General features: G+C 50.9%; 3 protein-coding genes across 9 annotated transcripts; 2 read left to right on the forward strand and 1 right to left on the reverse strand.

The window, feature by feature from the left end:
* Positions 1-16,336: 16,336 nt before the first annotated feature.
* On the forward strand, positions 16,337-62,749 carry ZC3H4 (zinc finger CCCH-type containing 4). 7 transcript variants are annotated; one of them, XM_055310545.1, is made up of 15 exons: positions 16,337-16,370; positions 17,469-17,634; positions 34,603-34,822; positions 35,167-35,277; positions 38,756-38,978; positions 40,441-40,592; positions 41,477-41,573; positions 41,678-41,817; positions 42,414-42,521; positions 44,032-44,143; positions 44,705-44,814; positions 53,422-53,786; positions 53,988-54,331; positions 57,451-57,702; positions 58,903-62,749. In XM_055310545.1, the coding sequence occupies exons 2-15, from the start codon at positions 17,474-17,476 to the stop codon at positions 60,423-60,425; spliced, it is 3,918 nt and encodes a 1,305-aa protein (XP_055166520.1). In that variant the 5' UTR covers positions 16,337-16,370; positions 17,469-17,473; the 3' UTR covers positions 60,426-62,749. The 7 variants fall into 7 exon arrangements, with proteins under 7 accessions (XP_055166520.1, XP_055166525.1, XP_055166518.1 ...); XM_055310543.1 differs by lacking the exon at positions 16,337-16,370 and adding an exon at positions 16,941-17,345; XM_055310547.1 differs by lacking the exon at positions 16,337-16,370 and adding an exon at positions 19,091-19,152 and having other exon boundaries at positions 17,547-17,634.
* Positions 62,750-79,516: 16,767 nt separating this feature from the next.
* Positions 79,517-81,685, forward strand: TMEM160 (transmembrane protein 160). Its single transcript, XM_055311113.1, has 3 exons — positions 79,517-79,743; positions 80,789-80,881; positions 81,329-81,685. Exons 1-3 carry the CDS (start codon positions 79,536-79,538, stop codon positions 81,592-81,594), a joined length of 567 nt encoding a protein of 188 aa, XP_055167088.1. The 5' UTR covers positions 79,517-79,535; the 3' UTR covers positions 81,595-81,685.
* A 122-nt stretch (positions 81,686-81,807) lies between these two features.
* Positions 81,808-96,974, reverse strand: NPAS1 (neuronal PAS domain protein 1). The gene is made up of 11 exons (XM_055310560.1): positions 96,776-96,974; positions 96,104-96,339; positions 88,680-88,753; positions 88,326-88,415; positions 86,560-86,731; positions 85,101-85,216; positions 84,794-84,951; positions 84,175-84,281; positions 83,760-83,907; positions 82,952-83,046; positions 81,808-82,391 (listed from the first exon to the last, which is right to left on the reverse strand). The coding sequence occupies exons 1-11, from the start codon at positions 96,895-96,897 to the stop codon at positions 81,928-81,930; spliced, it is 1,782 nt and encodes a 593-aa protein (XP_055166535.1). The 5' UTR covers positions 96,898-96,974; the 3' UTR covers positions 81,808-81,927.
* Positions 96,975-109,569: the final 12,595 nt, after the last annotated feature.

Here is a 109,569-nt window from a genome sequence, read left to right on the forward strand (position 1 = left end):
GCCTTTTTATTATCCATTCAACAAATATTTATTTAGCACTTGTAGGGATCAGCTATTGGTCTCAGTGCTAGGCTAGGTAGAGCCCTGAAAAAAAAATAGCTGTCTTCATGGGGCGCCTGGGTGGCTCAGATGGTTGGGTGTCTACCTTCTGCTCAGGTCATGATCTCAGGGACCTGGGATCAAGCCCTGCCGTGGGCTCCCTACACTGAAGGGAGCCTGCTTCTCCCTGTCCCTCTGCCGGCTGCTCCCCCTTCTTGTGCTCTGTGTCAAATAAGTAAAATGTTTTTTTAAAAAATAGCTACCTTCTCATGGAGTTAAAATGGATTTTAGGGGATCCCTGGATGGCTCAGAGGTTTAACGCCTGCATTTGGCCTGGGTATGGTCCTGGAGACCCCCAATCGAGTCCTGCATCGGGCTCCCTGCATGGAGTCTGCTTCTCTCTCCCTCTGCCTGTGTCTCTGCTTCTCTCTCTGTGTCTCTCATGAATAAATAAATAAAATCTTTAAAAAAAAAATAAAATGGATTTTACATGAATTCTTTCTCTAATCCTTGTAAAATTCTAGGTTCTTTATTTTTTAAAAAATATTTTTAATTTTTTTTCAACTTATTTATTTATGATAGTCACGGAGAGGGAAAGAGAGAGAGGCAGAGACACAGGCAGAGGGAGAAGCAGGCTCCATGCACCGGGAGCCCGATGTGGGATTCGATCCCAGGTCTCCAGGATCGCGCCCTGGGCCAAAGGCAGGCGCCAAACCACTACGCCACCCAGGGATCCCCCTAGGTTCTTTAATATTCCTATTTCAGGGACGCCTGCATGGATGGCTCAGCCGTTTGGTGCCTGCCTTGGACTCAGGGCCTGATCTTGGAGACCCGGGATCGAGTCCCACATCAGGCTCCCTGGATGGCGCTTGGTTCTCTTTCTGCCTGTGTCTCTGCCTCTGTCTCTCATGAATAAATAAAATGTTTAGTATTAGTAGCCTGAATGAAGTCTTACTATCTTAGAGGTAAAACTAGGATTCAAATCCAAGCTGTGTGGCACACGTACTTCATCAGGAGGTTATATTCTTGGTGGTATATTAAGCGTCTACTATATACTCTGATCACGCCCCTGAAGAACATACTCTGTGAACCTCAAAGATGGACATTTCATCCCCTTTTACAGATTACAATTCTGGGACTCAGAAAAGAGTAGAAATTCATTAAAGATCACAATATCACTCAAAAAAAGCTGATGCTTACTCTTGGTTATGGATATGGAACAAATTATGTAAAAAATTAGAGATTTAAAGCAACAATAAATAGTTATTATCTTTAAAGTTTCTGTGGGTCTGGAATTCAGAGCAGCTCGTCTAGTCTCTTCGGGCACAAGGTCTTTCATGATGATGCAGTCAGATGTCACCTGGGGCTCCAGTCATCTGATGGCTTGTGATGGAAGATCCCTTTCCGAGGGGACTCACTCCTATGGCTGGCAAGTTGATGTTGGCTGATGGCCGGGGTCCTCAGTTCCTTTCCACGTGGGCATAACCACTGGGCTGCTGGAGTGCCCTCATGACATTGTCTGGCTTCCCCCAGAGTGAGAGATCCACTGAAAGCAGCAATGCCTTTTATAACTCAGCCTTGAGGGGATCCCTGGGTGGCGCAGCGGTTTGGCGCCTGCCTTTGGCCCAGGGCGCGATTCTGGCGACCCGGGATTGAATCCCACATCGGGCTCCCGATGCATGGAGCCTGCTTCTCTCTCTTCTCTCTCTCTCTCTCTCTCTCTCTCTCTTTCTCTCTGTGACTATCATAAATAAATAAAAATAAAAAGATTTAAAAAAAATAACTCAGCCTTGAAAGTCACACACTGTCACTTCTGCAATATCCCATTGATCACACCCAGTTGTATTCATTGTGAGAGAGGACAATACAGGGTATGAATACTAAGGGGAAGGATCCTTCAGAGATCATCTTGGAGACTGACCAGTTATCACAATGACTGTGCACCAGGCCCTGTGAAAATACGGCGAACAGGGGTGCCTGGGTGGCTCAGTCAGTTAGGCATTTGCCTTCTGCTCAGGGTTCTGGGATGAGCTCCACATCAGGCTCCCCACTCAGTGGGGAGTCTGCTTCTCCCCCTCCACCACTTGTACTCTCTTGCACATTCTCCCTCTCAAATAAATAAAAGAAAGAAAGAAAGAAAGAAGAAGAAAGAAAGAAAGAAAGAAAGAAAATATGGTGAACAAAAGAAACATGGATCTGCCCTGTGTTGTGCTGATCAGCTTATAAGGAAGTCAGGCAGTATCTTATCAGTCAAAGAATTATTAATTAAATGTTCTCGACAAATATTTACCATATCTCTACTATGTGTTGACTTTGTGCCAGGCACTGGGATATAATAGTGTAAAAGTGGACATACTCCTGCTTTAGGCACAGTCATAGGCCAGTGGGAGAGAGAAAACAGTCACATTAATATAAATAGAAACTTCATGAAGTGCTGTGAAGGAAGAAAGAGCTATGATAGTGTTTGACTTACTGTTGGAGTCAGAAAAAGGATATTCTGAGAATGTAAACTTTCTGCCGAGCTTTACAGAATAAGTAAAACTTAAATAACAAAACAGGGGAAGAACCCCAGGCAGAAAGGATGGCAGCATCCCGGTGTGACCCAGAGTTTAAGTTCATTCATTCTTTTTTTCTTTTTTTTTTTTAATTTTTTTTAATTTTTATTTATTTATGATAGTCACAGAGAGAAGAGAGAGAGAGAGAGAGAGAGACAGAGACAGAGACATAGGGAGAGGGAGAAGCAGGCTCCATGCACCGGGAGCCCGATGTGGGATTCGATCCTGCGTCTCCAGGATCGCGCCCTGGGCCAAAGGCAGGCGCCAAACCGCTGCGCCACCCAGGGATCCCTCTTTTTTTTTTTTTTAAGATTTTATTTATTCATTTGACACAGAGAGAGAGAAAGAGAGCCAGTGCACAAGCAAGGGGAGGAGTAGGAGGCTGGCAAAGGAGAGGGAGCAGCAGGCTCTGGGCTGATCAGGGAGCCTGATGAGAACTCGATCCTAGGACTCTGCGATCATGACCAAGCCACCCAGGTGTCCCTCTCTTCTTTCTTTCTTTCTTTTCTCTTTTCTTTCTTTCTTTCTTCTTTCTCTTTTCTTTCTTTCTTTCCTTCTTTCTTTCTTTCTTTCTCTTTCTTTTAAGATTTTATTTACTGATTTGAGAGAGAGAGACAACACTAGAGAGAGTGAGCACGAAGTGGGGGGAAGAGCAGAGGGAGAGGAAGAAGCAGGCTCCTCACTGAGGAAAGAGCCTGATGCAATGCAGGGCTCTATCCCAGGACTCTGGGATTATGACCTGAGCCATAGGCAGATGGCTAACCACCGATCCACCCACTGCCCCTAGAGATTACTTAATTTAAAAAAAAAAAAAGGTTAAAGTGGTGGATTAAAATCATTATTGTAACCAAAGTACTGGATAAAATAATTAGCATAAATGTTAACATATATTTTAATCATAATTGTAAAAAAAATTTAATGCATTATACCAAACCCCACAGAATTGTACTTTAAATATGTGAAATGCATGCTCTGTGAATACCTCAGTAAAGCTATAAAATAAAAAAAGAAGAAAAGAAATAGAAGCTTCCACTTTGCCTCCCTTGGGACACTTGATTTTAATCCCTGGCTCCTTGCTAGGAAAGCCAAAACAGCCCGTAAAGAAGTCCATGTGGAGAAGACCCAAAGCTCCTTACCCTCAGGGAATCCGACAACCCCAGGCAACAGGCAACACCAACTTGCCACTTGACTGAGCCATCTTGGATGTGGATCCTCTGGCAGCTGGTCAACCTCTGGCAGCTGGTCAAGTCACACCAGATGGAGCAGAGGCAGAGACAAGCCATTCCTTCTGAGTCCTGCCTGAAGAAGTTCCGATCAGTAAGCAAAATAAATTATTGCTATTGACTTACACCACAGTGTTTTGGGATCACTCCTTACAGGGCATTAGATTACCTGGATACTGCCTCCTACCAACTGTCTTCTCCTGCTTTCTTCTTTCTCCTTTCTCTCAATTGTTTCCTTCTCTGTCCCTGCCCCTGAAGTGTGGCCATTCTCATGCAAATGACGTCTCAATCTTTATCTTTCTCTCCCAGACTCTCTTTCCCCTTCTCTGCCAATACTCTCTATCTTTCTGAATTTAGTTTCTCTGACATTCTCATTCATTCAGTATTCCCTGACCACCTTCTCTGTGCCCAACCCTGTGCTGGGTGATACATAAACCCTGGAGGACTATCTTGTCCTGTGGAGTCACAGATGACCTTTCCGAGAAAGCAAATGACCTAGTAGAGGTGAGGACTGAAGACAAGTCAGGTGACTGATATAGGACAGATCTGGATAAAGACATCAATTAAGAAACTAGATCTTAAAAAAAAAAAAAAAAAAAAAAGCCTCTTCCTTCAGCTCAAGTCATGGTCCTAGAGTCCTGGGATCAAGACCTGCATCGGGCTCCTGGTCCAGTGGGGACTCTATTTCTCTCTGCCCCTCTACCCACTCATGTGCTCTCTCTCTCTCTCTCTCTCTCTCTCTCTCTCTCTCTCTCAAATAAATAAATAAAATCTTTTAAAATAAATAAAATCTTTAAAAATAAATAACTCTTGGGGAGCCCAAGTGGCTCAGCAGTTTGGTGCCGCCTTCGGCCCAAAGTGTGATCCAGAAGACCCAGGATCGAGTCCCACGTCAGGCTCCCTGCATGGAGCCTGCTTCTCCCTCTGCCTGTCTCTGCCTCTCTCTCCCTGCATCTCTCATGAATAAATAAATAAAATCTTTAAAAAATATGTATAAAAAAGAAAGAAAGAAACCAGATCATGGGGATCCTGGCTGGCTCAGTGGCTATAGGGTTGGGAGTTCGAGCCCCATGCTAAATGCAAAGATTACTTAAAAATCATCTTTTTAATTTTTTTTTCAAATAGGCTCCACACCCAATGTGGGGCTGAAACCCATGACCCTGAGATCAAGAGTCACATGATCAAGAGTCACATGCTCCACTAACTGGGCCAGTAAGCATCCCTTAAAAATATGAAGTCTTGGGCAGCCCCGGTGGCCTAGCAGTTTAGCGCTGCCTTCAGCCCAGGGTGTGATCTTGGAGACCCAGGAATCCCACGTCGGGCTTCCTGCATAGGACCTGCTTCTCCCTCTGCCTCTCTCTTTTTCTGTCATGAATAAATAAATAAATTTTTTTTAAATTTATTTATTTATTTATTCATGAGAGATACACAGAGAGAAGCAGAAAGAGGAAGCAGAGACATAGGGAGAGGGGAGAAGCAGGCTCCATGCAGGGAGCCTGATATGGGACTCCATGCCAGATCCTGGGATCACACCCTGAGCCAAAGGCAGGCACTCAACTGCTGAGCCACCCAGGCATCCCTAATCTTTTTTTTTTTTTAATGCTGAAAATCTATTTGTTAATTACAATATGTAACCACTGTACTTTGAGGCCAATAGAGAACATAATAAATCAGGATCCTGACAACTAAAGACACAAGTCTAGAGTAAACATCACTTTGCTAGGATGATTTGAGGCTCTCTTTGAAATGAGCAAGTTTAGGAAGTACATGCCTCACTTCTTTCCTGACCTCTAATCCATCCTCCAACCATGACTTTACCCATATCTTTAATCCAGAGGATGAGATGAGGGTCCAGATGACTTGAATTTTGGGAGCAGAATGAGAATGGCTGACACTATTTAGTAACTTTTTTTAACTGCAAAATCTTTTTTATTTTATTATTATTATTTTTTTTTTATTTATGATAGTCACAGAGAGAGAGAGAGAGGCGCAGAGACACAGGCAGAGGGAGAAGCAGGCTCCATGCACCGGGAGCCCGATGTGGGATTCGATCCCGGATCTCCAGGATCGCGCCCTGGGCCAAAGGCAGGCGCCAAACCGCTGCGCCACCCAGGGATCCCCTAGATTCATTAATTTGAAGTTTGGGAACATTTTCTCTATCCCTCTCCCTCTCACATGCACACACATTTTTTTTTTATAAATCTTATTTTTTTAAAGATTTTCTTTATTTATCCATGAGGGACAGAGAGAGAGAGAGAGAGAGAGAGAGAGAGAGAGGCAGAGACACAGGCAGAGGGAGAAGCAGGCTCCACGCAGGGAACCCGATGTGGGACTCGATCCCCGGTCTCCAGGATCAGGCCCTGTGCTGAAGGCGGCGCTAAACCACTGAGCCACCTGGACTGCCCATACACAGTGACTGCCAAACTTCAGTCATTCCACATCTTTAAATCAATGCAGGGAAAAAATTTGAAAACCAATAGGCCAGGTTCTCTTAAATACTTCCTGCATATAAAAAGCCAAATATGCACACATTCCTTAAACCAAAACATTAATTCCGGAGGTGTGAGCCACTTGAAATTTTCTATATTTAACTCCAAATATTCCTAAGGTTAAATAATGCCAACTAAGGAAATAATTATGGCAACAAAGGGACTCAATAAGTTCTCTTGATTATTGCTATGGCAATTGCATTTTGCACGGTTGACTACAGCAGTATCTCCCATTCTTAGAGATTTTTTTTAAAGATTTTATTTATTTATTTGAGAGAGAGAGAGACAGAGTGAGCAAGAGCATGAGTGAGGGGAGAGGGAGAGGGAGTGAGGAGAGAGGGAGAAGCAGACTCCCCACCGCGCAGGGAGCCCAACACAGGACTTCATCCTAGGACCTTGGGATCATGAATTGAGCTGAAGGCAGATGCTTAACCAACTGAACCATCCAGGAGCACCCCATGTTCTTTTTTTAAGGCTGAATATGAATATATTCCATTGTAAGTATATAGTACGTTTTATTTACCCATCCATCCATTCAGTAGACATTTGGGTTGCTTTTAACCTTTCAAGACTGTGTGAATAGTGTTGCTATAAATATGGGTGTACAAATATCTCGTTGGAACCCTGTTGAGACAATGGGATTGTGTGTATATATATATACACACACACCCATGGGGCAGTTTGTTTTTAAGCAACAGCTAATCAGAACAGCTGCCAAAACCAAGACTTTGTTGCTTAAAAGGGGTGGAGAGCATTTATTCAATAGATCAGGCTCCTGGGTTTCAGAATTATATAATTACCTCCACCCAGGTGACTGCTCACTGTTAACCAAAGCAGTGATTCTCAGTCCCACCTGCACATTAGGATTATCTGGGGAACTTTTCAGCAAATATAGTGCCCAGGCCCCACCTTCAGAGACTGATTAATTGGTCTGGGCTGGAGTTGAAACACTGGGATTTTTACAAAATGCTCCCCAGATAATTCTAAAATGCAGTCAGGGTGGAGAACCCTGGAACACAGATCTGTGTGGTGTTTTTATTCCAGTTTCAATTCTTTTCCTCCCCTTCCTGTTAGAACCAAAGAATTCTTAGGGTTGTTTAAAAGACATCAATTAGGAGTGCCTGGCTGGCTCAGTCAGTGGGATATGTGATTCTTGATCTCGGAACCTTGAGTTCAAGCCCCACGTTGGGCATAGGGCTTACTTAAAAAACACTTAAAAACAGACAGGAGGGCAGCCCGGGTGGCTCAGCGGTTTAGTGCTACCTTCAGCCCAGGGCCTGATCCTGGAGTCCTGGGATCAAGTCCCACATCAGGCTCCCTGCATGAAGCCTGTTTCTCCCTCTGCCTGTGTCTCTGCCTCTCTGTTTCTCATGAGTAAATAAATAAAATCTTAAAAAAAAAAAAAAAAAGACAGGAGTAGGCACCTGGCTGGCTCAGTCAGTAAGGGGCTTCACTCTTGATCTCTGGGTTGTGAGCTCCAGCTCCCTGTTGGGTGTAGAGATTACTTAAAAATAAATAAACTTAGCACCACCTTCAGCCCAGGCTGTGATCATGGGGACCTGGGATCGAGTCCCATATCAGGCTCCCTGCATGGAGGGAGCCTGCTTCTTCCTCTGTCTGTGTCTCTGCCTCTCTCTTCTTTCCAGTCTCTCATGAATAAATAAATAAAATATTTTAAAATACATAAATAAATTAAAAAAAAAAGCTAAACTAGCAGGGTAGGGGGATGGTCAGTGAGTAGGAGTAAGGAACTTACTGAGCTTATTTTTACTTTTTAAAGATTTTCTTTAATAGAGAAGGTGTGCATGCACAGGGGAATGGTGGTAGGAGCAGAGGAAGAGGAAAAGAGAATCTGGAGCAGACTCTCCACTGAGCTTGGGAGCTGGAGGGGGGGCTTGATCCCTGATGCAGAGCTCAATCCCACAACCCTGAGATCATCACCTGAGCCAAAATCAAAAGAGTCGTATGGTTAACCCACTGAACCACCCAGGCACCCCTGGCTGAGTTTATAATTCTTGAGGTTGAGTGACAGGTACATGAGGATTCATTTTACTTTTTTCCTCTATTTTTATATATGTTTGAATTTTCCACAATAATTTTTTTTTAAAACCCTCATTTCAGTGTTCTGAATCCCCAACTCTTGAACTATGCTGTTCTACTTCCTGATCCCAGGGGAAAATGCCAATGACAGGCTCAAATAACCTCTTTGTGAAGGAAAGACATTTGGAAGTCTGGAATAACCATGCACCAGACGGTTATATCAAGTGTCTGTGGGATAAGCCTTTGGAAATAAACACTTTGGCTGATTTGTCTTATATTATTAAAGTGAAAAGTTCATGCATCATGGAAATAAAAATAAGGCGAGTCAAAGTCAAACTATTTTGAAGGACTAAAACTGATCCTTAGCATTAAATGATTTATTAGTTAATATATTGACCTTGAAATGACCCTGAAGATCCATGGCAAGTAGTCATTTCTAATTAGTTAGGGAGTGACCTGATCCATTATCTGTGAGTATGCAGTAACTTTTGTAAAATGATCACTTTGTGAGAAAAAAAAAAAAAACGCCCTGAAAATCAAGCAAACTACTCTATACATTATTTTCTCCTGCACTTCTAGACTCATTAAACATCTAAAAAGGTCCCTTTTCTCATTCTCCCCTTATACTTTCATAAAGCCTATCAAGAAATAAAGTCTTCAAAAAAGGCAGTACCTGGGTGGCTCAGATGGTTAAGCACCTGCCTTCAGCTCATGTCATGATCTCAGGGTCTTGGGATCAAGTCTCACATTGGGCTCCTTGCATGGAGCCTGCTTCTCCTCCCTCTGCATGTGTCTCTCGTAAATAAATAAAATCTTGGGAACCCTGGGTGGCGCAGCGGTTTAGCGCCTGCCTTTGGCCCAGGGTGCGATTCTGGAGATCCTGGAGACCCGGGATTGAATCCCGCATCGGGCATCCCTGCATGGAGCCTGCTTCTCCCTCTGCCTGTGTCTCTGCCTCTCTCTCTCTCTCTCTCTGTGACTATCATGAATAAATAAATAAAATCTTAAAAAAAATTTTTTTTCATTACCCCAAAAGTGGGGGTATACATCTTATGAATTCCCGGTCTGCCATGACTTTGCTATCTATGCACACAATTTCCAAACTGGAAAAGTTCAGCATTACGATTTAACATAATATAAGCAGTTCTTTCCATTATTTAAAAATTATTTTTTTATTTTAAGATTTTATTTATTTATTCATGAGAGATACAGAGAGAGGCTGAGACACAGGCAGAGGGAGAAGCAGGCTCCATGCAGGGAGCCCAACTCTGGACTTGATCCTGGGTGTCCAGGATTACGCCCTGGGCTGACAGCGGCGCTAAATTGCTGAGCCCGGGCTGCCCTCTAGTGCCAACAACAACCCCCCAGTATTACGTTGTCCAAAAAAAAAAAAAAAAAAAATCCCTGCAAACTTCCAAAATGCCCTCAAGGGAGCAATACTGTTCACTGGCAAACAAGATGATGACCCCAAAACACAAAATCCCCGCAGTAATTTCTCAAATGTCCTCTGGGGGGTGACGGGACATCATTTCCTAGAGAACCAAGTGGACCAAGGATTTAGCCTGGACTTGATTACCCCCTCCTCCCATTTTCCAATAAATCCAGGGTTGGATTAGCAAGGAAGAAAGAGGAAATAGCTATTGGGTTTGCAGTCAGCAAGATCCCATATACCATCATGTCTCTGTTTGATCAGTGGTCTCCACCTTTCTTACCTAGTTATTTCCAGAGGCTGGAGGCAGCTTCTGGGGTCTCTTTTTAAAAATTTTGTATTTATTTATTCATGAGAGAGAGAGACAGAGACATAGGAAGGAGAAGCAGAAAAGCCCGATGCAGGACCCAATCCCAGACTCTGGGATCATGCTCTGAGCCAAAAACACACACCCAACCTCTGAGCCACCCAGGATTCCTAGCGTATGGTGTTTCTTCCACATGGTGTAATAATAACTTCTTTATAAAGCTCCCCTCATTCACAGTGCAAACAACACGCTATAACTAGACAAATAAAATCCTTTGCCAGTGTTGGACCCTGACTCACGGGTGCCAACGTGTCCCGGTGGACGCCCCAGAGACTCAGACCCCAGACAGGCAGATGCAGTCAGCAAGAGGGTTTATTGAACGTTTGCGCAAACGGGCCCTCCGCCTCCGAGGAGGAAAAGAGCCCCGATTAGCAACTACAGGGATCTTTTAAAGGCAAAAGGAAAGAAACCGCCTAAAGACAAAAGAACCGCGGGAGTCGCGTAGCATCCAGGTTGATTTCACAGAGGGTCAACCTGAACCTATTCAGGGACATTCCAATCAGGGTGTGGGGGGGGGAACGGTTTTCTTATTGTAAACGGAATGCTTTTAGTTGCTAAAATTTCAGGAAGGCGCCTGGATGGGCTGCCTCTGGATTAGGGCTGGCCCTATTTACAAGGGGGGAGGTTTCTTCAACCAGAATGATGTTCCCAGAGTAGAAATAGGTACCAGGGAAGCATTAATAAGACTTAGGGGCATCACAGAAGGTTCCATCTCAGAAAAATACAAAGATATGCCAAGCCTAGAGACATTTTGCAGGTCCATAGGAAGAATTTTGGAGTTGGGGGGGGAGGTATTTTCTTTCCTAAAATAAAGGGCAGGTTGCTAAAACTTGCAAACCTTCTCTGTCCCATCCCCATCAACACACACACACACACACACACTCACACACACTCACACACACACACACACACAAAACTACATTGTTTAGTTAATCTCTTGGAAATTTGGAGGCAACTTGTATCACAATGGGAGATTTGCTCTCACTCATCCAAGAAAGCTCTAAGGCTCCTAGACCCCATGCAAGACAAGTTTCTTTAGATGTATTACCCAAGATGTATTGTAAAAGACTGCCATTCCGGTCTTCTAATTCAGCAATCCAGGAGTTCTCAAAAGTGGGAACTAAAAAAAAAAAAGAAAGAAAAAGTGGGAACTATACTACAGTTTACTTGTCTGTTCTACTATTGATGGGCATTTAAAGAGTTTCCAAAATAAACAAATAAATAAATAAATAGTTTCCAATTAGGGACTATTTTTTTGACTAGTGCTGCTGTGAACATTCTCGTTCATACCTTTTAGTACACATTTGTTGAATATATACTTTTGTGTAGAATTGTTAAATCATAGAGCAGGCTTATTTTCAGCTGTAGTTGATACTGCCAAGCCATTTTGGCAAGTGTTTTTATTTTTTCTTTTAAGATCGTATTTTTCTTTAAGATTTTTATTTATTTATTCATGAGAGACACAGAGAGAGAGAGAGAGAGAGGCAGAGACACAGGCAGAGGGAGAAGCAGGCCCCATGCAGGGAGCCCAACATGCTGAGAAGCAGGCTCCATGCAGGGAGCCCAACATGGGACTCCAGGGTCTCCAGGATCAGGCCCTGGGCTGAAGGCGACACCAAACCACTGAGCCATCCGGGCTGCCTAAGATTGTATTTTAAAGTAATCTCTACACCCTATATGGGGCCCTGAACTCATGACACTGAGATCAAGAGTCATGCTTTTCTGACTGAGCCAGCCAGGTGCCCCTTCCAAAATGGTTTTAAGGGACATAATGCGTTTCTCCTCTACTCTAATACTCTATACTTTTGTACTGTGGTCACCAGATGCTTGGAGGTTTTCCCACACCAAGCAGTTCTGCAGCTACGGGATACCAAAGTTCCACACTTCAATTCCGTCCTGATACTATGAACCTGGAGTTAGCAGGAGATCCCACAGGTTAAGAGCTTGTTCACATAAGACTGCCCACCCCTAGCTTCAGCCTCAAATTGGAAGCACTTCTGATTGGCTATAAATCAGAGGTTCCCACAACCTTTCCCTCTGGTTCCATTAATTTGCCAGAGTGGCTCACAGAACTCAGGAAAACAGTTTACCCACTAGATTACCAGTTTGTTACAAAGGGTATTAAAATATATGAACGGACTTAAATTATTAAGGAGGGAACCAACAGTAAAATAAAGCTGATTTGAGTTGGAGATGAGAAATGAGTAAGTATAGACAATGTAAAAACCAATGCAGGAGGGGCACCTGGGTGGCTCAGTTGGCTGAGCGTTCAACTCTTGCTTTGGGCTCAGGTCATTATCTCAGGGTCCTGAGATGTGAGATCCTGAGATTGAGCCTCGAGCTCTGCCTTGGGTTGGGCTCTGCACTCACCAGGGAGTCAGTTTGAGATTCTTTCACTCCCTCTCCCTCTGCCCCTCCCCTTACTCCTGTGCCTGTGTGCATGCATGTGCTCTTTGTCTCAAATAAATAAACTTTATGGGCAGCCCCAGTGGCACAGTGGTTTAGGGCCGCCTGCAGCCTGGAGTGTGATCCTGGAGACTCAGGATCCTGCGTCGGGCTCCCTTCATGGAGCCTGCTTCTCCCTCTGCCTGTGTCTATGCATCTCTTTCTCTCTGTGTCTCTCATGAATAAGTAATAAAAAATCTTAAAAAAAAAATAAACCTTAAAAAAAAAAAGAAATGCAGAGGGACACCTAGGTGGCTCAGTGGTGGGGCATCTGCCTTCGGCTTGCATCAGGGGATCGAGTCCCGCATTGGGCTTCCTGTGGGCTTCTCTGCCTATGTCTCTGCCTTTTTCTGTGTCGCTCATGAAGAAATAAATAAAATCTAAAAAAGGTGGGGGGGGGGATCCCTGGGTGGCTCAGCGGTTTATCGCCTGCCTTTGGCCCAGGGCGCTGTCCTGGAGTCCTGGGTTTGAGTCCCACGTCGGGCTCCTAGCATGGAGCCTGCTTCTCCCTCTGCTTGTGTCTCTGCCTCTTTCTCTCTACCTATCATGAATAAATAAATAAAATCTTTAAGAAAAAAAGAATGTAGAAATTGGGTTGGAAAGTTTGATACAAAACTGATTAATAGCATTCAGGGTTGTCTTTCCTGCCAGACAAAAACCATTTGAAACTTGAGAATCCCCCATAACTTTTCAGAGTCTAGACTTTAATCAATTAGGTAGGAAGTCAAAGTAACATCTAGAATGTCAGAAGGGCTTGATAGACAATTTTAGCGTTCTGGGAAAACACTGAAAAGGCATGGAGAAATCTTGCCTCATGGGATTTGCTTATGTTCTCATTTTCTTCATTAATTAAAAGCAGTTGGCCCTCTTCCAGAATTCTGGAATGGCCTGAGGAAGCTTCAGAGATGGTGCCAGCTGGAGACCACAGCTTGAAAGTACAGGGTCCTTTCTTCTTTTTTTTTTTTTTCGGGGGTCCTTTCTTCAATGTGGTGTAAGGTCTCAACGAGTGTTGTTTCTTTTCTTTCTTTTTTTTTAAAGGTTTATTTTTTTATTTTATTTATTTATGATAGTCACAGAGAGAGAGAGAGAGAGAGAGGCAGAGACCCAGGCAGAGGGAGAAGCAGGCTCCATGCACTGGGAGCCCGATGTGGGATTCGATCCCGGGTCTCCAGGATCGCGCCCTGGGCCAAAGGCAGGCGCCACACCGCTGCGCCACCCAGGGATCCCACCAGTGTTGTTTCATCCATAACTAGAATACATGGGGTTCAGAAATCAAGGCAGGGAAGGGGAAAGATGATTTGGTGTACTTTCTTTTTCATTCTTTTTTAAAAATATTTTTTTAATTTTTATTTATTTATGATAGGCACACAGTGAGAGAGAGAGAGGCAGAGACCCAGGCAGAGGGAGAAGCAGGCTCCATGCACCGGGAGCCCGATGTGGGATTCGATCCTGGGTGTCCAGGATCGCACCCTGGGCCAAAGGCAGGCGCCAAACCGCTGCGCCACCCAGGGATCCCCTTTTTCATTCTTATAGCTCTACTCATCTGGTGTTAAAACTTTTGTTTAGTTAAAAGCATGTGCCAACATCTTATTACAATCATGCATGCAAGGGAAAAAAAAAGATCTCTTGTGAGTGAATTAGGAACATTTTTTGGTGGAATGCCTGGGTGGCTCAGTGGTTGAGCATCTGCCTTCTGCTCAGGGCGTGATCCTGGGTTGGGGGATATAGTCCCGTATCAGGCTCCCTACGAGGAGCCTGCTTCTCCCTCTGCCTGTGTCTCTCCTTCTCTCTTTGTGTCTCTCATGAATAAATAAGTAAAATCTTAAAAAGAAAATATTCTTGGTAAGGACATTTCATGGGAGAAGAGAATGGTTAACTATCATGAGATGAGAGACAAGATACAGAAGAAAGAAAAGATTGAAGAGTATGATTCTTGGGGATCCCTGGGTGGCTCAGCAGTTTGGCGCCTGCCTTTGGCCCGGGGCGTGATGCTAGAGTCCTGGGATTGAGTCCCACATCAGGCTTCTTGCATGAACCTGCTTCTCCCTCTGCCTATGTCCCTGCCCCTCTCTGTCTCTCTGTCTCTCATGAATAAATGAATAAAATCTTAAAAAAAAAAAGAAAAAAGAAAAGTATGACTCTTGACAGGCAGGCAGTCAGCTGTCAAGTGGGTGGACCTCTAGTTTCCCAGAGCTAATTTCATACCATCAAAATTCATTAGAAATCAACTTGAATATTTTTTATCAGGAAATCTAATTATTTCACTGAAGGAGGTTGTAAATAACTTTTTTTTTTTTAAGATTTTATTTATTTGCTCATGAGAGACAGAGAGAGAGAGAGGCAGAGACACAAGCAGGAGAAGCAGGCTCCATGCTGGGAGCCCAATGTGGACTGGATCCTGGGACTCGATCCTGGGACTCCGGGACTCGATCCTGGGACTGGATCCTGGGACTGGATCCTGGGACTGGATCCTGGGACTCCGGGATCACGCCCTGGGCGGAAGGCAGGCGCTAAACCTCTAAGCCACCCAGGGATCCCTAGTTGTAAGTTACTCTTAACAAAAAGCTTATGTCCCAGACCAGGTTTGGGACATATTTTATTTAGGTAGGTTTAATATACTATGAAGTGATTTGGTGCTTTCACCTGCAAATTTATTTCACACCACATGAGGGTTTTGTTTTCTGTTCCTGGAACGTAAATGGTCCTTTTCTTGCCCAGGTCTGAAATAAGCTATTTCCTCCGTCTGGAACTTTCTCTTCTTCTTCCTATCTCAAATAACCCTGCCCTGGGTGCGCCCTCCTCTCCAGGTAATAAAGGCTCCCTTTAAAGTGCCAGTCTCGGGATCCCTGGGTGGCGCAGCGGTTTAGCGCCTGCCTTTGGCCCAGGGCGCGATCCTGGAGACCCTGGATCGAGTCCCACATCGGGCTCCCGGTGCATGGAGCCTGCTTCTCCCTCTGCCTGTGTCTCTGCCTCTCTCTCTCTCTGTGACTATCATAAATAAATAAAAATTAAAAAAAATAAATAAATAAACTGCCAGTCTCCCCTCCCCCACCACTCCGGGGCATTACCAGTTTTTAAGCTCCAGGAAGGTAGAAACTGTTCCCCTCGCCCATCACACAGCTTGGCACTGTACAAGGAGCTCATAAAAGTACTGAACAAAGATCCTTGGATATAAACAGGACTGAACGAATTTTTGCAGGAGACAACGGAAGGCTTCGCCACTGATTAAAATTCTTGAGGCTCTCTTTATGGCTAATACTATGATTTTTAAAAAAATCTTATTTATTCATGAGAGATACAGAGAGAGAGAGGCACAGACACAGGCAGAGGGAGAAGCAGGCTCCATGGCAGGAGCCCGACGTGGGACTCGATCCCCAGCCTCCAGGACCACACCCTGGGCTGAAGGCGGCGCTAAACCGCTGAACCACCAGGGCTGCCCTAACACTATGATCTTAAGACAATTATTTAAACCCCAGGATTCAGCTAAATGGGAGTAGTAGTTCCTCTTAGTACAGCTGTGAGGGTCTTAGTCCAGCTTTACGCTTGCACACCGTTTGAACCAGGTCGATCGCTCCCTCGTGAAGCACTTATTGCGAAACTTCCCGGTACCACGCTCCAAGTTCTGAAACTTCCCGGAGGCAGTACCAAGGCCCGCCTCTCTCGCACCGCCCTAGGTGACGTCACCGACCGAGGTCTCTAATGACGTCAGCTCCGGGCCGGCTCGGCTCCATCCTCCCCTTCTCCGGAAACCTACAACTCTCGGCACCCGGCCTCCAGCTTTCGGTTATTTTTTTTTCTCTTCGTAGCCCGAATTCCTTCCCTCCCATTCTCCCACCTAAAACTTTCAGCTCTTCCCGCCTTCCCTCAAGCTGGCAATTTTCGGTTCTTCCCGCTTGCTCTCGGCCAAACTTCCCACTCTTTTACTCTGTAAATCGCCTTCCGAGCCCCGCCCTTCGGCCTTTTCCGTCTAAATCCCTCTTTCGGCTAATTCCGCCTCCTGCCGTCCACCTCGGATGCCGCCTTCGGCTCCTTCCGGATCGCCTCAGTTCCTTGTTTTTCTCCCCCCAACTCCGTCCTGGTCCGCTTCGGCTATCTCCGGCTCCCGCGGCTTTCCATCTATCCTTTAGCCACACCCACGCCGCTACCTTCGGCTCTTTCCGCTCCCCCCCGTCTCCCGCTCCGGCGCTTTCGGCTCTTTCCGCCTTGCTTCGGCCTCACTCTCTCCCTTCGGGTCTTTCCGCCGCCCTTCGGGAGCGGGCCGGTGCCCCTCTCCACGTGACGCCGCCTCCGCCTCCTCCTCCTAGTTCCCCCTCCCACCTCGCCCTTCCTCCCGCCTCAGCCTCCCGGCTCCTCCGGGCCGAGCCGCCATTTTGTGTGAATTTCTGACTGCGGCGGGGGCCGAGCAGCCGGGGCACCGAGGGCGGGCAGACAGACAGACAGTCGGCCCGTCTCCGCAGCCCGTTTCCTCTCCTTAAAATCCTTTTTTTTAACCCCCTCGCTCGCTCTCCTCTTCTCCCCTCTCCCCTCGCTTGCTCCATCGCGCGCGGCCCGCGCTAATTACACCCAACCACCCACCAGTGTCCGTGTCCCCCGGGCCCCCCGCCTGTGGGCCCGCGGGGGAGGCGTGTGTGGGGGCTCTCGCTCCGATGAGGGCCCCGCGCCCGTGAGCGAGTGACCCCAGGGGCGGGCTGCGGAGAAAGGCGGCGAGCGGCCCGCCGAGGCCTAGGCCGCGCGGCCTACGCGGAGGTCGGCGCAGAGGTGATTCCGAAACCGAAAAAATATATACCCATTCCTATCAGGAGCCCTCAGAGCTGAAGTGTGCCCCTCCCGCCACGCCCAAGCAGTCCTTTTTCGTGCATTAACATCCCCTCCCCCCCAAAGGAACTATGGAGGCCGCGCCCGGGACCCCCCCGCCGCCACCATCAGAGTCGCCGCAGCCGCCATCGCCGCCGCCGCCATCAACGCCTTCGCCTCCTCCGTGTTCCCCCGACGCCTGCCCGGCCGCCCCGCACCTCCTCCACCACCGCCTCCCGCTCCCTGACGACAGGTCAGGCCCCCGGCCCGGCCGGGGCAGCGTCCCCGGGGGGAGGAAGAGGAGGAGGAGGAGGAGGAAGGGGGGCGGCCGCCATGTTGGGCCGGGCCGCGGAGGAGGAGGAGGAGGAGGAGGAGGAGAGGAAGGGCGGGGTCGGTGGGTGTCTCTCGCTCGCTCGCTCGCTCTTTCTCGCTTGCTTTCTCTCCTGGCCTCATGCGTTTCCCCCCCCTCGCGGCGCTCGCCCGCTCTCCCTCGCTCTCGCTCTGTCTTTTTTGGGCGCCATGCTGAGGGGAAGGTGAGGAGGCGCCCCCGGACCCCCGCGCCCGCCCGCCCGCCCTGGGGAGGGGGCGCGGGGGGGGGCGCTGCGGAGGCCCACGGGGGTCCTGGCTGCCCCAGCACCCGGAGCTGGCAGCCATGGGCCCGCCTGCCTGTCGCCTGGCTTCGGGGAAGGGGATGGGGGAGGGGCTCCCGGACCCTTTTGGTGGTGGTGGGGATCTCGAGGACTATCCCCGCTCTTAGGGGTTTGGAAGTTGGGGGTCTCCCAGCCCCTGGCAGTATCCTTTCTCTTGGGGGAGGTGTGCCCTGCCCTACTTGGAGAGGTACCCTAGTTTTCTTAGGCAGAAAGTGGGGTTTCGTTTAGTCCTTTTTTCATCTTTTTAGTGGGGGGGTCTTAGGGTGGGGGCACTCGCACTTTTTTTTTTTTTTTTTTGGCGGGAGGTGGTTCCTAGTTATTCCCTAGAGGGCAAAATTGGTGGTGGTGGGGGGTGCGGATCTCTAGCTCCTTTGATGGAAATCCCTGCCTCCTTTTGGGGAGAAGCCCCTTCCCCGTATTTTTCCTTAAAGGCAAGGGTTCTCTAGATTTTCGTAGGTAGATGATGCGTTTTTGGAGGGGTGGGGGGGTGAGGTTTGGTTTCCCTGACTTGGAGGGGAGAGGAAGTTGGTCTCTTCTTTCTCATGGGTTCCCTCCTCTTTGGGGCTAAAATGGGGCGCCATCCCTTCCGGGAGAGAAAATGAGGGGTTTTTTTAGTGTTTTGGCAGGGGTGAAAAGGGAGCGCCCCCCATCCCTTCCTCTTTATAAAGTGCGAAATGGGTTCGCCCCACGCCCTTCTCTGGAGGGTGATAAAAGGGCCAGCCCGGCGCGTTTCAGGGCTCTCGTTTGCCCTGCTCCAGCAGAGGGTTGGGTGCGGGGTTTACCCTCCCTTTCCCGGTGGGGCAGAGGAAGAGGTATCTAGAGACTGGGTTTGGAAATGGAAGGTTTTCAGCCGGCAGGAAAGGCAGCCTGAGGAGGAGTGGGGGTGGGGAGAGGAAGCGATCTCGCTGGACAGATAGATGGCTGCCCCACAGCAGCCCGGGCTGGGGAGCCGCTTGAGGACCCTCTCCTAGATCAGGGGTTTTAGCTAGGGCTTCCTTGCCAGGCACCATGGCCCCTTCTCCCCACTTCCACCTCCCCTTTTCCCTTTCTCCTTCACAGACCATACTTTGCCTTTTAAAAGAAATGCCACCCACATTCAGAGACACAAGTGCAGCAGTTTGGTGAGCTTTTACAAAAAAATTTTTTTTTTTTTTTTTTTTTTGTTTTCTGTTTTGTTCTAATTAAATGTATCGTCCTGGGAATCGCAGCCCATCGCAGCCTGCCTCCAGTTCAAGGAAATAAACAGATTAGCAAAGGTCTGTGCGCTAAGCCCACGTTGGGTTTCCGGGCCCCCTCTTGGGGGCAGGTGCATTACTCAAAGGTGCTTACACGCTTTATTCGACCTCTAAGGAGTTCTCTTATGTCAGAAGTGTATGTCTTACAATGGGTTGGGATGGTAAGTAGCCTCTTTTATTGAGTAATTCAATTATCTCCCTCTTTTTTGTCCCTTTTCCTGCCTGCCTTCCTCCTGCCTTTAAAGACCAAAGTGATGCTTGAGTGAATTTATATGTTCGAATCAGGATTCTAACCCAGTTGAGCCCTTTTAGACTTGCACATCCTTTCGATCTTTAGTTTTTTTAATTTGTCGTACACAGTTTTCTCAAAGGAAAAAAAAAAGCGTTACTGTAACATGACAAAAACTTAATGTAAAAGGCCCGTAGGTTTTCAAGCCCTTGGTTTCCCTGTCTCCGTTTCAGTCCATTGCTTTGTCTCCAGCCTTCATCTTTGAAGAAAGTGGATACTTCAGGTCCATTTGGTAGGAGACAAGGTTAACTGAATTTGGTTTATGATACTTGCATTCGAGTTAAGGTTCTCCCCTCCCTCCACCCCTACTACTACCCCCCCCCCCAAAAAAAGATTGTGGTTCAAGTAGATCCAATTTGTTCCTTTTACTCCCAATGTCTCTTATGGTGATGGACGTTTAAATTGAGCAAGTCATTTGTAAAGTACTGTTTAAGCACCGAATCTGTAAAGCGTGTCAAGCCCCAATCTCCTCTCCCTGTCTCCACTGTTCCTTTGTTCGAAAGCACATGCCTGACCGTGAAAAGTTGATGCAAACACGCCCAGTCATGGTGGAGAGAACACTTCCTCCAGCCCCCTGCACCCCCCTCCCCACACATACAAGATAAAAACAGCAACAGAAATGACTTGCAGAACCAAACAAGTACTTCTGATGTGTTTTACAAGCATAAGTTCTTCGTTAAAAGACAAAACACGTTGAAGTTCCATTTTCCGTCTTGCCCACTTTTGGTCCCTAATGTACTTTGGTAGCAAAAACTTTATAACACACAGCCCCATTTTCCCCTCTGAAAGATCCTGTTTCCATTTTTTTTTTTTTTTCATTCTTAGGAGAAAAACAAAAGTTCACTCACGTTGGGTTGAGGAACCTTAAGCTGCAATTTAGTGGGCCACTGGTCTTACTCTTTTCTCTCCATATGCTCACAGCTCCACTAATGTGAAGTGGTGATCTTAGGTCTGTAAAATCAGTTGTGAGAGGAAGACGTGTCCACACAGTACAGTATCCTGCAAAAAAGAAAAGAAAAATGTTTGAAGCACAAACTGAACACACCATCCAGTGCCAGGGTCAGCCGAAAACGAATTGCATTTGAAGTTGTCCCTCCTTGGTAAAATTCCTCCTCTAGGAGCCAAGTGAGAAACTGGATGTTAACAGGTGAACCTTCCAAGTTTTGAGGGCAACCAAGTTGTTGAAGGATGCTTGTTTAACTTGACTTGAAAATGAAATGTGAAGGAAATGGGATTTCTTTTGTAAGTGAAAATTTTATCAGTCATTCATTGAACTTAGAAGTATTTCCCCAGATGTTTAAAAAATACTCAGGCATAGCAACACAAGGGTATATTGTTTTTTGTTCTCAAAGGACTCTCCTCTATGAAAACCAAGAAGCCCAGTAATTAGGTCAAACTGTATTTCGATAGTCTTTGTTTTTGGAATGTCACAGTACTGCCTTTTTTTCCCCCAAAACTGATGTACCAGTACTAGTTAAAATTCAAATTAATGGATGTTGCAAAAAAAAAAAAAAGAGAAAAAGGGTGTCACTCAGAATCCCTGATTTAATAGCACCTCTTAGACACTGGAAATCTTTAAAAATTGTTACATTCTCTGGGGAGAGGTTTAATCGGAAAGCAAATAAAGATATCCCAGTAGAAATACTAACGAATTGTGACCATGAAAATATAGATATTCTGGTCCTCAAGCCCCTTTACTTTTTGCTCTCCTCAAATTTTTTCTTCAAAGAAAGTTCGGATTCCCCCAGCAAGGCTTTCTAATTCACAGACTGTCCTATCTCCCAGATTGGGTTTCAGTTTGCTTGGAAGGTTAAGTTTTTGGTTCTTGACAACCCAGGATTTTAAGTACAGCTAGTCTTCTTTTAAGTACAGTGTCTTCTAGAAAGACACTTCTGTGGCTTTTCCTTAGCCAGGAAGGCTGATCCCAGGGGGGAACTGTTAGGCATCTGTGGAGATGAAGGCTTTCCCAGGTGTTACCTACCTGGCAAAGTAGAGATGAATGATTTACTCAGTTTGTTTCCATCCAATTGAATGTAGACAATTTCATATTGAGCTGGTTTAGTAATTTATCCTCTAACAATGTCTCCACCTCCGCTCCTTTCTCTTAGATCTTTTCCCAGCCCTGGAGGAATGGAAGTCTTAGGATGGCCTTATTTGCTCTTCTCTGCTACGTTTTTGTGGTTAAGTCCCTAGAACCATCTCGTATAAGCCAGGTTCAGTTATGGCAAATGCCTATATGGTGAAAATCACTAATTCTTTTCAGTCTTCTGTGGATAGCTCTAGGTCGAACCATATTCCAGAGAACCTGCTTTTGGCCCCTGTGGACAAAATTGTCTAGTACCGAAGCGATGGGTTTTGACCCAGGGTAGGAAGTTGAGTGACAGTAATTCAGAGCAAACAGTAAGTGAATGCCGCGTTTCAAAGTGAGCAGAGTGCTTGCCTGTACTTTTACCACACAGCTCCTGATACAATAGAAGAAAGGCTGTTTTCTAGGGTTTCTGATAGTTGGCTTTTAAGAAGTTGATTCAAGCATCGGTAGGAGTGGTCTGCTCATCAGTGGTGGGAGTCTTGTCAGAATTAATGATTTGAGGCTGGTTTCATAATTAAAATCTAATTGAAAGAGTGGAAAAGCTGCCTGTTTGGGCCTATAAAGTTCATTTGGTTAAGTCCGAGGTAAAACTGGCTGTGTGCAGTGAGCCAGATTTTAGATTTTCAGGGATTTGGCTTTCCATATTTATCAACCTTGTCTTTGCTGCGCAAATATTTTACTTTTGATAGTTACTGGAGATGGCAGTCCTGAAAACATTGCACAGGATTTCTTAGTAATAACAGGAGATTATGTGGGCAGTTTTTACATTTCTGACTTGATCAGTTGATGACAAAATGATGGCCCCTTGGTTGGTGTAAACTTAGTTACATCCTGCTATTGGAATAATTTTTTATTCCAATACCAGATATTTGCTGGGAGCATAGTTTGGTTCTCTTGGCCAAATTGCTCAGGGTAGAGAATCTTTCTTGTTTTTCTCCCCCCTTTGTGAATTTGTATCTGTGAATTGGTGACTCAGATCCCTATTTGTAAGGCGAGTGGTGACATCTTCTGAACGTCGAAGGTGGCAACAGGATAGGAACGAACAGTGTGGCCTTTGGAGACAGATAAGATTGTGTTTAGGCCTGACCCTCCCTGCAGTGGGCACTGAAGATAATGCCCGTTTCTCAGGGTCATTGCGGTCAAGTGGGCATAGCAGGACACCCACACAGTACCTGGTATTCAGCAAAGCTTAGTTTCTTTATCTCCTTGCTGTCCCTACTAGAGAACAATTCTAAATAGAATTTATAGTCTGGTATGTAAGCAGAAGCAAGCATAACATCTGTGTTTTTGAGGGAAGTCAATTTATCTTTCACCTCTTAGAGGTTTCTGGTCAGCTTATTTAATTGCAGGGAGATCTAGGTGGAAACTCAGTGGAAGCCATCTTGAGGCATGGCTTGCTTGCTCAACATCCTTAATACAGATGCTGAAACAGTCATGGCGTCTTGAGCTTTTGCTGATGACTTTCCTGTGTACATCTTTGGCAATTAGGATCTGAGTCTTACTACAACCATGGTAGGCCTCCTGAGAACTGAGAAAGCAGGGCTGTGGCGCCTAACCCATTGCTGACTGGTCACATCACTGTAAGCAAGCCCTTCACATCCCTTCTCCAGAGTCTCGGGAAATAAGCAAGGCCTGTTCCAACTCCCAAGATTTTCCTGCCCTTGAGAATTTGGCTGAGTCAGTTAAGGGTTGTTTTTTTTTTTTTTTTTTTTTTTTTTCCATTCAGCAGCCAGGCTTGTCTCTTGCTTTTCTTGGAGCAGAAAAGTTTTCAGAGTGTGCAAGGAGCTCTTTTCTCTTGAGGACTTTATTTAGATTTGGGCAAAGATTGTTTCTGTCTGTAGCAGGCCTCAGATTTCCTTCCCATGTCTGACATCTGCAGCTTCTGGCCATGGTCACGGGTTGCTGCTGCTACTGCAGCACTGGGGTCTTAAAAATGAACTGCAAGGTTAGACTGAGTCTGATCACAGGCAGATCCATCATTAGCTGAACACCTGGTTCCCTCATCCCTGTTGTCCCTGTCAAGTGACCCCAGAAACCATAAATTCCAGAAGCATAAAGGTTGGTACAGCATGGATGCCGTTTGTTCCCTCTAAGCCAGGGTTGGTCTCTTCTGGTAGAGAGATCATGGCTAACAGTGGACAGTGTAGACGTGGAAGTCAGGGCAATCCTGTGTGACTAGCAATCAGTGACTGCTAATCTTCCAAAAGTGTGATAGTCTGAAGGGGAGAGATTACCTGCCAGGGACCTTCTGAGTGCTTCTCATGTGATAGCACCCCAGCCCAATGCTGAAAATTTTGGGTTTTTTATTTAAGATGTTTATTAGAGAACACAGAGCATGCTGAGAACATGGTGGGGGAGGGCAGAGGGAGAGTCAGGCTCCCCACTGAGCAGGGAGCCTGACTTTGTGCTCTATCCCTGGGTACTGGGATCCTGTCCCGAGGGGAATGCAGACACTTTACTGAGTCTAGGCACCCCTACACTGAGAATTTGAAACAGAAATGAAGTCACTTGTCCAAGGTCACAGAGCCTAGTGGGTATGGAGGCAGAGTTAAAACCCGGGCAGTCTGTACCCAGACCTAAGCTCTATACCTGTATGCTGTCCTGGAGACACCGTTTTCAAACTGCAGTGTTCAGCCATTAGTAGGATATGAAGTCCTGTTTATTGATTTGTCTCCTGCATTTGAAAAACAAGGAAAGAGAGGATAGAAAAAGCAGAGTATAGTGGAGTTTTAAAGCCGCTTAATAAAACTTGTTTGAGAGGAATGTAGAGGAGGAGATGTCAAGGTCAAAGTTTAAAAGCCACTGCTGGATGGGCAGCCTGGGTGGCTCAGCGGTTTAGCACCACCTTCGGCCCAGGGCATAATCCTGGAGACCAGGGATCAAGTCCCACGTTGGGCTCCGTGCATGGAGCCTGCTTCTCCCTCTGCCTGGGTCTCTGCCTCTCTCTCTTTTCTGTTTCTCATAAATAAATAAAAATCTTTAAAAAAAGAAAAAAAAGCCACTGCTGATAGGGTGGGTGGGCAATCTGTAGCTCTCTGATTAAAGCCTACCCATCTGTTTTTTTCCCCCTAAGTAAAGTTTTATTGGAACAAAGCCATGCCCATTAATTTATATGATCTGTGGCTGCTTTTATGCTGAACAATAGGGTTGAGTAGTTGAGACAGAAACTGTATGGCCTGCAAAGCCCACAGTATTTACTCTTTGGCCTTTTAAAGAAGTTCCTGGCCTCCACATTGGTATGATATGCCTACTACCTGCACAGCAGCTGCCATGATTTTTATTGTGGCAGAGGTGGTGGGAGAGCATGGGAGGGAAGATAGGTATTCCCTTTAAAGTTGGTCCTGAAGATGCCTGGCTGGTCCTGTTAGTAGAGCATGCATCTCTTGATCTCGGAGTGGTGAGTTTGAGTTCCATGTTGGATGTAGATTACTTTAAGGAAGAAAAAGTAGGCCTCAGAAAGAGTGGAGGTGTGCTGCCTCTCCATGACCTGGTGCGGCTCTGTCAGCCCCATGTTCTTCTCCTTCCAGTGCATGTAGAGGCCCAAGCCTGGGCATTTGAACCTTTAACTGAAGGGATTTTCATTTATTAGAAGTAACTGGAGACTTTTTAAAGCTAGTGTGGAAGCAGATCACAGCTAACACATCCCTGTTGAGGCCCAACCCCAGAGAGCTGGGGCCAGATGTGAATGTCACTTGGCTAAATGTGCGTTGCAGGTGACTCTGGTTATAGCCCTCCTCGTTTTCCTAACAGACTTCAAGGCTTAGGTTTCCTTGGGATTCTAGGCCTTGTCATTTCATGGCACAGCAGAGCAGTCTCAGGACCATAGCTTATTGGCAATGGAAATGGGCCGCCTCCCTGGGAGTGCCAACTGGTGGCCACTTTACTTTGACTTTGGTTGATGCATCAATCACATTCAGGCTTTTGTCCCTCTCTGGCCTCTCAGGAGGCCCTCGATAAGCATTCGGTGAATGAGTTTTCAGTTAAAGACAAACCCCTCAATCACCTTGGAGTTTTAAGTAATCCAGGGTACTGCCTGGGAAATGGTCCGGTGTCTATATTGATGCCACTGACAAAGAAGGTGTGCAGAGCTGATGTTGATGCTGGGTTTGTGTGGAATATATCCCGAGCACCCAGACAGTCTGAGCCTGGCCCTTTGATGGGCCCTCGGGAAGTCCGGTCACTCCCATCTTCTAATGTGCCCTCCAGGAGCCCACAGTTGACTAGAAGTTAACGAAGAGTTGCATACAGAAAATTATGGTTCTCCTAAAAATTTTTTTTCTTTTTAATATTTTATTTATTGGGATGCCTGGGTGGCTCAGCGGTTGAGCACCTGCCTCTGGCTCAGCGTGATCCGTGGTCTCAGGATCAAGTCCCATATCAGGATCCCTGCCTGGAGCCTGCTTCTCCCTCTGCCTACGTCTCTGCCTTTCTCTCTGTCTTTCATGAATAAATAAATAAAAATCTTTTAAAAAAATAAAGATTTTATTTATTCATGGGAGACACACAGAGAGGCGGAGACCTAGGCAGAGAGAAAAGCAGGCTCCATGCAGGGAGCCCAATGTGGGACTCAATCCTGTGACTCCAGGATCATGCCCTGATCTGAAGGCAGACGCTCAACCACTGAACCACCCAGGCATCCCTCTCCTAAAATTCTTTAGCGATATATGAACAAGCAGTCTTAGTAATTCAAGGCCCAGTTTCTTTCAAGTTGAAAATATCAATACTTTTAGTCGAATGTACATTGAGCGGAACCAAACTGATGTATTCGGGAAAAGTTATAAGGAAGGGTCTCAGTTCACAAGTTCAGGGATTTGATTTTTCTTTCTGGAATAATAGAAATCAGCCCTCCCTGGATGAGAACCAGTATCTCTCCAGCTGTAAGCAGTCTGAAGCATGGTTGGCATGAGAAGGTGGTTAAAAGAAACTCTCTGTTGCTGAGAAACCAGTTTCAGAGGTTCATCTGACAGGAGGAACTTGGATCAGAGAGATAGATGTCTTTATCCAGAACAGGGGCTGTGTTCAAAGTGAGCGGGAGTGGAAGAAGAGCCACTCATGCAAATGAAATGACTCTTGACTCCATGAGACTCCTCTAGCAGGCCAGGTTTCTTCTCAATCTGTTTGAAGCTCTGTAGAATTGCCCTGCCTAAGAGGTTTGTGTGCTTGGACAAACCCCAGTGTGGATGCCACATACTTTGGGATAGAGTGTTCTTTCTGCTATTGGACAGCTTTGGAATTTCCTTGCTTGGGATTCCCATTTTCTGTCTGTCTGGGGAGAAGACTCTTTACTTGGGTTTTCGCTAGGATTCCTTGGACCTTTGTGTGCCTCTCTTATTCCTTGAACTATCCAAAGATGTTTGGTAAGATTTTTGAACGTCTCAGTTCCCTTTATTCGATGTTGGAAGAACTGTATTGGCCTTGTGTCTTTGCATGACGTTCATTTCTCCTCCTAAGGGCTTATTCTGGGCCAGTGTAGTGCTAAGCTCTTGATTTACGTGGTCTCAGGAAATCCTTCCCCTGTGAATTCCATCCTTCCCAGAGGTTCTGTTGCTGTCTTCACCTCACAGTTGAAACCCAGGGCACAAGAGTGTTAAGGACCTCACCCAATGTGTTACTACCTCACTTTAGCCTTTCTTGAGATATTGCATTTAGTTTGTTTTCTGTGCCTCTATTTTATTTTTGCCAGCCCAGTTACAAATGTCAGGGCAGGCGTTTTGTCTTTTGGCCTGTTGAGTTAATTATTCTCTTCCACATAATTTCTAAATATCTCAAGGGTAGAGGTTAAGAGTTGGGCCTGGAGTCAGAGTGTCCAGGACTTGTTTCACTTTTGCTTCTTCCTGCTGTGACCCTATAAGGCAGTTTTCCTTTCTGTTCCTTTCTTTTCCTCTTTCCTTTCTCCTTTCCTTTCCTTTCCTCTCCTCTCTGCTTTCTCCTTTCCTTTCCCCTTTTGTTTCCTTTCCCTTCTTTTCTTTTCTTTTCCTTTCCTTTTTCCTTTTTCCTTTCCTTTTCTTTTTTCTTTTCCTTTCCTATGAGAGAAGCAGAGACATAGGCAGAGGGAGAAGCAGGCTCAAGGAGCCTGGTTGGACTTGATCGCAGGACCCTGGGATCATAACCTGAACCAAAAGTAGATGCTCAACTACTGAGCCACCCAGGTACCCCTATAGGCAGATTTCTTCTCTTCTCTCAGCCTGTCCATAAGACAGGCGGCCAAGGATCCAGGACCAATGTAGATTTGTTACTGTGCTTCAGCGTGAGACAAGCAGAAGTGAACTCATTAGTAGTATGGTACCTGGCACGGAGGTTGCTAATACAGAATACTTTATCTTTTTTTTTTTTTAAGATTTTATTTATTTATTCATGAGAGACACAGAGATAGGCAGAGACATAGGCAGAGAGAGAAGCAGGTTCCATGCAGGAAGCCCTATGTGGCACTCTATCCCAGGACTCCAGGATCACGCCCTAGGCCGAAGGCAGACACCCAACCACTGAGCCACCCAGGTGTCCCCAGAACATGAATACTGTATTCTGCTTTTGGTATATATGACCCTGAGGTTTCCAGGCAGGTTTTGTCATTGAAGAAATCAGGGTGGAGAGGTAAGGACTTGATGAGGTGATTGAACCTTGCCCTCTCCCACTCCTGACCCCAGACTCTAGCTGTTTACTTTGCTGAGGTTGTCCCCACTCAGGCTGGCCTGCCTGCCTGCCTTTCTTTCTTCCGTTTTTTTTTTTTTTCTTTCTTTCTTACTTACTGTCAAACTTAATGGAAATTTTCTAGCATTTTCAGCAGAGGAGAGAAGCCATCATCTACCAGTTGGAACAGTTATGTCCATTTTGCCAATTTTAGGTCATCTCCCTACATCACCCATCTGCCTTGCTTATTTTATTTATTTTATTTTATTTATTTTATTTTATTTATTTTATTTTAATTTTTTTTTTGCCTTGCGTGTTTTATTTTTTAAATTTTTTTTAAATTTTTATTTATTTATTTATGATAGTCACAGAGAGAGAGAGAGGCAGAGACACAGGCAGAGGGAGAAGCAGGCTCCATGCACCGGGTGCCCGATGTGGGATTCGATCCTGGGTCTCCAGGATCGCGCCCTGGGCCAAAGGCAGGCGCCAGACTGCTGCGCCACCCAGGGATCCCCTGCCTTGCGTATTTTAAAAGCAGATCCTAGATTTCACTTTATCTCTCCTGCAAACTCTTCAGTACATGTTTCTAGCTTAAAAGTATTTTTAAAAAATAGAACCACAAAGTTATGATTCTGTCTTAACAAAACTAACAGTAGTTACTTCATATCTGAAATACCCAGTCCAGGTTCAGATTTCTCCGTTACGGCTCATACTGTCTTCTGGCAGTAGGTGTGTCCGTGTCCAGGTCCCAGCACCGGGCAGGCTCTTATGCTCACGTTGAAGTGAGGGGTTCAGGGTACTGGTGGTCTCTGGGCTTCCCTTCTTCCCTGGTTGGTTTATGCTTAGCTGCTCAGATGGGGTGGTGTCTGTGACATGGTCATGTTACCATGGAAATGGTGTGATGTCACTGTCTTGTGCCCCTACCTGAGAATGTTGAGGGAAAGGAGACACAGAGCTCATTTGCTCTTGATTTCTGGTCGATGAACCTAGGTAGTAAGGACATTGAAAAACATGTGCAAGACCCAGAGGCTTATTTCAAGAATTTCCTGCCTCTGAAAATCCCTCAGTGAGGTTCCTCCCCACCCCCTGGGGCTGCTCCACCTCAGTGGAGGGAAAGGCTCTGTGCCTTTCGTCTTAGTAGACAACTGCCCCACTGGGTCGGATTTGGGGACTTCTGTGTTTAGGCCTATCTTTAAACATTTGAAGAGGCAGAGCCTCTTTGTAATATTTGTAATTTTGTCCCTAGTTAATGGGTCATTCAGAGCCTACCCAGGCAATTTGTTGAGCGCTTGGGCAGTTAATGATCATAACCCTGACCTTCACATTAACCTAGCCGCCTCTTGTCAAGGGCTCTCATGATCTTCAGGTAACAGCCACTGCTCCCATGAGTTTCCATCTTTTTTTTCTCTCTCTCCTCTCTCTCCCTTTTTTTTTTTTTGCGCCCCCCCCCCCTTTTTTTTGTAAACCAGATTGATCCACAAACCCAGGGCCCCTTTCAGCTTCCATCCAGATCTCTTGTCTGGAGAATTTCCATGTTGGGAAGCTTCATTTTTTTAAGTGGCCTTTGTCCATTCTTCCTGGGGTACAGCACTCCCTGTGCTTTTCCTTTCTGCTCAGTGACTCGATTACTTTCTTTTACCACCTAAGTTAGAGCTGAGGAAGGGGAGATGTTGGTTTGTCAGTTTCAGCAGCAGGATTTGTGGGGAGAGGTCGGTGCATGCACAGTTAGGGCTAAGTGAAGCTAGGATCTAAGCTGACCAGCAGTTAGCTGTGGCCCCCAAGGGGAGTTGGCCATAGCTTCTCCATAGAGAAAATGCTTTCCATTAAGCATCTGGGCCAGTTTAGGCTTATCCATGCAGGGGCATGCTGGTGGTAATTGGTTCTTAAAACCAGTAGCTGCTTTTTATCTGGTTCTTGATGCTTTCTTCCTGTCAAAGGCTTTATCCTTATTATCTCATTTAACCATAACAATCCTCATGGGTGCTACAGTGATCCCATTTCACAGATGAGAAAACCAAGGCTAAGGTAACCCAAGAGCACAGCTAGGAAGCAGCAGAGCTGGCTGTTAACGTGGCCTGCAGGAAGAAGCCACACACCCAAATCTGTAGGCTGGTGGGTGGGGCTAGCCTACTTTGGAATCATGAGATTTCTTTGCCAAGTGCTGTGTCTGCCAAGCCCCAAGGTGTGTGATGAATTCAGCATTCTCCTGTGCCCTGCAGAGTGGCCAAATAGGCAGCCCATAGAAGGGGCATCCAGATCTATTCTTTGACCTGAGAGGAGGAGCTGGGTGTCGCCAGTTCTGTGAATGGAAATTTCAGTGCCCTGGAAGTTGAGTCTAGGAGGCACAAGACAGATTTGACCCTCTGCAAGTCATTGGCCTCTGCCCATTCCCTCCCGGGGGCCAGTTCCAAGGCCGTCATTGCCTCCCCGGGGGCCAGTTCCAAGGCCATCCCCCAGCTTGGTTGGTTTCCCGTCCCTAATGGCTCTGGCAGGCCGACCCCAGTGCAGCCATCCTGGGATGTTGCCAGTCCAGGCTCTGGGAATAAGATCTTGCCTGCTCTGGCTGACGCTGCAGGGTTTCTCCTGCGTGCTGGTCTCAAGAGGGCTTGGCAGGTCTGGATTGAAATGATTAGCGCAATGGGGCTTCCCCCACTTTTCTTGAGGGATTATGTCACAGTCTATTAGGCGCGCTTCCTCGGTGTTTAATCCCACTCTGACATGGGTTTTGCTGGCAGTCTGTGAAGTGACACCACTGAAGCCCAGCTGCCGATTGCGAGACTGCTTTTGTGCTGGCGTGTCTGTGGTCCCCAGGATTTCTGCCCCTGTCCCAGGTGGCTTGGTTTTCTTGTTGTTTCCCCCACCCCCCAAGGAAAATAGACCCTGTATTCGTGCAGGACACTTAGCTGGGAACTTCCTGCGTGGGCAGAGGGGCACTCCCCCCCCCCCCACACGCCCAGGTGACCAGAGGTTAGCCTAGGGCTCTGAGAAGTTTGAGAGTACTGCACAGCCAGGTAACACTGAGAATGCACAGTGGTCACTAGGGTGTCACCGTCTGTGTCCTCTCTGGTCTCCTGTTTCCCTTCATCAGTCACCAGCCATTTGTTTCTGTTTGTCAGTTTCTTCCAGATCCCTCAGGTAACAAAGCTCTTAAGTATTCATGACCTGTTCTGTAAAAAAGTTGCTTGGTAGATTCTTTTTTCTTTTCCTTTTTTAAAATATTTTATTTATTCATAGAGTCATAGGCATAGGATAGGGGCAAGAGAAAGAGGCTCCCTGTGGGGGGAGCCTGATGCAGGACTTGATCCCAGTATCACGACCTGAGCCATAAGGCAGACATTCAACCAATGAGCCACCCAGGCATCCCTGCATGGTAGATTCTTTTTTTTTTTTTTTTTTTTGCATGGTAGATTCTTGCTGAGCCCAGATATCCTGAAGGTGTTAATAAGATAATGCAGAGAATTCCTCTTTGGCTGAACATCTCTGTAGGGTGGATTTGAATGCTGTCCACCCCTGCTTTGGGAAATCCTTTGGAATGAAAATGCTTTCTTCTGGAATCATTCTTGCTGACGGTTAAGGCTTTGGAGTTGCTCCCAGGTATTAGATGTAGAATGGCTGGCTCTTTCAGACAGGATGGCATGGGGCAGCAGGACGGGGATGGTGGCCTCTGCTGACCTTGGGCAAGACCTTTTTCTGCCCTATCCTAGTGTCCTTGCCCTGGAGTGAGCAGAGGTGAGAGAATGTCTGGACTGTTGGCTCTTGATGAGTCCTTTTACCTCCTCTCCCTTAGAAGACCTCCTGTCTGAAACAAGAGGGTTGAAGAGGTCTTGGATGTCCCTTCTCCTCTGACAGGCTTTTCCTGATTCCAGGAGGGTCTCTCCCTATGGGAGCCTTACTTTCTTTAATCAGGGCTTCTGGGAGCCCAGGCAGTTATTGTCTGCCTGCCCTGGGCTTCTGAGTAATTTTCACCATGTCCCTCTGAGCTTTTTCCTTTCCAGACTATTGTCAAGAGTGCCGCTCTTTTTAGCTTTTCTTCATGGAAGGCTAGCCTCTGTCTCAGGGCCTTCCTCAGCTCCATAATGTCTGTCTATATGGTCTGGCTGCCTCTCCCTGTGTTTCTCTTGAGGTGTGGTGACCTGGCCTGCCTTCAGGTGTTCCCAGCAAGGATGCACATCACGTTTGCTCTCCAGTAAACCCCCCCACCCAGTGCCCCCACACACCCCCAATGCCACCCCCACCCCCCGACCGCCTGCTACCACGGTCCTCCTCAACTTCAGCCATGCTGCCCTGTAACAGCCACTCCCTCTGGTTGGTGAGCTTGCCAAAACCAGTTTCCCCAGTTGGGTGGTACTTTTACTGTGGGCAAGGCCACTCCAGCCCAGGCAGCTCCGTCCCACACCCTGCCCTGTGGGACACACCCAAGCTGGTGCCACACCCAAGCTGGTGCTGGAAGGTGCCTCATTTGTCAGGAATGCAGGCTCCTCCCAGCTTTACTCTGTGTCTTCCTGTGGGGCTGACCACCTCCCCCACCCCAATCTGGCAGTTTGCAAGAAAGCCACACAAGGCACCCATTGAGGCGCCCATCGGTCATCTCCCTGATGATGCCTTTGAAACATCAGAACAAATATTGTGTCCTGCCTTGTGTATGTGAGAGCTGCTCTTGACCTCTGCTGGGGTATCTGTGGGCTTGGGGCCACTAGGGTTTTAAGCTAACCTGACCCCATTGAATTGGAATTAGGGTTAAAAGAGGCTCCTCTTGCCAGCATCCTTGACATCTGGGGAGCAGCACCACCCCGGGGGTGGACAAAAGGGGGTGGCATGAGCGACAGGGCGTGAAGGACTCTGGGAGAATCACCAGTGTGTTTGTCTGGTAGAACCTTTGGAGGCTCTGGGGCCCGCTCTCCTCTCCTAGTGAGCTTGTTTTCACACTGACCCCGGTCCCACCTGAGCAGCGAGATCTTTTCTGCCTGAATAAATTCCCTTTGTGGTTAGCCTTTTTGGTCCTGGGTTCATTACACCACTGTTTCTGTTCTCTTCGGTCTCATTTAGGGTCCTAGTTAATAGAGAAGGAAGGAACTTTTACATTGTCTCACATACTCTTCCATGGTCATGCATGAGGAACTCTCGGAGCTTTTTCAAGATTTGAACACTTTATTTTTTTTAAACCAATTCCTGTACTTGTGAGAACTGTGTCTGTGGTGGTAAAAACTGGATTCTTTTTCCAGTTGCTTTCCTTCTTAACCCTGTTTATCCCCTCACTTCTATCCCACCCTGGAGATATATAGGTATTTAGAATGTCCTGTTGGCAGTATCGGTCATGTCTGGAGAGTGCTTTAATTTTTTAAAGTACTGGGGATGGGGATGATGTGAGGAAAGTGATAACCAGAAGGGATACCCGGGCTCAGAGCAGTAGGGTGGGGAGAATCCATTCTGTGGGCACTCTCGCAGCTGTTAGGAGAGGGCCTTAGGAGGGCTCTGGAACCTGAGACCCTTCCCTTACCCCTTCCCTAGCTGCTCAGTTGCTCCCCGACTCCCCAGCCCAGAGCTATGCAGTTGAGGGTGTAGGTCAGGCCTTGAAACCTGGAGACCAGAGCTTATCACTAGCTCTTTTTGGGGCTTTGGTAAATATGTGCTATCCTCTAGCCCAGTCCAGGCCTGACCATGGATAGGGCCCAGGAGTCTGGGGGACCACTCCCTGGTTCAGAGCCATGGCTCTGTCTCCACTGCCCACAACCCTCACCCTCAGCTCACAGGACTCATCCGTAGGGCTGCAGCCACGCCTGTGACCTCTGGCCACTGTGCACTGGTGCATTCTGGGGTGAACGCTAGTCCATGTTTCCTTGAGACAAGCAGCCTCTGTGGCCAAGTAAGCTTTGGAAATGCTCTAACACGGGGTTGTACAGGTTTTTTGATGGTAAGACTTACAGGAACTTCCGTTAGAGCATTGAGCACTATGAAGCCCCAGGATGGAAACTTCCTCACATCATTTGGCCGCAGAGCCTTACCACTTTTCTTCTTAGAACTCTAGTCCTCTGGAGCACTTTGAAAAGTCCTGGCCTAGAGTCATCCCAATATCAGTGGCAGGACCTTTAAAATCCAGCGTTGCGAGACCCCAACCCACTGCCCCCATCCCGCTTACATGAAAGCAGGCCACACAGTCCCTTTGAGGGGAGGATAGGGATGAGACATGAGGCAGTGGCTCCCACATCCTCCCAGGGAAGGCCTTACTTACAGCACTTGGGCTCTCTGTTCCTATCAGCCCTGGCCAGCCGAGAGCCCTCAGATGGTTCCTCTCACACCGCAGGTTCACTTTGGCTTTGGGGTTGGTTTATAGGGAGGATGGTGAGTTGGAAGAAGGTGAACTGGAAGATGATGGGGCCGAGGAGACCCAGGACACCTCTGGAGGGCCCGAGAGGAGCCGGAAGGAGAAGGGGGAAAAGCACCATAGCGACTCGGATGAGGAGAAGTCTCACAGGAGACTGAAGCGAAAGCGGAAGAAAGAGCGGGAGAAGGAGAAGAGGAGATCGAAGAAGAGGAGGAAATCCAAGCACAAAGTAGGTCGGAGAAGGTGTGCTGGGACTGGCATCTGCCTGGCACCAGGCCTAGCTCAGAGCCTCAGGGCCCAAGCTTGTCTCATAGACCGGAGGGCACTCTTAATAGTGCTGTTTATTCCTTCCCCAAATTGGATAAAGAGCGTTATTTTTTTCTCTTAAAGAGTCGGTAGTTCATGCTCCATTGTTCATGCTCCATTGCCGCTAAACGCCCCTAGGCGAGGTGCTTCAAGGAGAGAGCAGAGCCCTTTTGGCACATTCTAGTAGTGTCTGTCCCTGGGCCGACTCTGCCAGAGAGAGGCCCGCCTGCAGCACAGTGACTAAGTCCACTTCCCCTGTCCCTGCAGCGCCATGCTTCTTCCAGCGATGACTTCTCGGACTTCTCCGATGACTCGGATTTCAGTCCCAGCGAGAAGGGGCACCGCAAGTACCGGGAGTATAGCCCCCCATACGCGCCTGTGAGTACTTGCTCTTCAGGGGCCCCCATGATGCTGGGAGCGGGGATGGAGGACAGGCATGGATAAATGGTCCGTGTTTGCTGAGCACTTGTCAGTGTGCTGGGAACTCTTGCATGGCACTTCACGTGGATTTTTCAGCCTGCAAGATGAGATCCTGTTTTGTTTTTATCCCCATGTTATAGGGAGGAAACAGACCTGGGAAACCAGCCAGGTTGTAGCCCTATAGTGCAGGAGTTGGGGTTCGAGCCATTGGCCAAGCTCTTAAGACTTCACCAAGACTCAGTATGTCCCCATCTCCAAGAAAGCTCCTAATTTATCCCTGTCACAGCTGGCTGACTGCCACTGTTCAGAAACAACCATTTGTGGAGAATTGGCTAGAGAATGAAATGGTTTTACGGGAATAAATGATCTCAAGTGCTGCGGAGTCAGAAGTCAAATGTTCATTCTATCATAACACTGAACTTAGATGTGCATTTAAATTACTTGGTTTGTATGCTGTCCCCCTCACCCCCCAGCAAAACCTGTAAGAAAAATCACATGGATTTTCAAGGTTAGATAAAAAGTGCTTTTAAAGCTATAGTAATAAACAAACAAACAAACAAATAAATAAATAAATAAATAAAGCTAGCTAGCTAACTAGCTATAGTAGCTGGGCAGCCCGGGTGGCTCAGCAGTGTAGCGCCGCCTTCAGCCCAGGGCCTGATCCTGGAGACCTGGGATCGAGTCCCACATCAGACTCCCTGCATGGAGCCTGCTTCTCCCTCTGCCTGTGTCTCTGCCTCTCTCTTTCTCTGTGTGTGTGTCTCATTAATAAATAAGTAAAAATTTAAAAAATATAATAATAAAGCTATAGTAGCTCTAAAAAATACCCCAAGTATCCTGTGACTCCACATCATCAAGCCCAACGGATAATTTATTGTACAATATTACAGTTGATGTTGATCTGCTAGTGGGGATTCAAACTTTAAACCTGACCTAGGGGGCAGCCCCAGTGGCGCAGCGGTTTAGCGCCACCTGTAGCCCAGGGTGTGATTCTGGAGACCTGGGATCGGGTCCCACTTTGGGCTCCTTGCATGGAGCCTGCTTCTCCCTCTGCCTGTGTCTCTGCCTCTGTCTCTCTCTGCATGTCTCTCATGAATAAATAAATAAAAATCTTTAAAAAAGAAAACAAAACAACAACAACAAAAAAAACCTGACCTAGGGGATCCCTGGGTGGCTCAGCAGTTTGGTGCCTGCCTTTGGCCCAGGGCACGATCCTGGAGTCCCGGGATCAAGTCCCGCGTCGGGCTCCTGGCATGGAGCCTGCTTCTCCCTCTGCCTGTGTCTCTGCCTCTCTCTCTCTCTCTGTGTGTGACTATCATAAATAAATAAAAAAAAAAGAATTAAAAAAAAAAAAGTGAGTCACCCAGGCACCTCCATGAGCCAATCATTTTTAAAGATTTTATTTATTTGTTCATGAAAGGGATCCCTGGGTGGCGCAGTGGTTTGGCGCCTGCCTTTGGCCCAGGGCGCGATCCTGGAGACCCGGGATCGAATCCCACGTCAGGCTCCCGGTGCATGGAGCCTGCTTCTCCCTCTGCCTGTGTCTCTGCCTCTCTCTCTCTCTCTGTGACTATCATAAATTAAAAACAAAAAAAAATTTGTTCATGAAAGACACAGAGAGGCAGAGACATAGGCAGAGAGAAGCAGGCTCTGTGTAGGGATCCTGATATGGAACTCGATCCCATGACTCCAGGATCATGCCCTGAGGCAAAGGCAGGCCCTATGAACCAATCTTGATGTGTTTTTGTGAATTGGAGCCTGTGGTTTACATTAAGCTCTCCACTTTGTGTTTTATGATTCTTTGTCTTTGACTAAGGCTTAATGTTATGCATTCACCATATACCATCATATAAAAGAGTTTCAATTTCCTAAAAATCCCCTATGCTTTACCTCCGCTCTGCTTCCTGAGCCTTTGGAAGCCAGAAGCCTTTTTCTGTCTCTGCATTTTTGCCTTTTCCAGGATGTCAGATAGTTGGATTCCTTACAGTGTATAATTTTTTTCAGACCAGTTTTTTTTTTTTACATAACAGTATATGTTTGTGGTTTCCCCTTGTCTTTTCTTAGCCGTATGCTTCATTGGCTCAATTCTTTTTTTTCTTTTAATTTTTATTTATTTATGATAGTCACAGAGAGAGAGAGAGGCAGAGACACAGACAGAGGGAGAAGCAGGCTCCATGCACCGGAAGCCCGATGTGGGATTCGATCCCGGGTCTCCAGGATCGCGCCCTGGGCCAAAGGCAGGTGCCAAACCGCTGCGCCACCCAGGGATCCCTGGCTCAATTCTTTTAACTGCTGAATAATACTCCATTGTCTGGATGGACCACAGTTTGTTTATCCATTTACCTTCTGAAGGCCATTTTGGTGCCTCTGTGTGTGTGTGTATCTAACTTCATCCAGTATCTCTTGACACTAGCGTGCTCTGGAAAGCATCATTCAAAATGATTTTCTAGTTTGGTTGCCAAGTAGGTCATTAATTGAATTCCAAGGCCCCAAGAAAAAAAAAATTTTTTTTTAATTTTATTTATTCATAGAGACACAGAGAGGGGGGCAGAGACACACACAGAGGGAGAAGCAGGCCCCATGCAGCGAGCCTGATGTGGGACTCAATCCTGGGTCTCCAGGATCACACCCCAGGCTGCAGGCGGCGCTAAACCGCTGCGCCACCGGGGCTCCCCCCCCCAAGAAAATTTTGACCAAGGAGCACCCCTCTTGGAGGGCCTGGCTGGTTCAGGGTTTGTTTAAGATTTTATTTATCAGGGCAGCCTGGGTGGCTCAGCGGTTTAGCATCACCTTCAGTCCAGGTCGTGATCCTGGAGACCTGGGATCGAGTCCCATGTCAGGCTTCCTGCATGAAGCCTGCTTCTCCCTCTGCCTGTGTCTCTGCCTCTTTCTTTCTCTCTGTGTCTCTCATGAATAAGTAAATAAAATCTTAAAAAAAAAAAAAGATTTTATTTATCAGAGTGGAGAGAGCACAGGAGCAAGGTGGGGGAGGGGCAGAGGGGGAAGCAGGCTCCCAGCTGAGTAGGGGGCTCAGATCTCAGGGTTAAGTTAGAGTCCCATGTCCAGGCCTAGAGATTACTTTAAAAAAAAAAAAAAAAAAGCCTCTGTTGCCTACTAGGCCTCCTCCCCAAAGAAGATTGCTGCATATCCCTGGGAATTAGCCCTTTCTCTTCCCTCCCCAGTTCTTCAGGAATCCCGGGGTCTGTGTGTCTCCATTTTCTTTCAAGCCATGGCATTTTCTGAAGCATGGAAACATCTGGGCCCACCGCCCAGCTCTCCCTCACGTTGGAACTAGTCCCCCAAATAGCCAGGGCTGGCATCTCGTCCCCCAAGTGGCAGAGACACCCAGACTGCTGTGTCAGTTTCAGGAGCAGTGGGGCCCTTGGTGATCTGGACTCAGGGCCCTGGGGCCTGCTCACCCCCCTCTCCCTGTCAGTCCCACCAGCAGTATGCCCCTTCGCACACCACATCTCTGCCCAAGAAGGCCTACTCCAAGATGGACAGCAAAGGCTATGGCATGTACGAAGACTATGAGAACGAGCAGTACGGCGAGTATGAGGGTGATGAGGAGGAGGACATGGGCAAGGAGGACTATGACGACTTCACCAAAGAGCTGAACCAGTACCGGCGTGCCAAGGAGGGCAGCAGCCGGGGCCGAGGTGAGGCCCTGCTGCCCCTGCAGGGTGTGGGGTCGTGGGGGCAGACCAGGGGCTGGGGCGATACTGTGGAGGGGGACCAACCTGTGGGTCGGGGCTGCAGAGCCTCGCGTGTGGAAGAGTTGGGAGTTATGGGAGTCGTTCATTTCGGAGCTCCAAGAGGAGGAGAAGGGCTGGAGCTGTACCAATAGGGCAGGGGACTCCAGGGGCGGTGGAGTGAGCCATCTTGGAAGAGCCTCAGTGCTCAGGCTGAGCTGGGGATGGAGCCAGGCTGGTTGGGAGGTGCCCACATGGTCCAAGGCTGTTTTCTTCATTCACTTCCTGGTCAGTTGCAGGCAAGAGAGAAGGGATAGCTTCCATCTGATCTAGGCCAGGGTCACTGACAGCTGGCTGCCCCAGCTCCCTCCCCCCCTCCTCCCAGCTCCCATCACCTGACAAGGTGGGACTGCCACACCTCTGAACCCTAAACCTGTGGCATTTAGGACAATGGTGGGGAAGGGTGGAGCACCAGAGACCTGGCCTCTTAGAACCATCTCCTGCCCGCAAAGTTTTGCAACCTACAAGGGGGTAGGGCTCTGGGGATCTTCTAGCTCAGGGGTTCTTGGCCCTGCCTAAGGCACAACTTATTGTTTGAGTGGCCTTTCATTTAGTCTTTCTTCGGAATTTGTTCTTGGACACCTCCTTGGATGAGCTGTGCTCTTTGGGGGAAATTCTAGACCACTGTTGTCCAATAGAAATTTAATACAAGTCACCGCATAATTTAGAATTTTCTAGTAGTCATGTTAAGAAAGCAAAAGGGGGGATGCCTGGATGGCTCAGTGGTTGAACATCTTCTGTCTTTGACTCAGGTTGTGATCGCGAGATCCTGGGATCAAGTCCTGCATCGGGCTACCTGCATGGAGCCTGCTTCTCCCTCTGCCTATGTCTCTGCCTCTCTCTCTCTGTCTCTCTCATGAATAAATAAATAAATTTTTTTTAATGAGTAAAAAGAAACATTAATTTTAACAGTATATTTTATGTATGTATCTAACACATTCAGAATCTTAATTTTAACACATTATCCAGACAGACAAATGTAGTGTTTTATATTCTCTAACTTTTTTTTTAATCTGAGTCCTGTAAATCCAGTGGTGGTTCATCCTCTAGCATCTCTTAGTCTGGTCATGTTCTGGGGACTCCATAGCCATGTGTGGCTAGTAGTCCCTGTATTGGACATTTGAGTGCACCTACAGTGGTCAGGTGCCTCTGTGGCAGTATAGCCGGTGAGCATCCAGAATGCTGAGGCCTGAGGACCGCTAGTGAGGGCATGTGGGGGCGATGGGACAAGCTACCTGGAGCTGCTAAGAAGGCTTGAGGAGGAGGAAGAGGACATGACTGACATCAGGGGCAGAAAATGGGCTCATGTCTCTCTTGCTGATGAGATCTGCTCCCACTCGGGGCACTTACCGTCTGAATCACCTTGCAGGCAGCCGAGGCCGTGGCAGAGGCTACCGGGGTCGAGGCAGTCGTGGAGGGTCTCGAGGCCGAGGCATGGGCAGAGGCAGCCGCGGAAGGGGCAGAGGCTCCGTGGGAGACCACCCTGAGGATGAGGAAGACTTCTATGAGGAAGAAATGGAAGTAAGCTCTTCTCCAGCCCCGGAGGAGTAGTGGCAGGGAACATGGGGGGCTGATGGGCACTTTTTGGGAGCTGTCTATACAGACTGCAGTGGAAGGAGGGTGTTGGACAGCAGGGCTGTGTCTCAACATTCATTTCTTATTTTGAAATAGAGGAAAGCCTTCATGCAGTTCAAAATTGAAAAAGTGCCAAAGCTGTGAAAACATCTCCCTCCCCTTGCTCCCCCCAGCAACTTCATTCCCATCTCCAAAGACAAGTTTCCTGAGTGTCTCCTAGAAAAAGTTTTAGGCCTAGGGGCACCTGGGTGGCTCAGTTGGTTAAGCATCTGCCTTCAACTCAAGTCATGGTCTTGAGATCCTGGGACCAAGCCCCATTTTGGTCTCCCTGCTCAGCAGGGGAGCCTGTTTATCCCTCTCTTCTCCTCTCTCAAATAAATAAAATCCTAAAAAAGAAGTTTTAGGTCTTTACAGTCAGGTGCTTATTTATTCATGCCCCCTGCATACACACACAGCTTCCACATTGATCGCTCTGTCCCCGCCCAAGACCTTTCTATGCCAGTATGCAGTGAGTCTGCTCTTTGTTACAGCTGCACAGCTGTCCATTGTGTAGAGGCTCCCTGTTGGATTTGCCCCCGGAATTGGGAGTTGTAGGAGTTAAGAGCTTGAGGGAGAGGATTAGAACCACCCCCCACATCCCTCTCCCAGCTTTGGCTGTGGCCTGTGAAGAGGGGGCACAGGCAGGTCACTCTGAGTTTTTCACTGGCCCTTCTGAGTCTCCTGTTGACCTGCATAAACAAAAGACAGAAAGGAGCAGAAAGTACAGTTAGGGACAGTGTTCATTGTTCCCCACGTGACACTCGCCTTTCTCCTCTTTTCTGGAATCCCAGTATGGAGAAAGTGAGGAACCAATGGGAGATGAGGATTATGACGAATACTCCAAGGAGCTGAACCAGTACCGCCGGTCCAAGGATGGCCGAGGACGAGGTGGGCAGAGGGCCCTGGAGGTGACGGGTCGGTCGGGCTCCTTTGGGCAGCTGCTGGGTTTGGATCCTGGGGAGAAACAGCAGGTGAATGCCATTTCTCTGCAGGGTTAAGTCGAGGCCGCGGTCGGGGTTCCCGAGGTCGAGGGAAAGGGATGGGCCGGGGTCGTGGTCGAGGTGGCAGCCGAGGAGGGATGAACAAGGGCGGAATGAACGATGATGAAGACTTCTATGACGAGGACATGGGCGTGAGTTGACTCTTCATTTGGATTTGATAGGTTTGGCCAAGGCCCCCTTCCTGGATTTTTTTTTCTCAAATGAGTTGGCCTCTAGCCAATGCTGTCCAGCTTTCATTAGCTGTTCTCTGTGGGGCCGTTGAGCACTAAACATCTCTGGGGGTGGGGGCTGCTGGTGAGACCCTCTGTTTTTGAAACCACATCTCTGTAGCACCTGAGTCTCTGAGGTGGGGAAGGTTCCAGGTGACTCATCCAGGTAGCCTGGAGAGTTTGACAGGAAGACGCGCATACTGCCTTTAGGAGGAGAATATGTTCTGTATGGTTATGTGGTACTCTTCAGTTGCCAGCAACTCCACGTGCCAGAGCTTTTCCTGTGTGAGCGCCAGCACTCCATACCATGGGGCTAAGACCCCACGTGGCCTTGGTGCTGGTGGCAACGTGCTGGCCACTACTCTTGCTACGTGAAGATTCTTTTGTCAAGGGAATGCTCATCCTCAGTGGCCACCTTCTGTTATAGTCCCTCAGAACCTGTTTGCCAGTCTCCATCACCCCCTCCTCAACCCCTCCTGCTCCTTGCCCTTTATGCTCACTCACTGTGTTCCTAATAGGATGGTGGTGGGAGCTACCGGAGGAGTGACCATGACAAGCCCCACCAGCAGTCTGACAAGAAAGGCAAAGTCATCTGCAAATACTTCGTGGAGGGGCGGTGTACGTGGGTAAGGGGCCAGTTAAAGTACCTGGGCGTGGGAGCAGGGCAGCAACCTCCCAGAGGATGCTCGGGCTTCTGGGAACGTTCTACAGGCTATGCTAATTGGGGGCCATGGCCGGGTAAGGGTGGGATTGACTGACTACCAAGAGATGCTTGGGAAGACTCTGTTCTCTTGTCTTCTCAGAGAGACTGAGGAGCCAGAGTGTGATAACACATTTGGCTTGTTTTTTGGTGTTTTGTTTTTCTTGGTTTGGGGGCCAGAATTTTCAGCCAGTCCAAATGGCCTCAAACGTATTAAGATTGATACCAATATAAAGATGTAATACGTCCTGGTTGAGTTATTGATTTTTAATGATGTCGGAGAGGGAATTATTAAGATTTCCAGATAGAGGAGGAGGTGGAGCGAATCAGGCCAGCCTTGAATTGCACAGCAGCATTCAGTACCAGAAGATAAGCTAATGACCATAGAGTTCTGAGGGCATAACCCTGTATGAGTTCAGCCAGCCACCTTATTATTCAAATACGATGGCAGTGGACAGATACTGGTGCACATGTGCTCAGGGAATATTGCACCCCAGTATAGGCTTTAGAGAAAAATACATATTTCAGACCAGTGTGTATGTGTAAAATATTCCTTATACAGTCTCAATTTATGTTCTTTTCAGAAGCTTATAGTAAATCCGTAGAAAGATAAGTAGCCATTCATGAGAGTAAGGGGAGATAGCTATCCTGAACGGTTTCTCTATTTTGTTCACTCGGGTATGTGTTCTCAGTGTGTCTGACTGTGGATGATGTTAAAATTGAGCTCCAGTAGTGTAAATGTTCAGACGTCGTCCCGCTGAAGGAGGTTGGTGCCCTGGTCACTGGTACTCTGGGGAGACTCCTTCCGCTTCAGGAATGTCCACCATCTTTGAGCATGTGGCTTTTGTCCTCATGGTTCCATAGTGGCCGCTGAGCCTCTGGGTATCCTCCCATCTACGGGCTAAGAGGAAAGATGGGTGAAGGGGTGTTTCTTTTGAGTCAGCATTGTCCTCCCTGGGGACTTTGGCCTACATTTCATTGACCAGGACTTCCAGAGAGGCTGGGGAATGTACTTTTTCAGCTGGGGGCACATTCTTCCCAAACAAAACGGAGGTTAGGTTAGGAAGGAAGAAGCATGGGGCTGGATACTGGCCTCTGTGCAGCCCATCTTGAAAAACAGCATGCAGGTGAGAAGAGGGAGAGAGTGATAAAGGAGCATTGAGGGTGAGGGGCAGTGGAGTGGAGCCTGGTGGAATGGGGACAGGGAAAGGGAGGCAGGGCCCAAGAGAAGAGGGCACAGGTCTTGTCAGAACTTGCAGGTTCGTGGGAAACCATGTCGGTGAGCCCCACCCTTTCCTGTGGGGGATTCATCACTGTGGTCCCTCTGCACTCCAGCGGTGACAGAGTAGTACCTCCCCTTTCAGATGGGCTTCAACAGGGCTTCCCGTTCCCTCCCACCCCCCACCCACCTTACCCTTTCCTTGCTTTCCTTCCAGGGAGACCACTGCAATTTTAGCCACGACATCGAGCTACCAAAGAAGCGAGAACTGTGCAAGTTTTACATCACTGGGTTCTGTGCCAGAGCCGAGAACTGCCCCTACATGCACGATATCCTTTGGCGCTCACCTCTTATGGGATGCAATGCTTACCACTTCTTCCTTCCTCACTGCCCATAGCAGCCGACCTGCACTGCACACACTTCTTTGCTCTCTGGGCCAGCGCTGTGACATGCATTCAGTGTGTCTTGGTCTCATTGAACCGTCTTGTGGCGGAGTGGTGTCCCCGTCCTGCAGATGGGGAAGCGGATGCACATGTGCTCTGGTTTCTTTATACATAATCTCGAGACTGGCCATACCCTTGTCTTGAACCTTCCTGAGATTTTTCCAGTGGGCTGTGTGACCTTGGGCAAATCATTAACCTTTATTATTCCTGTTGAGTGGGGATCCAGAGACAAAGGCCCCAAAGCCTGTGTAGTGGGGCGGGAAGCCCTCCAGAGCAGGAGTCTCATCTGTGGGTCTGCTGCCAACAACTTGCAACCCCAAGCGATTGAGCGAGTCAGTTAACACCTCCCTGGGCCTCTGTTTCTTCATCTCCAAAACAAAAAGGGTTGGATTCTGCCCTCTGGTGGGTTCCAGGAGGGCTGATGCTTTTCCTTAACGTGCCCTGAACGTGATTTTCCATGTAAATTGTACCATACAACCGGGAACTGCATTAATGGTGATGACTGCATGTTCTCTCATGACCCCCTGACTGAGGAGACAAGAGAGCTCTTGGATAAGGTAATATTTGTGGGGAATTTGGGACTATAGTTGCCTCCAGGGGAGCCAGGGGCACACCTTCCATTGACCTGGCACAGCCTCCCATCCCCTGGCTTCTGTGGGGGACCAGAACTCCCCCCACCTGCCTTGATCAGGAGCTGGGCCATTTTAGGGATGGTGTGGGGCTGCATTTTTTTCTGGGGGGAGAATTGAGGTCCTCACGCCTGTATCTTGTCTCGGGCCAGGGCATGTTCCCAGGGGGGCTGCTTAAGTAAAAGGAATGTCGCCTGTAGAGATATTTTGTGTTGTTAGCTATCTTTGAGAGAGCCCATGATAGCAAGGAGGAGAAAAGAGATTTGGATGGGTTGTAGTTTGATGGAAATGTCAGACATTTCCTCCCAAGACTTAAGGATTATATTACACAGGAGACAGAGTAATTGGAGATTTTCGGGAGGGAGCGACCTCTCTGGTACATCATGAGGCCTTTTCCCCCAATCAGGTGATGTTCAAAACTCATCCTGGTATCTGTTTTCCATGGGGAGTTGTGAGGACTCCGGGGGCCTCAGGTTCCTGTCCTTGGTTTCCTAACATGTGCAAGGGAACCGTGAGAGAGAACACTAGTCGGGTCCTTTCAGATGAAGGCTTTCTACTTCCTGTTGCACAGAAGGTTTGAAGGAATTGGCTGGTTTTTTGAGAATGCAAAGGACTGATTGTATAAGTAGTATGTGAGGGAGTTTCACGAGTCCATCAGTGACTGCCCTGTTTGGTGCTGGGGCTGCCCAAGGAGTCAAGGGGAAGCCCTGCACAAGCAGAGCAAGAGAACACCTCCTGCTCAGGGGTAGGGCAGTGGGAAAAATTCTCCTCATACCAGGCCCTCTGGGGAACTTAGCACCTTAGGAATAGGGTTTTATAACTGATAGATTTCTAGAGTCTGGGATGACCTGACAGGGTAAGGAGTGGGGAAAGTATTTGTTTCCTTTCTCACATGGAGAGTTGAACAGTAGCTGGCTGAGGCCTGCCCCCTGCTGGAAGTTCAGAGTTGGTGCTCTAAACCATTGCTTTTCAAGTAGGAACACAGCCAAGCCATGTATGTAATTAAAATTTTTTTAGTAGCTATGTAAAAGTAGAAAGAAACCGATGAGGGACACCCAGTGGCTCAGCGGTTGAGCGTCTGCCTTCAGCTCAGGGTGTGATCCTGGAATCCCAGGATTGAGTCCCACATTGGGCTCCCTGCAGGGAGCTTGCTTCTCCCTCTGCCTATGTCTCTGCCTTTCTCTGTCTCTCTTGAATAAATAAATAAAATTGAAAGAGAGAGAGAGAGAAAGAAAAAGAAAGAAAGAAACCGATGAAATTAAGGTAAAACAACATATCTTATTTAGTATGTCTGTGTTCAAAGTATTATTTCAGCAAGTAACAAGAATTTAATAAGACATTTTTATTGTTGTTGTTAGCACTCCCGTGTCTTTGGAATCTGGTGCTTATTTTCTACTTAGAGCCCATGTCAGTTTGGACCTACATTTTGAGCCTCAGTAGCCACACGTGGCTATTGACCACCACCTTGGGCAGCCCAGCTCTAGACGCTCTTGTGAAAACCCAAAGCAGGGGATCCCTGGGTGGCGCAGCGGTTTAGCGCCTGCCTTTGGCCCAGGGCGCGATCCTGGAGACCCGGGATCGAATCCCACATCAGGCTCCCGGTGCATGGAGCCTGCTTCTCCCTCTGCCTGTGTCTCTGCCTCTCTCTCTCTCTCTCTCTCACTGTGTGCCTATCATAAATTAAAAAAACAAAACAAAACAAAAAACCAAAGCAAACCAAGATGGCACATTTCACCTTCCAGTTACAATTTTTTTTTTTTTTTTTATGATAGTCACACAGAGAGAGAGAGAGGCAGAGACACAGGCAGAGGGAGAAGCAGGCTCCATGTACCGGGAGCCCAACGTGGGATTCGATCCTGGGTCTCCAGGATCGTGCCCTGGGCCAAAGGCAGGCGCTAAACCGCTGTGCTACCCAGGGATCCCTACAAATGTTTTAAAAGCATCAATATCCTCCCCAAACTAAAAGCAAGTCTCAGTAGATTAAAAATGAGTGTCGAACCTGGAAAAAAAAATACCAAAATTGAATTTCAGTGGTCAGAAAGTAAAATGTAGGGCAGCCCAGGTGGCTCAGCAGTTTAGCGCTGCCTTCAGATCCTGGAGACCTGGGATCGAGTCCCACGTCAGGCTCCCTGTATGGAGCCTGCTTCTCCCTCTGCCTATGTCTCTGCCTCTCTCTCTCCCATTCTGTGTGTCTGTCATGAATAAATAAATCTTTAAAAAAAAAGAAAGTAAAACGTAGGACAAATTTTAAGAAGGACCTAGGTTAATCCTGATGACAGCATCCTGTCAGCCATTCCTTCATGCTGCAGTTCGAGGAAACCCCTAGGTCCGTCTGTCTGTCTGTCTTTCCATCCATCCACCCTTCCGGCCTGCCTCCCTCCCTCCCCTCCCACTTCAGGGAGGCATTTCTATCTGTCCAGACATATTAGTTTCCAGCCATCCATTCCAGGTTTGGAAACATGCTTGTTTCTCCACCCAGATTCATATGTTAGGGGGATCCCTGGGTGGCTCAGTGGTTTGGTGCCTGTCTTCGGCCCAGGGCATGATCCTGGAGTCCCAGGATGGGGTCCCACGTCGGGCTTCCTGCATAGAGCCTGCTTCTCCTCTGTGTCTCTGCCTCTCTCTGTGTCTCTCATGAATAAGTGAATAAAATCTTTAAAACAAGACAAAACAAAACAGATTCATATGTTAGCAATATTTTGCCCCATTTGCTTTCTCACTCACTCCCATTTTATTTTATATGTCTGTCTGTGGGCATTTCTTTTTTCCTTGAACCATTTGATAGTAAGTTGCACACATTTTGGTTCACTATTTATTTAGATTTTATTTATTTGACACAGAACGAAAGCAAGGCGAGGGGCAAAGGGAGAGGGAGAAGCAGAGTCCCCACTGAGCAGGGAGCCCAATGTAGGGCTTGATCCCAGGACCCTGAGATAATGACCTGAGCCAAAGGCAGAAGCTTAACCAACTGAGCCACCTAGGCACCCTTGGTTCTTTACCCTTAAATCCTTTTTTACAATTCACCTTTTTTTTTTTTTTTTTTTTTTTTTTAAATTTATGATAGTCACAGAGAGAGAGAGGCAGAGACACAGGCAGAGGGAGAATCAGGCTCCATGCACCGGGAGCCCGATGTGGGATTCGATCCTGGGTCTCCAGGACCGTGCCCTGGGCCAAAGGCAGGCGCCAAACCGCTGCGCCACCCAGGGATCCCCAATTCACTTTTTTATAGTCAATTTTGTCAAGGTGTGGTTTGGATCCAGCAAAATTCTTCCTGTTTAGTGTGAAGTTCTGTGAGTTGTGGCAAACACAGTGACATAGCCACTCCTACATCCAGATAGAGGAAATTTCACTCCTCTATCACCCCCAAAACTGTGTTTTTATACCGTCATTGCCTCCCCATTCTCCACCTCTGGCAACCACCCAGTTTTTGTCCCTATAGTTTGCATTTTTTTTTAAATTTTTATTTATTTATGATAGTCACAGAGAGAGAGAGAGAGGCAGAGACACGGGCAGAGGGAGAAGCAGGCTCCATGCACCGGAAGCCCGACGCGGGATTCGATCCCGGGTCTCCAGGATCGCGCCCTGGGCCAAAGGCAGGCGCCAAACCGCTGCGCCACCCAGGGATCCCTATAGTTTGCATTTTTGAGAATGTTCTGGGCAGCCTGGGTGGCTCAGTGGTTTAGCGCCGCCTTCAGCCCAGGGTGTGATCCTGGAGACCCAGGATTGAGTCCCACGTCAGGCTCCCTGCATGGAGCCTGCTTCTCCCTCTGCCTGTGTCTCTGCCTTTCTCTCTCTCTCTCTCTGTCTCATGAATGAATAAATAAAATCTTAAAAAAAAAAAAAAAAAGAATGTTCTGTGAGTAGGTTTATACGGTATATAGCTTTTAAACACACCTGTGTGTGTGTGTGTGTGCGTAATCTGAATCTGAGTTTTTTCCACTTATCGTAATGCTTTTGGAATTCACATTTTGAGAATAGTTCATTGCTGTTTGTTGCTGAGTATTAAGTACTCTGTTGTATGGATGGTCTAAGTTTGTCTAGTTACCAACTGAAGATTTGGATTGTTTCCAGTTTAGGGCAGAAACTTAGAATAAGAGCCAACTGATACAAGCGGATTTCTTTGGCCTCATCAACCTTGGCTCACGTGCTTTTGCGTGTCTGCAGGCATGACTGTTCTTTTCCGCTGAGAGGTTTGACTTTTGGGAACTTTTTGGCATCAGTCAAGATCCATCCTGTTAAAGGAGGGCCCTGGCTATGTCCTCTGATGTGAGGATCTTCGGAGTGCTTGTCTTTATGGGTCCAGAGGCCTGGGAAGGAATGCACAGGAAGTCTCAAATAGGCATGCCCCTCAGTGTCTCTGAGCAAGGGCTGCACAGTTTGGGTTTAGCTTTTCTGGTGGAAATGTTGTTTTATTTTACTTTATTTGGCAGGTTAGGGGGGCATAGTTTTTTGTGTGTTTTTTTTTTTTTTAAATTTTTATTTATTTATGATAGTCACAGAGAGAGAGAGAGAGGCAGAGACACAGGCAGAGGGAGAATCAGGCTCCATGCACCGGGAGCCCGACGTGGGATTCGATCCCGGGTCTCCAGGACCGTGCCCTGGGCCAAAGGCAGGCGCCAAACTGCTGCGCCACCCAGGGATCCCTTGTGGGTTTTTTTTTTTAAGATTTTATTTATTTATTCATGAGAAAGAGAGAGGCAGAGACAAAGGCAAAGGGAGAAGCAGGCTCCATGCAGGGAGCCCAATGTGGGACTCAATCCCTTGTCTCCAGGATCAGGCCCTGGGCTGAAGGCATGTTAAACTGCTGAGCCACTGGGGCTGCCCCTGGGGGCATAGTTTTAATGTGTTTTACATGTCACTGCCTTGGCCTCAAATGCGAGTCAGCCTCTGCTTTTGCAGCAACACAGGTGGCCCAGGGTAGGAGATAGTAAGGGAAAGAGAGGAGTACAGGATGCTGGTCTGGGTGGGTCCTGAGCTTGGGGTCTGAGGGAGGGGCAAGGAAGTGAAATCCTGGACTGAGGAGTATCTTCCAGCTGGACAGTAGGCTGGGATGTGAGAATCTTGCCGCAAGGGGGTGGGAGATGAAGCCCCAGTTGCTGAGAAGCTGAAGTCCTGTGCGTGGGCTCTTAAGAGCTTGAGGGGAGGCCCACTCACCGGGGAGCAGCAGCCCTGCTCAATCACTGGGTGAGAGCTCCAGTTCCTTCTGTTAATCGTGAATTAAGTGCCCAGTGTGTGCTGAGCGCTGTGCTGGGGGGGCAAACAGTAGCAAAGAAGTCATAGTATCCTTACCATCCAGAGCTTTTGAGTCTAATGGAGAAAGAGATGTTGGCCAGGTATCTCCATCTGTTAGGTGGTACTGAGAAACGCATCCTGTTTACGGCAGGCAAACCTGGTCTCTGGAGGCTGTCAGAAGCAGGTGTCAGGAGGCCACCTGAAGAAAGAGCCGCCCTAGGGTAGAGAAGGCAGCACTGCAAGGAGGGATTGAGTGGGGCATTCTGGCTCTGAGCTTGGGAGGCGAAGGGAGCGTGGCCCTTTCAGTGGCCAGAGCCTGCCGCCCCCTCCACAGCACGGGAGGACGTTGTGGCCAACGTTGTTCCTGTTTAATGAGGTATAACCTTGTTAGGTTTTGCCTTCTACCTGAGGGCATCAAGTTACCCTGACAGAAGGATCTAGTGGTGCAGAGATGTGGCCATCTTTGTGATTGATGTTTGGTCTGTCAGCGTGCAGAGAATGGTGGGAGGGAGAGGGAGACTAGAGACTAGGTGGGAGGCTGGGGTGCAGAGTCCCAGCCAGAGGCTACAAGGGGTCCAAGACAGAGGGTGAGGGTGTGGAGGGGCAGGTAAGCCACTCAGGTGGGAGGTCCAGGCAGTAGCTTGGGAACTGTGTGGGAGTGGAACCCTCATCCTGGTTTGAGGTTTAGGAAATAGAGGGTCCATCATTCACAAGAATCTAGCTTGTGGGTCCTCTCCTGGTGGAGGAGGAGAAGCCAGGTGGAATGAAGTGTGATGGGGTCAAACTCATACCTGCAGCTCTGCACATAGATGGGTCTGGGAGCCTCTGCTCAGAGCGGGCAGGGCAGTAACTGAAGGTATGACAGTGGACAGGGCTTCGGGGAGGCAGAGGCAGGGGTGCTGTGCAGGGGAGACCCTCAGGGGAACACCAAATAGCCCAGCCAGGCTAGCCAAAGCCTTGATTCTTTGTGCCCCCCAGGTGCCCCCCACCCTCTCACCTCTCCCATCCTCTGCTGATGTTAAGCAGCCACTGTTCTCAGGAGTCTGGGGAAGGCAGGAGGGGAGATACATGTGTTTGTTTTCCTTGCTTATTGATCCAGTGCATGTGCTACAGTGCCTAACTTCTGCTGGGTGCTGTCCTGGGTTGTGGGGATGCAGTAACAAGATGAAGTCAGTCATCGGGCAGATCCTGATAGAGCACTAGGTTCGAGGCACTGGAGGGAACGTGTAGGGAGCCCAGAGGCTCCCTGACAGGTTGATATTCAGAGGCTTGGTGAGAGGAGGTGACACCTTGCCACCCCTTAGGGTGAGTGACAGGAAGTAAAGAGTAAGAGAGGCATGTCTAAGCATGTGCAGCAGCTGCACGCACATGGTTGAGCCAGAAGAGGCCAAGGGGCCCGCTCACTGGGCAGGAAGTGAGCAGTGTGTGGAGGCAGTGAAGCACATGGAGTCTACCCCTGCCTGGCTCACCACTGAGAGCAGTGCTGAAAGACACTGCTGGTTCTGGGCAGTGTGTCCTGCGTTACCCTAGGCAGGTGTTAAAAGTGTGGTTCCAGTTCAGTAGGTCCCTCTGCATTGCTGGTTCACACTCAGATCACACCTTGGGCAGTAGGGCTCTAAGAGACACATGTTTTCTATTGATCGATTGTCTTAAGTATTCTGGCTCCCTTGGAGCCAGATTCCTCCTGGGCCCTGCTGTCCCTGTGTGTAGACTATTCTGACAGCAAGGAGAGAGAAAAGCCGAGAAGGACCTGACACCCACCTGAAGGCCCTGCTCCCACCACCCACCACCTGGGTGGAGGAGCAGGGCTGGTTGTCTTGGGTTATGCTGAGGGTGAGGTGCTGGAGGCGGAACATCTCTGAGCCCCATGTTAGGGTGCACTAAGGCATCTGTGCTGAGGTCCCTGAGATGACCCAAGCACAGGTTCGATGACTTAATGAGGGGGGCTCCCAGGACCAAGCATACAGGCACAGTGGGGAAAGGCTGGAGAAACCAGGCACCATCTTAATAGAGTCCTTGCTGCATGCAGTCATGAGGGCCGTGCTTAACTCCTCAGGTTATGGCAGGACTTGTGGAATGTTCTCAAATGCAGATGCGTGATGGAGGTTTGGTCAGTGCCCAGGGTGTGTTTCTGTGTTTCAGAAAGCACATTGTATAAACAGTTGAGAGACAGCACCTGTTATTAGTCAGGGAATACTTGGGGGGACTTCCTGCCCTGAAATCCAGCTTCCCAGACACCAGCCACAGACCAAGGTTGCAAGCAGTCCTAAGAAAAGCAGTCAAAACTGCTGTGTTTTCTCTGCATTGGATCGTGATTGGTGAGACATTCTGCTCCAGAAGTTCCATCTACCCTGTCTCGTGTTCTATGCTAGGCCCCAGGCACAAAATAGTCCTGCCCTTGTACAGTTGACAGCTGTTGTGTGAGCCAGGAGTAAACTCGAACACAGCTACGCATAAAATCCTACAGAGCTGGTGCACTACTTTGAAGGGTGCTGATAGAATCCCAGCAGTGAACATAGAAGACCAGGACAGTCACTCTAAGGTGATCTAGAGTTAGAGACCCCAACATTGGAGCTGCATGAAGGAAGTGAAGCCACAGAGGTGTGGCACTGTCCTCTCTAGACACCTAGCCCTGCGGTCAAGCTCTGTGGGTCATGGTAAGGATTTGGAGTCTGACTATAAGAGTATAGTGAGAAACCCCTTAAAATCCAAACAGGACACTGGCTTATTAGCCATCAAGTAGGTAACTCGCTACAGCACGGATAAACCTGGCAAGCATGCCACGTGAAAGAAGCCAATCACAGAAGACCACACAGTGTATGATTCTGTTTATATGACCTGTCTGGAATAAGCAGATTGTAGAGTGGCAAGCAGAGTAGTGATTGCCAGGGCCTGGAGGAGGGGGAAGGGGAATGACTACTAATAGGTGTGGGGCCTTCTTTTGGGGTGATGGGAAAAGAAAGTTCTGGAACCAGGTAGAGGTAGTAGTTGTACAACCTCATGACTGCTTAATGCTGTTGAATTATGCAATTCCAAAGGAGGAAAACCAGTACCTTTTAGGTTTTGTATGTTTTGCTGCAAACAGGACTGGCTCCCCCTGCCAGCTGGTCACAGAGCCAATGCGACAGTGGTGGGGGATGATGATTTTTGTGCTGAAGAGGCTTTGTGCTCCTTGGCTTTATGTTGGGGAGGGCTGCAGGTCCTTGTGTTTTTGGGTTTTCCTCTGAAAATTTGGCTCCCCACCTGGAAGGCGCATTCCTTGCCCCCTCCTGGTCCTATCTCTCCCTTTGTTCTCACCTACAGATGTTGGCTGACGACGCGGAAGCGGGCGCAGAGGATGAGAAGGAAGTGGAGGAACTGAAGAAGCAGGGCATCAACCCCCTGCCCAAACCACCCCCGGGCGTGGGCCTCCTGCCCACCCCTCCTCGGCCCCCTGGCCCCCCGGCTCCGACCTCTCCCAATGGCAGGCCCATGCAGGGCGGACCCCCACCCCCACCCCCGCCTCCGCCCCCACCCCCTGGGCCCCCCCAGATGCCTATGCCAGTGCATGAGCCACTGTCCCCGCAGCAGCTGCAGCAGCAGCAGGACATGTACAACAAGAAGATCCCCTCCTTGTTTGAGATCGTAGTACGGCCCACAGGCCAGCTGGCAGAGAAGCTGGGCGTGAGGTGAGTGCCTTGGGCCCCCAGAGTCAGGCTGGTGGGCCAGTTCTGGCCTCAGCCAGGCTCCTCTGTGCCGGGGACCTGTCACTGTGAGCCTGGTCTGAGCCCTTGGTGACCAACCACGTGGGCACCTCCATGTCTCCTCAGGGGGGTGGCTAACCACTCTTGCGCTGCAGCCCCCTCACGGTTACCCTCTCTTCCTCCTAGGTTCCCTGGACCCGGAGGACCGCCAGGGCCAATGGGCCCTGGGCCCAACATGGGCCCCCCGGGGCCAATGGGGGGCCCAATGCATCCCGACATGCATCCTGACATGCATCCTGACATGCACCCCGACATGCACCCTGACATGCACCCCGACATGCCGATGGGCCCTGGCATGAACCCTGGCCCACCTATGGGACCTGGTGGCCCCCCAATGATGCCCTATGGTCCTGGAGACTCCCCACATTCTGGAATGATGCCCCCCATCCCACCATCCCAGAACTTCTATGAAAACTTTTACCAGCAGCAGGAGGGCATGGAGATGGAGCCGGGACTCATTGGGGACGCAGGTATGCAGGGCTGGGTGGGGGCTGGGGTGCCACTGCAGTTTCTGGGGAACATAGTCAGGAAGACTTGGGTTTTCTCCTCGGCCCGAGTCTTTCAGAGCATGAATCCAACTGCATCTCTGTCCCGTGAGTGGTTGCACGTTTTCAGTGATGAGGCATTCGCTACCCTGTTGAGGTTGAAAGGAGTCTTGTGATACTATCAGTGTAATTTATTTAATGCTTTACAAATTTTGCTGGCTGTGCCTGGAATCGGGACCATGAGAAGTCAGAAGAGCAGATATAGAATGGTCGTGGGCTTTAAGGTGGAGGCTTCCTCTCCAAAGCGGCCTCTTTCCAGATGGTTCTCAGCTTGGAGTTGAGGGTGTTAGCCTTACGCCTCTGCTTGTTCTGTCCCCATGACTGACCATCTTCCTTCCTTCCTTTCCTTCCTTCCTTATTCGAACAAGAATGTGTATTGGTAACAATTTAAATGTCTGCCAGTCAGGGTGGTCGGCCGACTGTGCCATGGCCTTTGGGAAGGATAGGGTGAGTCTGCTACTGCCAGCTCCCGGGCTTGGTGCCAGGCCCAGGGTCAGAGCCAACAGGGCAGCCATGGTCCTTGCCTTAGCCACATTGTGGTTGAGGGAAACAGGAAAAGCGTAAGTAAGCGTGGAAGCTCATCTCAGCATCGATCGTTTCTCGAGAAAGTCAAACAGTGCTTATGGCAGAGGCAGGTCAAGAGCATCGGTACCATGTGGGGACAATCAACAGAGGCATCTCTGAAAAGTGAATGTTGGAGCGTGAAGGGGAGGAAGCCAAGGTGCAGAGACCCCAGGCCACTCAGCTCGGGTGAGAAAAGCAGAGGCAGCCATGTAGCTTGGAAAGGGAAGACAGGAGAGAGAAGTCCCTATGTGGGACTCTGACAGCCCTGGTGAGGTGGCCTCATTGCAAGAATGAAAGGGTACAGGCAGAGGCATTTGAGGGTGATGGGTAGTTGAGGCTGCAGTGGATTCATCACAGCTTCTGGGCTGCTGTGGAGTCATCTTGGGCAGAGGCGCCTGCAATGGGGCACGAATTAGCAAAGCTGGGCTTCATGGTGTGGAGATAGTGCCATGGGGTCAGTGTGTCTCCCCGTATACATGTTATAGGGCAGGAAGGAGCAGAGGGGGATGCCGGCCGTGGGGCAGAGTCACTGGGTGGGTGCTCATGCCATCCCCGATGCCGGGAAGTCCTACTGGAGAGAGCCAGATTGCGGTGGGTGGGGAGCATCTCTGCTTTGGCTGCTACCTTAAGCAAGAGACGCCCATTTGATAACTGTGTGGAAATGTTGAGGGGTGTCAGAAAGACTGCTAGACTGGAGGTCAGTGTGAGTCTCTGGCATCTGGTGTAGGTAGTGTTCAAAGCCATGAGAGCAGGTATTTGGGGGCAAGGAGCAGGAGCTTTAGAAAGATAAGTGACATGTTCTCAGGTCAGGAAAGCAGGCTTTGTGAGGGCGGTGCTGTGGTTCCCTTTTTTTCATAAATATATGGAAAAGGGTCTGGGTGTGGAGGAAAAGCAAGTCCATCAAGCTGTTAACAGTAAGTGTTTCTAGAGTAATTCACTCTAATTCCTATATCAGGAAATCTACCCTTTTAAATTATACTGCTCAGTGGTTTTTACTATATTCACAGCTCTACAGCCTTGGGAAATTCGCTCTGGCCGTAGGTTCCACGCAGGGGGGCCTGCGACTGCTTTTTCACTGAGTGAGCCCAGCTCCGCACTAGGGCGCCGCATAGCATAGGCTTCCACACTGAGCTCACATGTTCTGAAGTTTAGGGGCTTAGAAGAAGATGACATTTCACTTTTTGCCTTATACACTTCAGGGATGAAATATTTACAAATCATTTTAAGTCTCTAAGTTTAACTTAAATTACAGCTTTACTTTCTTGGTAGCACTGGCCATATTCAGACACTCAGTAGCCCCGTGGAGGGTGGTGGTGGCAAGTTGCACAGTGCAGCTGTGGAACATCTTGTCCCTGCCGGACATCCTATGTGTATGGGGCAGCGCTGACCAGACGATGTCTCAACAAGCATACACACATGCACATGGTCTCCCTGTACAGCCACCTTCTTCCCCCACCCGGGCTCTGATGTGGGTAGAGTTTGTGGAGATTGGTGGCTGATGTCAGGCATCTGCCCACCTTGCTGGAGTGAAGGCAGAGCCTTCAGCCTCGTGCTTCCTAGATGCTGGGTGGGAGAAGCACCCACTGGCCCTGGCCTTAACTGCAGCAGCATACTGAGGAGGATTTGTGGGGTGCCAGAACCCACAAAGGTGGGAGGAGCAGGAATGACCCAGGGGCCTCCTGGTTTGGCATGTGACCATAGCAACATTTTGATTATTTCCTTCTGTTTATAAGTTGTTGTTGTTGTTGTTGTTTTAAGATTTTATTTATTTATTCATGAGAGACAGAGAGAGAGAGAGAGAGAGAGAGAGAGAGAGAGAGAGGCAGAGACACAGGCAGAGGGAGAAGCAGGCTCCATGCAGGGAGATCGATGTGGGATTCACTCTTGGAACACTGGGATCAGATGCCCTGAGGCAAAGGCAGACTCTAAACTGCTGAGCCACCCAGGCATCCCTGTTCATAAGTTTTTGTTCACCATGGTTGAGCTCGTATTACGAGCTCCGAGCTCTCTATGACATGCAGTGTTTTTCTGTTCTGGCTATTATAAAGAAACCGTAAAGTGAATCTTCATTGCCAGTAATTAGAGGAGATCCAAAAGCATGTGGGGTCAAAAGTGAAAGACCCTTCAGCCCTGTCTGCCCAGTCTCGTTCCCAGGGGGACTGTTTTCTGTCTGTCTTCAAAGCCTTTTCTTTGCGTTTTATAAACATCTGTATGACGTTCCGTCCTATGTTCAGCATTTGCCCACATCACCAAATTGTGCTGTGAACCCCATTTTCAGTGGCTGCATCCTGGGTGGGGATCCCCTTGTTGGCTGCTGTCGGGCTTTCTGTGGGGACCGTCCTGGGAGGGTAGGAAGGGTTGGGCTGCACGTTGTCACCCATCACCATTGGGGGGTGGTTCTCTGGTCAAGGGTGCACAGGTGGGCTGGAGTTGGCTACGAGGCCCTTCCCGACACGAACCCTGGTTCTTCCCTGCCACAGAGGACTACGGGCGCTACGAAGAGCTGCCGGGGGAGCCGGGGGAGCACCTCTTCCCCGAGCCCCCTCTGGAGCCTGACAGCTTCTCTGAGGGAGGGCCCCCAGGCCGGCCGAAGCCGGGCGCCGCTGTCCCCGACTTCCTGCCCTCAGCCCAGAGGGCCCTGTACCTGAGGATCCAGCAGAAGCAGCAGGAGGAGGAGGAGAGAGCGAGGAGGCTGGCTGAGAGCAGCAAGCAGGACCGGGAGAATGAGGAAGGCATGTGTCCTCCCCAGGGGCAGGGGCTTCCCCAGACAGGCACGGGCCCCCTGGGCCACTGTGCAGTGGAGCGGTGGGGAAGGCCTAGGTGGGGGTTTGTGTCGGAAAGGAGCCTGTGGCCAGGAAGGATCCTTGGCCCAGGGCCGTGAAGCCAGGCTGCGGATGCTGCATTGCATGTCCCTAAGAAAATTGGAAGTCAGGGCTGCTGTTCTGTGTCTTGAGGGTCAAGAAAGACCCTGATCCCATCAAGGAGGGAGGTGGGCTGGTCCCTGGAGGAGACCGCAGCCAACAGGATTTCCCTTCTGCGCCCTTAGAGAGAAGGCTGAAAGGAGAGGCTCACAGCCCCTTTCCCTAGACCATGTTCTCAGAAAGTCAGCAGATGACAGCTAGTTGCTGACATCAACCAGTAACAGTCAGTCCCACCTGCCAGATCGCTCGGTGCTACACAGTGGACCTGATGGCATCCAGCCCAGGAGGAAATGGGGTAGACAAATGGTGTTTAGAACCAGGAGCTTGAGGCCACAGGTGGCCCTTGTGGGAGCCCAGGAGCAGGTGGGGACAGGGGGAAGAGGGGACAGCACCCTCCATTGGTGGCTCTGGTTTTACCTGCCCAGAAGGTTGGACTTAGGCCAGTTTCTGAGCCCACCCGGCCCCGCCTCTCATCAGCCGGTGACTGCCCTTCCCATGGTAACATGGCAAGGGGCCTGGGGACCAGTGTCTGTGAGCCCCAAGTGAGAGCAGAGTCAGTGGTAGCTGCGCCCAGCTGCCCAGGGCTGGGCCTGCCGTGTTGGGACCTCAGTCTGTGGAGGGTGAGGACGAGGTGACAGGGCCCTGGGCTAGGGTGCGGAGCTCAGTCCCTGCTCTGCCCCTGATCTCATGGCACTGTCCACACCTCTGCTTTCTCATCTGTCAACAGGGCTTGATAATACTGCTTCCTGGGTGGTTGTGAGAATTAATAAGACCAAGCACTTAGAGCAGTGCTGGCACATGGGGGAAAGGTCTAGAAACATTAGCTAGTGACCTGCCAGGCTCAGCCCGCCTAAGCTCAGTGTCTGTTCATGGCCGCCTGCCAAGGGAGGGGAAACTGAGGTTGTCAGAGGTAAGGCAGAGGAGCCGTTCACCCAGTGGGCTGCTGTGGGGTCCACAAGGGCTGGTACCACATGTGGTCACTCACCTCCCTCCTCCTCTGTTCTTCCTTAGGTGACACGGGAAACTGGTACTCTAGTGATGAGGATGAGGGTGGGAGCAGCGTCACTTCCATCCTGAAGACCTTGAGACAGCAGACCTCTAGCAGACCCCAGGCTTCCGTCGGGGACCTGAGCAACAGTGGGCTAGGAGATCCCCGCCTCCAGAAAGGACACCCTACAGGAGGCCGGCTGGCTGACCCTCGCCTCAGCCGGGACCCCAGACTCACCCGCCACGCCGAGGCTTCCAGCGGGTCTGGCCCAGGAGACACAGGGCCCTCCGACCCTCGGTTGGCTCGCTCCCTGCCCATCCCAAAACCCGAAGGCGGCCTTCATTCCAACCCTGCAGGCCCCGGAGGCTCCAAGGGGTCTGGACCACCCCCTGCAGAAGAGGAGGAAGGGGAGCGGGTCCTACGGGAGAAGGCCATGACCATTCCCCTGGACCCTCTCCCTGGACACCCACTGCGGGACCCAAGATCCCAGCTGCAGCAGTTTAGCCACATCAAGAAAGATGTGACCCTGAGCAAGCCAAGCTTCGCCCGCACTGTGCTCTGGAACCCTGAAGACCTGATTCCCTTGCCCATCCCCAAGCAGGACGCGGTCCCCCCTCTCCCTGCGGCCCTGCAGTCCATGCCCACCCTGGATCCCAGGCTGCACCGTGCCACTGCCACAGGACCCCCCAACCCTCGACCGCGCCTGGGCACCTCCACAGACCCTGGCACATCCGGGTCTAACCTGCCTGACTTTGAGCTCCTCTCTCGCATCCTTAAGACCGTCAATGCCACGGGCCCCTCAGCAGCCCCTGGCTCCAGCGACAAGCCCAGTGACCCCCGGGTGCGGAAGGCACCAACCGACCCTCGGCTTCAGAAACCAGCAGACTCTGCTGCCTCCTCCCGGGCTGCCAAGCCTGGCCCCACTGAAGCATCCTCTCCAGCTGGCAGCCCCAGCGGGGAGTCCTCCCCACCAGCCACCGCCCCCTACGACCCCCGAGTGCTGGCTGCCGGTGGGCTGGGCCAGGGCAGTGGGAGCAGCCAGAGCAGTGTGCTGAGTGGCATCAGCCTCTATGACCCCAGGACTCCCAACGCAGGTGGCAAAACTACTACGGAGCCGGTTGCTGATGCAGGCGCCCAGCCTAAGGGCCCCGAGGGCAATGGCAAGAGCTCGGCCACGAAGGCCAAGGAGCCCCCCTTCATCCGTAAGTCCGCCCTGGAACAGCCAGAATCTGGGAAGTCCAGTGCAGATGGCAGTGCAGCCACAGCCACAGACAGATACAACAGTTACAACCGGCCCCGGCCCAAGGCTGCAGCAGCCCCCGCCACTACTCCTGGCGCCCCGCCACCAGAGGGTGCCTCACCCCAGCCTGGTGTGCACAACCTGCCGGTGCCTACCCTCTTTGGGACTGTGAAACAGACGCCCAAGACGGGCTCTGGGAGCCCATTTGCTGGCAACAGCCCAGCCCGCGAGGGTGAGCAGGACGCGGGGTCCCTGAAAGATGTTTTTAAAGGCTTTGACCCCACTGCCTCCCCCTTTTGCCAGTAGTGTTAAGGTGGAGTCAAGTGCTCCCTGCACCCCACCCTTCCCAGGGCAATATTTAAGGGCAGCAACCAGAGTTGGGAACTTGGGGGGAGGGGGGCTCCGGGTGTTTTGTTTTTTTTTTTTTCCTCTCCTCTCCATCTCTCTCGCTTTCTCTCTCTCTCTCTCTCGCTTTCTCTTTTTGTTTCTCTCTTTTTAAGTAGTACTTTCTTTACAGCATATAAATTGTATATAACCATTTTCACTCAGTTCTGGTCAGTGCTGTGGGGCTCCCAGGCCTCCGCCAGGAAAACCTACTTGTGTACATGAGCAGTGGCCAGTCCTCTGAGCCTCAGCCCCAGCTGGCACTCCTTCTGGCCGGGCTCAGTTGTCAGGGACTCTCTAAAGGCTGGAGCCCCAGTCTGGTGGCTGGGGGTCCAGTGGGTTTTCTGGGCAAAGCCTGGCCCATCCTCGGCCCCCCGCCCACCCCCGGAGGACAAAGGGAACAGTAGGTGTCCAAAGGCACCAAATGCTGCTCACCCCTTATGAGTGAGGAGAGAGGAAGCCAAGACAGTGGGCAGGCCCTGACCTGTTTCAGGGACCGAAGGAAGGAAACCACTCAAAAGAAAGGCAGAGAGCCCTTGGAAGCTGCCTGGTCCAGGAGAAGCAAGCCCCTTCTGCTCCTATCTCATGCGGATTCACAGCCCAGCCTCCCTGCTGCCCTCCGTCCAGAGTTCGTCCTCAGACCCACACACCCTCCGCCCACATCAGAAGACTCCAGGGTGAGAGATGGACCTGGAGGTGGCAGGGCTGGTGTGGAGTGGCATACCTAAAGCTGCCTCCAGGAGGCAGCCTCCACAGACCGTGTGTTGTCTGTCAGTATTAGCCCCTGTCCTGTTCCGTCGCAGCCACGCCCTCTTCCCCTCCAGGCTGAGGTCTTTCCTGGTCCTCAGGAGCCAGAGCACCCAGTGTGCTGGCCCCAGCCCTAATGGGGATAGCTCAAGGATCCGCGGTGTGGCCGCTCCACCAGGCTCCCGCTGCTGGGAGCCCCGGGTGATTCTTGGCAAAGTGTTTTCTGCTCTCCGCTCACTTCGAACATCCTTTGCACCTTGTCTAACATAGGGCCCGTGGTATTGGTGTGTTTGGTTTTCTTCCCAGCTGACGGTGCATGGGTTCAAAGGCATGTCACAGTGGTAGATTTGGGGGGCTTGAGGAAAGGGCAGAGGCTAGTCAGGGCAGGGTGGGGGGCTGCTGGGCTCCTCTAGGAACAGCCCAGTGGGACCCCCTGCTTGCAGGTGGAAGGCGAGGAACCAGAAGTCTACATCCTGCTCCCCTTCTCTGGCTGAGCCGGGATGGGAGAAGAGACGTCTCCACTGGGCTCTCCCTACCTGCCCCAGGACCCTGGCTGAGGTCCAGCTCTGTCTACAGAGCTCCGGAGGAGGGCCCACCCTGTGGAGGTGGCCTTGGGGAGGCCAGCCTGGGGCTCGAAGGTCCTTCCCGTCTGTGTGTTAGCACCTGCTGGCCGCCTCTTGCCTTTTTCTCCTCATCCCATCACCACACTTGGCTTGTGTAAGGCCCCCACCTCTTCCTTACTAATAATGAGGAAACCTGATGACCCAGCCAAAGGGTTTCCCCTCCCAGCTCCTTGGGGTGGGAGGTAAGTGAGGCTCCTATACCAAACTCCTGTCCCCAGAAAAAGAAAAAACAGTCATTGAGTTGGGGCTGGAAGCTAGGGCGGGAGAAGGCAGCCCACAGGGTCAGTGCGCCGTGATCAGGTTTGGTTTGTCTTTGTCTTTTCTGTTTTTGTTGTTTTTAAACAATCATTAGTGAGATTTTTCTTCAGCCACCAGTGTTGGCCTTGAAGCAAAGGGCTGTAGCCCTTGGTGTTTGTAAAATAAGAATACACAGTGTGGCTGTGGATTTTTTTTTCTTCCTCCTTTCAGAATTTTCTTTTGTAAAAGCAAAATTAAATACTTTTTTTAAAACCGAAATCTGTGGATGAAATAGAAGCTGGAACCCTCCTGTCGGAATATTCAGCCTAAGAACCTCATGGGACTATGAATTCCCCCGAAATTTTCATTTGCCATCAGGCTAAGCTTTTAAAAACAAAATGTTCTCTAACCAGGATTGTAACAAAAGTGTAAATACTACTTCAGAGTTGAGAGTTGATGGTGCAAATATGTATATAACGTACTGTATTTTTACAATGATCATCGCATGACTGTCCCGGCTCCCTTTTTGTACTCCTTATCTGTCTTCCAGAAATGTCACCTGCCCTTTCTCCTGTGGTCTCTTAATCCAATAATTGTATTACTGCCATTAAAGGATGCAGTTATTTTAAAAACCCTGCAGTCTCGCCTTTCTATGCTGCCCCCACCATCCCTCGCCCTGGGAATGACAAGACCTGGGTCTGTTCTCTTAGCAGCCTGACATTTGTGATTACACTGTGGGATCGGTGCCTAAAACAGGCCATGCTTTCCTTAGCAGTTGGCACCTGCCTCCCATGGTTCCTGATTCTCTGTTTTGGGCCAGCCTCAGTATGCAGAGATACAGGGGTGAGCTGCATAGCACTGCCTCTGCACAACCCAGGGAAGGCCAACAGGACTGGATTCCAGGGATGAGAAGAAACAGGAGCCCTGAGCACTACAGACTGAATGTGTGCGTTGCCTCAAAATTCGTATAGTGGGGATCCCTGGGTGGCGCAGCGGTTTAGCGCCTGCCTTTGGCCCAGGGCGCGATCCTGGAGACCCGGGATCGAATCCCACATCGGGCTCCTAGTGCATGGAGCCTGTTTCTTCCTCTGCCTATGTCTCTGCCTCTCTCTCTCTGTGTGTGACTATCATTATTAAATAAAAAATTAAAAAAAAATTTAAAAAAAATTCGTATAGTAACACACCTGTTTCCCCAGTGCCATGGTGTTGGGAGGTGGTGAGGTCAGGGGGATGGAGCTCTTCCACTGCTTACTGGTCTACGCTGGTAAGCTCTAAGTTTACATAAAAATTGCAGGATGCATGAATTTCTTCCAATTCACCCATATTGAGTGAGGATGACTTCACCTGTGACTCAAAGCTCCTAACTCAGTTGGCCTAAACAGCTAGGAGTCCAGCATCTCAGGAAGGTCAGCAGGACAGTTCTGGAGTTGGTCAAGTTGGAGTGGACTCTAGACCCGCTAGGGCCAGCTTTCATACTGCTGGTCATCCCCTCAGGATTGCAAGTTGGCTAGCATCTGGCAGTGTCCATGTAAAAGTAAAGAGGGAACTCTTCTGTCTCTCCCCATGAGTGAGGGAACGCTTCCTGGAAACCCCTCGGCAGACTCCTGTCCGGTCTCATTGGCCCTCTGCGTTGGTCGCTTGCAGGAGGGATGCTGAAGTCTCGTGTTTTGTTCTTAGACTAATCAAAGTTCCAGTGTCCTGAGGCACAGCACGGAAATGCCGTTTGGGCTCCCAAGGCAGGGGAGGCACGGGGGTTGAGAACCACAGGGACTATTCAGCCAACAGTCAGGCTTGTGGGACATGTACCCACGACACACCAGATCCTGTGGGCAGCACTGGGCTCCTGCACTGGCTGGGACAGGGCACTGCAAGGGGGAAGGAGCTAGCACCTGGACCCAGCAGGGGGGTTGGCAGGTCCTGGTGAAGCTCGAAGGCGTTGCTACAGACATGGACAGGGAAGAGCCCTGGAGACTTAGGTGCTCATAGAAAATAGTGACTGGGTCATCTGCCTGGAGGCTAAACCTTACTTCTGACAGGCGTGTGGAAAATGGATCCACTAGGCCAAAGTGGGGGTGGGGGTGGGTGCAGGCAGCCTGGTGGAATGACAAAGCAAGAGGAGCAAGGGTTTGGGGAGCCAATGGACCTGAAGCTCAGGGCGGAGATAGGAGTTGGCAACAGTTACACATGGTGGGTGACAGGACGAGTCAGAGAGGATGTCTGAGACCCTGCTGGAGGCCAGTTCCTTGGCTGAGATGGCACTGGGGAGAAGCAGGTGGTCTGGGAACTGGCTCAAAGCAGCTCTGGACTGGGGCTCTGGGTCTAGGCTGTGGGGGTCCCTGCTTAGAGCTGGGCAGTAGAGATGCTGGAACGGATGATGTCTTAAGAAGTGCATGGAGTTGGGACGCTTGGGTGGCTCAGCGGTTGAGCATCTGCCTTGGGCTCGGGGCGTGATCCCAGAGTCCTGAGATCAAGTCCTGCCTCGGGCTCCCTGCAGGGAGCCTGCTTCTCCCTCTGCCTGTGTCTCTGCCTCTCTCTGTGTGTCTTGTGAATAAATAAATAAAATCTTAAAAAAAAAGAAGAAAGAAGAAAGAAGAAGAAGAAGAAGAAAGAAGAAGAAAAGAAAAAAGAAGAAGAAAGAAGAAGAAAAGAAAGAAGAAGAAGAAGAAGAGGAGGAGGAGGAGGAGGAGGAGGAGGAGGAGGAGGAGGAGGAGGAAGAAGTAGTGCATGGAGTCCTGTTGGAGGGAAAATGGAGCCTGAGGACAGAAGGGGCCAGTGAACATGAGCAGGTGAGTGAGACCAAGAGCCATGTGAAAGGCCTTCCACTTTCAAAGATTACTGGGGTGTTGGGACTGGCAACCGTGCCAGGTGTCCTCAGGTACCTGACCTGACCCACCATCCATCTGGATTCTACAGGTGTGAAAGTATTACTGTACTTGCTTTGTCAGATGCTTAGCCATCTGCCAACCCCTCTCCAACCATCCATCATGTATTTGGATGCATTTTAAAATAACTTGCAGACATGAGAAGACAGCCCTCCTCCCAATCCTTCAGCTAATGTGTATCACTAACCTGAGTTCAATATTCACATTCCTTTTTTTTAAGATGCAATTTCCATAACATGAAATGAAATGCACAGAATTTCCATGTATACTCTTGGAGTTTTGAGAAATGCATCCGTGTTTGTTCCCCAAACCCCAATGAACATAAAGTTCCTTCATGTTCCCTCCCTGTCAGTTCCTTCACTTTGCCATTGGCTGGGGGCTCTGCAGTTATTTCCTCGCACACCTGCTCGGGGACTTTGGGACTGTTCTGGATACAGCTGCTGAGTATGTTTGTCTGAGGCCTCGGTGTGAACATGGTTGTTCATTTCTCTTGGATAAATACCTGGGAGTGAGATCGCTAGTCCTAGGGTGGATGAATGTTTAATTTTATAAGAAATTGCTGGCGCAGCTCGGGTGGCTCAGCAGTTTGGCACTGCCTTCAGCCCAGGGCCTGATTCTGGGAACCCAGGATCAAGTCCCACATCGGGCTCCCTGCATGGAGCCTGCTTCTCCCTCTGCCTGTGTCTCTGTCTCTCTCTGTGTCTCTCATGAATAAGTAAATAAAATCTTAAAAAAAAAAAAACTCTCTGGAGATAAAAAAATATCTTAGAAAAGAAATTGCCAAACTCCCTTCCAAAGCCATCATACCATTTTTTTCCATCTCACCAGCAGTGAATGAGAGTTCTGGTTGTTCTGCATCCTTGCCAACAGTTTCCCGTATAGATTTCTAATGTATTTAATATTGAACTATTTTTTTTGGTATATTGAACTATTTAATTGAGGTGAAATTCACTAGATAACATAAAATTAACCATTTAAAAAAATTTTATAGTAGGCTGCACACCCAGCATGGAGCCCAACACAGGGCTTAAACTCACAACTCTGAGATCAAGACCTGAGCTGAGATCAAGAGTCAGATGCTTAACTGACTGAGCCACCCAGTCAGTTAATGCCCTGAAATTAACCATTTTTATTTTTTATTTTTAAAAATATTTTATTTATTTATTTATTCATGAGAGACAGAGGGAGAGAGAGAGGCAGAGACACAGGCAGAGGGAGAAGCAGGCTCAAGGCAGGGAGCCTGACATGGTACTCAATCCCCGGTCTCCAGGATCATGCCCTGAGCTGAAGGTGGCGCTAAACCGCTGAGCCACCGGGGCTGCCCAAATTAACCATTTTTAAAATGAATAGTGCAGTAGAATTTCGTACTTTCTCCATATTGTTTGACCATCACTATGTCTGTGACCCCCAAAAGGTTAGTTAATTTTTTTAATTTTTATTTATTTATGATAGGCACACAGAGAGAGAGAGAGAGGCAGAGACATAGGCAGAGGGAGAAGCAGGCTCCATGCACCGGGAGCCCGACGTGGGATTCGATCCCGGGTCTCCAGGATCGCGCCCTGGGCCAAAGGCAGGCGCTAAACTGCTGCGCCACCCAGGGATCCCTGTCACCCCCAAAAGGAAGTCCTTACCTATTATTAGGCATTACATCTGAAAAGATCCTTTGCCCAAAACTGATCATAGTCACAGGTTCAGGGGGTTAGAACATGGCCATATATTTTGGGGGACCATCATTCATCCTCTTACATTGGTCTTTCAGCTGATTCTGGGAAGGTGGGCAGAGAAGGCTCTGATGACTCTAAGACTTCATCCACCACCTTTCTCTGAAATCTGCCCTGGAATGTGTGCGCCACCGTTATTCTTTATCTAGCAGTAATCTTTTGAAAGTCTCTTAGAAGTCCTTTTCCTGACAATCACTGGACCATCTCATACTCATAAACAAGCTTCCACCAGAGGTATGAGACAAACATTAAATAATATCCATAGGAACACTTTACTGGATATTTGCAAAAGACCCACCCTGGAGGGGAGATGAGTTGCTTTCTCTCTCTCTCTCTCTCTCTCTCTCTCTCTCTCTCTCTCTCTCTCTCTAAGATTTCATTTATTTATTCGTGAGAGACACAGAGAGAGAGAGGCAGAGACACAGGCAGAGGGAGAAGCAGGCTCCATGCAGGGAGCCCGATGCAGGACTCGATCCTGGGACTCCAGGATCATGCCCTGGGCTGAAAGCAGGCGCTAAACAGCTGAGCCACCCAGGGAACCCCTGCTTTTTCTCTCAACGGCATTTCTCATATTGTGAGTCTGGTGAGGATCTCCTAATAGTGTGAAAGATTTTTAAAATATTTGAGAGAGCGTGAGAGAGATCACAGAGGCAGAGGGGAAGGGAGAAGTAGATTCCCCACTGAGCAGGGAGCCTGTCCTGGGGCTCTCTCCTGGGACCCCAGGATTATGACTTGAGCCTAAGGCAAATAACCAACTGAGCCATCTATATGCCTGGAACTTTTATTTTTTTTTTTTTTTAAGATTTGGAGCCTATCAGTTGTATTAGTAAGGATGGGCAAGGTTCTGCTGCAGAAACGCAAACTTCCAAATTTCAGTGGCTCATTCATGGGGCAGCAGGAAGCTAGTTCATCCTAGCCACTAAGGAAAGGACCCAAGCTGACTGGGGCTCCATCCCTGGAACAACATGGCAGTGGTGAGGGAAGATGGAAGATAGTCCCCCAGCTATCTATCTATCTATCTATCTATCTATCTATCTATCTATTTATTTATTTATTTATTTATTTATTTAACATTTTATTTATTTATTCATGAGAGACACAGAGAAAAACAGACACATAGGCAGAGAGAGAAGCAGGCTCCATGCAGGGTGCGGGATGTGGGACTCGATGCCGGGACTCCGGGATCACGCCCTTAGCCAAAGGCAGACCCCTCAACCTCTGAGGCACCCAGGCGTCCTAGTCCCCCAGCTTTTAAATGTTTCCTCCCCCAGGCATTCATTGGCTATTCTGCGGTGGGCCAGGAGGTGGACAGCTGGAGCTACTAGGGGACCAGCACTAATGTCTCCCGCACCAGCCCTCCCCAGTTCTCCCAGGCGTCCCTCCTTGTTTGCAGGTGCCAAGCCACGGGCTACAGTAGCCACCTGAGGAGGTGTGGTGGCCTTGCGAAGGTACAGGTGCTGTCCTGTTTGCCACCGCAGCAAGCCTCCCTGCCACAAGGCCTGAGCTGCTGAAATTCACGATTGTTACATGGAGGCCACGCCCCCTAGGCCGCCGCAGCCAATGAGTGAGTGCGGTGGGCGTGGCGAGGCCGCGGGGGCTTGGTGGGTTGCTGGCCGGCACGTGGAGAGGGCAAGCAATACAGTGTCTTGGTGTCTCCGCTTCTAAGGAGCTAATCCTACTGAGTTGGGAGGCCCTACCCTAGACCCTCACATTACCTCAGTTACCCCCTTAAAGACCTCCTCTCCAGGGGGATCCCTGGGTGGCTTAGCGGTTTAGCCCCTGCCTTTGGCCCAGGGCGTGATCCTGGAGTCCTGGGATCGGGTCCCACGTCGGGCTCCCTGCATGGAGTTTGCATCTCCCTCTGTCTGTGTCTCTGCCTCTCTCTCTATCTCTGTGTCTATCATGAATAAATAAATAAAAATCTTAAAAAAAAAAAAAGACCTCCTCTCCAAATACAGCCACATTGAGGGCAAGGGCTTCAGCATGTGAATTTGGAGAGGACACAATTCAGCCCATATCCCCCATAGATAACTTGAAAGGCAAGATCTTTTGCACAGTCTTTTTTTTTTTAAGATTTTATTTACTTATTCATGAGAGACACACACAGAGAGAGAGAGGCAGAGACACAGGCAGAGGGAGAAACAGGCTCCATGCAGGGAGCCCGATGTGGGACTCGATCCCGGGACTCCAGGATCACACCCCAGGCCAAAGGCGGCATTAAACCGCTGAGCCACCCGGGCTGCCCATGCACAGTCTTTCTTATTTCTTTTGGCGTTTACTCTGTTTCTCTCTCTCTCTTTTTAAGTAATGTTGATCTTTTTAAAACTTTTTATTGGGCAGACCAGGTACTCAGTGGTTTAGCGCCGCCTTCAGCCCAGGGCATGATCCTGGAGTCCCGGAATCAAGTCCCACATCGGGCTCCTGGCATGGAGCCTGCTTCTCCCTCCTCCTGTGTCTCTGCCTCTCTCTCTCTCTCTCTCTCTCTCTCTCTCTCTCTCTCTCATAAATAAATAAATAAATAAATCTTTAAAAAAATATATGACAGCTTTAGGTGCTATCAATTTCCTTCTCTCTTCCCTCTACCTTACTTTCAGGCTGGTTTTGTAACTTTACGTACTATGACAGACTGTGTCTTATTCTCCTAATAAACACTGCCCGTTAGAATGTTCTGCAGGGATGGAAATGGCTTCTCTCTTTGCTTGTCCAGTATGGCAGCCACTCAGAGCACATGTTGCCACTGAGCACTTAAACCCAGGCCCTGGGTTTTAATTTTTAATTAATAAGCATTTAGAAGGGGCGCCTGGGTGGCTCAGCGGTGGAGCGCCTGCCTTTGGCCTAGGGCTGGATCCCGGGATTCTGGGATCGAGTCCCACGTCCGGCTCCCTGCAAGGAGCCTGATTCTCCCTCTGTCTGTGTTTCTTCCTCTCTCTCTGTGTCTCTCATGAATTAATAAATAAAATATGAATTTATTAATTCATGAGAGAGAGAGGGAGGCAGAGGGAGAAGCAAGCTCCATGCAGGGAGCCCGACGCGGGACTCGATTCCAGGGCCCCAGGATCACGCCCTGGGTGGAAGGTGGCACTAAGTTGCTGAGCCACCGGGGCTGCCCAAATAAATAAAATCTTAAAAAATAAAAATAAAAAAAATACTTAGGGGCTTAAAAAGAATGCAAATGCATTCTCATAGTTCTGAAGATCAGAAGTCTAAAATCAAGGTGTGAACAGGGTTGTGTCCTTCCTGGAGGTTTCAGGAGAGACTTCATTTCTTTGCCATCTCCAGCTTCTAGAATCCTCCTGCAGGGCTTGGCTCTTGGCCCCTTTCTTAAGACCCTCTGACCTCTTGGCTCCTGTTGTCACATCTCCTACTATTAACTGATCCTCCTGTCTCTGTCTCTAAAAAGCCTCTATAGCCATACCCTAACTCTCCTGGGATCCAAGAATGCTATATTACCTGACAAAGGGAACTTTGCCTGTGTGATTAAGTGTTGTGAGTTGGGGAGATGGTCCCACATCATCTGGGTCGACCAGATATCATTGCAAGGATGCTCATAAGGAGGCCGGAGGGGTGCATGGATACCTCAGTGGTTGTGTATCTGCTATATTCTGGAGCTGCTGGCAGAGCACAGGAAAAAGGAGCCTGTCTCTGTGCTCATTAACGATCAAGCTCATTGCGGTAGGCTGAGAAAGGTTCCTGGGTCACCTGGGTGACTCAGTGCTTGAGCGTCTGCCTTTAGCTCAGGGCATGATCCCGGGGTCCTGGGATCGAGTACCACATCGGGCTCCCCTCAGGAAGCCTGCTTCTCCCTCTGCTTATGTCTCTGCCTCTTTCTGTGTCTCTCATGCATAAATAAATAGAATCTTAAAGAAAAAAAAAAAGGAGGCAGGAGATCAGAGTGGAAGGTGAGGAAGCAGAATTGGGAGTGGTTCGAGGAGGAGGCTGCAAGCCAACGAAAGCAGCTGGCCTTGGGGCCCTGCTTTCCACTGAAACCCTGAGGAATTGAAAGCAGGTGCACTAACAAATATTTCTACTTGCATGTTCACCACAGACTTATTTATAATATGCAAAGAGGGGAAACAATCCATGTGTCCATCAACAGTTAAATGGATAAACAAAATGTGCTGTATTTATACAATGGAATATTACTCCGTTGTAACAAGGAATGAAGTGCTGACCCACACTGCAATGTTAAAACTTGAAAACATTAAGCTAACTGGAAGAAGCCAGATATTGTTGGATTCCATCTCCCTATGAAATGTCCAGAACAAATCATCAGAGAAAAGAGACTAGTGGTGGCCAGGGGCTGGAGGGGATGGTGAGGATGGGGGGGGAGGGGCAGGGATTTTCTTTTTTTGGGTGACGAAAATGTTCTGTGGTTAGATAGTGATGCCAATTGTACAATGTGTGAATATTCTTTTTTTTTTAATTTTATTATTTATGATAGTCACAGAGAGAGAGAGAGAGGCAGAGACACAGGCAGAGGGAGAAGCAGGCTCCATGCACCGGGAGCCCGACATGGGATTCGATCCCGGGTCTCCAGGATCACGCCCTGGGCCAAAGGCAGGCGCCAAACCGCTGCGCCACCCAGGGATCCCCAATGTGTGAATATTCTAAAAGCCATTGAATTATATGATTTAAAAGGATGGATTTGGGGATCCTTGGGTGGCTCAGCAGTTTAGCACCTGCCTTTGGCCCAGGACGTGATTCTGGAGTCCTGGGATCGAGTCCCACATCAGGCTCCCTGCATGGAGCCTGCTTCTCCCTCTGCCTGTGTCTCTGCCTCTTGCTGTCTCTATGTCTCTCATGAATGAATAAATAAATAAGATCTTAAAAAAAAAAAACATTGATTATAAAAAAATAAAATAATAAAAAATAAAAGGATGGATTTTATGTGAATTACATCTCAATTAAAAAAAGAATCATTAACCTTCTTCTATACCAACAATAATCAATAGGAAATTAAAGGAAAATCAGATAACTTTCTCAAGAGTGATAAAAACAATAAGATATCTATGGAGGGAAAAAAAAACCAAAACTATAAGTTATCTAGGAATTAACCTAATGAAGAATGCACAAAAACTTTCTGGAGATGTCAAATTTTTTCAAAATCTGAAATTAAGAGAAATTGTATTCAAATTTTATTCAGAAAGACCATTTTAGAGCATGTGACTCTTGTTCTCAGGGTTTTTTTTTTTAATTTTTATTTATTTATGATAGTCACAGAGAGAGAGAGAGAGAAAGAGGCAGAGACACAGGCAGAGGGAGAAGCAGGCTCCATGCACCGGGAGCCCGACGTGGGACTGATCCCGGGTCTCCAGGATCGCGCCCTGGGCCTAAGGCAGGCGCTAAACCGCTGCGCCACCCAGGGATCCCTCTCTCACTCTCTTTTATTCAAACAAATAAATAAAAAAAAAATTTAATAGAGAGAGAGAGAGTAGAGATTACTTAAAATCTGTGTTAAAAAAAAAAAAAGACCATCATCATGGGGAGCCTACTCTGACCTCTGAGGCCTGCAAAATGTCTCCAAATCAAACAGAAAAGGGTATTGCTTTCCTCTCGTGAGTGGAATTTGCAGTGGGGGAAGTTGGGTAGATGAGGGGAAGTAAGCACCCAATGTGGTTTGACAGGAAATGTGTCCTGTGGTCAGCAGGTCTCAGTTCTCCTTAGGAGTGGGGGGAGCAGATGCCTGGGGCCTGTAGGGAGGAGAGCATCGTGGCTCATGTTTGGTCTGGGCAAGAGGGAAGGTCACTGTGAATGCCTGGGCAGAGAAAATCCTACAGTTGTGTCCCAGGACTTAAAGGGCAACCTAAATAAATGCTGGATCGGCGGGTCTGTGACCTGCCTTGTGATTCCTTTCCATCTGCTACAATGCCCTGCCACAAAAGTTAATCGTTTATCCCCCATTGTGGCCCCAGTTGGAACAGGGCTTGACATCTAGTCAGCTCTTTTTATTTTTTTTTAATTCATGAGAGACACAGAGAGAGGCAGAGACTTGGCAGAGGGAGAAGCAGGCTCCCTGTGGGAAGCCCAATGGGGGGACTCTATCCCAGGACCCTGGGATCATGCCCTGAGCTGAAGGCAGATGCTCAACCACTGAGCTACCCACGTACCTACCCCCATCAGCTCTTGATAAAAATATATTCCTTAAAAAAAATTTTATGGGATGTAATTGACAGCTAATATGTATGAGATATAATTGACATCTAATATTGTGTAAATTTAAGGTACAATAGGGATGCCTGGGTGGCTCAGCAATTTGGTGCCTGCCTTTGACCTGGGGGCGTAATCCCAGAGTCCCAGGGATCCAGTCCCACATCAGGCTCCCTGCAGGAGCCTGCTTCTTCCTCTGCCTGGGTCTCTGCCTCTCTCTGTGTGTCTCTCATGAATAAATAAATAAAATCTTAAAAAAAAATTTAAGGTACAACATGGTGATTTGATACACGATTATATATGCATATATAGACACAAACACATACAATTATATAGGGTGCTGCAATAGGGTTACCACTGGAGCCTTAGCCAACACCTCCATCATATCACATAATTGTCATTTCTTTTATGTAATGAAAACATATGTCCTATAAAAGAATCCCAATGCCTGGTCATCCTTCCCAGCTGCAGATACTGACTGTGTTGGTCTGGGATGAGGCTGGAGTGTTAACTTTTTTTTTTTTTTTTTTTCTGGAGTGTTAACTTTTAAAGCTCCCAGAAGGTTTGTGTAGGAGAACCACTGAGCAAATCACAAGCGTAGAGGCAACTGGCCAAACCTATGATCTGTCTCTTTAAGGAGGATTTGTTTTCTCTACCCTGACCCTTTCTGGCATTCATTTTTCTCTCCCTTCTCATCAGCCTAAACCATTCCACCAGCCAAGAATGTGAAAAATGTGTTTGAAATATTTTCAGTTCCACTTAATCCCATTTAATGCTTAGGGTTCATTGCCAGCAGCAGGCTGTTACAGCCCATTTGAACTCTCTCCCAAGTTTAGCCACCCTACAGAGCTCCCAATCTGCCTCTCCCTCCATAAAATCCAAGCTCTTCTTAGTGGGAGATGAAGGAGCAGGTAAGGAGGGGCCTGGCCCAGCAGGTCTTTTAGCCAAGATTCTAGAGGGTGATGGAACGGGTTCAGCTAGGAAGAGACATCACTAGATACTCATTTAAAATAGCCCTTGGTGGGGCATCTGGGTGTTTGGCTCTTGATTTTGGCTCAGGTCATGATCTCAGGGTCATGGGATTGAGCCCTGCGTTGGGCTCCACGCTCAGCAGGGAGTCTACTGGAGATTCTTTCCCTCTGCCCCTCCCCTTGCTCCTGTGTGCACTCTCTTTCTCAAATAAATCAATCTTAAAAAAAAAAAAAGCATACTATCCTCTGGCTCTAAGTCTTTTTTCCACTGAGCAGTCAACACCACATTCTAAAGATGAACATCAGATCATGCTACCTCCCAGCTCAAAATCTCCCACTGGCTCTCCTCACACTTAACATAAAATAGGAAGCCTTCACCATGGCCCATGAGACACCAACAACCCGATCCCCTCATCTGTCTCTGACTTCTCCTTCCTTCTCTCTTTGCTCACTTTGCTCCAACCACATGGGCCCCCTGGCTATTCCTCGTGCATGTCAAGCACACTCCTGAAGACTCCAGCTTCAGGTCTCTGCTTGGACCACTCCTCAACATCATCACCTGACAGATGACTCCTTGTCACTCAGATTGCTACTCATATGTCTCATCCCAAAAACTCAGCAGTTTAAAATAATAAATGTATATTATTGCACATAGTGTCTGTGGATCAGGAAATACCCACAGGGGTAGCTTAGCTGGGTGGTCCTGGTTCAGGGTTTCTCATGAGGTTCAGGTCAGGGCTGTGCTCATCCTAGGCCTTGACAGGGGCTGGAGGAGCCTTCCAGCAGGTTCACTCATGTGGCTGGCAAGCTGGTGCTGGCTGTTGGCTTCTCCCCAAGACTGCTCAGGTGTCCTCACAATGTGACAGCTGGCTTCCCACAGAGGGTGATCCAAAAGAGCACAGTGGAGGCGGCAACGTCTTTTATGACCCAGCCTTAGAAGTCACACATGTCACTTCTAATGGCCACACAGAGCAGTCCTGATTGGGTGAGGGAGGAGACGACACAAAATTTGAAGATAGTTGGCATCATCCTGGAGGCTGGCTGCCGTAGTCTCATGTCATTCTCTCTCTCATCAACTTGATGTATTTTCTGCGTGGATTTAACCCTTCCTGAAATGATAATTATTCCTTTGTCTCCCTTGCTCAGTGCTGTCATGTCCATAGGAGTTAGGACACATCATTTTTCTGTTTAGTTCACTGCTATATCTTTAGTGCTTTTTTTTTTTTTAAAGATTTTATTTATTTATGATAGACATAGAGAGAAAGGCAGAGACACAGGCAGAGGGAGAGGGAGAAGCAGGCTCCATGCCGGGAGCCCGACGTGGGACTCCATCCTGGGACTCCAGGATCGCGCCCTGGGCCAAAGGTAGGTGCTAAACCACTGAGCCACCCAGGGATCCCCTCTTTAGTGCTTTTTGTTTTAGTTTCAGATTAGAGAGAGAGAGGCAGGGAGGGGCAGAGGGAGAGAGAAGGAGAGAATCTTAGCAGGGGTGCGATCTCACAAATCTGAGATCATGACCTGAGCTGAAATCAAGAGTCAAACGCTTAGCACACTGAGCCACCCAGGTACTCCTATAGCCTGTGTCTTTCTTTCTTTTCTCTTTCTTTCTTTCTTTTTAATATCCTCAGTGTCTTTTTTTAAAATTTTTATTTATTTATGATAGTCACACAGAGAGAGAGAGAGAGAGAGGCAGAGACACAGGCAGAGGGAGAAGCAGGCTCCATGCACCGGGAGCCCGACGTGGGATTCGATCCCGGGTCTCCAGGATCGCGCCCTGGGCCAAAGGCAGGCGCCAAACCGCTGCGCCACCCAGGGATCCCTATCCTCAGTGTCTTAAACAGAGCTTGGTACATAGTAGATATTCAATAAATATTTGCTGAAATAATAATCGGAGAATCTGCCCTTAGGGAGTTCAGGAGACCAATAAGTGGGCTGGTTTCAGCTGTCCAGGTGAAAGATAGCAGGGGTTTGAACTAGGGAAGGAATGGAGAGAAATAAATAGCTACTGACAGGGTCACGTGTCCTCTTGCAAGTTTCTCTTTCTTTCTTTCTTTCTTTCTTTCTTCTTTCTGATTTTATTTATTTATTCATGAGAGACAGAGAGAGACAGACAGACAGACAGAGGGAGAAGCAGGCTCCATGCAGGGAGCCCGACGTGGGACCAATCCCGGGTCTTCAGGCTCACCTTCTGGGCTAAAGGCGGTGCTAAACCGCTGAGCCACCCTGGCTGCCCTATTCATTTTAAAGATTTTATTTAGGGGTACCTGGGTGGCTCAGGGATTGGGCATCTACCTTGGGCTCAGGGCATGATCCTGGGGTCCTGGGATCGGGTTCCACATCGTGGTCCCCGCAAGGACCCTGCTTCTCCCTCTGCCTGTGTCTCTGTCTCTCTCATTGTGTGTCTCTCAGAGACACAGGCAGAGGGAGAAGCAGGCTCCATGTAGGGAGCCCAATGTGGGACTCCAGGATCAGGCCCTTAGCCGAAGTCAGGTGCTCAACTGCTGAGCCACCCAGGCATCCCTTCTTTACTTAAAATAATAATAATAATAATAATAATAATTAATAATAATAATAATAATTTAGGGCAGTCCCAATGGCGCAGCGGTTTAGCGCCGCCTGCAGCCTGGGGCGTGATTCTGGAGTCCCGGGATCGAGTCCCACATCGGGCTCCCTGCATGGAGCCTGCTTCTCCCTCTGCCTATGTCTCTGCCTCTCTCTCTGTGTGTCTCTCATGAATAAATAAATAAAATCTTTAAAAAAATTTATGTATTCATTCATGAGAGACACACATTAAGAGGCAGAAACATAGAGGGAGAAGCAGGCTCCTCATGGGGAGCCTGATGCAGGACTTGATCCCCAGACCCTGGGATGACAACCAGAGCCAAAGGCAGATGCTCAAACACCAAGCCACCTGGGCGTCCACTCTTGCAAGTTTCTGATCTCTTCCTGCTATAACCCAGACTTCATAGGAAGGTGGAATGATCTTAACAGATAAGTTGAACAGGGCAGCCCCGGTGGCTCAGTGGTTTAGCGCCTGCCTTTGGCCCGGGGTGTGATCCTGGAGACCTGGAATCGAGTACCACGTCGGGCTCCCTGCATGGAGCCTGCTTCTCCCTCTGCCTGTGTCTCTGCCTCTCTCTCTCTCTCTCTCTCTCTCATAAATAAATAAAATTAAAAAAACAAACAAACAGATAAATTGAACATTGTCTGTCCCAGCATAAATCCTCTATGGCACAGGATCAGGGATTACAGGTGACTCAAGAACTAAAAGGGGTGACCTTGGAGGGTCCCCTTGCTCTGGTTGAAGTTAGGGTAGTCAGAACTTCTTTTCTGGATTCAAAAGATCTCTACACACTGTACGGCACGTTGGAAAATGTAGTTGTCATGGCTACCCAAGGAAGAAAAGGAAACATCTCATGACAGTAAATAGTTGTTTATGTTCAATTTTCTACACTCACTATAAACTTTTTTGGGCCCCAGATTCTTTCTGCAAGACTCTGATCATGTTTTATCAATTCCATACCTACTCAAAGTTCAGGTTTTGACTTAGGCACCCCTTTGCTGACTCAACATCCTGGCTGGGGTAGGTGGCCTCTCTGGGCTCCTCTAGTGTCCTGGACTTTCCCTAGGATTTACTTATTTAGCATGTTTATTGCTTATTTTCTGCCTATCCCTCTAGAATGGAAGCTCCATGAGAACAAGGAATTTCCAATCAGTGAACATGGTATATATCTCCATTTATTTAGATCTTCTTTTTTTAATATTTTATTTATTTATTCATGAGACACACACAGAAAGAGAGAGAGAGAGAGGCAGAGACACAGGCAGAGGGAGAAGCAGGCTCCATGCAGGGAGCCCAACGTGGGACTCAATCCAGGGTCTCCAGGATCAGGCCCTGGGCTGAAGGCAGCACTAAACTGCCGAGCCCCCTGGGCTGCCCAATTTAGATCTTCTTAGATGTGACTCAACAGTATTTTTTACTTTTCAGTGTAGAAATCTTGCATATCTCTTATTAAAATATTTCCTAAGTATTTTTGGTTTTGATACTATTGTAAAGGAACTTATTTTTAATCTCATTTTGCAACTATTTCCTGTAATATATAAACACAAATTGATTTTTTAAAAAAGTAGTCTCCATGCTCAGTGAGACGCCCAACACAGGGCTTGAGTCCACAACCCGAGATCAAGACCTGAGCTGAGATCAAGGCTGAGCCACCCCGGCACCCTTATTTTGAGGATTTAGTGACAGTATCTATGTAATGCAAGAGCACAGCATCTGACACAAAGTTAGTGCCCAATACACATCAAATTCTATTGCGTCACTTTTCCCTCCCTATAAAAGAGGGACTATTCTAATTCTTAACTCCTAGAGTTCCATTGAGAATTAAATAAAAATATGTACAGACTGTGCCTTGCACAATTCTTCTCACAGGAAAAGCCATTAGTAAATGTTTATTATTTACAAATTCTCCTACTTATATTGGGTTGGGGGGTATGGAGATGTATCAGTCAAGGACCCAATCCACTGAAGCTCACAGCCTATTGGCAGAAACAGGTAAGTATAGCAATCATTACCACACAATGTAAAGGGGATATATAAACCATGTGTGGAGGCAGAAGCTGACTGCAGAAATTTGCCAGTGGGATCAGAGCCATCCTGACTCAGACTTAAGTTTAAAACTAAAAGGAAACAGCAATTGTTTATAGCAGGGAAAATTGGAAGCAACCTAGAGTCTGGATCCCCTGTGGTACCTACTTATAATGCATTGGTATGAACCACTAAACTTAATGCTGCAAACGGAGGATGGGGATGGTTGCCTGGGGCACGGGGAGAGAATTACTTTTCATTAGACCCTTTTGTAACTTTTGCATCTTGAACCGTGTTCAAAGGTAATAATATATATATTTTAAAGATTTTATTTATTTATTCATGAGACACACACACACACACACACACACACACACACACACAGAGGCAGAAAGAAGCAGGCTCCATGCAGGGAGCCCCATGTGGGACTTGATTCCGGGACTCCAGGATCACGCCCTGGGCCAAAGGCAGGGGCTAAACCGCTGAGCCACCCAGGGATCTCCCCAAAGCTAATAATATTTTTTAAATAAGAAAAAAATTTAAATAAGCAATTATGCCTGGAGAAATAGTCAATGTTGCCAGGGTTCACGACTTATTGTTTTGTGAAAAAAGTTAATTTGTCAGATGGTATCTCGTTTCACATTTGCCTAGAAAAAAGACGGGTCAGGAGTACAACAAAGTATTAGTAGTAACTGTTCATCTGTGGGATTTATGTTTTATTTTCTCCTCTAGGCTCTTCGAGATTTTGGTAAGGTCCTACATTAACCAGAGTTTTGTTTTGGTTTAGTTTGGTTTATTGGCTATTAGAATTAAAGTTATTAACAAAAACTACAAATCCCGGCAGACATCGTGCCCCCAGCTTCTGAAGATCGGCCCTCTATGGGCTCAATGATCTCTGGGATTCGTAGTCCAGCAGCAAGAGCAAGGCGGGACGCGCTGTACCGGCACAGATGACAGAGGAGGAACCACCGCCCTTTTGACCAATGGACAGTGGGGGCCAGCCCTGAGTGGCGCTCGCAAAACCAATGGGTGAGCTGCCCAGGCTGAGTGACGTGTTCTCCAGCCTACGGCCAGCCCGTGGGGGCGGGGCGGTGAGCGGCGGCCGTAGTGAGAACCATGGGAGGCGGCTGGTGGTGGGCTCGGGCTGCCCGACTGGCCCGGCTCCGCTTCCGGGGGGCGCTGCTGCCGCCTCCGCGGCCCCGGAGCGGGGGCGCCCGGGGGTCCTTCGCCCCCGGCCACGGCCCCCGCGCTGGGGCTTCGCCGCCCCCCGTGTCCGAGCTGGACCGTGCGGACGCCTGGCTCCTCCGGAAGGCGCACGAGACAGGTCTGAGGCTGGGGTCGGCCCCGATGGGAGAGGGGGTCCCGGATAGCCGAGCTGCCGACGCGCGCGAGCGGGGGTTGGGGGCGGGGCTCCTGCTGGAAACTGGGCCGGGGCTCCGGAGCGAGAAGGGCTTCCGTATAAGCGCAGGGAAGCGCTTGCTGCAAGAGCGCAGTCTGTCCGCAATTCTTTGCGGGCTTGCGGATGGGACGGTGTGTGCAGTTAGCGGGGTGCAGTAGGGATCGGAGCGGTCGGTCGGGCTAGGACAGGCCGCCTTATAAAATTGCACTGCCTGGGCGAGAGGGGCGTCCGGAGAGGGCTGCGGGCAGGGGAGCTGCCAGCTAGAGGGGTCCGCGCTGGACGAGCCAGTTCAGCTTGAAGAGGCGACCACTCTGCATTAGGCGGGAGCGTGGATCCCCACCGAAGAGGGGGCGAGCTCTGGATTGGAGGGAGGAACAACCAATAAAAGAAAAGCTCTGGGCTGATTGGAGGGCCAGGTGATCCAGGCTGCCGGGGGCGGGGCCTCCCATGCGGAGAGGGTAGATGGATGGATGGAGTGGCGGGTGTGGGGTTTGTAACCCCGACTAGTCCGTGAGCGCCCCACAAGGGCCTTGAATGGATGTAAGTGACATCGAGGAAGGACAGACGCGGTAGCAGATAGTTGGCGTTGGAGGAAAACTGAAGGGGAAGCTGGAGAGAGACCGGAAGAGTTCGTCCCGGAGCGGGGATATACCTGTATGGGGCGGGGGGTGTTGACCAGGATGACCACTGGGGATCTGCCAGTCTGTCGAGGGGTATAGGTCCTGCAATTCTGGTTCTAGATTCCCCTCCACATTCTTCAGAGTGACTTGAATCTTTGGTGCTGCCGAGTTCGAGGGAGAGGGCTCAGAGATGGATGGGAGCCAGACAGTTGGGGGTGGGGGGATAAGGTTAGGTGGAGGGCCGCCAGGACTAGGCGGGGATTTAGGGTGGGATAACTGACCGGGCAGATGGGGCTAGAGGCAGGGTTTGGGCTGATACAATTTGGTCCCCCCACCCCCTCTTCCTGTAGCCTTCCTCTCCTGGTTCCGCAATGGCCTCCTGGCATCAGGCATCGGGGTCATCTCCTTCATGCAGAGTGACATGGGTCGGGAAGCTGCCTACGGTGAGTACAGACCCCCACTCTCGCCCAGTGGCCCTGGGTTGGCCGTGGGTCTTTGCCCCTCCCATCTGACTTCTCAACAAAGATGAGGGTCCCATCAGAGCCCCTCATGCTGGCCCAGCCCCAGACTGGCTCAGCTGCTACTGCCACCCCTCTGACCCTCTCAGACCAGCTCCCCACTCCTCCTTTAGTCCTGTACGCCACCTCCACCTCCTAGACATCCCCTCTGACACCTTCTTATGCCCCTGACCCCTACCTTATGTACTGACCCCTACCCTGACCTTGAGTTTGCCCCATCGGTTAACTTCATCTGGGTCTCCTGACCCACCTCGGTCCCTGGGTCATCTGGCTCCCAGACTCTAGCCTCCAGCCACCCCACTGCAGCCCCAGCCTGGGAGCTCAGGCCCTCCCTTCTGTTGACTATGGCCCCTTTGCCCTGTCTCCGCACAGGCTTCTTCCTGCTGGGCGGCCTGTGCGTGGTGTGGGGCGGCTCCTCCTACGTGGTGGGCCTGGCGGCGCTGCGAGGACCCATGCAGCTGTCACTGGGGGGCGCGGCAGCCAGCGTGGGGGCCGTGCTGGCTGTAGGCCTACTGTGGGCTTGTGCTGTCGGCCTTTACATGGGCCAACTGGAGCTGGATGTGGAACTGGTGCCCGAGGACGATGGGACAGCCGCTGCTGAAGGCCCCGATGAAGCAGGCCGGCCACCGCCAGAGTGAGCAGCTGGGCCACGGGGAATGGCCGGGTGCTGGACGGCCAGGGGGTGGCCCGAGGACCGGGACATTAAAACCTGACCCTTTGCTCGCTGCATGTTCTGAGTGGTGGTTCCTGCGACGGAGAGGGCGGGCATGGGAGCCAGCTGCGGCAGCCGGAGGTGACCAAGGAGGGTAGCAAAAAGGAGAGAGGAGCCCCAAGGCCCCTGGAGACCGAGCCACAGAGGGGGAGATGGTGTTTAATTTCCTGGGATGGCGTACAGGACTGAGCCCCATCGCAGTGCCCTCGGGGCGCCACCCGTCCCTCAGGGTCCGGCTCTGTAGGCAGCTCTGGAGTCCTCAGTCCCCCTTCCGCTGCACCCTGGCGCCTGTGGGCCCCGGGTATGACAGGCCCAGGGTCGGGTAGAAGGCCTCGGGGAGGGTGGGGCCCGGGCCCAGCCTCTGGAGGTGTGGGTACATGAGGCCCAGCTCCGCAGGGCCGTAGCGGATGGCGCCGGGGGTGCACAGGCCCCGCACAACCGGGGGCAGGAAGCTGGCATGGAGGAGAGAAGGTGGGGGGTCTCCGGGAGGCCCCAGGCCCCAGGGCCGCACCAGGTCCTGCTTCAGGGCCCCTGCCCGGATAACAGAAGTGAACTCAGGCCTCGGCAGGGCTGGGTGGCTGGATGGTTCCTCGTCCCCACTGTCCTCTGGGTCTTTAGCCTCCCCTGGGCCAGGCTCCACTTTGATGCGTTTGCCCTGGCTCCGGGGGGCCTCATCCTTGTCTAGAGGGGCAGCTTGCTTCCCTTCTCCTGGAGGCTCTGGCTCTGGAAAAGGGAGACATGAAGGGCGCTGTGTGTGTGCGTCCCCAGCCCCCACTCTTCCCAGCTGTAGAATGAAGCTGAGTTCAGTGGTCTAGACCTGTGGGTCTCAGCTGGGGCCATTTTGTCCCCTAGGGGCACATGTGACAGTCTGGAGACATATTTGGTTGCCACAACTAGGGTGGAGGGTGCTCCTGGCATCTAGTGGGTGGAGGCTGGGGATTCTGTGAAACGCCCTACAATGCACAGGACAGCCCCCAAAGCTAAGGATGATTTGGCCCTAGATATCAGTAGAGGGGAGACTGACAGACCCTGGTCTAGACCCTTGCTGTCTAACAGAACTTTCCTCGATGATGTTCCATATCTGCGTGATCCAGCTCATTAGCCACTGGCCACATGAGGCTACTGAGCCTTTGCAATGCGGCATGGGTGACCGAGAAACTGAATCTTCCATTTTTAATTGAATGTAAGTGATCACACGTGGCTAATGTGGCTTCCAGACTAGAGAGCTCATGCCCCAGAGGCCCCTTGGAGCTTCCTGGGGTGAGGTGGGAGGTGGGGCTCACCTGTGGGCTCTGGCTCTGGGCTGGATATGTCCTCACAGGCCACGCTGGCTGGAAGCTGGAAGGCATCCAGAGGGGTCTGGCCACCCTCGGCTTGGCTGGGGACAGGACAGGTGGGATAGAACCCCCACCCCATTGTACTTAGGGCTCATCACTGGGACCCCGGACTCCAACCTGGGATCTAGCCCAGCTTAGTCCTATCTCCATAGGCCAGACCTGGGCAGCCCGGCCCCCGCCCCCAGATGTCGCCATCTAGGTGTCTCCTGGGCACCTCATGCTCATCTCCCCTGAGCATCTTCCTTTCAGACCACTGCTCCCCTCAGAGGCTGGAACCCAGGCCTGGCAAAGCCAGAGATGTGGGTGGCAGCAGATGGCCACCTCCCCTCCTCTACCTGCACTGCCTGGCATTTCCCGGAGCCACCCCAGCCTCTTCCCTGGGCTCCCGGTCCTGGTCCTGTTCTTCAGACCTCCCACTTCGTGCATCTTTCCACAAAGCAGATGTGACTGTGACCCTCTCCAGCCTTAAGCCCTGCCATGGCTTCCCCGTGCCCCAGAATCAGGCCCAGACCCTCTGCCTGGGGCAGAGGCCACCTCAAAGCTGTGTCTTCACTCCTCTCTGACCTCTGCAAGCAAGGTCACACCACCTGCAGGTCTTTCCTCTCACTGTCCCCCTGTCCCCTTCCTGTTTTTCAAGCTCTCTGGGCTTGGCCTTTTTGAGAAACCCACCACCACCACTAAGCTGGGGAAAGACAGCAGAGTCTTGTGGAGGGGTTCTGAGGCCCCTGTGGGCCGGGCGGGGTACAGCCCTCACCTGAGCACATAGCTGACCCAGAGCACGTGGCGCTCCCCAGGGCTCTTCCCACTCACGGCCACGGTGGCCACGGACTGCAGCCACACGAAGCCCCCAGCCCGCTGCAGCCAGCGGTAGTAACCGGTCATCACCTGCCCCTTGTCCAGCACTGGGCCCAGCCCAGGGATGAGCCAAGACAGTCAGAGAGAGACAGATACAGAAAGAGATGGAGAGACAGGGGCACAGAGAGGGTGGCGGTAGGGAGGAGATGGACAGAGACCGAGTCAGAAGGACCAAGTGCTAACCTGGCATGGAGACCTTCTAGATTTCTAAGGGTGGGTCAGAGAGACACCACGGTCCCTTTACTCCCAACCCCATGTCTGAGCTGTGGCTCAGGGTGCAGGGCATGGGGGTGCTGGGAGGCGGGGTTTCTCACGGTCCAGGTGGCTCTGGCGGATCCTGGCTGCATCCTGTCCATGGACAAACTGGTAGCAGCTGCGACCCACGAGCTCTGAGGGCCCCAGGTCCATGTGATCGCTGACTCTGAGGACAGCGGGCGACAGAGAGAGGTGAGAAGGGGTCTGAAACCATGGGGAGGAGGAAAAAAGGCAGGGTTGGTTCTGGAATCACCAGGGTACAAAACCTGGCTCTGGGGTGGTCTGGGCCTCAGTTTAACCCTGGGTCAAATGGGTTAAATACCAGTGTCCCTCCTGGGGTGACTATGGGCATTCACCACTCCCGGGTGTGGGGTGGCCCCGGGCACTCCGAAGGCGCTCAGAGCGTGGGGACGATCTCACTATTCAATTTTCCCCACCGCACGGTGCAGGAGACGGTGGAGAGGAGAGGGGGGAGGCCGAGGGGGTGGGGAAGGGGCGGGGCTCTGCAGCAGGGGGCCCCGCAAGCCCGCCCCCAGCAAGACCACGCCCCTCCCGTAGGCCCCGCCCAGGGCCCCGCCTTCCAGTACCTCCGCCTCTCTTCCGCCCCCCCGGGGCTCCCCAGCGCCCCAGCTCTCCCGCCTGGCCCCAGCCGCCCGCCTCGGCCCCCAACCCCGGTACCTGCTCTCACAAGCAAGGATGGTGAGACCCAGGCTGAGACGGAAGACGATCATGTGTCCGTGTAGTGGCAGCTCGGCCAGTGGGGCGGGGGGCAAGGTGTGGCCCAGAGCCACAAGGCCCAGGGAGCGGGCCCGAAGGCGCCCCGTCACGTGGATGACCTGCAGGCGGCAGGCGGGGTTGGAGGAGGGGGGCCGTCACCCACAGGTGCCCGGGCACGAGGACATGGCTGGCTGGCATGCGGGAGCTCCCCCCAGGTGGGCGAGGGGACTGGGGCGCCAGGAGCCGGGGCCAGGGAGCCCACACGCACCTTGTACCCCGAGGCCTTGACGTGCAGCCCCCTCTTGGTGAGGGTGGATTTCATGCGGATGAAGAAGGAGCGCTCCTGGACCCGGGAGAAGGGAGGCGCCTCCGCGGCGCTGGCCTCTGGGAGGGGAGAGTGAGGAGGGTTATGGGGTCCTGCGGGAGAAACCACACGCCCCCCTACCCCCTGGACAGCTGGCCAGACAGCGTCATGGCCACGGCCTACGGTCATACACTGAAGTCGTATACCAACCTCCCTCTAAGTGGCAGCCAGCTGGGTCTTTCTAAAGCTCAGATACGACCCTGTCCCTCCCTGCCCTGAAACTGCCATGGCTCCCTAGGACCCTTGGGATAAAGCCCAGCTCCTCACCTCGGCCTAAAACTTGGGCAAGAACTGCCTCCCGCTGACCCCATCTCTAGCTACAAACTCCAGGACCCAGGTGAGACAGAGCCTCCTCCAGGAAGCCCTCCCTGACCTCCAGGCTGGGTGAGCCTTCCCTCTGGGGTCTCCCACTCCGGCCCTGACCACTCGGGATCATCATTCGCTAGGGACTAGTCTTCACCACCTGGACTGTCATCGTTGTGTCCCCAGCCCTTCCCAGCACAGAGCAGGGGCTCAGGGTAGAGAAACAAGACCCACAACTACAGGTTGGTCTATAAACCCCGTGACAGCCTTCTAACAGCTCACACCCAGACGAACCTGGGCCTCAGTCTTTGGTGCAACTGTAATCACACTCCCCAGTGCACCCCGTGGGTGTCACAAACATCTCCCAAGCTTGCAAGCACTGCTGAGAGCTCAGATGTTTTTGGTGTGAAGCAAACCCAATATGAGAAAATCCTACTCATAGGGAAGTTAACCTCGAGTCCCCCAACATCATAGAACTAAAAGAAACTTCCAGGGTAATCTCCCGGCACCCTCCTTCGCCAACACGGAGTGGAATATTCCACTGGAGAGAAGGCCTGGAAGCACAGATGCTGGAGCCAGACAAACCTGGGCTGGAGTCCAGATCAACCACTTACAGCTGTGTGACCTGGGGCAATTAACTTAACCTCTCTGTGCTGGGCCTCAGTTTCCACCTCTGCAAAATGAAGACAGTGATAGCTCCTGCTTGTGGGGTTGTGATTAGGATTCAATGCAGTTACACACTTAAAGGCACAGCACGCGTGAACTCCAACGAGCCGTGCATTGTTTTCTCATTGCCAAAGCTGGGTTCCATCTGGAACCCCCAGGCACCCATCCCCACTTGGTGGCCAGAGGGTCTTTCTGAAACTCAAATCCTGGGGAGCCAGGCAATCCTTGGCAGCCTAGGCAATTATAGGGAGCCGAGCCTTGTTGCTTCGGTTTAGACTCTGATTCATTTTACAAAAATGTGCTTTGCAGCTTGAAGGAGAGTGGTTTTTGTTGAAAGATGGCATGGCTGGGGTACCAGGTGTCCCTTGATCTACCCTCAGGCCCTTGGAATTACCGATCTCAGGGGTATCCGCAAGCGAGGACGAAGACGAGGAGGAGGAAGAGGAGGGCACGGAGGGCGGGGTGGGAGGCCCGGGGGTGGGGGTCCGGAGGCCCAATTGTTCCAGCACCTCCGAGTGGTCCCCGGGGTGGATGTAGTCGAAGACGCTGCTACCCGTCAGCTCCACCTGCCGGCGGAAGAGGGGACCGCAGAGGGCTGGTGAGATGCGCGCGCAGCCACTCGCCCGGGGTTTAGCCTCCGGCCCACTCGCCTAGGTTGCAGGCGCCCTTCGTGCCAGTTCTACGTTATTAGAATTTCTTTTTAACCTTTTCAAAGGAGATACACACTTAGGCTCTTCTTGTGCCTTCTCACGTCAAATCCGGTGATCATTAAGGATTTTCTGCACCTGCTTACTCCGTTAGGGAGCTGCGTGGCCGATTGTCATAGCCTCCATTTGGCCCCAAATGAACCACAGGATGTCCCAGCAGGGATGGAAATCAGGACACAAGCAGTGGAATGGTTTTCGAACTCTTTAGAGAGTTAGAGCTTTTTAATCAGACTGCCTACCATTCAATTCACCCGTAAATCTCTCAAAGCAGTCCTCCTTTGTACCACACCTCCCCCAGTCCAGGTCCCCATCACTCCCACCCCCACCCCAGCTGTGTTCCTGCCCCCAGAGTCCTCCCTATTCTTTTGGCCTTTAGTTTCCATTCAAATACCCCTGCTAAGTTACTTCTCTGACCATGGCCCCCCTCCTCTCAGAAACCTTCCAGATGGGGTGCAGCGGTTTGGCACCTGCCTTTGGCCCAGGGCGTGATCCTGGAGACCCGGGATCGAATCCCACATCAGGCTCCCGGTGCATGGACCCTGCTTCTCCCTCTGCCTATGTCTCTGCCTCTCTCTCTTTCTCTGTGGCTATCATAAATAAATAAAAATTAAAAAAAAAAAAAAAAACTCCCAGAGCTCCCACTGCCCCGGGCTTGAGATCGAGTGCTTCCCTCTGTCCCTCCTCCCTCTGAACTCCTCATCAAACCCTTCCCTCCACCAGCTGCAAGTCTGTCCTCCCCTCTACCTCCCTCCCTTCCCCTTGTCCACATTCCCCTACTTGCAGGGTCTTCTTCCCCCAGGCCTCTCCAACAACTCACCGAAAAGGTGCTCACAAAGGCCAAAACCAAGTGCTGGCTTTTCTAAATTTCCCATTTGCTCAAACCTTTGCAAAAGTGATGAGAAGATAGCGATTTGTCCTGAATGGGTTGGGAAGGCCTAAGATGCCACCAGGAGCCAGGCCCCCCAGGGATGGGGGTTCTCAGTTTCTGCCTGCCTGCCTTTTACCTTTCAATGCCAGCTGCAGGAGCTGGGGCAGAAGCAGCTGGCGGAAATAAAGACAAAACGCAAGCCAGTCCACTAAAGCGCCACAGAAAATCTTCCAAAGTTGGCAAAACCCAAGCCCTTCCAATACAAATTGCAGCAATTCTTCACAATTGTTAAGAAAAAGGAAGTCTGGGTAAATATGGTGCATTTGGCAAACACTCATTGACAAACTGATCTTTCTGCTGCTCTGCCTTCTTCAAATTGACCTGTTATTTTAATAGCCACTCCCCTCTACCTGTAAGGTGGAGCTTTCTGGGGTCCCCCGGGTGCACTTGGAGGACCATGGATCCAGTTCGCTTTTCTGGCTGGGATGGTGAGGCCAGGAGAGAGAAAGAGTATGCACGGGCCCTCAGGGGACACAGTGGCTGAGCCAGTGAGCCATTCCAGGCAGCCTGCAGCGGGCCCCTTACCTGCGAGAGGCCCAGATAAATGGAGACGGTCTCGGAGATGTAGAGGAACTTCCCTTCCTGGTTCAAGGCAAACACGAAGCCATCCAGGGACTAGAGTGGGGAGAAGTAGGGAGAGGAGGGCTGGGCATCTGTCTGTCCAGCAGGCAAGTGGTAAGAGATTCTGAAATCTGGATCTCCACCTCGGATGAATTAATTGGGGTGGGGAGGGGCTTCCGTGGTCGTGGGAAAGGACAGGCAGGAGGGGCAGCCCCTGGGGATGCTCCTGGGGGGATGGATGCTGGAGAACAGGGTGCTGCTCTCTGCAGGTGGCCACCAGGTGGCAGCAAGGAGCAGCAGGCAGGGAAAGGACCTCACCTGTAAGATGTGTCCACCCAGGTGCTGCTCAAAGACTTCGGAGACCAGTGCCATGGGCCCCCGGTGGCCTGGGGCTGGGGACAGAGGGAGGGGTGAGGCCAGGGCCTGTGGGTAGGCCCCCATTTGAGCCAGGCTACAGATCTCCCTCTCTCCTCCCCAGTCCTGTAGTCATCTTAGGGTACCGGGGGCCTGGGCCCTGTATGTGTGTGTGGGGGGGACAACTTGGGCTTGTGGGGTGGGGTGGGAGGGGCGGAAAGAGGCTGAGATGCCACAGAGATAGGGAGACACCAGTGGATGCAGGGAGCCATCCATGCACTCATTCATTCAGAAAGTCTCCCTGAGCACCAGGTGTGCAGCAGGCCCTGTGCTGGGGACAAGGAGGTGCCCCAGACAGCCTACTCCTCTGCTTTGGAGGCACCCAGGCCGGGGACAAGAAACTCACAAATTATTTTATGAACCAGCATCATGAAGGATTGAAAAAGTGGTGTGAAGTAAGATCCAAAGGATGGGAATGAGACTAGAGAGAGGTACAGAGAGCCAGAGAGAGAGAGAGAGACAGAAAAAAAGAAACAGATATGGAGACACAAAGACACCAAACAGACAAGCAGATGGAGAGACATACAGAGGAAGGAAATACAGAGGAATACAGAGAGACGGGCATTGCAACTCAATAGAAAAAAAAAAACAGGGGCACCAAGCTGGCTTAGTTGGTGGAGCGGGTGACTCTTGATCTCAGGGTCATGAGTTCTACCCCTGCATAGGGTGTAGAGATGACTTAAGATCTTAAAAAAAGGATGCCTGCATGTCTCAGCGGTTGGGTGTCTGCCTTTGGCTCAGGTCATGATCCTGGGATCCAGAATTGGGCTCCCTGCATGGAGCCTGCTTCTCCCTCTTCCTGTGTCTCTGCCTCTCTGTGTGTGTCTTTCATGAATAAATAAATAAAATCTTTAAAAAAAATCTTAAAAAAACCAAACCCCAACGAGATATCACCTCACACCTACTAGGATGGCTAGAATTCAGAGAAATGTTGGGAGGATGTGGAGAAATCAGAACCCCTCTGCATTGCTGGTGAGACTGGAAAATGATGCGGCCACTCTGGAAAACAGTACGGAGGCTCCTCAATAAATCACGCATAAAATCACCTGCCACGCAACCCAGCAATTCCACTCCTAGGTATATACCCCCAAAGAACAGGTGTTCTAACAAATAGTTGTACACAGATGTTCACAGGAGCATGATTCCTAACAGCCAAAAGTGAAAACACGTCAAAGTCCATGACCTGATGGACAGATAAATAAATGTGCCATATTCATGCAATGGAATACTATTCAGCCAGGAAAATGAATGAAGCCAGGACACGTGCTCTGATGCAGCTGGACTCAGAAGACATTATGATGGGGGCACCTGGCCGGCTTAGTCGGTGGAGTGGGCAACTCATGGTATCAGGAACATGAGTTTGAGCCCCATGTTGAGCGTGGAGCCTACTTCTTTAAAAAGTGAAGACAGGGACGCCTGGATGGCTCAGTGGTTGAGCGTCTGCCTTCAGCCCAGGGTGCGACCCTGGAGATCCAGGATCAAATCCCACATCGGGCTCCCTGCAAGGAGCCTGCTTCTCCCTCTGCCTGTGTCTCTGCCTCTCTCTCTCTCTCTGTCTCTCATGAATAAATAAAAAATTTTTTTAAAAAGTGAAGACATGCAAGACACAAGAGACCACACACAGTGTGACTCTGTTTCTCTGAATTGTCCAGAGCAGGCAAATCCATAGAGATAGGAAGCAGGTTGGTGGTTGGGGGAGGGGGGTGTCTGGCAGGAGAGAGGGGGCATGGGGAGTGTCTGCTAATGTGGACTAGGTTTTTTGGGGGTGCGATGAAAATGTTCTGGAACCAGATAGAGTGGTGGTTGCACAACTCTGTGACTCTATGGTTTGCCACTGAATTGTACACCTTATTTTTATTTTATTGTTTAATTTGAGTGGGATCCATGGGGAGCCTACTGTAGAGCTTGAACTCACAACCCTGAGATCAAGACATGAGCTGAGATCAAGAGTTGGATGCATAATGGACTGAGCCACCCAGGTGCCCCTTGTACATTTTATGTTTTTTAAAGATGTTATTCATTTATTCGAGAGACACAGAAAGAGAGGCAGAGACACAGGCAGAGGGAGAAGCAGGCTCCCTGCGGAGAGCCCGACGAGACTCGATCCCAGGACCCTGGGATCATGACCTGAGCCAAAGGCAGATGCTCAACCATTGAGCCACCCAGGTGTCCCCCACCATACATTTAAAAATGCTGAATTCCATATTATATAAATTTTACTGCCATTAAAAAAAAGTTTTAAGGGGCACCTGGGTGGCTCAGTTGGCTATGCATCTGACTCCCAATTTCTGCTCAGGTCATGATCTCAGGGTGGTAAGATCGAGCTCTGCATGGGGCTCTGTGCTCAGAGGAGAGTCAGCTTCAGATTTCTCTCTTTCCCTCTCCCTCTGCTCCTCCCCTCCACCCTGCTCTCTCTTTCTCTCTCTCTAAAATGAATGTTAAAAAGTTAATATTTTTTTACTTATTCATGAGAGACACACACACACACACAGAGGCAGAGACACAGGCAGAGGGAGAAGCAGGCTCCTTGCAGGGAGCCTGACGTGGGATTTGATCCTGGGTCTCCGGGGTCACACCCTGGGCTGAAGGCGGCACTAAATCTCTGAGCCACCTGGGCTGCCCAATCTTAAAAAGCATTTTAAAAGAGATAGGGACAGACATGTGGACACAGAGAAATTCAGACAGAAACAGACGAAGACAGAGATGAAGATATGGAGAGAACAGAAAGGAGATGCCCAGAGAGACATCCAGAGAAAGACCATGACAGAAGGACACGGCAAATGAGACAGAGGGCAAAGAGGGACCCAGCCCCCTGACCCAGCAGCACCCCTTCAAACAGGAGCAGAGGTGACGAGTGGGGGTGGCTTAAGTCTGTTCCCACCCAGGACCCTCTCCCTGACCCTGCAGAGAACTGCCACCTCCCTCCCAAGGGGCCCTATGTCCAGAGAGGGGAGCCAGGGTACACAGTGACCTTGAAGGTCACCAGGTCTGGTGCCAAGCCCTCCCAGGCTGTGTGCCCTGGGCCCAGTCCCTTCACCTCTCTGTGCCTCAGTTTCCTCCTCTATCAGGTGGCTTTGCAAAGAGCGCCGACCTCACCGGCTGCTCGGGCCCAGCGCCCGCCTGGCACACCGCAGGTGCTCCCAAATGCAGAGCCGGGATTAGTATTAATAGTGTGATTACTATTGTTATTTCCAGACCATCAAAACAGCAGGCGGCCAAGCCCCGCCCCGCCCCCACCCCTCGGCTCCAGCCCCGCCCCCGCCCCGCCCCCGGCCCCCTAACGTCTTGGCCACGCCTCCTTCTCCCAAGAGCACCTCCCGCTGTTCGCACCCTTTCCCCACCCCTGGCTGGAGCTCCAGGAACAATAAATGGGGGGGGGAGGGTGATGGGGACCCCTCCCCCGAGATGCAGCGCGAACCAGCCGGGTGACAGGCAGGAACAATGCCGCCTGCTAATTGTCGCAATTTTCCCCTGTCATTTTTGCTAATTCCTTCATTTTCCCGCTCACAGGATCAGCCCAGGTCAGACTGAACGGCTGCAATTAACAGCCTTAATGGGCACGTCGGGTGGGGGTGCGCAGGGAGAGGGCTCGCTGCTCCCCGTTTGGGACGGGAGCTTTGGGGTCGGTCCCCTCACTGACTGAGGCGTCTTATCCCTCCCTCCGTTCCCCCCCTCCTCCCCCCTCCCCCTGTTCCCCCCTCTCCTGGCAAATGCCTCCACTCCTCCCACCCCCAAATTCCCCTCTTCACTGCTCCCGGATCTGCCCCCTCCTCACGCCCAAACCCCCAACCATCACTCACTCATTCAACAAACATTTGCTGGTTGCTTATTGGAGCCTGTCTGCTGAGAACTGTCCCATTTGTCATCACCAAAAGGGGACAGAGGGGACAGGGGGAGAAGGCCGCTCCCAGGGCTCCGGGAGTCTGGTCACCTCCTAATCTCAGTTGGCCCCAGAGATGTTCCCTGTCTGGGGAGAGGGAAGCCTCGCTCCCTGGGGGCAGGCCTGAGGCCTCTGCACTCACCTCCGCATGTGGTTCCCTGCTTCCACCCTCAGGACTGCCACCTCGGCCATCTCTGTCCCCCATCCGCTTGTCCCCCATCCCGCTCGGCTAACAGCCAACGTCCTAACCAAGGCCCACGAGGTCCTGCAGGACCTGGTCTCTGGCGTCCGCGCCCCCTGCCTCACCTACTCCTCTCTGGACTCCGAGGCCTGGCTGTGGCCTGCACTCAGCAAGCTGATTCCTGTCTGCCTCAGGGCCTTTGCACCTATTTCCTTAGCCTAGGGTGCTTTTCTTCCTGCTTTTTTCGGGGCCTGCTTCCTCACCTCCTCCCAGTCTCAGCTCAAAGGTCCCTTCTTTTAAGGGGCTTCTGTCAAACCTCATGCCCTCACTCTGTTCCACAGTCACCCAATAAACACTTAGCGGGCCTTTGCCCCAGGCACTGTTCTGGACTCAGGGTACAAGGTGTCAAGGGGGAGAGAGAATTAAGAAATAGTGTCGGGGCGCCTGGGTGGCTAAGTGGATTGAGTGTCTGCCTTGTGCTCAGGTCATGATCTTGGGGTCCTGGGATCGGGCCCCGCATCAGGCTCCCTGCTCAGTGGAGAACCTGCTCCTGCTTCTCCCTTGCTTGTGCTCTGTGTCAAATAAATAAATAAATAAATAAATAAATAAATAAATAAATAAATAAATAAATAAACTCTTAAAAAAAAAAGTCAGATGACAATAGGTGCTTTGGAAAGAAATAAGACAGGAAAGGGAGACAGGGAGTGCTGAGGGCAGGGGTGCTGTCAGTTTTCAGGGTGGTCAGGGGAGGCTTTCCTGAAAAGCTGACATTTGGAGGGAAGGGAGTTCCTGCAGGAGGGCACAGCAAGTGCAAAGGCCCTGAGATGGGAACATGTTTCTCTGAATAACAGCAAGGTGGCCAGTGGGGGGTGGGGGGCAGGGGGGGAGCTAAGGAGGTAAGAGGGGTAGAAAAACGAGATCAGAGGGATGGGAGGGGGGCAGAGGGCCTACCCAGAAAGGCTTGTAGACCCACCCTGGAGGTCAGGGACTTTGTCTTGTTCCCTGGGGTGTCCCCAGGACGAGGCCTGGCACAGGGAAGGTTCAGCGGCTGGTGAATGAATGATGACCCCTGATACAGGATCTGGGCTGTCTCCTCCCGGACTCAGAAGTCGGGGGCTACCGGGGCACCTCAGCACATTAGTTGTGCTGTTCTATAGACATCAGCCCGGGGCCCAGAGAGAGGTGGGGGCTGCAAGGTCTGGGGAGACCTCCGAACAGGCCAAGCCTGGAGGCTCCGAAGGTGACCCCGGAAGTCAGTCTGCATCTCAGCTGGGCCCGGGCTCGGAGGATGGGACACTGGGCAAACCAGCTTCACCTCTCTGGGGCTCAGTCTTCCACTTCTATAAAATGGGAATCAATGTTGCTTTCCTCCTGTTTTTGAGAGGATTAAGCGACTTTTGTGGTTTAGTTTTGGTTTCGGTTTGGTTTTTTTTGCGAGTTATTCCTAATAGTGCTCGTAACTGAGCAGGACAGGGGAGCACCCTCCCCTTCAGAGAGGGGGAGGCACCCTGCTTTACTGACTAGCTGACACTGTCCTCAGTTTCCCTATGGAAGCAGGCACTTGGCCTCTTCCTAGGGGCCCTGTGGAGCAGGAGAAGCCTCCAAATCCCCACTTTCGGGGGATTTAGGAAGGAGTCCACATAGTACCTCCAACACAGACCGTCCTGGCCCAGGCAGCAGGGGTGGGGGGGTAGGGGGTAGGGTGCTCCGGGGAGTAGAGGCAGGGGCATTCATCAAGTCCACGGTGGGCCACCTCACTGCCCACCTCGCAGCCGTGTCCTCAGCAGGCTCCCGTCCCCTTCCAGCGCCCATCCAGGCAGTGGAGGGGGGGAGCTGGCCGCCGGAGGGGCTCTCTGGGCGCCCCCACCCTTCCTCTCTCCCCGCGCTCGGGACAATAGACAAGATGTTTATCCCCCGCCGGCGCACAAGTTGTTCGCGGTAATGACAGTAATCAGCGGCGCTAATGCCGCATTCTCTCGGCGCCAGTCAATTCGCCTAATTACCGCCTGGGAAGCCGGATTATTTAAATTTAAATGGTGATTTATTGCGAGCTTAATCAATGCTATTTTCTCTCCCCCCTCCTCCCCTGGGACCGGGGCAGGAGGGGAATTGGAGCCCCTCCAACCTCGCCCTAAGGACACTCGTTCATCTTCGTGGGGAGTGTAGCCTGGGGTGCCCCGTCCCTGTCACCTGCGACCTCGGATTAACACGACTGTCTCCTCGTCGGGAGAGGAGCAATAATCCGTCAAACCGCGGTAATAACAGGAGCATAACACTTCTACGCATCTAGCAAGAATAAAGTTGAATTATAACAAAAGTGGGGGGCTAGCTGTGTGTACCCGTGTTATACCTCATCCTACTTGTCCATGGTGCGGATTGCATTTCTCCACTTATGTCATTATTGGGTCTTGGCTACTGGGACGTCAGGGGCTGTATCCAACTTGTTTTCTGCGGGATCCCGAGGGCTCGGGACAGTAGCAGGCACACAGTAGCTGTTTACTGAACCACAGACCCCAACAGCCCTGCAAAGTAACCACTGACCCTCAGAGTCACTACGTGGTGGTGGCACCCGCTGTGCCAGCTACATCCGGGGTGTCCACATACATTGCTGGGTCGGTTTTCATCTCAGCCCTCTGGGCGTGCGAAGGGACTCTCATCAGGATTCCCATTTCACAGACGAGGCAGAGAGGTAAGGCGGCCTGCCCCAGGTCTCATTGCTGGGGAGTGGCCCAGTGGGGACAGGAACCCAGGAGAGTCTTTCTGGAGCTGTCCATCTTACCTGCCACGTTATACTGTCTCCCTCCCGCTTTCCCAGACTGAGAATTCAGACTCCAGAGTCCTCGTGCTCCCAAGCCTCAGTGAGGGGGGTTCTTGCCCATGAGTGAATGGGGAGGCCCAGGCTAGGCCTCCATCCGTCCCGCCCTGGGAGCTGCGGCCCTTGTTTGTGATAATAACGATTCGTCTCCCTTAATAAGAATAACAGCATCGAGCAGGGGTCGGATCCCTGGTGTTGGCGACCCCTCGGTGGGCCAGAACTCATGAAATCATCCCTGCCTCGCGCGCCCGTTTTGCAGATGAAAAGACTGAGGCTTGGAGAGTCAAAGCCTCCCGGGAGGGGCGCACAAATGGTCCGGCTGACTCCCAACCGCGTGCTCCCTCCCTCTCGGCCAGGGGCCTGGGCGACGGCAGGCGGGCACCTCGCTCTCCCGCCCTCCGGCCGCCGGGGGGTGCACAGGGACCCTCGCCCCCCCGCGCCTGCGCACTCACCCAGGCCGGCCGGTGGCCCCGTGGCCCGCAGTCCCCAGGGCGGCGCCCCGAGGGCGGCGAAGCGGCGCAGGCGGAGGTAGGTGACGCTGAGGCGCACGATGGACGCCTTGTCCAGCTGGCTCGAGATGGCTCCGGGCAGCGGGAGCAGCTTGGCCAGCTCGAAGAACTCCAGGTTCTCCTTTCCGCGCCGCGAGCGCGCCGCGTTCCGGGACTTCTCCTTGCGCTGCGCCTGCAGGCTGGGCGGGCGGCGCGGAGGGGGCGTCAGCCGGGCCCGGGGCTCGCGGCGGGGCGGGGGGGGGGGGCTGCGGCCTGGGGGGGCCCCGCCCTCGGGGCCTCGGAACCCGGTGGGACGTGGGAAGTGGATTCGACACCGGAGGTGGGGGCAGAACCCGCGCGTGAATTCTTCCCGGGGCCGTGCGGACAGAACCCGGGGTGTAAATAAATTCCGGGGGGAAGGAGGAGGAGTTGGAGGGGAGAAATGAAATGTTGGGCGTGAACTCGGAGGATGGGGGGTAGGAGCAGAACACGGTGGGGGTTGTTTGTAGAACAAAGGTTGACACACTCGGGGTGAGAAATTCTAGCTCCAGAGGGCGGGGCGGCGGGCTGAGTGTGAATCCTCCCGGGCCGCCCTCGGGGGCGGGGCCACGGCCCTGGGGGCGGGGCTTTGCTCACCAGGGTCGGGGCGGGGCCTTGACCACCAGCCCCGGCAGAAAGTCCCACGGGACGCTGCGGCCGCGACCTGCCCCGCACTTGAGCTCGCCTCCGCCGCCGCCGCTGGGGTAGGGGGCCGCCATCTCCGCGGGCCCGGCTCAGAGCAGCCGGCGGGCCTCGAGACCCGCGTCTCCCGCCGCCGAAAGGAGCCGGAGGCAGCGCTCGGTGCCCGAGGGGGGCCCCCGGGAGACCTGCGAGGGAAACTGAGGTCCGTGCGGGGCTCGGGGGTCCCAGCGAGGAGCCGGGGCTGGATGGTGCCTCAGTTTCCCCTCTCTGGAGGCCCCGGGACGGAGCCGGCTGTGCTCACCCTGCCCGGCCCCAGGCGGAGCTCGGGGCGAGGACGTGCTCCGCCGCCGCCGCCGCCTCCCCCGCGCCGCCCGCCAGCGCGGCCGCCTCACGCCCGCGCCGGGCCGGCTCCCGCATACCAATAGGCGCACGCGGCGCGCATACGGATCCGACCGGCCCGCGCGCTGCGTGCCAAGCATGCCCAAGCCGGGCGGGCGGGGGGCAGGCGCCTCGCCGGGGCCCAGGCGCGCCCGGCTCCTGCCCCCAGAGCCCTCCGTCCCGGGGATCCGCTCTCCTGGCCCATCCCAGGAGTCCGTTTGCCCGCATCGGCGGTGCGCCCATTTCCCTGGCTGGGCTAAGGAGGTCAGGGTTGGGGGGGCAGAAGGCAGGGACCCCACCCCAGGCCCTGCCCGGGGACCACCCTCCGCAGACCCTTGGGGTGTGGCCATGTGTCCGGGCCGCCAAATCTCCGCAACCACAACTTCCTTCCCGAAGACCCCGGCGTGCGAGCCACAGCCCCCGACGCAGTGGCCAGAGCATCAGCCAGAGGACGCCCGCAGGATGGACCCGACACCCGGGGCCCAGGTGTCCTGGTATCTGGATCCTCCAGAACCAGCAACGTGTTCAGTTGGGTCTTCGTTCGTCCAGGACTAGGCATGAAGGATTCCCTCCCCCACCCCGCCCCCAGTAGCCAGGCCGCCCCCCCAGCCTCCCCGACCAGGTGTCCAGATGCCCTAGACCTTGGTGTCCAGGTACCCAGCCCCCTACTTCCCCAGGACCCAGACATCCGTGTGCGCCTGCCCCCAACCTCAGGATACGGGCGTCCTGATACCCTAGCCCCCAGGACACTGGAGTTCCGGCCCCCTGTCTCTGCAGGACCCAGGAGTTCTCTGTCCCCTCCTGCTTTGCCTCCCGGCGTCCCCGACCCGCAGGACCCACAGCGCCCTTACCTGGCCGCGGGGCAGGCTCCGGGCGCGGCGTGGGGCCGGCCGGGCGGCGCGGAGGGGTGGCCCCATAGACCCCGGGGCAGGCCGGGCTCGGCGGGGCGCGCGGGCCGTGGCGCTCGGTTCCCCGCGCCCACCGCGGCCTCGCAGACTTGGAGACGCGCGGACCGCGCTGGCGGGCGGGGGCGGCGTCTGCGGAGCCCCGCCCACCCAGTCTCCGCCCCCTCGGGCCGGCCCCGCGCCACCTCCCCGGTCTTTGCCGGGGTAGGGGCTTCCCCGCCGGGGACTCCCGGGCCGCCCCGGGGGGGCCGAGCCCTCTCCCCCTGCGGCCGCTTGGAGCGTCCAGCCCCCTCCCACCAGCACGAGAACCTCGGAGCCGGGGCTTCCGAGGGGGAACGTCGGAGTCTCCATACTCCTCCTGGGGGACCTAGCACCTTAGTCCCACCTAGCCGAAGTCCCACAGGAGAGCCCCGTTCTGCAGGGGCCCCTGGGTGCTGGACACCGTGTACCCGAACCCCCTGTAGGGGTGCAGACTTAGCCTTCAGTCGCGCGCCAGGAATGCGAATCCAGGCGTTGGAGACCCTCCTTTCCGAGGAGAGAATTTCAGGATGTGAGCATGCTCCCCGCGCCCTGGACAAGAAGGGGACCCCGAACCCAAGGCCCTCAGCCCCCCAACACACCTTATAAAGCCAGGCTTTGGCGTCCGGACCTGCCCTCCCTCAAGGCCAGGAACCCAGGTATCCGAAGAACTTCAGAGATCAGGATCCTGCGGTCTTATTATAGCATTTCTGTTCCTTTCAGTGCCCGCGATTCTTGGTCACAGGGCCTCGAGGAATGAAGAGGTGGACCAGACCAAGAGTGATGGCCAGCAGAGCCAAGGTTATTGAACAATAGTACGAAGCTCCCAGAGGGGGAGGGGACTGGAGAGGGTGGCTGTTGGAGTTTCTAAGTTTGGGGGTTCTTTTTTTTAATATTTTTGTTTTATGATTTTTTTTGAATTTTTATTTATGATAGGCACACAGTGAGAGAGAGGCAGAGACACAGGCAGAGGGAGAAGCAGGCTCCACGCACCGGCAGCCCGACGTGGGATTTGATCCCAGGTCTCCAGGATCGTGCCCTGGGCCAAAGGCAGGCACTAAACCGCTGCGCCACCCAGAGATCCCAGTTTGGGGGTTCTTATGAGCTCTTTTGTCCAACCATCTTAAGCAACCAGGGGTGTGCTGACTGGTGCCTATCACCGATATATTAGGTTAACGCTTACGTGCGGATGGTCTTCTGGGGCTGACATCTGGGGGCCTATGTCTTTTTTTTTTTTTTAAGATTTTTAAAAATTTGTTTATTCATGGGATCCCTGGGTGGCGCAGCGGTTTGGCGCCTGCCTTTGGCCCAGGGCGCGATCCTGGAGACTCGGGATCGAATCCCACGTCGGGCTCCCGGTGCGTGGAGCCTGCTTCTCCCTCTGCCTGTGTCTCTGCCTCTCTCTCTCTCTCTCTCATGAATAAACAGATTTTTTAAAAATTTTTATTTATTTATGATAGTCACAGAGAGAGAGAGAGGCAGAGACACAGGCAGAGGGAGAAGCAGGCTCCCTGTGGGGAGCCTGGTGCCACACTCGATCCCAGGAACCCCCGTATCATGACCTGAGCCAAAGGCAGACGCTCAACCACTGAGCCACCCAGGCAGCCCTGGGGGCTTATGTCTTAACTCCCCCTTGCTCACTCGTGATAGTGACAAAAGCTTTGTGGTTAATTGTTTTATTTTAGGACTTTTTGCAGAAGTCATTTCTGCAAAGGCTGCAAAACAGAATGTTAGTGTGGTCCTGTCTAAGCTCTAAAGCAGGATGTCAGAGCTGTTTTATCTTGGCTGTCACGACTTCCATATTTTCTTGTTGCAGACCCTGGCCCTGACCACCGAACTGTCAACTCACTCCTAACATTATCTCCTCCTCCCTACCCGCCCCGCAGGGACAGGAACCCCAGCATCTGAGCTCCCTGTTAGATCATAAATAAGAATTCAGGGATTGTAGTGCCCCCCACAGAGAATGGGGACCCAGGGGTCCAAGCCAGGCCTTCCCCACGCTGGTAGGAGATGCTATATTTCTCCCTCCCAAGCCCCTTCAGCAGGAGCATTTAAGCTCCTGGAGGCCCCGACACAATGAATGAAGATGGAGTCTTAGGAGAGCCAGGCAGGCAGAGAGGCCTGGGCAGGCAGGCAAGGGTCTGCCTCTGGTTGGACAGATGGAGAAACTGAGGCACATACCTCTGAATAGTCCTGTGCACTGGCCAATAGGTGCATTTTTAAATTTTTTTTATTTTAAAAATGTTTTATTTTTTTTATTCATGACAGACACACAGAGAGAGGAGGCAGAGACACAGGCAGAGGGAGAAGCAGGCTCCACGCAGGGAGCCCGATGTGGGACTCGATCCCGAGTCCCCAGGATCATACCCCAGGCCAAAGGCGGCGTCAAACCATTGGGCCATCGGGGCTGCCCTACTTTTTTTTTTTTTTTTAAAGATTTTTTTTATTGATGATAGACATAGAGAGAGAGAGAGGCAGAGACATAGGCAGAGGGAGAAGCAGGCTCCATGCAGGGAGCCCGACGTGGGACTCCATCCTGGGACTCCAGGATCGTGCCCTGGGCCAAAGGCAGGTGCTAAACCACTGAGCCACCCAGGGATTCCCCTCTTTTCTTTCTTTCTTTCTTTCTTTCTTTCTTTCTTTCTTTCTTTCTTTCTTTCTTTCTTCTTTCTTTCTTTCTTTCTTTCTCTTTCTTCTTTCTTTCTTTCTTTCTCTTTCTTTCTTTCTTTCTTTCTTTCTTTCTTTCTCTTTTTTTTATTTTTTTCTTTTCTTTTTTTTTTTTTAAATAAGCTCTACACCCAGCGTGGCGACCACAGGTCAAGAGTTGCACCCTCTACCCACTGAGCCAGCCAGGTGCCCTGAGGGGAACACTCTTCAAGCAGCTCATGATAACCACAATTAACAGCTTAAGGATCACTTAAGGTTCTGCTAATTCTTTTCTCCATAGAGGTTCTGAGCTGGACTCTATTACTAAATCCATTTTACAGCTAGGGAAACTGAGGCACAGAGAGAAACTATATAGCCTGGTTATGTTGGTCTCTCAGCCAATACTATTTTCCTGTTTATCCCAGGAGAGACTTGATCGGGTGTCAGGGTAGGGCTTCAAGATCAGATCGGTGGCTCCTGTCTCCTGACAACACTTCCTGGTTGTGTGGCCTGGGCAAGTGCCATGGCAGGCCTTGAGAGGTGCATTCACATTCTGCAATTGATTGATGATTCCACACGCACAGATTGTGTCAAGGCTAAGAGCCGGATTTGCTGAGGTTCAAACCCCAGGTCTGCCACTTCCTGCTGTGTGACTCTGGGCAAGGAACTTCACCTCTCTGGGTGGGTCTCAGTATTTTTCTTTGTAAAATGAGGTAAATTTCCATCTAGTGCACACCTCATAGCCTGAGTGTAAGCATTAAATAAGTCCATCCAGAAATTCTCAGAGTGTGACTGGGGGACAGATTCCGGAGACCTCAGGGGCTTCTGCTAGGTCAAATTTTCTTTTTCTTTTTAGATTTATTATTAATTAATTAATTAATTAATTTATTTATTTATTTATTTATTTAAGGGAGGCAGGAGAGGTAGTGGGATAGGGAGAGGTAGAAGCAGACTCCCTGCTGAGCAGGGAGCCTGACATGGGACTCCATCCAGGACCCTGAGATCATGACCTGAGACAAAGGCAGATGCTTAACCTACTGAGCCAAACCGACTGAGCCACCCAGACGCCCCTGGGTCAGATTTTCATAGTGAGATGTTTCTGTCTTTTTCACTTCATTCTCACACTCGGAGTTTTCCAGAAGCTGCATGCCATGGGATGTTGCAATAGACTCAGTGCAGGAGCATCCTTGAGGATCCAGCTGTCTTCTCTAATGCCAGACCTTACAGATACCAGTGAAAGTGTACAAGAATGACACTCTTCCCACTGAAATGTTTTGTATTGGAAATATATATATATATATATATATATATATATATATAGAGAGAGAGAGAGAGAGAGAGAGAGCCTGCTTCTTCCTCTGCCTGTGTCTCTGACTCTCTCTGTGTGTCTCTCATGAATAAATAAATAAAATCTTTACAAAACCCATAATTTTTTTAAAAGGTGACATTTATTTTTAAACAGCAATAATTAACCTATTACAGGTTAACATGAATAATAGTCTATGAAAAATATATTTTAAATATTTTATTAAATCTTGTGATCCCTGGGATCCCTGGGTGGTGCAGCGGTTTGGCGCCTGCCTTTGGCCCAGGGCGCGATCCTGGAGACCCAGGATCGAATCCCACATCGGGCTCCCGGTGCATGGAGCCTGCTTCTCCCTCTGCCTGTGTCTCTGCCTCTCTCTCTCTCTCTCTCTCTGTGACTATCATAAAATAAATAAAAATTAAAAAAAAATAGAAAAAAAAATCTTGGGATCCCTGGGTGGCCCAGCGAGTTAGCGCCTGCCTTTGGCTCAGGGCGCGATCCTGGAGTCCCAGGATTGAGTCCCGCGTCCGGCTCCCGGCATGGAGCCTGTGACTTCCTCCTCCTGTGTCTCTGCCTCTCTCTCTCTCTCTGTGTGTCTATCATAAATGAATAAATAACAAAATAAATCTTTAAAAAATATTTTATTAAATCTTAATTTAGTAGAGAGAGAGAGGCAGAGACACAGGCAGAGGGAGAAGCAGGCTCCATGCAGGGAGCCCGATGCGGGACTCGATCCCAGGTCTCCAGGATCATGCCCTGGGCTGAAGGTGGTGTTAAACCGCTGAGCCACCTGGGCTGCCCCTCCACGTTCTCAGTTTTAATGTCTGAAATGGCTTATAAATAAAAAATAAAAGCTTTTTGGTCTTCCCTAAGAATGTCTAGAAGTCCTGAGACCAAAAATCCTTTTACCTGTACACCACTCACAGGTCACTGATAGGCTCATATGCACACCACTAGGGGGTCTCAGTTTCCCATGTGTGAAATAGGTGTGCTGCCCTATGGCATCTGTACTCTTTGGCAGCTCTGATGACAAAGGTGGGAGGAAACAGGATCACTTCTGTGCCAGAGTGTGTATCAGGTGCGTGGAGTGGGGTTGGGGGGTGTGGGTGGGTGGCGCTCCCAACTGGGAACTGAACATTTCATGTAGGGCTCTCAACATAGGTTTGGGGACATCCAGGAGGGCTGGTGCAGCACCCAGTGAGCAGTTAGCACCTGGGGCCTGAAGAGGAAAGGGAGAGAGATGTTAGGGGATCCTAAGGCTGTGGTAGCTGAGACCTTCACGGTCACCTCTCCAGCCCTTCTGCTAGCCTGGCCTCCCCACCACTCAGCTGCATCTGGCTGGCCCTCCATGGCCTTCCTCCATTTCCACTTTGGACACACTTCCCAAAGCACTGAAGGCCCATTACTCCTAAAGCAGCTGGATGGAAGACATGGGAAGGATAGTATGTCTTCTTGGAAGATAGTGAGCTCCCCGTCACCAGGGAAAATCAAGAATTGGAGCAAGGATTTTGGTGGGCACTGAGAGTGGTGTGCATGTTCCAATGATTTTTTTTTTAAGATTTTATTTATTCATGAAAGAGAGAGACAGAGGCAGAGGGAGAAGCAGGCTCCACGCAGGGAGCCCGACGTGGGACTCAGTCCTGGGACCCCAGGATCATGCCCTGGGCTGAAGGCAGGCGCTAAACCGCTGAGCCACCCGGGGATCCCTTTTCAATGATTTCTATTTAAACATTCTTAGCCTTCCCAACTGGGAGGTGGAGAGTGGAGAACATAGTTTTAAGGAGCTGACGCAGTGGGTTAAGTTCTAATTCTGCTCCATTTGTGTGACCCCAAGCGGCTTCCTTCCTCCCTGTGTCTCACTCTCCTCCTCTGTAAAATGGGGATAATCTAACAGTCCTTCCAAAATAAATGAACAGCTGCTCGCCACATTGATGTGAATCTCAGAACTGGAATATTAGTGACAGAAATAAGTACTGGAAGAATGAATACAGAATCAGCCCATTTTTAGAAGGTCCGGACAGAGGCACAACACGCCACCTGTCCCCCGGGGGTGTGATCTTGGGTCCTAAGAGAGTAATAAATACTACAGCAAGAGAATGACGAACGGGAGGTTTTGGGAGGTGGCTGCGGCTCTCCAAAGGCTCCAGCGGAAGAGGATGTGCTTGGCCGGGCGGGTGGGGGGACGAGGGGCAGCAGCACAAGTCTTAAGGCCGATGGTGGGGACCAGATGGCCACTTAGTTATTATTACTGCAACCAGGCCGATGTGGTCTGTGTGATCTTGCATTTGTACGAGCTAGTTTAGAGTAAGTTAGGCAGTGGAGGAGGGCAGTGTAATGGGTTGGATTGCATCCCCCCCAAAAAAGACATGTTTGAAGGCTAATTCCTAGTACCTCTCTGGGATGGGACCTGCTTTGGAGGTGGAGTCTTCACAGAAGTAATCAAGGGAAAAGAAGGTCATGGGACAGGTCTTTTTTTTTTTTTTTTAAGATTTTATTTATTTATTCATGAGAGACACAGAGAGAGAGGGAGAGAGAGAGGCAGAGACACAGACAGAGGGAGGAGCAGGCTCCATACAGGGAGCCCGACATGGGACTCGATCCCGGGACCCCAGATCACGACCTGAGCCAAAGGCAGGCACTCAACCATTGAGCCACCCAGGTGTCCCTTAAACCAGTATGACTGGTGTCCTTATAAAGCAGGGAAGTTTGGACACAGACACGTGCATAGGGAGAAGGCCATGTGACCAGAGGCGGAGATGACGGTGACATGTGTGCAAAAGCCAAGGAACCGCGAAGATTGCCTGCAGACCATCAGAATCTAGGGGAGAGCCTGCAAGAGTCTTGCTCACAGCCTCTGAAGGAACCAACCCTACTAACCCTTTGATCTTGGATTTCTGACCTCCAGAACCCGGAGCCACTCGTGTGGTGCTTTGTTACAGCAGCCCTAGTGAAGAAATCTGGGGGGGTGGGGGATAACTACCAATAACTACCAGGGGTATAGGATTTTTTTGGAGGGTGATTCTAAAATTGACTGTAGTGATGGTCCAACAACACTGCAAATATGCTAAAAACCATATTTATTTTTATTTTTAATTTATTTATTTGACAGAGAGATTCAGCACATGCAAGGGGAGCAGCAGGCAGAGGGAGAGGAAGAAGCAGGCTCCCCACTGAGCAGAGAGCCCAATGAGGGGCTCGATCCCAGGACCCTGAGGTCATGACCTGAGCTGTAGGCAGACACTTAACCAACTGAGCCACCCAGGGGCCCCTAAAAAACATTTTAAAAAGCGTAAAACGGGGGAGCCTGGCTGGTTTAGTTGGAAGAGCATGTGACTCTTGATCTTGGGGTTGTGAGTTTGAGCCTCACATCAGGTGTAGAGATTACTAAAAAATAAATAAAAAGTAAAAAAAATGGGCAGCCCTGGTGGCTCAGCGGTTTAGCGCCGCCTTCAGCCCAGAACATGATCCTGGAGACCTGGGATCGAGTCCCATGTCAGGTTCCCTGCCTGTGGTTCTCTCTCTCTCTCTCTCTGTCTCTGTGTGTGTGTGTGTGTGTGTTTCTCGTGAATAAATAAAGAAACAATCTTGTAAAAAAAAGTAAAAGGGTAAAATGTATTATATGTGAAATATCTCAATTATGCTTTTATTAAAATATAGACGGGGGAAAATGACAGGGCATTCCTTTTAGGGTGCTGTCAACATTCAATGAATTAATCCGACAAATATTTTTTGAGCATCTATCAGTACTATATGCTGAGCTCTGTGATCCAGACAGAAATCCTGGGGCCAACCTACAGGCGTGTGACATGCTCAACACTGTGTTTGAGATGCCTGGGTGGCTCAGGGACGCCGGGGTGGCTCAGCGGTTGAGAGTCTCCCTTCGGCCCAGGGCGCGATCCTGGAGTCCCGGGATCGAGTCCCACGTCGGGCTCCCGGCACGGAGCCTGCTTCTCCCTCTGCCTGTGTCTCTGCCTCCCGCCCCCCTCTCTGTGTCTCTCATGAATAAATAAATAAAATCTTAAAAAAAAATCGATCAGAGGGTATTAGGTAGGGGAAGGGCCTGATCTAATTCTCATTTCTAAAGCAACTTGGCAAAAAACAAACAAACAAATAAATAAATAAAAAGCAACTTGGCTGCTGAGTCCAGAAAATGGAATTCCAAGGGTGAGAGCAGAAGCGGGGTGGGCGGTGGCAGGTGAGGGGTGATGGGATGGAAGAGTCCAGAGAGGACGTGACAGTGGCCCCATCAGGAGGCAGCTGAGTGGGGAAAAGTGGTCAAGTTCTGGAAACATCCAAAAGGCAGAGCTGAAAGAGATGGCCTGGCCACCGGATGTTAGGGAGGAAGAGCCAAGGGGAAGGGGGTGGTGATTTGGGCTGGAGCAGCTGGAAGGAGAAGCCTCCCCAGGCCTCGGGTGCTCATGGGGTGTGGTGCCCCAAGAAGGCGCTCCAGGTTGCATTCAGTCCTGAGTGAGAAGGTTTCGGTTTATTTATTTATTTATTTGTTTGTTTGTTTATTTATTTATTTTAAAGATTTTATTTATTTATTCATGACAGACACACAGAGAGGGAGAGAGAGAGGCAGAGACACAGGCAGAGGGAGAAGCAGGCTCCATGCAGGGAGCCTGATGTGGGACTCGATCCGGGGTCTCCAGGATCAGGCCCTGGGCTGAAGGCGGCGCTAAACCGCTGAGCCCCCCGGGGCTGCCATAAGGTTTTGGTTTAAAGCACGTTCCGTGGATGATGAGGGGTCCTGTGAGACCCCCGGCAGCCCAGTTCCGCTCCAGAGTCATCCAGCTTTGTTTTCTGATCCATCCAGCCACCAACATTTATTGAGCACCTAGTGTGTACCAGATGCCCTAAGGATCCAGCAGGGAAGAGATAGGTAGGGATTCCTGTCACTCGACTGCCCATCCTAGCGCAGGGGTCAGAGAGTAGACAACTCAAGAAAAAAAATGTTAGATGCAGCTAAGTGCTAGAGGAAAAAAAGAAAGCAGGCGCGCACACACAATTTTAGGTCGGCCGGTCGAGTACTGACAATTACTAGGAAGAATAAGTTGGGGATGAAAGAAAAACACCGCCCACCAGCTCCATAAATGGCCCCACATCTAAGTCACCCAGCTTGATATTTGGATGTGTCCCCCCCAACACACACCGAATGCCTACTTCTGCCTCACCCCGCTTGCTGCCCAGCTCGCTTCCCACCTCCTGGTCCCATGTTGTCCCCTTCAGGGCACCCGAAGTGTCAGGGAAGAACTCTGGTCTCAAAGAGGGTGGCGAGGGTTAACCTGTCACTGGTCACCTAAGACGATGAGCCTGGATGGAGCAGAGCAAGACGCATCTCTGGGCCTGTCCTCTGCTCCCCAGGTGACACCAGGCAAGGCCCCGGGGCCCAGCACTTGTTTTGTGGCAAGCAGCAAACAGGCCAGGGCACTGCCCAGGGGAGCGAGCGGCCTGTGGTGGTCACCGTGGCCCACCTGCCTAGGGGACAAGCCACAGGGACGGCTCCGGGTGGCTGATGGTGAGGCTCCTCCTTCCAGAGAGAGAGAGGGACTTCCTTTGCACGACCCTGCAGATTCCTCCTGCAGAGGAGACAAGACTCTAGCTGGGGAGGCGGCCGGGTGAGGGAGAAGGCATCGTGGAGGAGACTGTCGGGGGTTGTGTAGTGAGCCCCCCCAGATATGTCCACCCCCTGACCCTGGGACTTGCGAAAGAAAGTGATCTTCTTTGACCTTCTTGACAAAAAGGTCACTGCAGATATAATTCAATTAAGGATATTGAGGTGAGATCATCCTGGAGCACCCAGGTGGGCCCTAGCCCCAGGGACGAGTGTCCTCACAAGGGACAGAAGAGGAGACACGCAGGAGAGCCACACCCCAGGAGAGAGAAGGCCGAGGCCCAGGCCGAGGGATGAAGCCCCGAGAGGCTGGAGAGGCCCCGAGCCAATCTCGTCTAGAGCCGTTGGCGGGGGCGCGCACGACCCCGCGCACACCTGGACTTGGGGCTGCGGGCGGCAGAACCGCAAGCCAGCCAGCGGGTCATTTGTTGGGGCCACAGGAAGAGCCCCGGGCTCCCCCGTCAGATAGCTGGGCTTCAAATCTTGACGCCCCCCGCCCCTCGCTTGTGACCTGACAAATCTCCTGGCCCTTCTGTGCCTCAGTTTCCTCATCTGGAAGATGGGGCTAATGACAGTGCCTGCATCCTAAGGTTTGGGGAAAATTGGTTTGAAATGACAAAAAAAAAAAAAAAAAAAAGATGAAAACAAGGCCTGCTGCCCTGTGTGTCCCTCCAGCATTACCTTTTATTAATATTAGCGGCCTTGCGAACCCTGCCGTGGAACTGCGTGCTCCGCAGTCGGAGGTGGAGCGCCTGTGAGCCTGGATCTCTCCAATCCCCTGAGCGCCTTCTGCAAAGGCCCCCGGTCTCTGCCTGGTCAGACCGCGTCCGTGGCTCCCCAGCGCCCTGGGGACACACTTGGAGCTCACCATCCTGCCCTCCGAGGCCCTGTGTCGCCTGGCCGCCCACCCCTGCGGCTGCATGACTCAAGCCGCGGGTGGTCGGGTGGATGGAAGGACAGGGACAGTGGCTCGTCCCCCCACTTCTCAGTCCGCTCTTGGACCACTTCCAACCCCGTTTCTCAGAACCCACCTCCGCCCCGGTCCCCGCGGGTTCCCCTAATCGTGCTCTCCCGACCCCCGCCCCTCCCGTAAGCAGCCACCACCCCTGCGGCCCACGGGGCGGGGCTCGGCCGGGGCTGGGCAGGCGGCGCTCTGCTGACCCCTGGTGGCCGCGCGGGGCAACGCCGCATTCTGGGCTCCGGGGCTCGCGACCGCCTAGTCTGTGCTAGGTGCGGGCCGCAGCTTGGGGAGCTGGCTCGGACCCCTGGGTTTCGCAGGGGAGTGGGGGCCGGGTGGGGTGGGACAGAGGGTAATCAGACGCACAGTTGTATCAGCCCTGGAGGCATCCGACCTCCTCTCTCTGCTGCCACTGTCCCCGCGCCTGTCTATCCTTCATCACCTCGCTCCCGACTACAGGCTGGGTCTTTTTTTTTTTTTTTAATAAAATTGTTATAAGATTTTGCATTTTTAAAAAGATTTTATTTATTTATTCATCAGAGAGAGAGAGAGAGAGAAACGCACTCAGGCAGAGGAAGAAGCAGGGGGCCTGACGTGGGACTTGATCCCGGGTCTCCAGGATCACACCCCGGGCTGAAGGCGGCGCTAAACCGCTGAGCCACCCGGGCTGCCCGTTTTTTTGTTTTTGTTTTTGTTTTTGTTTTTTTTTTTTACTTTAAAGATTTAATTTATTTATTCATGAGAGACACAGAGAGTGAGAGGCAGAGACACAGGCAGAGGGTGAAGCAGGCTCCCTGCGGGAGAGCCGGATGCGGGACTCGATCTCACCACCCCCGGGATCACGCCCTGGGCGAAGGCAGACATTCAACCACTGAGCCACTCTGGCGTCCCCTACAGGCTGGGTCTTACTGATTCCTCCTTTTG

The sequence above is a fragment of the Nyctereutes procyonoides genome, unplaced genomic scaffold, assembly GCF_905146905.1.
Source record: "Nyctereutes procyonoides isolate TBG_1078 unplaced genomic scaffold, NYPRO_anot_genome, whole genome shotgun sequence".
Taxonomy (NCBI): domain Eukaryota; kingdom Metazoa; phylum Chordata; class Mammalia; order Carnivora; family Canidae; genus Nyctereutes; species Nyctereutes procyonoides.

What these genes read in the sequence shown, in the direction of transcription:
- ZC3H4 (XM_055310545.1), top strand. Translation starts at nt 17,474, where the DNA reads ATGGAGGCCGCGCCCGGGACCCCCCCGCCGCCACCATCAGAGTCGCCG. An exon ending in ATAGCCCCCCATACGCGCCT is followed by an intron (nt 35,278 to 38,755) that starts GTGAGTACTTGC and finishes TCTCCCTGTCAG; the next exon opens with TCCCACCAGCAGTATGCCCC. An exon ending in CAAGAGAGCTCTTGGATAAG is followed by an intron (nt 44,815 to 53,421) that starts GTAATATTTGTG and finishes TCTCACCTACAG; the next exon opens with ATGTTGGCTGACGACGCGGA.
- TMEM160 (XM_055311113.1), top strand. Translation starts at nt 79,536, where the DNA reads ATGGGAGGCGGCTGGTGGTGGGCTCGGGCTGCCCGACTGGCCCGGCTC. An exon ending in CCGGAAGGCGCACGAGACAG is followed by an intron (nt 79,744 to 80,788) that starts GTCTGAGGCTGG and finishes CTCTTCCTGTAG; the next exon opens with CCTTCCTCTCCTGGTTCCGC. An exon ending in GGGTCGGGAAGCTGCCTACG is followed by an intron (nt 80,882 to 81,328) that starts GTGAGTACAGAC and finishes GTCTCCGCACAG; the next exon opens with GCTTCTTCCTGCTGGGCGGC.
- NPAS1 (XM_055310560.1), bottom strand. Translation starts at nt 96,897, where the DNA reads ATGGCGGCCCCCTACCCCAGCGGCGGCGGCGGAGGCGAGCTCAAGTGC. An exon ending in AAGGCCCCGCCCCGACCCTG is followed by an intron (nt 96,340 to 96,775) that starts GTGAGCAAAGCC and finishes CCGCCCGCCCAG; the next exon opens with CCTGCAGGCGCAGCGCAAGG. An exon ending in TGGGTGGACACATCTTACAG is followed by an intron (nt 88,416 to 88,679) that starts GTGAGGTCCTTT and finishes TCCCCACTCTAG; the next exon opens with TCCCTGGATGGCTTCGTGTT.